Raw genomic sequence first — 144,179 nt, forward strand, 5'->3', positions numbered from 1 at the left:
TACAAAAAACATTAAAGTTTGTTTCCTTTTCCAATGTTTGTTGGCGCTTCACCTTTTTCCAGTCAATTAATAATTCCCACTTCAGTTTCAATCGTGATCGTTTTCGTGTGTGTTATTGTATTTGGCTTTAATGCACAATAACACAGAAAACGCTGTTAAGAGCTAGGTGGTCCGTGTCATACTGTGTGGGCAGGAGTCTGAGGTGTGTGTGTGTGTGTGTGTGTGTGTGTGTGTGTGTGTGTGTATAGGTTTAAAAAACACTAAAGAAACTTGAATGTTCACTCTTCCAATGTTTGTTGACATTTCACTGATAACTTTAATATTTCCACTTTAGTTTCAGTCGTGATTGTTTTCCTTTTCTTTGATGTATCACCATCACATTTACGCTTTGGACCCAATCACGGAATCTTTATTGTCAGTACACGGGAGCTAGCGAGATTCATGGTCGTGGACAGGCGTGGGTCGGTCATGCACAAATGTAGGTCTTGGGGAGAATCTGATGTCATAATCAAAGAGGCAATGCAAGCGTCTGAAGCTGTAGATGTCAGGGGTGGGAACGAGGGACTTGGAAGTCCAGGTAGGCTGTCGTGGATTCACGTGAGACCGCTGGAGAGACAGGTTTCTCAAATGAGATTCTGCAACAAGGGTGTGCATCTGTGGCTTCTTTATGCCCCGCTGCTCTGATTTTGAGCAGATGCGGACATTTTGGGCGATGTTGTGGGCGTGACAGTCTCACTGTAAAGAACAAAGTCTTTGTCCTGCCTCGGGTTCAAGTGCGCACGAGCTGATGAACTGCTGTAGATGTGCAATGTTTTGATGCGCGTTTCAAAGTAGCACCTGTTTGTTATTACAAACCATTGTCTCTAACTCAATTTTTTTATATTTACATTCACATTTATTCATTTAGCAGATGCTTTTCTCCAAAGTGACTTACATCTCACAGAAAATACAGTGTGTACATTACATTAGCAGGAAGAGATACTTAGATGCAGACGCGTGATTAAGTGTAGTTAGTTTGTTTCTTTCCACCACATGAACCAATGTTCACCAGATGAGTAGCTGCGTAAAACTTTATCAGAATATCTACAATACCTGATCACCTTCCTAGTAATTTTTTTGGGGTGGTTCGTAACTACGGGTTGTACGTAATTCGGACATTTGTAACCTGGGGGCTGCCTGTACTAGTATGTCATCAGTATACTGGCAGACTTACTGGGCATTGCTTGGCCTTGTCTTTCAAGTGACAGCCAGACACTTTATCTGAGCTTTAGTGTTTCATCACAGAATTCGTAAGACATTTCTATAAACAGAGAAGATTGTGACAACGTAAAACTGACAAAAGTGTTCAGTTTCACGTCTGCAGCCGTATGACCCACCTCTGTAGCTGCAGATGATTAGGGCACACAAGTGTAAAGGAGGCAACTCGACCGGAGCCAAATGCGGAACCTTACTTTGAGCAACTGCAGCGAGAGCCTAGTGCCCTCTGCTTCTTTGCTTGTGGTCCCCTTCGTAATCCCTTCTCTTATTCCCCAGTGATGATTCCTTTGGCTCCCTGATCTTCACACTGTCCCCAGCTTAGATCTTTGGATTCCCGTCGGTGACCGACGAACGCAAATTGCCTGACCCTTGCCTGTCCCGACCACCCTCTTGGCTGTCCTGCATAAATAAAAGAGCACCTGCACCTGAGTCTGCCGAGTCCATCTCCTGTGTTCATGACAACAAAAGGTTCCGCCAGCAACTCTGACTCTGTGATGCTTGACCGTCTGCATCACGCCGTCTGCTCCCAAAGCACCATCTTGAGGTTGCACGAACAGGCCCTGTGTCAAACTGAGGAGATGTTCCCTGGGTTGGTTACCACCCTGGAGGCGAGTGGAGTCATGCAGACAACTGCTACTCCCGCCGCCCCGGGACCTCCTCAGGAGGCAATGTCTACCATTTCAGAGCCCCTCCCCACGCCAGTGAGCCCCGGTGACGGCCCCTGTCTGGCCACCCCAGAGAGGTATGACGGGTTTCTAGAAAATTGCCAGAGGTTTATTATGTGCTGCAAGTTGATGTTCCCATGTTCTCTTCACCTGTTTCGCACCGGCGAGACCAAGGTGGCATATCTCACCTCACTGCTGACTGGTCCGGCGCAGTGATGGGCAATGGCGGGCTGGAAAAGCCGCTTCCCAATGACCTACAAGGACTTCAAAAAGAAGTTTGAGGCCGTCTTCGACCACCCCTCGTCCTCTTGCACCACCAGTGACCGCCTCACGACCATCAAACAGGGTAACCGATTGGTCTCTATTCACTCGAGTTTTGGACCCTAGCCGAATAAAGCGGGAGGAACTCCACCGCGCTGCTGGACAGCTTCTGATTGGGACTCCATCCCCAGATCCGAGCCAAACTGGCGTATCATAGCAAGGAGTGAAGCCTGGACCATTTCATTGAAAATGCGGTCATGGTTGACAATCTTGGGGCAAGAACACCACCTGAGGTCACGGCTGATCACTCCCCTTCTCAGAGCCCTCTGCCGAAGACCGAAAACCAATGCAGGTCTGCCAGGGCCGGCTCTCTTCAGAGGAAAGGAGATGCAGACAACAGGAGGGGCTGTACATGTACTGCGGAGCACGTGGACATTACAGAGCAGCCTGCGCATAACAACCACTGCCTGAACCCCGCCCGACCCCCCCAGGTGAGTGGTGTCCGTCGGTGTCGATCGCAGCTAAACCTGCTGATGGTGCTCACCTGGGATGGAAGCAGACCCATGCGAAAGCAAAGGTGGATTCTGGGGCTGCTGGGCGTTTCATGGACGAGGGCTTTGCGCGACGCTTGAATGTCCCAGTGAAGGTGTAGGACGTGCTGCTACAGGCCAGTGCACTACATGGCCAGCCCTTGGGTTTTGGAGTAGTGGACGCCATGACCAACGTCCCGTGGCTCACAGTCGACACCTGTCACTGTAAGGAGCTGACCTTTACCTGCTTAAGTCTCCAGATACCTCAGTGATACTGGGCTTCCCATGGCTGATTCAGCACGACCCTGTTTTTTGCTGGAGCACCGGGGAATTGGCGGCCTGGGGGCCCCAGTGCATCTCCTCTTGCCTGATGATCCTATGTTGAGCTACCTCCATTGAGGGCTCCGAGAAGCCTGCCCCTGTGGTCACTCCACCTGAATACCTGGACCTCAGTAAGGTCTTCAGCAACGGCAGGGCAGCCAAACTGCCCCCACACCGCAGCTGGGACTGTGCAATTGATCTCCTTCCGGGCACGATGCCCCCCTAAGGGCCATATCTATGCGCTGTCCTTGCTGGAGCAAAAGGCTATGGAGTTATACATTTCTGAAGCAAGCGAGGCCGGCATCATCCGGCCCTCCATGCCGCCTGCCTCCACCTGCTGTTTTTTTTGTAGGTAAGAGAGACAGGGGCTTGTGGCCCTGCATTGACTACCGTGGCCTGAATGCCATCAAGGTGCAATATCCGCACCCTTGCCCATAACATGCCCATAACTCCCAACCCCACACATCCATAGGTATGTCATCCTTCCAATGCATCTTGGGGTATCAACCTGCCCTGTTCTGGGGCAGTCCACTCCCAGTTAGGTCCCTGCAGTGGACGTATGGTACTGGGACAGCGGGAGACACTGCAGCTTGTTTGAAGACATTTGAAGGCACAGGCCTAACGGTTAAAACACCAAGTCGACTAACACTGGCGTCACCTTACCTTCGTCTCCAGGCAGAGGGTATGGCTGTCCACTAGGGACCTCAAGCTGTGCCGCACGTTGCACAAACTGAGCCCCAGGTACATCGGTCCATTTAAGATTTTCTGGTAGGTCACTTTGGTAATCTACAAACTCCTTCTGCTACCGTGATTACGAGTCCATCCTACTTTTCACGTCTCCCTTTGGAAGCCCTGTAGCGCATCCCTTTTGCAGGCGCCTGGGCCGGTGCAACCAGTTCCCCTGATCCAGGTTGATGGGGGTCCCGCATTCACTGCGAGGGCCCTCCTCGACTCCTGGTTCCTGCCCTTGACATTCTGGACCCTGCCCTCATTGCTGCCTTCCACAGGGATCACCCGGACTGGCCAGTGCCTTGCCCCTGGGGGCATCCATTCTCCCGTCGCAGGGCGGCCAGTGCTGCCCATAGCGGGAAGGGGTCCCTGTCACGCCTGCAGCCGTACAATCCACCGCCGCACCTGCAGACAATTAGAGCACGCAAGTATAAAGGAGGCAACTCGACCGGAGTCAAACCTGGAACCTTACTTTGAGGAACCGCAACAAGAGCCTAGTGCCCTGTGCTTCTTTGCTTTGGTTCCCCTTTGTAATCCCTTCTCTTATTCCCCATTGATGACTCCTTTGGCTCCCTGACCTTCGCACTTCAAATGACCTAGCAGGTATCAGGTGTGCTTTGGGCTGAAGCTGGACATTGTAGATATTTGGATAAAGTTTTATGCAGCTACTCGTGTGATGAACATTGGTTCATATGGTGGAAAATAGCTAACTGTACTTCAGAATCATGCATATGCAAGTGTCTCTTTCTCCTAATGTAATGCACCCATTGTATTTTCTATGAGACGTACCTTGCTTTACAGAAAAGCGTCTGCTAAATGAATAAATGTAAATATAAATGTAAGCTGTCACTTTAGCCCCTGAGGGTACTGAGTTTGAATCCTTGATCAAGGTGTTTACACTACCTTGACAGCAAAAATTGCTCAGCTGTTCAAATGAGCACCTCAAGTACATAAAGGTAAATAACCTAAACAAAAATGCATATATCAGAATCAGAATCAGCTTTATTGGCCAAGTATACCTGAGCATACAAAGAATTTTTTTCTGGTTTAGTGCAAGCCTACAGTGCACATTCACACATACAGGCTACATACACACATACTAGACTAAAACATAGACTAATACAAACATGATTACAGATGGCACATGAAAGTTAGCAATGCAGCAGACAAGAACACAGTACAATGCAGACAGAACACAACAAATGGCAGAAACCCAGTACCATGTAAACACAACACAACTAAATGACCAAGCATAGAAAACAGTACATATTGGCTTGTAACATAAAGTGACATTATAGTGCAGTGATTGTCAGTTGGTTAGAGAACATATTGCACATGGGTATGATTTTGCACAAAGTGGCAGAAAATACTTGAAATGACTGCAGCAGTAGAGAGTCTACTACATATTGCACATATGTAGTCTGATGTTGCTCACAAGATATAAAGAACATATTGCACATGGGTATGATATTGCTCAAAAGATATAAAGAAACATATTGCACATGGATATGATGTTGCAGAAAAGATATAAAGAAACATACTGCACATGAGTGTGATGTTGCACAAAGTAGGGTACAATAACAGTGAAAAGTCCAGTATAAATTGTGGTTATGGGAGGGTGTTTAGAATCTTTGTGGCTGCCAGAAAAAAAAAAGCTGTTTTGGTGTCTGGCAGTCCTTGTTTTGATCAGTCTGTATTGCCTGCTAGAGGGAAGGAGTCTGAACAGACTGTAAGCGGGGTGTGAGGGGTCCCTTACGATTTTCACAGCCCGTTTCCTGACATAGGACGTGTACGGGTCCTGGAGGGAGGGCAGGTTGGTCCTGATGATGCGCTCTGCCGACTTAACTAGTCTGTGAAGTTGGCGCTTGTTCAATTGGGTGGCAGAGCCGAACCAGACAGTGACTTATGAACACAGTATGGATTCAATGGTGGCCCTGTAGAATTGGCACAGCAGTTCCTTGGGCAGGTTGCGCTTCCTTAGTTGGCGGAGAAAGTACATCCTCTGCTGGGCTTTCTTGATTATGTTAGTGGTGTTCTTCTCCCACTTTAAGTCTTTGCAGATGGTAGTGCCAAGGAACTTGAAGGAATCAGTGCTGGACACAGTACAACCTGGGACAGATCACTAAGATGGCACCGCACATGGCAACTTTGGTAGAGTCTGATCCTGATCCTGATTCTGATATATGATTTTCTGTTTTTTTTTGTGTAGACACAGTCAGTGTAGACGCACATTCATTGTACTCCAAATCCAGTGCATTTCAGCCTTTGATAAAAACATTTCACAAGCAGTTTGGAATAAAATCTGAGCCAAAACCTGTGTTTTGTGAATTTGTCAGCATTTATGTTTTTCATATATTTTAATTTATTTCGTAGAGGCAATTCTTCAAACAGCGGGGGGTATGGTGGCGAGGCGGGTTTGGCCTGTGGCAGGTCTGGGGTTCGAGACTTGCTTGGGGTGCCCCGTGGCGGACCAGCATCCTACCCCTGCGCTGCCGGGTTAGGCTCCGGCTCGCTACAACCCCGCTCAGGACAAGCGATTGTTGACATTGGATAGAATTTTTCAAACAGACACACAACTCAAAATGAACAAAAACATTTGTCAGTATCACTTGTGTGGCTGTCTTTATTCTACATTAAACTGCATTCTGATTCTCCGTATTATAACGGCACCTGCCAGGGATAAAACAAACATCGTGTGATAATCATGGCTCCTGCTGATGATGTAATGCACTCGATGTATTTCTTTGTGAAATGTGCGTCTCTTTGGAGAAAAGCGTCTGCTAAATTAAGAAATGTACATCCAAACGTAAATGTGAGTAGAGATGTATATAAGCATAACTGTCGAACGCGATTTGGCATGTTGCAATATCCACCTCCGGACACGAGGGGGCAAAACTGATCAACGATCATAAAGAGGCGTTCCATGGTACCTCATTCTCAACAGGAAGTGGATTGCGGACGGCTTCCGTTTCTCGGGGCTGTGCTTGGATTGTAGCGACGTCTTTATCACGTACAGTTGTCGGGTTTTTTTTTTTTTTTTTTTCTCTTTTCTTTTTTGCGTAAAACGGGGTGGGAAGTTGTGCGCAAGATGGAGAACTTCGATAAAACAGGGTTGAGCGCCGTGGCCGGACCTGCAGCGGACTTCCGAGGGTAAGAGAGAAGCGCAGGATTCGCGTTCTGCGAGAGCGCTGTGTCGGAAACGAAATGGTTCCAAGCTGCTAGTGCCCGTGATACAATTCTTTGAAGGTGATCACTTCGTGAAGTACATTTCGTGCGATATTTTTTACCTGTGAGCATATTTCCAAGGGGGGCATCACGTTATCCGTAGCTGCTTGCGCGGCTCTCTCTGTGGCCGACAAACAAAGCCTGGTGTGTGACTCACTGACTGTGTGTCTTTGGGCTGTAACAGTCAGTGTCGGCCAAGTTCGGGAAACGCATAGTAGTGTGAGTGACAGGGAGAGAGAGACTGTTCCACTGTATGGATGAGTGAAGTAGTGCGTCTAGCGGTCAGTAGGTCACTTTCAACTTTGGTGAATAAAGTGTGTGAGCTGATACCACTACTAATGTTCATTCATTGGAAGTAGCTTTGCAGAGAATTTTTCTGCTAAATGTACAATGCAAAAACAAATGTAAACATTTTAGTGACATTTTCCTCGAGTTGTCCTTTTGGATTTCTAAAGTAGTCTGTAGCCCAGAAAAGAGCAAGAACCTCTGCAACAGATCACATAATGCAGTAATAGCGCCACTTGTGTGTCAGTAGCATAGATTGCTGTCCTTCCTGGGTGGTGATATATTTACTAACATAGTTCATCTCGCACTTCAGTTCACTTAGACTCTTTCGGAGAGTGTCAGATTGAGTGCTTTTATGTGTTCTTAGTTTCTGGGTAGAAAGTGTTGTAATGTTTAAGGAGCTGGACTTGCAGCCCGAAGGTTGCATTGTTGTCCATTGTTACTTCTTTATCAGTGCTCTTTTTTAAGGCTCCCACTCTGCATTGCTCCTGCCACTCTGAAATGTAAACATGGGGTGCGTGTTGTGTGCTGCTGTCTTAAGTAAGAGTGTGAGCAAAGGAATGGATTATTACTGGATATGCTTAGTTTATGGCAGTGTGTTTTAGCATTGTTCTTGATTTAATGAAGTTACTTGCTGGCCAGAGTTATGGGAGGAAATGTAATAAGCACACAGTGCTTCTGGATGGGAGTGATTGTTATTAATTTGGCTGTGCATGCACTGTGCTATAGATTTACATGTGAAATAATCGATGTATTATGCTTGATGCCAGTTTTTTTCCTCTCTTTCAGCAATGATGGATCACTGGTGTCTGCACTCAAGACTTTGCTGTTTTTCACAGTACTCATGGTAACCCTTCCAATAGGGCTGTACTTTGCATCCAAATCCTTTGTCTTTGAAGGTACTGTATAATCATTGTCTGCAGTTAATCATCTTGGTAAATTCATGAACTTTGAAATCAAGTTTTAGTGTTGTGTGTTTTCAGTATTGGGTTAGATTTTTGTAACCAGCACGAAACTTGTGTTAAGATAACATGTATACACAAGTACTGTTTTATTTTTTTTTTTTTAGCTTTTGATGTGTTCGAGTTTATTGTAAATTGTGGCAGAAAAGTGTCACATCCATTTTCAGATTTGGATTGGTTCCTCATCTCTGATGCCCTTTTGTGCCTCTTCTCTAGCTTCCATGGGGATGTCCAACAAAGACAGCTACTTCTACGCTGCCATCGTGGCTGTGGTAGCGGTGCACGTTGTGCTCGCTCTTTTTGTGTACGTGGCGTGGAACGAGGGCTCACGCCAGTGGCGGGAGGGCAAGCAGGACTAGCACCGTGTTGGCAGATGAGCTGAGAGAAGACTCTGCTAGAGAGCTCCAGGAGGCAAGCCAGACCTATTCAGCAGTGGAGCCCTTAAATGAACTGTTTGCTAAAAGTTTAAAAAGCAAAGCCTCTCATTTCAGAGGGACCATTTCAGGTTTAATGCTGTGCTGGTTCTGATCGGAACAGATGAGGAAGGTGTTTGTAATTTATTTTTCATCCATAATGTTAATTGTTGTCATAAGTAAAACTTAATCCAAATTTCAGAAAATGTTGTTCCTGTTGTCCTGAGGAGATTCTACTTGGGTCCATTCAGTTCTTTGGTACTGAGTGACTGACCTTGTCCAGTTGTGGCACAGATCTAGTCCTGAAAATGTGTGTTATTGTGTCCATCTTTCTATCCTGTTTCAGATACTTCTACACTAGTTTCCATTTGTCTCATGACATATCTTGTTTTGTGATCAATTAAATATTTTAAATCAACTGAGACAGTTTTTTTTTTTTTAATATGTTTGAGTCTCAATTTATGGTTACTTACTAAATGGCAAAATAAGAGTGTGCTGATTTAAGTCTTGAATAAATGTGTTCACCCCCATTGGACTTGTATCACAAAATGGATTTAATTAGGCTTTTTTTTTTTTGACACTGGTCATCAGAAAGGTTTAGGTATGTTTCAGGTACATTTCTATGACATGTATGTGACTTTTCTCCAAAGCATCTGCTAAATGAATAAATGTAAATGTCATGGTAAAAGAGGTGATGCAGTCAATTATATATTTAGATCAAATTGGGGAGTTTTTTTCTTTGACATTTGAGTCTGATGATTGATATTAAAAATGCTTAATTAAATCCACTGTGATCCAGTGTTGTAATACAAAACAAAGTCCAAGGGCAGGTGTTTTTGTAGACACTGTATTGAGTATAAATCTCTAACTGTTGCGGTACAGTAATGTTGCATATGAGCAGTAATATTTGTTACATTGTAATGTACATTAATGAAGTCAATGATTTTGGTAGTTTTTGTAATGGAGTCCTCTTAAACTGCCTTGCCGGTATCTGTCCAAGCTAATAGAAGATTTTTATTCAATTTAATTCCCTTAAAATGATGATCAAATTATTAGCAAATGTGATGAATAAATTAATGGTAGTTTTTCAATAGAACGGTTGAAATTGAAACTGAATCATGCTTCTGCTTGTGCTCACGTGACTTTCTACTGAGAAAAGAGAAGTGAGGTTGCAGCTTGATTCTGCATCGCTGACTCATGGTTCTGTGCTTCACACTTCTGCATTTTCCTTCTCCTACCCAGAATACTCTTCTATCCTCAAGCATAGTGGTGGAAAATTTTTCATATCTTTCACAATGTTCCTTTTACTAGAGATGGTTAAGCTCTTTGATACTGAAAGGAAATTTTCTAGGATGGGTCCAGCTGTTATGGATAATGAAAAAAATATTAATCAGACACCAACATTTTTACAACTTTATACTAAAAGACTTCATATATAGTACAGTGAACTTGTAACCAAAACAATTGGTAGAAAGAACAAGTGTGTTGTCTGGTAGTGTTTAATTTTAGACAAGCTGAAATATACAGTTAGAGCAAAAACATGAATTTGAGCCCTGCAGGTTGTTGCTGTAATTTACATGAGTAATGAAGTAATATAACATATGTAAGTTACACAGATCTTGCATATTTTTTTCTTGAATAGAATCTAATGTTTTATTTGCTAATACATTGGTCTTGGGCATGCTTCCACTATACAAATAATTTTCAATGGGTATTCTCTTGAAACAAATTCTAACATCAGTGTCTTGTCAGCCTCATGTCTAGCTAGAAATAATTTTTTTTTTTTTTTTGCCAATGAAATCCATTCTCGTCACGGGAATTCTACTTACAAATAGATCCTACGGAACTGCACTTGTCCGAAGGAAGAGTATTGAGGTATGTATGTCTTCCATAGATGGTGGTAGAAAAGAATTGCATTGAGCAATGCATTAGTTTGACTCAAGAGGGCAGAAGCATATTACAGGTCTTTGCACTTGACATTTTTTCAGTCTTCCACGGATTCTTTAGATTCTTATGATCTATAGATGTTCTTTGCCTGATATATTTGTTTCTTTGCCTTAGGCTTTTGTTCAAACATTCTTTGTCACTGCGTGAGAAGAGTGCTCTATAAAAATGAATTAAATTATGCTGTATTAGTAAAACTGCAAAGTCAAAGCATCCAAGGGGTATGCACAAAGCATCTGTCATGCCTTCTGTTTGTTAGTCAGTTTTGCTGCTTCTAACACGTATGATCAGTCACTTGCCATTTCTGTTTTTCTGTTCCAGCTGTCCAGGCCCAACCCCAATGCCAAAAATGTACACCAGAGTGAGCCTGCACACCAACTTGCTGAAATTGTCTTACATGGGGTGTAACACCTTGTCAGGTCTTGGGGCACCAAAAATATTGGCAGTAGTATTCAGAGGAGAAAAGTCTTCAACTTGCTGTGAACTAGGGCCTTTGCCAGGTGTTCCTTGAACTCCCACCCATGATCCACAAGGTGGCTCACTAACCTTTTTGGGTTCCACTCATTTACGTGTCATTTAGCCACCAATGCCCTTTCCAGGAAACAGCAGCCCGAGGGGTGTGTCCGAGTAACCCTAAGCCACAAGATATACTCGTATTATTTTGAGCTTTCACGGCAGCCCATTAATTATATTGCTTCTCGTCTTGACTCCACCTCTTCAACTGATTTGCTAGGTATGACTGTCACAGACTGAGCTGTGACAGGCAAGTTGGTAGCAAGGAATCAATAAGATGCTGGCAAAATACCATCAATGAAGTGCTGAACCTTGTTGCTGTTGTTGCCTGTTCACATGCATTTAACTTTGTACTGCTATATTGCTTGTTCTGGTCCAGTATTCCATTTAACACTTTCTGTTTGAACTAGATTGGGTGCCGGGAAAGGCCTACCGGTATCTGTCTGTTTGTCATTAACTAATAACATTTCTTTTATCAAAGTATGACAAGTACATGTAATTGGTTGTGAAAAGTAAATGTATTTATTGTTTTTAAAAATCATTTCTGTAAACTTTTTGCTTACTATACAGCTATCTGGCATTCTGTGGTGTTTGGTACCTTGTATTGTAAACCAGATGGAGTGAACCATTTGGGGTATTTCTAGGTGGGAGTCCTTGGGAACAACCAACTAGATAGGGGTGTTTTATTGTGTATGTGATAAATGTTTTTATAAGTTGTAACATACGGATATTTATAGTGGAAAATGTTTTGTATTTGTATGTTTTAGTATTTATGTTGGATGTAATTTTTGGGGAGATGTATTTTGGAATAGTTGAGGCTGTTATGGTATAACTAGAAGGGTGGCGTTACTGCTATATAAGTTTGTATTAGGTGACTAGGAGCGGTTGCCAATTGATGCAAACTTACGCAGACAGACGCTTATGCAGTAAACACGAGAGCTATGCATTGCTGTTGATGCAAGGGGTTAAGCCCATGGCTCATAGGCCTCATGTTCTTTGTAACTTAATGTTTGTTTTGTACTTGGCTGGGGTTAATGTGTTTTGAAGAATACCTTTTAGTAAAGAAAAATAAGCCTTTTTTGGTCCAACTACTTCAATTCTCCACTGCTGCCTCCATCCGTCGTCCATACCTCCACAGTGACACCATGAGGAGCACAAAGCTCCAAGCAACGTATTACTCAAGTTCGCTGACAATCTCTTATTGCTGTATTAAACTAACAGGGTTTAGAACATCTATAAAAGTAACATGTTTTTCTGTGAAACAAGGCAAGCTTTTTAAAAAGATGTTCGTTAAATATATTATTTTTTTTTAGTCAATTTTAGTTTTATGAACAGCACCGAGTGACAGCAACACAGAGGTACAGCTAGTAGCATAGTGGTTAGAACTGCTGTCTTTGGACCCAATCTTAATTTTTCAAGTAGAAAAAACTGAACACTTTGGCCATGTACATATTCACAGATGCAAGTGCTGACCATTGGACTGAAATACATACACACACACACAACATCTACAACTGCTTGTCCCAAGCAGGGTTGCAGCAGGCCAGAGCCAAGCTTGGCAGTGAGGAGCACAGGGCTTGGGGGGCACACCCTGGACAGGATGCCAGTCCACCGCAAAGCACCCCATCAGGACTTGAACTCATCACACAGCAGGCCCCAGCCAAACCTGCTGCACCACCACATCCCCCCATTGAAATACATTTTCTTGCAAAGTATGCAAATATCTAAATGTGTAGAATCATTTTAATTATATATATTTACAACAATACCAAGCATGTTTCATGCAGCAACCAAGTTTTATGGAAAGAAAGGCCACCGAGTTTTGTAGGCATTTGAGATAGTAAGTGCTGTAGCTCCTGCGCATCATCAAAATTGGTAATTCTACTTGGAACATTTCTGTGTATGCATAAAATGCTAAACATCTGGGCTTTAACTTCAGCTTTCATTTCTTTTCAGTTTCAGAAATGGCTTTTCAACTTACACGTAAATGTATCAACCCTGCTCTTCTTTTTCTGGGATGCTGCTGCATAGGCTCCACTGAGAGCAAACAGCCCATGGAGACTGAGATCCTGATCTTTAACCTCAAAAACAGTGACCTTGACTGAATCCCTTACAGCCCAGTTGGATTAGCACCTGTAAGGGATTAGTCCACAGTGCCATGTCAATGTGCACCTGCCATGTTGAGGTGCAGGTCTGCAGCTGGTCTTACTTTCTACCCGTTGATCTGCATTTTTACATGTCACATCTAACACCAGTATAGCAAATCCAGTGATGCCATATCCACCCTGTTAAGAAATTCATGAAAACCAAGTGAATCATTGTTTTGTTTTTTTTTTAATTGGTTTAAATCAGTGAAGTTTCATGTGAGTTTTTAGTAGCTAGCTTGCCTCATTTAGTACTCTGCAGCTTAATGTTGACCTGTGTAGAAGTCTAGGTGTAGTGGTAAATGTAAACATGGGCAGAGGGCACATGAGAAAATGACCAAAAGATGTTTTGAGCCAGTGAATTTGTTTCTATTTTATTTGTTGTGGGTCAAACCTTTACCCTCCAAAATTTTTTAACCTGGAGGTTCCACAAATATGAGGAAAAACTTTATAGGCAGACATGCTAACACCATCATCATGTGTTATTGTGCACCACCTCAGCAGCTCTTGATTGAAACTTGCTGTCACACACAGGGGCCGGACACAATAGGTGGGGACCAAGTGTGGGATCTTTTATGTTGAAGCTCAAGGGGTCAGGCAATACTCAGAGTTGGGGACAAGCAGGGATCCAGAATTGACGTTGTTCCAAGGGATGATCTGAGTTCATGGTTGATGGAGTGAGGCAAAGGTCAAAACCAAGGAAAGCAGGACTTGGGGACGAGGAGGTGGACAAGGGAGTAAGGAAGGGGTATGCCAGGCAAAGGTCAGGCAAGGTAAAGGTAAAGTTCAAGAGCGCATGTGAGGCACTCGTCTCAGATAGGATTCCGCAAGCTCGGAGCCTTGTTACTCTGCCCTGCTGATTATGGCCAGGTGCTTGTGTTTGGGGTGTGGTCATGGGCGTGACACTTGCACAGTAGAATATTAATTTGTGCTAGGTTTGTGCCACACACAGTGCTTAAATTTTGGTTAACAAAGCCTGGTATTGTTTATCCACAAATCATTTTCACATCACTGCTGGATCACCCTCATGTTTCCAGAAAAATTCCAGGCATGCTTTAGTTTGGTTTTTATCAGCCTTTTTTTGTGTCACACTCCCTCCCATATGCAAGAAAACACCAACACTACAGTGAAATATGGTGGTGACAGCATCATAATATGGGGCTGCTTTTCAGGGACCTCTAAGTATATCTGGGATTGTAAGTCACCTTGGATGAATAAGGTGTGGGCTGATGTTTCTACATAGTGTTCAATGGAAGTCCCTTTGGACAAAAGTGTCTGCTAAATGGATAAATACACACACACACACTGTAAATTTATCTGAGTATACAAAGAATGTGTCTTCAAAATACAAGGAAATACTGCAAGAGAAGCTGCTTCAGTCTGATAAAAACCTGAAGCTTGGAAGAAAGCATACCTTTCACCTGGCCAATGATCTCAAGCACAAAGTGAAAGCAACATTGGATTAATTTATGGACTATAATGTGATTGATCTACAGTGGCCCAGTCAAATTTCTGATCTCAGTACAGTACTCTTTGGAGATTGTGATCCATTAGCATCCATCCAATCTAAACAATGTTGAACAAATCTGCCTAGAAGGATGGGCCAGATCATTCGTGTGAGATACCTGTTCACAGCAACTGCCAAGTGAAGCCAGATGTTGTCAGGAACACCCCTTCTTTATCAGCTTTTAACCCTCTCCAGGCAGACTTTGCTCATGAGCATCAGCTGGTACAGATTTTTCCAGCACCTCAGTGATGCGAGAGGACATGGGTTCACTCCCTGCTCAGTCTGTGTGGAGTTTGCATGTTCCCCCCGTGTTTGTGTGAGTTTCTGCTGGGTGCCCTGATTTCCTCCGCAAGTCCAAAGACATGTTGTTCAGGTCCACCCATAGTGCATAGTGTGTGAGTGACAGAGAGATTGTGTTCCACTGGTGTATGGATGACTGACCCATTGTAAGTAGTCTGTCTAACAATATAAGTCACCTTGGTGAATAAGGTGTGTGAGCTGATAAAGCTACATAGAGTTCAGTGTGGGGGGGCATGGTAGCGCAGCAGGTTCAGCCAGTGGGGGGGTCTGGGGTTCAAGCCCTGCTTGGTGTGCCTTGCAAAGGACTGGTGTCCCGGCCTGAGTGTGTCCCCCCTTCAGCCTTGCGGCCTGTGTTGCTGGGTAAGGCTCCGGCTTGCCACATCCCCACTGTATGTCTATGTGTTGTGTTTTAGTTTAAAACTCTCTCATCCCATTATGTCATCAGTTAGTAACCCTTTCTTTTTTTGCTGAGCGATGTTCCTCTGTGACGAGACTTGAAGAAACCAGCCGTGATACTAGCACTTCATGTTGACAAGAGGGTGGCATGGTGATGTGCCATGGTGGGACCATCTTGCTGTTAACAGTGTCTCGTGTGTTACTGTATTTGGCTTTAATTTTTTTGTTTCTATCCTCCTAACCATGGCACCAAAGCATAAATGTGATGTAAGTGATGGTGATGCATCAAAGAAAAGGAAAACAATCACGATTTAAACTAAAGTGGAAATAAAGCAAAAGGTGAAACGCCAACGAACACTGAAAAAGCGAACATTAAAGTTTCTTTAATTTTTTGCGCACGCACGAGTGCACACACATACACATACACTCACTCTCTTGCTCTCTGTCTCTTTCTGAGAGTGCACTTGGCTATAAAACACTTCTTCCAAGTTGTGGAATCTCACTCAACATAGCCGTCCCCTCTGTGCTCTCAAACCTAACTCGCTGTGCTCTTCCAAATCCTGTCCCTCATCGTTCCCCAGTCCAGTTCCACGTTTCTTTGATAACGACCGCCTGCCTTGTCCCTCGACCACGATTTGCATCCTTACCTCTGTTCAATTTGCCGATCCACCGACCATTCGCCAGTCATAACCACGAGAACAGGTCTAGTTCAAGAAATGAACCTGCACTTGGGTACAGCCTCCTCCGTGTCCTCTGTTCATCATGAAGTAGTATTATTGTAGTAGTATTACTACTATATGGACCGCAGTCCTGCTGTCCGGTGGGTCTGGGGTTCGAGTCCCACTTGGGGTGCCTTGCGACGGACTGGCGTCCCGTCCTGGGTGTGTCCCCTCCCCCTCCGGCCTTGCGCCCTGTGTTGCCGGGTAGGCTCCGGTTCCCCGTGACCCCGTAAGGGACAAGCGGTTCTGAAAATGTGTGTGTGTGTGTATTACTACTATAGTATTATTAGTAGTAGTAGTATTTATTATTATCCCTTTCCATGTCTCTCTCTCTCTATTATAAATATTGTAGTTACATTTATTACTATTACATTGTATTATTATTATTTTACAGATGTTTTAGTGTATCCAAAGTATTTCTTTAATGTTTCTTTTATGCATAGAAAGGTACACGATATACTGTATACTAAGACAAACATTTTACAAACTGATTTTAGATACCAACCATACGTAACTGTTCCGACTTACGTACAAATCTGACTTAAAGACAGACTTAGGAACAGAACTCGTTTGTAATCTGGAGACTGCCTGTATACTTGTCCTGAACCTGGGCAATTTGATATTAGCAATTTCTCAGCACTGTTGACTACAGAAATGTCATAAAGAGCTGTATAGTCTTTCTTATGATAGCTATTACTACCGGCACTCTTTTTCTATCCAGAATGCCCTAGAGAGTCGAGCAGCCCCCAGTGGACCCCCAGAGGTTCATTTTCCCCTTTGTCTTTTGGTTGGGAGTTTTTTGACTCCTTTTCTTCCATTGCCAGTTTGCATACTTTTACCAGCTGGTATAGCTCTGTTAGTAATTTAATCTTTAACAGTTCAGGACAATAAAATCTTGCACCAACAGACTGAGGAAGAGCTTCTTTCCCAGAGCTGTGGCATGCATCACACCCTCCCTGCCCAACGCCACATCCATTACTCCCCCACATCCACCGACAATAGATGCTAAGAACTATTTTTTTATTTATTTACTTCTTTGTTTGTCTCAAGTGTTCTTTCTGCTGCTGCTCTTCTGCGGGTTGCCACACAGAATTTCATTGTATTGCATATAGTGACAATAAAGTATCATATCTTATCTTATAGCTAAGCTTCTATCTTTTTATTTCTGTGTTTTTTTTTTAAATTCTTTGTTCAGTGCTCTGTATCACTGTATGAGAATTCATCTTCCATCCCGCTTGTCCTAATAGGGTCGCGGTGGCAGCAGGGAGAGGCCCAGCTGCCACTGTCCCCTGCAACTTCCTCCAGCTCAGCCTGGGGGGTCCCCAGCCATTCCCAGGTCAACTGTGAGATATAATCCCTTCAGTGGGTCCTGGGCCGACCCTGGGGCCTCGTCTCAGTTGGTCGTGCCCGGTATACCTCCAAAGGGAGGCGCCCGGGGGCATCCTTATCAGATGCCCGAATCACCTCAACTGGCTCCTCTCAATATGGAGGAGTAGCGGCTCTACTCTGAGTTCCTCCCGGATGTCCGAATACCCTGCGGAAAAAACTAATTTCGGCCGCTTGTATTCTCAATCTTATTCTTTCGGTTATTACCCAAAGTTCATGACCATAGGGGAGGGTAGGGACGTAGATCCACCAGTAACTGGAGAGCTTCACCTTATGGCTCAGCTCCCCCTTCACCACTACAGTCCGGTACAGTGACCGCATTACTGCTGCCGCTGCTCCCAGTCTGTGGCCAATCTCACTCTCCCTTCTTCCCTCACTCGTGAAAAAGACCCCAAGATATTTGAACTCCTCCACCTGGGGCAAATTCTCTCCCCTTACCTGGAGGGGGCATACCATCCTTTTCCGTGAGAGAACCATGGCCTCAGATTTTGAGGTGCTGATCCTCAACCCAGCCGCTTCACACTTGGCTGCAAACCATTCCAATGCGTGTTGGAGGCAACCATGTGACGTTGCCAAAAGGACAACATTATCTGCAAAAATCAGAGATGTCACCTTTCGACTCCCACACAGAATGCCCTCCTGGCCTCGACTGCGCCTTGATATCCTGTCCATGAAAACCACATACAGGAGTGGAGACAAGGCACAACCTTGGCGGAGTCCAACACCCATATTGAACAGGGGCCTGTGGGAGAATACTCTTTAAAAATAAATTTAATTGAACTGAATTCCTGAAACATGTCAAGAGCTGGTACATACTTACCCCCAAAAGATTTAAAGCTGTTATTATGGGAAGAAGTGGCTCTAAAAACTATGAATGTTTAGGTCTTGAAACAATGTTTCAGTTTTTTTTCCCTAAAATTATGTTCTAACATAAAAGGAATATTCCCTCAATTATGAGTTTTTGAAATTAAATATCACAGACAAAATATCAATGGACTATTTGAAATTCAGTAAAATGAGAAAATTGGTCCAGGAACTGAATACTTTGAGTACTTGCAAGGCATGTTATTTATCCCACGATTGCAGTCAACTGGTAAAAAATATGTACATGTTTAGCTCTGTTGTAAATGGGATTTCTTACTGTCTCTATGGGTTTTTTAACTTTAATCTCTGAATTTCTCTTGTCCAAAAAAGGACAATATGTTAATAATGTGAATGTTTGACAGCATATGTGAAAGATTATTATTATTATTCTTATTTTATTTTTTATAGAGCGCTCTTTTCACGCAGTGACACAGAGCGCTTTAACACAGACATAAGGCAAGAAAAACAGATACAAACAAAGAAGGCGGTCAACTAATGGCTACCATAATGAAGAACTTATTATAGAGCTATAAGTATACCTACTGGCCACCGGGGAAAGGAACAAAAACTCCCAACTGAAAGTTGAGAGATAAAAACACCTCTGGGGGTCCACGGGCCAGTGGTAGCCCACCCCTCCTGGGCATTCTAGAACATAACAATTTGTAAGCCAGTGTTTAACAAGTGGTGGGTGCAGTGGTGCAGTGGGTTGGACTGGGTCCTGCTCTCTAATGGGTCTGGGGTTCGAGTCCTGCTTGGGGTGCCTTGCGACGGACTGGAGTCCCGTCCTGGCTGTGTCCCCTCCCCCTCTGACCTTACGCCTTGTATTGCCGGGTAGGCTCTGGTTCCCCGCGACCCTGTATAGGACAAGCAGCTCAGAAAATGTGGGTGGGTGGGTTTAACAAGTAATTATAATGTTAGTGAATGGCATCTTGGATCCCCGACTCGGCATGGAACATCTCAATCGTCACGGCAGATGGACATCATCCTCTGTCAGCATGGGATTCGTCTGTCACCACTGGCCAGCCTTCTCAGGTCTTATGTAGCGAGGTAGTGCTCAAAGAGAAGATAGGACAGAATTAGTCATTTGTTACTTAAGTAAATTTAAAATGCATTTTTGTAAAGGTGATAAAATAAATAACCAAGGCAGGTGGAATTACATTACGAGGTGGAATGCCTGAGTGAACATGTAAATCTTAAGTCGGGATTTGAAAACAGAAACAGACGGGGCATTTCTGACAGTAATTGGTAGACTATTCCACAGTTTAGGTGCTCTATAACTAAAAGCGGGACCTCCTACTGAGGTCTCATTGATCACAGGTACTTTAAGGTAATCTGCATCTAATGAACAGAGATATCGTCCTGGGATATAAAGATTAATGTTCTCACGAAGGTAAGCCAGAGCAATGCCATGTATTGCCTTATAGGTCAAAAGTAGGATTTTATAATCAACTCTATAAGAGACCGGGAGCCAATGCAAGGATTTAAGTACCGGTGTTATATGGTCGTACTTCCTAGTTCTAGTAACAATTCTCGCAGCAGCATTTTGTACCAACTGTAGCCTGGATACAGTCTGGTACGGACAACCCGACAATAAAGCATTACAGTAATCCAGCCTGCTGGAAACAAAAGCATGAACTAGTTTCTCAGAATCCCGCCTACAAAGGAATCGCCGCATTTTAACTATGCTTCTTAATTGAAGGAAGCATGACTTAGTCAAAGCATTTACATGCGATACAAATGACAGCTTTCCATCCAGCAGGACACCCAAATCCTTGACACAATCGGTACGCGTGAAGGTAATACCATTTGTTGTAAAGATTGACGTGATTGTGTCGAGAGTTTTAGCATCACCACCCACCACAAGTACCTCTGTTTTACTGGCATTTAGAGATAAAAAATTATTACTCATCCATAATTTTATACTGGTAAAACAATTAGCTAACAACACCACATGTGATGGATCATCAGGCTTGAACCATACATAAAGCTGTGTGTCATCAGCATACGAATGGAAATTAACATTGTGCTTGCGAATAATATCACCCAGCGGTAACATATAAAATGAGAACAGTAATGGACCCAACATGGAGCCCTGCGGCACACCATACTGAACCGTAGTAGAGATGGACGGGGTGCCGTCATCGGATTTCAATACAAATTGTTCACGGTTTGCTAAATACGATTCAAACCACTTCAGAACGGTACCTCTTAGTCCAGCCAGGTTTCCAAGTCTACTCAGTAAGATTCTATGGTCAACAATATCAAACGCAGCACTCAAGTCAAGTAACATAAGAACAGAGATCTGACCAGCATCAGAAGAAATGAGAATATCATTAACAACACGTGTAAGTGCCGTTTCAGTCCTGTGACCAGTGCGGAAACCAGACTGAAATTTTTCAAATATATTATGGTGATTAAGATATTTTACAATTTGGGACGCTACGATTTTTTCTCGAATTTTGGATAAAAACGGTAAATTGGAGATCGGTCTATAATTACATGGGTTATTACAGTCCAGATCCGATTTCTTTAGCAGGGGTCAAATAACAGCGACTTTAAGGGCTTTTGGAACACAGCCATTTAGTAGCAACGTATTAATAATATTAACAATAGGTTCTGCAAGCACGGAAACTGCAGATTTGAGTAATTTAGTGAGGATTGGGTCTAAAGGACAGGTAGTACTTTTCATAGAGCGAATTAGCACGGTAATTTCTTATACAGTTACGTCGAAGTTACTGAGATAGTGCGGACAACTAAAATCATCGTCAGAAGCGCTTATGTTTGCTAAAACTGAACGAGAAGGCACTATGGATTTGCAGATATTCACTAATATATTATTGAAAAACGACATAAATTCACCCTTAATAATAGTAGCAGAAATACATTGTTTATCTTTGTGTTTACCAGTTAAGTAAGCGATGGTATTAAACAGGAAGCGAGGGTTCTTGTGATTTTCATCAATTAACTTCGCGTAGTCCCCTCCGTGAACCGCCACCTTACCGTGGTGGAGGGGTTTGAGTGCCTGAATGACTCCAGGAGCTATGTTGCCTGGGGCTATATGCTCCTGGTAGGGTCTCCTATGGCAAACAGGTCCTGGATGACAGACAAGACAAAGCGCGGTTCAAAAGCCCCTTATGAAGAAACTAAAACCAAGGCTTTCGTTTACCTCGCCCAGTATGGGGTCACCGGGGCCCCACCCTGGAGCCAGGCCTGGGCCCCCCCACTCGCATGCGAGTGCCTGGTGGCCAGGTCTATGCCCACGGGGCCTGGCCGGGCTTAGCCCGAAGCCATGACGTGGAGCCGCTCTTCGGTGGGCTCACCACCTGCCGGAAAGACTGTAAGGGGCCGGTGCATTGTAATTTGGGCGGTGGTTGGGGCTGAGTGCCTGGCCGACCCAAACCTCGGGCGCCAACTCTGGTTTTTGGGACTTGGAATGTCACCTCACTGGCGGGGAAAAGAGCCTGAGCTGGTGCGGGAGGTTGAGAGATACCGTCTAGATATAGTCGGGCTCACTTCCACTCACAGCTTGGGTTCTGGAACCACTCTTCTCGACCAAGGGTGGACTCGCCACTATTCTGGAGTTGCCCAGGGTGAAAGGCGGCGGGTGGGTGTGGGCTTATTAATAGCCCCCCAGTTTAGAAGCCATGTGTTGGAGTCTACCCCGGTGAATGAGAGGGTCATTCCCCTGAGCCTTCGGGTCAGGGAACGGTCTCTCACTGTCGTTTGTGCTTATGCGTCTAGCGGCAGTGTAGAGTACCTGGCCTTTTTGGAGTCCCTGGAGGGCATGCTGGAAAGCGCTCCCACTGGGGACTCTGTCGTTCTACTGGGGTACTTGAACGCCCACGTGGGCAGTGAGAGTTACACCTGGAGGGGCGTGACTGGAAGCAACGGCCTTCCTGATCTGAACCCGAGTGGTGAGTTGCTGTTGGATTTCTGTGCTAGCCACGGTTTATCCATAACGAACACCATGTTCATGCATAAGGGTGTCCATCAGTGCACTTGGCACCAGGACACCCTAGGTCGGAGGTCGATGATCGACTTTGTAGTCGTTTCTTCTGACCTTCGGCCATATGTCTTGGACACTCGGGTGAAGAGAGGGGCTGAGCTGTCAACTGATCACCACCTGGTGGTGAGTTGGATTCGATGGCGGGGGAAAAAGCTAGACAGACCTGGCAGGCCCAAACGTATAGTGAGGGTCTGTTGGGAACGTTTGGCAGAGGCCCCTGTCAGAGAGGTCTTCAACTCCCACCTCCGACAGAGCTTCAACCAGGTCCCAAGGAAGGCGGGGGACATTGAATCGGAATGGACTATGTTCCACACCTCCATTGTCGGGGCGGCGGTTCGGAGCCGCGGCCATAAGATCTCTGGCGCCTGTCGCAGCGGCAATCCCCGAACACGGTGGTGGACACCGGAAGTAAGGGATGCCGTCAAGCTGAAGAAGGAGTTCTATCGGGCCTGGCTGGCTCATGGGCCTTCTGAAGCAGCTGACAGGTACCGACGGGCCAAACGGAGCGCGGCTCTGGCAGTCGCCGCGGCAAAAACTCGGGCTTGGGAGGAGTTCGGTGAGATCATGGAAGAAGACTTTCGGTCGGCCTCAAAGAGATTCTGGCAAACCGTCTAGCAACTCAGAGGGGTGAAGCGGTGTTCCACAAACACTGTTTACAGTGGAAGCGGTGCGTTGCTGACCTCAGCTGAGGATGTCCTCGGGCGGTGGAAAGAGTGCTTTGAGGATCTCCTCAATCCCTCCAACACACCTTCCATAGAGGAAGCTGAGGCTGGGGACTTGGAGAGGGACTCGTCCATTACCCTGGCTGAAGTTGCCGAGGTAGTCAAAAAACTCCTCGGTGGCAAGGCTCCAGGGGTGGATGAGATCCGCCTCGAGTTTCTCAAGTCTCTGGATGTTGTGGGGCTGTCTTGGCTGACACATCTCTGCAGCATTGCATGGAGCTCGGGAACGGTGCCTCTGGACTGGCAGACCGGGGTGGTGGTCCCTCTTTTTAAGAAGGGGGACCGGAGATTGTGTTCCAACTATAGGGGGATCACACTCCTTAGCCTCCCTGGGAAAGTCTATGCCAGGGTACTGGAAAGGAGAATCCGACCGATAGTCGAACCTCAGATTCAGGAGGAGCAATGCGGTTTTCGCCCTGGCCATGGAACACTGGACCAGCTCTATACCCTCACTAGGGTGTTGGAGGGTTTAAGGGAGTTTGCCCAACCAGTCCATATGTGTTTTGTGGACCTGGAGAAGGCATTCGACTGTGTTCCTCGTGGCATCCTGTCGGGGGTACTGCGGGATTATTGGGATCGGGGCTCGCTGCTACGGGCTGTTCGTTCCCTGTATGACCGGAGTAGGAGCTTAGTTCGTATTGCCGGCAGTAAGTCAGACCTGTTCCTGGTGCATGTTGGACTCCGCCAGGGCTGCCCTTTGTCACCGATTCTGTTCATTACCTTCATGGACAGAATTTCTAGGCGCAGCCAGGGAATGGAGGGTGTCTGTTTTGGTGGCTGGAGGATCTCGCCTCTGCTTTTTGCGGATGATGTGGTCCTGTTGGCTTCATCGAATCAAGACTTGCAGCGTGCACTGGAGCGGTTTGCAGCCGAGTGTCAAGCGCCGGGGATGAGAATCAGCACCTCCAAATCCGAGGCCATGGTTCTCAGTCGAAAAAAGGTGGATTGCCCCCTCCGGGTTAGGGGGGAGTTGCTCCCTCAAGTGGAGGAGTTTAAGTATCTCGGGGTCTTGTTCACGAGTGAGGGGAAAAATGGAGCGGCAAGTTGACAGATGGATCGGTGCGGTGTCTGCAGTAATGCGGTCATTGTACTGGTCTGTTGTGGTGAAGAAGGAGCTGAGTCGTAAGGCGAAGCTCTCAATTTACCAGTCAATCTACGTTCCTACCCTTACCTATGGTCATGAACTCTGGATCATGACCGAAAGAATGAGATTGCAGATACAAGCGGCAGAAATGAGTTTCCTCAGCAGAGTGGCTGGGCGCACCCTTAGGGATAGGGTGAGGAGCTCAGTCACCCGGGAGGAGCTCGGAGTAGAGCCGCTGCTCCTCCGCATCGAGAGGAGCCAGTTGAGGTGGCTCGGGCATCTGTTCCGGATGCCTCCTGGATGCCTCCCTGGGGAGGTGTTCCGGGCACGTCCCACTGGGAGGAGGCCTCGGGGCAGACCCAGGACACGTTGGAGAGACTATGTCTCCCAGCTGGCCTGGGAACGCCTTGGGGTTCCCCCAGAGGAGCTGGAGGAGGTGTGCAGGGAGAGGGAAGTCTGGGGGGCTCTGCTTGGACTACTGCCCCCACGACCCGGTCCCGGATAAGCGGAGGAAGATGGATGGATGGATGTATAATATTAGTTATGATATAGTAGATGGCTACAAATTAATATATAATGGCATATGTTTCTTGTCCCATACGGTGGTAAAGGAAAGTTTTCATTCTTAAAATTTTTATGGTACCCTCCTCATCATTCTACAGTTGACTAGATTAGGCTTGCAGACAGGTTTATGTTGCTTTTTTATTTTAGCTCACTGTATGTTATTTTCCGAAACTACACTGAGATGAACTTAGGTTTAAATCACATTAAATCATGACAATGTAAACCTGGTTCTGTCAAAAAAAAAGAAAAATTGTATATATATATATATATATATATATATATATATGTATATATTTAAAAAAAATCTTATTCAGGTATTTTAAAGTTAACAGTGCAGTGAAAATAGTGTGTATCATTCAGAGCCAATATGGGCCGGATGGCAAAAGACGTTCAAGAAGGATGACACCTCCATGATGTTGGGAAAGGAAGTGAACACAGTGAGTTCCACAGATCTCCTGCCCCCTTCTGTGTGCACCGTGGCAACAGATTAAAAGGCTATTTTTTCCAAACAAATAGGGATAACCCAGTAAAGTACAGAGTATATTTTAGGAGGGTCTATACTCTATTCAGTGCTCCTGTCTGGCTCTCAGTTCAGACCCATATGCTATACACAACCTTAAAGTGAGTTACATAAAGGTGATTTATTGGATTACTGTGCAGGACTACTATGACTTGTGTACATCACACACACAATGCTTTTATAGACACACTCACACATATCCAGGTCAATGTTTGGGGCAATGCAACATATTTGTCTAATGTTCTGCGTACATTTTTATTACAGGCAAATGCAGCAACAATAATCCAATGACATGTGGTGTTTTTATGTCCCATTTATTGAAGTGTTTTACTTTAACTGATTCTTGGAAAACAGATATTTGAACCTAGGAAACCATGAAAAAGAAATCAAGAAAACGTATTTTAGAGAGTTCTAGGGTCTGTTCATCCTACAGCTGTGTTTTGTGAGAAGATTCCTTTTTATATCCATCCCTTTTATTGTACGGTAGACAGAAATCTGTTGTAAGATTAGTGGTTACAATTTACTTCTAGATGCCTTTCAGACAAAGAGTGAAACAGGCGGAACTCAACCTTTTATTTACACCTTGACATCAAAGTTTATATTTACTTTTTACAGTATGACCTTTATTATCTGCTAGGCTTAGTTTTAAAAACAAATGATAGATATCCTGTATGCACCTTTGACAAGAACCACACACTGGCTGAAACCGCTTGTCCTGAGTAGGGTTGCAGTGAACTGGACCCTAACCCAGCAACACAGGGTGCAGGGCCGGAGGAGGGGGACACCCCTAGGATGGGATGCAAATCCGCTGCAAGGCACCCAAAGCAGGGCTCGAACCCCAGACCCACCAGAGAGCAGGACCCTGCCAAACCCACTGCACCCCCCTCACCTTTGACAAGCCCCTCTCAAAAGTTTTGAAGGTTATATGTTTGAAACCCATAGTTTTATTGTACAAGTATTATCTATAGTTCTTAATTTTTCAGCAGAATGGTGTAAATATTAAAACTGAGTTACTTTCCTTTGGGTCCTGGGATAACTCTTTCATCCCAAGGTCTGCAAGGTGTCACGCCCACACCCTCAAGCCAAACGACTGCACCTGCTCTGAATCAGAGCCGCAGAACATGAAAGATGCTGTCCCAGCTCACCAGGTTGCAGAACTTCATCGAGCTGAACTCTTGCGATAGAAAAGAACCCCACTTACCTTCTTGTCCTTTGTCCTCCGTTCCCTGTTTGCTGCCTCCCTGGTTTCAGATCTCCTGCCTCACCTGATTGACTTAGATTCCTGACTCGTCCCGAGAACAACGTCTGCACCTTGATCGACCCACGCCTGTCCCTGACTACGATTCCAGTTTGCTGCTCTTCTGTGCCACGATAAACAAACCCGCAACTGGGTCCACACCAACTCCTTGGTCTCCTGCCCTCCCCCCATGACACCAGGCCACACTTTTCAGACACAGACCTGAGGCCAGGTTTAAACCAAGGTGTGAAACCTGTTTCAAGCAGTGAGAGCATTCTCGGCATCATTGGAACAGCACCACTTCTTCTTTTCAATAAATGGAAAAAGCTCATATTTGTCTGCAATAAAACTCAATGACTCAATCATACACACGTCCACACAAATGAAGTCAATACTGCTGTATTCCAGTTAAAACAGGTACTGTGTGATAGTGTGAATGAGAGAATAACTTTAGCTGTTGTGCACAGCAGTAGGCTGTACACTGTAGCCCTGAACTATGTCATTAGCATCATGACATAATGCCCTTATCACTGACACCTCGTGAAGCGACGATGGTGTGTGGCGCACAAGCCTCGGGTATAATATGCATAAAAAGTATATCTAATGAACTATAATGAAGTGTCTGGGTAAAAGTCATTCTCAAAGAAAACAGGGAACATTATCTGAAATTCATAACTTTCAATTTGAGGAAAGGAAAATAAAATGGAATCCTGCTCTGAAGGTTGGAGGTGTATTGTGCATCACTTGAGCTGTACCCTGTATTTACACACCTCAGGTTATTGTTATGTTCAATGCTGTTTAACAACAGGCTTCTACACAGTGGCACTGGGACACATGAAGAGGCTTGACAGCAAGGGCCAGAGTGGTTAGTGCTGTCTCCCCTTGGCCTGAACGCTGCCGGTCCGAGTTCCCCTGCTTGACCAACTGACATACACAGTGACAATACTAGGCTACTGTTGTATAAACGGGTAAAGATTGTAAATGTGTTTGTCCAACTGAAACTGCGTCAACTCGATCCTGTTAATGATGTTATAATAAAGCACAAGTCAACGAGTCAAAAAGCGCTTTTAAAAAATATCTGCTCAGCGGTGTATTAGGGAAAGGAGGACTTATAAAACACGCGTCGCGTTGTGTAACAGACTGCGGCGCACGCACGCATGCACACACAGCCTTGTTCTCTAATGAATGTTTGACCTCGCAACGGCCCCAGATGTGCGGGTCCGAAAGGGCACCATTTATGATCGCAGCGATCGCGACGCGAACAGTGTGAATTGTGCGTTAGACGTTTTGCGTGAGGAAAGAGAGCGCGCTGGGCAGGCGGAGCCGTGGGGATGACTTAAGAATGTGTCATTTAGTGTGAAACATGAATGGATGGGTGTGGAGAGCGGCGGCGCGTCTTTCCGCGGGGGAGCGCAGTTCGCTGCGTGGTGCCGCTGATGTAAGGCGCGTGTGCGGCGTCGGCTGCGTGAGTGAACAGTGCTGAATGAAGGAGGAATCGGGCCGCTTATATAACCGCCTCCCGGCAGCCCTTCCTTCTCCTGCCTCTCCTACTCCGGTCGCTCGCGCACGTGTGCATTTGACAGCGGATGCGCCGCTAACCGCGGTAAGTGTGTTGCGCAAGTGCGCGATCGCTTCCTGCCTTGAATTCATGTTCTGAGCTTGTCATTAGTGTCGGTTATTTCGCAGTGTTGTGACTATCGCGGTGGGATGACCGCGCTGCCCCCCGCTACTCCACGTGTTCATAAACAGAGAGTGCGCTCGCTCGCGCGCGGAAACTGATTCGGGTTCCTCCGGTGAGTTACTGTGATAAGGCGCAATTCTTCAGTTTCGCGTGAAGTGCTTTTCCGAGTATCCCTCTCGTGTAAGAGACCGACTTCGGCGAAAAAGCCATTCACACAGTGTACGTGCGCGCGACCTCTTCGACTGGCTCTCGACGCGTGCTTCGGAAATGCAGTGTTGGTCCGTTAAACTTTAACCGCCGGTTCTCCTTGAGAGTCGCTCTTCTTCTTCACTCTTCAGAGCGCTTTCTATACGTGTGAAAGTATGTCGTACAAAAAACGACCGATTGTAAAACATGATGGACACAGCAGAATAGGCGGTAGTAGAGGTTTGACTGAAGCAACTGACATAATAATTTATCATGTCACGAGCCATTTGATTTAGTCAGTGTATTACGGCGAAGGTTTTGCCATGACTGTGACAGCGACTAAATCATAAGTGAAAGTAATAACGGCACCCACAAGATGAGCAAGTGAAGTGTGTGCAGTTATTGAACGTTATTGCTGTGTGATTATGTATGACACGCGCTGCTGGCTCGAGCCTTGTCCTTCCTCACTCTCCTTTCCCACTTTGTCCCACTTTTTTGTGCGACAACTGCAGCGTGTCGTTACTACTGAGCTGTACTCTACCACGGAGTGGTATTTTTACTCTTTCCAGATGCCATAGATGCAGGGTGCATTCAGAAAAATCTTGTCTCTTATAGTTATATTAAGTGTTTAAAGAGGACTCGATGACTGCACAGTTTGGATTGTCCAGAATATGTGAAAATATTGACCAAACCAAGAAGCTATTGTGATAAATTCCTTTCATGACTGGTAGATGGTCAGAGATTTCCCATTTCATTATTTTCACTTAGAAATGAAAAGAAAATTATTTAAAAGTAATGAACGCACGTGACTGAGGTAGATAAATAGCGAGGAGAAATATTAGCTAATTTTGCTTTGTGTGGCTGTCCTTGTGTGTAACTCCACTGACAGGGATGACTACTAGCTTTAAAATGGTGAAAGAGCACTGAAATCCTTGCACTTATTATGCTGATTGATTCCGTGTTATCAGCCGCTATTGTAAGCATTTAGAACAAGTTCAGGTTTCCCAATGGATTTGACACTGCGAAGAGGGAGGAGATAGTGAGACAATGTCTCTAAACAAGGTGTGGCAATGTGTCACTCATTACACAAAGCAGAGGACACGAGTTGTGTCACATACCTCTTCGAGCTCTCGTCTACATCCAGAGTTAGCAGGCGCTCCTGAATAAAACGGCACAGGAGTCAACAAGTTGGAATGAACTTCTGCCTTTTTGGATATAAGTCCATTGTCAAAATGTCAAATGAGAATAAATATGACATTAATGACTGAGATCAGTGTAACAGATGTATGTAGTGTATTCTCCTGCAGTGTTCCTATCGGGGAGAAATTGGCAGTTTTGTGAAAGCTGGCCTGTGCTTCACGTCTCCATTGCGCTATTTTGATTGTTGCCTAGATATCTGAAGGTTTTGTCTGAACCGCCCCAGTACACTTACATAACAGCATGCGTAAGAACGGTGACTTATTCATTGTGTTTTTTTGAAAACTGAACCACTCCCACAGTAACAAATGTCTTTGGTGACTTTCCTGGCTGTGGATACACACACACACTGTTCACATCAGAATTGAATCATAGACAAGTCCCGGCATTTAAATCTTGGGACTGCATATCATTTTGTTGTATTCTAAGAGGATCTAATATTCTTTTACATTTTATCTTTGCTTTACGATATCTGTGAATACTTAGTGCAGTCCCAGGTATTGACAAAAAAGCCGTACAATCTATGTCGTCATTCTTTGTATCAACATAATTAAAAAGAGTCAAAATATTGGTTGTTCCAGTGAGAAACCCCCTTGTCTGTACAGATTTTTTTTATTAATAATGCAGGTGACATCTATGCCACAGTATGGTTTGCCTTTCTGTTTCCTTGGCCACTGGACTACATTTACCATCAATTACCGCACCTAACTGAAAGATTATGAAGGAAATATTGTTTTCATGTGGTAGGGGGTGCGGTGGCGCAGTGGGTTGGACCACGGTCCTGCTCTCCGGTGGGTCCGGGGTTCAAGTCCTGCTTGGGGTGCCTTGTGATGGACTGATGTCCCGTTCTGGGTGTGTCCCCCCCTCTGGCCTTATGCCCTGTGTTACCGGGTAGGCTCCGTGACCCTGTATGGGACAAGCGGTTCTGAAAATGTGTGTGTGTGTGTTTTCATGTGCAAAAGAAGTGCTCACTTTTGCAAAATGCTTGATTTTATTAGCAGTAGCTGCATCATTATTTTACTGGCTATATTACATTAATTAATTTAGCTGATGCATTTCTCCAAAGTGACTTACAGTGTTAAGGTACTTACAGTTATCTGCTCCTTTGATATAACTGGGTAATTTTAACAGGAGGAATTTTAGGGTAAATACCTTGCTCAAAGTTACTACAGCTGGAGGTGAGAATCAGGCCTGCACCCTTTAGGTCCAAAGGCAGTAGCTCTAACTACTACACTTCCAGCTGTCCCCATATTATACCTGTTAAAGGTTTGCAAATAAACTGAAACCCCAAAGAAACCTTTTACCATACATCTGTTGTCAGTTAATTTTCCGTAATCCATTTTGAATTCTGTCACACTTGCAGATTAAGGTATTTAGAAAATCCACATTTTCCAACCTTAAAAGTTTAATTTGCACATTATATAATAAACTGTCTGTAAAACTAGCCAACATTGTCATGGTCGGGTCTGAAGGAAGCGGCGGACCCAAGTGCAGAGCGGTAATCGTGGTGGTGTCTTCGGGGAAATCCAAGAGAGGAGGTCAGAGGACGGGCAAAGGGTCTTCGAGGTGCGAACGTCGTAACAGGGAGGATCCAAAAGGCGAGGTCAGTACACAGGCAAGAGGTCGATGATTAGAAAGAGGCAGTAGATCGGGGGAACAAGGGACGGGTTCGGGGAAGGCGTTCGGGAACAGGAAATGGCTAGAGAAGGCCGCTAACGAGGAGGCAGATCAAGGTTCCGCATCAGCTGGTGGTCCGACGCAGCCTTTTATGCTGTAGTCTGCGTTGCGTCCCAGGTGTTCCGTGTTGGCCCGGAGGTGTGGGCGTGGCAAACATGCATAAAAGTACAGGATCCATTATAAAAAGAAATAGGTTCTAATATGCTTCACAGCAAAAGCCAATTTTCAGTTTGTTAGAAAACTTCTGGATTTCAGCTGGTTCACATACAGTGCAGTGTGAAGTATTTGGTCCCTTTCCACTTTTCCAGTTTTTGACACTGAATATGATCAGATTTTTTTGTCAGTTCTAGTCATACATGAATGAAATTTGAAGAAGAAAAGTGCATTGTTCCACATCAAGGAACTGACGTAGAAACATAATGAAATGTGAAATCATACGCGTGAAAGAGAAACTCTCCTTTCATAAGGAGTTGCACTACCTTTAGCTGTAATGACTAACTAAATCCTGCCTGATGCTGTTGACCAGGGTCTCTCCATTACTGTGCATAAGTTTTGGCACACTTCTCCATCCAGAACTGCTTTAGCTCAGCTACATTTTCAGGTTTTCCAGCACTGACAGCTTGTTTCATTTTTTTGCCAGACATTTCAGTCATATTCATATCAGATTTTTTATACATTCTGATGTTGACTTGCCTGTATGTTGAAGATCACTGTCTTTGCTGCCTGATTCAGCTGTGGCTGAACTTAAATTCAAAGACTGGTAGCCTGACATTCTTCTTTAGAATTTCTGATACAAAGGGGAATTAATAGTTCATTCAATGACAGCAAGGTGCCCAGGTCCTATAGTGGCAAACATTCCCAGACTATCACACTGCCACCACTACTTTGACCACCACTCCTTGACTGTTAGCACAACGTTCTTACTCAAAATATTACAGGGGCCAAATCATTCAGAATTTTCTACTTCTGATTAATCAGTCCACAGAACATTCTTTCAGAAGTCTTGAGAGACATCCAGCTGCTCTTTGCCAAAATGTAGACGAGCTTTCATATTCTTGTTCATGAGCACTGGTTTCTGCCTTGCCACTTTCCCATGTATCCCATTTTTTTGTGCTGTCTTTCTGAAGGTGATTAAAGGAATGGAGCATAGCATGCTGCAGAAATTTTGGGAATATATGTTAATGTAGTGTTTTTTGTCAGAGCAATACTAAAGACAAAAGAAAAATTACAGCTGCATTAGTTACATGAGATATATCTTAGTTACTTCTTAAATTGTCAGCCTGATTCTTTTTATGAATGGCAGTCCCACCATCTATACATTTTTGAAGATCCAAGACTATGTTAAAATTTAAATTTCCCTTCCAAAAAATGTATAGTGCCGTGAACATTGGCTCAAGACGAAGCTGTATTTTCAGCCAATCGTAGAAACAAAGAGTGTGAGGTAGGGTACACCCTGGCAAGGACACCACTCCACTGCAGGACACTCATTACCACTACAGTCAATTTATCTATAAATTAACCATTTCACTAGAAACACGTGCTTTGTTTGGAAACCTACACAAACTCTGTGCAAAATAATCTTGGCTCAAACCCACAACCTAGAAGCTGTGAGGCACCAGCAGCTACCTGCGACAACTGTTGTGCTCCAGTGATTTCATCATTGTTCATCCTTTTTTACTCTGTTAGTCTTGATGATGACTAACACCACCTTCTCTCTTCATATAAAGAATACGTGTGTACAGGCATCCCTTGATTTGCAAACCTTCCATCCATTGTCATCAACCCCTTGTCCCAAGCGGCGTCACGGCAAACTGGAGCCTTACCCAGCAACACTTACACTACACTACACTACATAGTATCCATTGGAAGTCACTTGGAAGAAAAGCGTCTGCTAAATGAAAAAGTGTAAATGTAAACACAACGTGCAAGGCCGAAGGCAGAGGGGACACACCCAGGACAGGGCACTAGTTCAATTCAGTTCATCCATCCATCCATCCATCCATCCATCCATCCATCCATCCATCTTCCTCGCTTATCCGGGACCGGGTCGCGGGGGCAGTAGTCCAAGCAGAGCCCCCCAGACTTCCCTCTCCCCGCACACCTCCTCCAGCTCCTCTGGGGGAACCCAATTCAGTTCAATTCAATTTATTTTTATAGAGTGCTCTTCTCACGCAGTGACACAAAGCGCTTTTAACACAGACATAAGGCAAGAAAAACAGATACAAACAAAGAAGACAGTCGACTAATGGCTACCATAATAAAGTACTTTTATAGAGCTATAGGTATGCCTATTGGCCACCGGGGAAAAGAACAAAAACTCCCAACTGAAAGTTGAGGGAGAAAAAACCTGGGGGGGTCCACAGGCCAGTGGTTGCCCACCCCTCCTGGGCATTCTAGAAAGTAACAATTGTAAGCCAGTGTGTAACAAGTAATAATGATTATGTTGCTAAATGGAATCTTGGATCCCCAGCTCAGCATGGAATGGCATCTTGGCATCTAGTCTGTCGCAAGACACCCCAAGCAGGGCTGAAACCCCAAACCCACCACGCAGCGGGCACCAGCTGAACTCGCTGTGTCAGCACGCCCATTTACAAACCTTTTCTGTAACATTTCGCTATAACAGCTCTTAGCCTTTTCAGACCCAATTTTTGACATATGGAGCAAAAAAATCGGTATAACCAAATATATCCGAAACGTCAAAAAATAAACGTTTGTGCATCCTAATGTACTGTAGTTAACGCATCTACATGCAGTGTTAGGAATATGAGAGTGTTGCTTTTAGAGAGTGAGGCATTGTAGGAATTGTATGAAATTCCACAGCTGTGTCTGTCGGCCATATTAGATGTTTTGTTCAAGTTCAAAAAGAGTACAGTACAGTACGCAAGGCTACATAAAGAAGTGCAAATACACAACAGTGTGAGACGATTGCAGGACAATAAATATACAAAACAGAACAGTAGATACACGGGACAATAAATACACAGGACATGGGCTGTAAACTGTAACTGTAAACTGTTTGTAGTATAGCAGCAATAAGTATTAAGTAGCAGCAAAAATGAGTCCCATAATGAGAAGTGTCTGATGCAGGGTGTTGAGTAATCTGACTGCTTCAGGGAAGAAACTGTTGCGGAGTCTGCTAATGGTGGCACGGATGCTCCTGTACCTTCTGCCAGATGGCAAGAAGGCGAAGAGTCTATGAGAGGGATGAGTGGGGTCATCTGCAATACTGGTGGCTTTGCGGCTGCAGCGATAGTTGTATGAGGTGTCAGTGGTGAGTAGAGAGACTCTGATGATCTTTTCAGCTGTTCTCACAATTCACTCTAGGGTCTTGCGGTCAGAGGGTGTGCAGTTCCTGTACCACACAGTGAGACAGCTGTATTGGATGCTCTCTATTGTCTCTCTGTAGAAGGTGGTGAGGATGGGAGGGGGGAGTTTGGCGCTTTTCAGCCTCTGTAGGAAGTGAAGGTGCTGCAAACCTTTCCTGCTAATTATTCTCTCTGCGATCAATAGAATCATTGCGGAGAGAATAATTAGCGGGAAAAGTTTTGCTGATGGTTTTTCTGGTATGTATACATATTTAACAGTATGCAGTTTGAGAAAGTTGTTCACAATAAATGCAACATGCGGAGTGGATCCCAACTTAGTTTATTACTCATCCCATGGATCAGTAAAAAAAAAGTGAGAAATACAATACAGCAGTAGCCTAAATGTGTAAATGTACAAATTTAATAATGTGCTGAAATTATGGGTTGGACATTATATACTGTTTTACAGTGTTCTAGTGATATTTGGGAAAATTTGTCTTTTGGGGTTTGTAGATGGGCTGGGAACACATTACTGTTTCCCTCCTGTTTAAATCAACTGGTGGTATAGTGGTTAAAGCTGCTGTCTTTAGACCCAAAGGTTGTGGGTTTCATTCCCAGCTCCAGTAAAATTATCCAGCTGTATGAACAGGTAAATATTTGTAAGTGGCTTAACATTGTAAGTTGCTTTGGAGAAAAGCATCTGTTAAGTGGATAAATGGAAAATGGGATTTTAGTGTCTAAAACTTTGAAATCTGCACTGTTTTCAGGAACTGAATAATTTAGTAAATCGAGGAATGCTTATACATGATTGTAACCTCTTCTTTCAGTTCTTTTTTCCTTATTTTTTTCATTTCCATAAAAAAGACCCACGGTGTAGGGGTTCTCATAAACTGTGTCAAATGCAGTTTTTCTTGTCCCCCAGTTCAACAACATAACAATTTTCTTTCATATCATCATGCATTTGTATCATCATATTTTTTCCCTGAGAAAAGACAGGGCATGTCCTTCAGGCTGTAGGAAACAAGGGGTCCGGTTACTGAATTTAAGTTCTGGGTCAGCCCCAGGGGAGCACGTCACATCTGCGTCAGCACTCGGCAGCCGTTCAAGAAGGAGACTCGTGAGTTGAGAATGTGATTGCATCATACATTTCATAAGTCCTTTTTCCAGACCATTCCTAAGACGCTTCCTTTCACAACAGAACAACAATACACTGACATTGCTGACTTGTTGTTGATAAATATACATGTTCTTTGTCTGTCCACTGAAGCAGATAATACATAATAAACTATATATACCTCTAAGTTCTGCACACAAATAAAGCACTTCAAGCAGATTTGACAGGTTTATTAGTAATTACTTATATCTGTACATACACACCATATGCTGTCTATTCTGTATGATTTCTTTCAGTGCTCCAGTTGTCATAAATCATGAAGCACAGGGGCTGAGGTACATTTTTGTATATAAGAGAACTTTCTCCTGGTATGGGTTATACAGTAACAGCATAATAATATCCCTGAGAATAATTCAATACTTATATAGTATTTTCCCATTTTTGTTGTTATGCATGTACAGTATTAGGTTGGTCTGTTTACATTCATAATGATATAACAGTAATTGGAACACTGTCCAGTATAATGGCTGAAATCAGGACAATTTTTGTTAGTGCTTGCCTGGTAAATCCTGGTAAATTGCCTAGAGCAGTACATTTTCCATTTTATCTGGCCCTGTGGTTGTACAGTCCAGTGATGTATATGAACTTTAAACTGCAGAGGTACGGAAACTGAAAACACCTCAGTCCTAAGCACTGAATATTTTAAATACAGCTTTATACATACTATCTCAGTTTGCACCTCTCTTTAAGTGGACTGGGGCTAGGATTCAGTAACAATTTTATGTTTAATCCCCCAGACAGAATCTCCATGATCACTTCGGACGGCTTACTATGAAGGTGTGTTTCACTGAAGGTAGATCACCTGTCACATGTGCTCTAAGGACAAGTCTGACCTCTCCACATTTATGTTCATGAATGATAATGAATGATAATACATGTATTCTCTATGAACCATGAAGAGCCCTGACACATAAAGTGTGGATCCCGTCTGTGGAAGACTGAATTTCCTCCTTTAACAAGCTGAGGGTTGACTTGACACGAACCTCATCCTGTTGCTTTGAAAAGCAGATTTTGACTTAATGGAGCTCCCCACCAGCATTTAGGATTGTCTTTTGTCCTCTCTTTCACTTAAATTTGTATGAAAATTTAATTTTAACACAGCAGTTCCACATTTTTAGTAAAACATCGAAGCTATGCTAGTGTTCAAATTGCCTGTATAAGGGTTTCTACAGCTCTCCTTTAAGCCTCAACTGCTGACCTCCATGGAGCACCACAGCCACACTAGTGCTTTCCATCGATTCACCATTGAGCTCTTTACATAACCAGTGTGTGCTTTTTTATCCAGGCCTCACACAAGAGTGAGCTTTGAAGGTGGGCAGATTAATTGGTTCAGCCCTTCTCTCTGGAATCAGAACAAGGTTAAGTACTAATTCTCAGAGGTAAATCACTCCATGAGTCGGCTGCCAGAAGTAGGCGTTGATCCCAGCAGTTCTGCTCCCCTCCTCTTACCTGTCAACCCTCTTCTCCTTTCCGCCAGCCACCGTCACTTATCTACATTGGTTCATTTAGCTGAAAGCAAAGCAACTTACAGTGATTTACCCATTTATGGCACTCAGTAGCTTCTATTGAAGCAATTCAGGCTAAGCAATTTGATCAGGGGCACTTAAGCAGAAGCTGAGGTTCAAACCTGAAACCAGCACATCTGAAGGCAGCATCGATAGCTGGAGTGCTACCAGCAGTCTCTAGAATAATAGAGTGCTCTCCTTCCTCAGAGGTCCCCTACACTGAAGAGCTATTGAATCTAGCACTCTCATTTAGAAACTAGAAATCCTGCCATTGAGCCACCAAAACCTTAGAAATGGAGCACAAATAAACACTACACTGTTGTGTCCATGGCTTCTTTCTGCACATGCCTTCAAGCTTATCCCAGCTGTGATACAGTATATTGAAGAAAAACTGGGTAAAAGTACCCTGTCCCAGTAGGCCTTAGTATTTGCTGACTGGCAGTGTTAGAGTTGCCACCTTTGGACCCAAGGAACCAAGGTTTGAATCTACCCCTGACGAACTCTACTGTACTACCATTAGTGAAGGTCCTTACCATGAATTGATACAGTAAAAATATCCCTGTGTAAATGGGTAAATCAGTGTGAGTAGCTTAACACTGAGAGCTACTTTGGACAAAAATGTTGTGTAAGTGTAATGTATGTAGTGCTTGAGGAGGTTGGGTTGATGGTGTGTGACTTCTAAAGACTTCAAACAGACATCCCTCTGACATTTCTGCATGTATGTAAGCTGTGACTTACACGTGCTTTTAATCAGAGGCCCCTCATTAAGATGCAAGCAGGGTATTTATCTTGTTCTGGATAAGAAGGCTGTGTGTGTGGAGTTGTTTTGCCCTTTTTGGGTGAAGCACGCTGTAGTGTAAGCATTAGGTAACTGTGACTATCTGTAACACTGCACAGGAAAGCACTGGGAAAGTAGGTTAGCAGGCTGGGTTCTGCAGGCTTAAACTGAACACTTCTTGAGCAGCTTAGTGTGGCTTTCCATGCTGAAGTGGGAATGGGCATCAGCGCAGTGCCCAGCGCCTTCCGCTGCGCTGGCCCTTTAAGGGAACCAGCATTTTTACCGGGGCTTTAGTCAATGTTCAAACCCTCCGTTTGCTTCATCATATATACACAGGCACAGACCTTTTGAGGGATTAATAGTACAAAGAAAATATATAATTTTTATGAGAAAATATAATTTGTGTGAACACTTCTGATGGATTTTTTAGACTGAAATGGGAAACTCCTTATGAAAGGCCAGATGAACAGGAAAGTCATAATTCATGCTTCTGTAATTATTTTTGGGCTTCAGTTCAGGTGTTCTAAAAGTGTGTAACATCACTATGTCTTTTAATAACACTTATTAAGTGTTTGGGCCCTAAAGACACCAGTCGGTTAAGCTTAAGAAGTGGATTTTTCCCCCATTCATCCATTATACAGGTGTTCAGATGTGCAGTTGTGCGGGGCCTTCGTTGCTGTGTTTTGTGTTTCATAATACATCACACATTCTCTATCGGAGACAGGTCAGGACTGCAGGAAGGCCAGTCTGGTACCCGCAGTCTCTGCTTACGCAGCCATTCACTCGTAATCCGGGCAGAATGCGGTTTGGCGTCGTCCGGCTGGAAAATGCAGGGATGTCCATGAAAAAAATGGCATCTGGATGGCATCATATGTTGCTCCAAAATTTGTACATATATGACTCCTTATATACTGTAACACGATTTCCTCATCCGTTCAACATCACCTGTTTCACATCACCTTGTTATTTCAACTTGTCACATTGTTATAAATAGCCCTAGACTACCCCCGTCCCAACTTTTTTTGGAATGTGTTGCAGGCATCAGTTTCAGAATAAATATATATCTTCAAAAACCAATGCAGCTGATTAGGTAGAACTTGAAATACCTTGTCTTTATACTGTTTTTGTTTCAATACAAGTCAAAGTGAATTTACAAATTTCTCCATTACCGTTGAGCTTCCTCTCTCACTCAGAGTTGTTGAATCCTTCTCAACATTCAGGAAGGGTCCCAAAACACATCTATTTCAGACTCACATTTCTCCAGATCTCCTATCTACTTCTCCATTACTCCATAAACTTTCACTACATTATTTGTCATAAACAAAATTTTACTCTATCAGTTCTGTATACAACTGTGTATCTGTCTATATATGACTGTTGGTGTAATTTATGATGTCAAAAGCTGCGGTATTGGACTAACTGACTACTTTGAGAAGTGCATCCAAATCTGAATCTCTTTCTCTTGGTGAAGTTAACAGTTATTTTCTCTGTATTGTGCATTGCTTTGGAAAAAAGTATCTGCTAGCTGCACATCTAAATGCTCAAGTTGGGGAAAGGAGTATTGGCATAGGTCTGACTGCTTAGTACTGTACTGTTACACATATGTTCTTCTCATGGCCTCTAGTAACAGATAGAGGGGGTGTTTGTGCCAGACATGGGGGCACGTCTCCCATGGAACAGGTTTCTATTTGTGCTTCTTTCATTATGCTTGTCGAATGTTCTGTGTGCAGGAGAGGTCAGTCAGAAGAATCTCCCCTGGTGACCTGTCTCGTTGTTCGTGGATTTCGTTTCAGATGAACATTTAATGAGGTTTCATTAAACCTAAAATAATTATTATTATGATCATAACCGTCAAAATTTTAACATGCAACTGCTATTCCACACTGCTCATTAAATATAAATCCTGCTGTATTTTCCTTTTTTGTCCCACACAAAGAGGTTGGAAGATTGCACAGGGACAAGAACATTGAAAAGATCCACCATATTACAGTGGAATTACAGCAAGTTTTGGCATTTTCTATTCATGGGGAGAGGGGTGCAGCATCATTCTCTAGTTGCTTAAGGGTGGTTTCGTTTTCTCCCCAGCAGTGTGTCACCCGTGACTGCTATGGGTATGTGTGGTATTCGTGTCGCTCTCTTTAACCTTCGAGCTACGACAGATGATATGTTCCTGGGCAGTTATGTAACTGGCCGTACCAACGTCAGTTCCCCCTCCTCTGGTGCGAACATGCCCCCATTGCTGAGCCTTTGTGCTCAGTGACTGCAGACGTAAATTCAGCCAGGCATACATAAGTAACTCCATTGCTTTTTTCTCTTTTTTTTTTCTGTGTAGAACTATGACAAATTTTTTTCCTCCTCTGGATGCATGTGTCTGTACATTTACATTTATTTATTTAGCTGACGCTTTTCTCTAAAGCAGCTTACAATGTTAAAGTACTTAAATTTTTTTTTACCCATTTATACACCTGGTTAAACAATTGTAAGTACTGTAGATGCAACTTTGTATTGTGTCGGTTAAATGGGTGTGTATGTGCGTGTTGCGTGCATGCGGATACATTCAAAGAATAGTGTCTGTTGTACATAGTGAGTTGCTGCTTCCGTACCACATTTCATTTTTCTGTCTGGACGAACAATGTTTTTATTCAGTTTTGATTTTATTGTTTTCATTAACAGTGCAGGGTCAGGAGGGGGGGGCAGTGGCGCAGTGGCGCGGTGGGTTGGCCCGGGTCCTGCTCTCCGGTGGGTCTGGGGTTCGAGTCCCCCTTGGGGTGCCTTGCGACAGACTGGTGTCCCGTCCTGGTTGTGTCGCCTCCCCCTCCGGCCCTACGCCCTGTGTTGCCAGGTAGGCTCTGGTTCCCCGCGACCCCGTAGGGGACAAGCAGTTCAGAAAGTGTGTGTGTGTGTGTGCAGAGTCAGGTAGAAGCAGAGACAGTGCACTGAGAAATTGCACAGATCTCCACACACATACAGCGAGGGCTCAAGGTCGAAAGGTTAAAGTGTGTCACAGGTATGATCATGTAGCGCTTTCTAGTAACTTCCACAAGGGAAGAACATTTCTAACACAGTTATTCATTTAAAAGCAAAGAGAAATGACAAAAATCAAAGAACGTTAGGTTATTATTGCGTTTTACACATTTCAACATACTGCATTTTGGATATTGTAAGGGGATGCATTGGCTCTTATTTCTCACCGTGTATATGCAGGAGCTAGGCTGTTGAGACGGGTACCTATTTTGGTGCGCTCTACCCAACATCGTAACCCTAGTACCTCCAACCTATCCATGACTGTTTTCTGTAGTCCCCTTCACGCTTTTTTGTGTCTGTGGGTTGCACCTCCTCTGAGTTATGATTCAAACCATCACATTTGTGTTTCTCTCAGTCAGCTGGATGACCGTTTAAGTCAGGTTTCTTCATGGCATTGTGTCCTGGGTGGTTTTTTTAAAGAAATTTTTTCCTTTAGTTTTTTCCCGGAGCAGCAATTACTCTCCATTAACATCAAATATCCTGAGTGGGTGGTGTTGATACAGTAGATTGCACTGCACCTCTCCGAATCCCTAGGACCTTGTGCGGGATTAATGCCTTAAATATTTTGTTCATCAGAATAAAACTGTTCACTTGTCTCTCAGGCACATGCTCTTGTGAAGCCTCATATGGACGAAACAGCACTACGCACCAGTAAGATTTTAATAACTTTTAAGATTTGTAAATGCTGTGTATTAGTATAGTATAGATCTGTGATTTGTCATGATTCATAGCTACAGCTAATCTTTCTGGGCAGCAGTGATGTATATATACCCGGTATCCAGGGATAATAAAGAAATGATGAAAATTCAGATTTTATGTTGCCCTTGCTATTTTGTGTACATAGATTTACCTTCAGTGAACTTTGTATTGTGTTGGTGAACCTTTAAATGTGAGATGTTGAATTGGCTGTTGCATTGCAAGACTGCATGCTTCGTAATAGAACATGTAATATTTGGGTTTGTGGAAGTTCCCTTATGACGGGCAGCACCAGATATTTGTACAAGCTGTACATGGCTGTACATGGCTGCTACTTGCCCTATGTTGTCCTTTGAAGAAATTATTCAGTTGTTTTTGTTGCCAAGTAAATGTAACATATCAGGTGTAAACACTGCCAAGTGTATGTTTCGGAAGTGATTAACCCTCCTTGGATCGTTACCTTTCCTCACATCTGTAAGATGGCATTTCTTTCAGTACCAGGCACATCTGCAATACTGACATACCGATGCGGCATGAGGCAAAAAGTCTCCTTTGATTCTTGGAACTTTGTACCGTCCTCCTCTATTTCTCTCACAGTACATCTTCTGCTTGTTCTGCTGCGGAGCAAACGAAGACACTCCTTTCTGGTTATCTTTTGCTCCCACCTTCGTGATGCTCAGCCATGCAGCATTGAGAGTCAAAGTTTGGTACGTTTTTGGCAGTCTGAGCTACAAGTATTAACTGAGGCCAGTTTAATAAGCCACTGACCTGTTAACACACTGTTGCTGTCGTGGCTTCACCATATGTGTTTAGCCTTTTCTCTGTGTGTGTGTCTGTGCGTGTGTGACTTTACAGGAAAAACTAGACTTTCAGGCTGAGAAAAATTGGGACTCTTTATATTTTTAGCTCTTAGTTACAGCAGATGAAGGACTGAGTCGTGCGTAGGTCTTTAGGTCATATTTATGTTTATTTATTCTTGCTGAACACTAATGTGAATAATGACAATGCAGTTAAACAAGGTAAGAAAAGCTACTGTTTATAGCTGATCAGTGATAACTTGAATTTAAAATTCTGTGAAATTCAGTACTTTAGGCCAGGACCCTTGTCTGATAAAATGAAAGTGAGACCAAGTGGGAATATAGCCACTGTGCCACCTGGTGCCCTTGGATGTGAACTGATGTACAGTGTTTACTGTATGTCTGAGGCATGTCATAGTGCATGGAACTGAAATGAGGTGCATGACAAGTGAGCAGTTCTGCCTTACAAAGCGGAACATTTCAATAGATGCGACATGTATTTTGTACCCACACAGTATCGTAGCATGTGCTCTGCTGTGTGACAGCTGACTTGCACTGTACTCCATTGCTTGTACATAGCCATGATAATGCATAGTCACTGTGCTGAAGAAAGATACACGTGTGTTTTCTAATTTTCAAATTTGTTGAGGTTTTCTTATGAATGGCTCAACTGACTGTTCACAGAGCTGGTAACGCTGTGCTTGATGTAAGGACATGGCTGTGTGTACCCTTAATTTTTCCAGATATCCATGCTAGCAGTCCATCTTTAATTTTACATTTGTTGTTTTTGCTTAACTCTAAAGAGCAATGCAGGTCTGAAAGTGCATTTTAAGAATTGAATAATTTTAATTATTATTGTTCCTGGTTTTGCACCCTCCCGCCTACAAAGCCAATAATTTGTAAGACCTGCTGGAACGGGGGCTCTTCATCGCTCTTCATGTTTGTCAGTGCGAGGACTTCTTCCACTTGCAGCCTCAAAGGTGTTTCTTCTTGTTTGCACTTTTCATGCCGTGGAATTGCCATGGCAACGAAAGCGATGCATGGACCTCTATGGGATAGAAGGCGGGAAGGGAAAGTGTGGCACAGATGAGTAGCAACTAGACAACAGAGCCGTATCCATGTTGGTGTGCAGGCAGGTTGCATCACAGTGGCAGGAGCACACACACGTCTTGTTTTGGGGTCCATGGCTGACAGCTGCTTGCCGCATGGCTCAGGTGACACATGCTGAGCTGTGCACCTTGATATGTGGAAAGACAGTTCTTGAGCACAGGTTCTTCCCATGATCTGATTGAGTGACCTACATAACTAACAGGAGCAATTCTCCATGTAGGTGGGGCATGAATAATAATGCTTTGCAAAGACGTGGGAGTTCTTTATGAATCAAACTGGACTTCTCGCACTGAAGAATATATAACTAATGTACTGATCCTCAGAAGTGTCCCTTGACAAACTCTAGTGTTCTAAGGATCATCTCCATCTTAATGTATAGATGAAGGATGGGCAGCTCCTTGTTACCTTGTTAGGTGAAACTCATCTTATAATTAGTGCTTATTTACAGTTGCAATTTGCTGTCTGTCTCTTTATTTTATTTATTATTTTTTTGGTGATGCTGCATGGGCTTCCTAGATGTCACACTTGAACAGACACAGGAGGCAGTGCTTAAGACAGTGCATTGTGTTGGAAATAGCTAGCCTTCTTTGACACCGTTGTGTCTAATGTAAGTATTATTTATAGCCTTAACACTGGCATTTGGGTTGGAAAAAAGGTTCCATTAACAATGCGACTGGATTTTCGTCCTCTGCAGTTTCAGGTGCAAAACCTCAATTAATCAGTCATTTGAAATGGTTTGCAGTGTAAATAGTTGTGTTTAGTTGTAACAAATCAGTTCAATTATGAGTATTATGTGCGTTAGTCACACTTCCTCTGGTAATGTAATCTAGGTCATATTTACGGCTGAAATAGTTTTAATAACTTATAGCTGTTCTATGTACGTACACACACACACACACACACATTTTCAGAACCGCTTGTCCCATACGGGGTTGCAGGGAACCGGAGCCTACCCGGCAACACAGGGCGTAAGGCCGGAGGGGGAGGGGACACACCCAGGACGGGACGCCAGTCCGTCGCAAGGCACCCCAAGCGGGACTCGAACCCCAGACCCACTAGAGAACAGGACTGTGGTCCAACCCACTGCGCCACCGTGCCCCCCCTGTCTGTTTTATGTATTTAACAAAAATGCATTACAGTGATGTATTATGTAATGGTGCATTTGATTCATGGTCTGGGCATCTGCTCATAAAGTGCTTGATTTAAATGGCTCATAACAGTTTGAACTGAGCTCGGCGTCTTTGCAACATTGTCAGTTTAATGGAAATAGATTACACTATGTCCACCTTGTTTGCAAAGCTCTGTTACGTTGGAAATATTTGGAAATGGAAATGGAAATGGAAATATTTTTAATTGAAGCATAGATAATCCATTCTGTGTGCAAGCAACATTATCAACTCTAGCATGAAAAAAGAACTTTTTGATATTCTTTCCAAATGCTTCAAAAGTCCAAATTTGAAATTTAAACACAATTTCTGCTGTGATGGAAAAACGTGATTTAGATGCTGCTGCAAAATAACAAATTTTTATTGGATTCTTTTGCTGCAGAACCAGACGACACTGTTAATGTGTGTTCGGTGTCTCTGTTCAACATTAATGGCTCTGAAATTGTTTTAGACATTATGATATTGTGTGGCGATTTGTAAGACATTACAGTTAAACACTTACTACACATTTACTAAGTTTGTACCATGTCAACAAGTCAGCTGATATAAAGTGGTTTTAATTGCTAAGGTTTAGTTTTACAGATTTAAATGTAAAAAAGAAGAATTACCTTGTTTATTTATTTTAAATGATCTGTGCTTATTTTTTAACATAAATTTTCTTATTGAATGTTGGATGAGTTTAAATTTTTATGTTATGTTTTACACTTGAAATAGATACATATTAAAATTGATGTATGGATGAGTGACCCATTGTAAGTAGTGTATCTAGTAGTGTAAGTCACCTTGGTGAATAAGGTGTGTGGGCTAGTAACACTAAATAATATGCATTGTAAGACGCTTTGGACAAAAGTGAATAAATGTAAATGAATGTTCATTGCTGTCCACTCGATATACTGTAAGAAAAACACAATTCATTTCTGTAACATACAGTAAAACATACTCATTAGTGACCTCATTAAGTGTTTGATAATCCTAAAGTGTTTATACTGGACTGAAATCATGGGTTGATATAGTTACTGTATATAGTTGTTTTACAGTGTTCTAGTGATATTTCAGAAAATTGGTTTGGGGTTCTCGAATGGGATAGGAAAGCATTACATTTATCTGACGCTTTTCTCTAAAGCAACTTACAATGTTACAATTATTTACCCACTTCTACAGATGGGTAATTTTACTGGAACAATTCAGGGTAAGTAGTTTGCTCAAGGGTCCTACAGCTGGAGATAAGGCTCAAACCTGCAACCTTGGGGTCCAAAGGCAATCACTCTAACCAATACGGTTCCAGCTGTCCCCCTATGTTAATGTTAGTATTATTCTCCTATATAAAACAATTGGAAATAGGCTTTTGGTATTAGGAATTTCAGTATCTGCACCTTGTTCAGGAACGTATTAACATAGCGAATCAAGGGATTGCGCTGTACATGTACTGTATAGTGTGTGTGTGAGAAAATGGTACTTTCATAGACTCAGAGGATGAGTGTAAAGGCTAAGTAAGCTTTAATTTCCAGAAGACATACCTGGTGGTATTAAGCTGCATCAAAAGTTGGAAGAGTAAGCTCAGCAGTCTGTGTGATGCTTCAGGGCAGCCTGATCTCTGTTTTAGCGACACTGTCAGTTGCAGGAGCATCACGCCTTTCCCTGCAAACCTCTGTTTCACCACTCCTTCCAGATAGATTAGGAGGGCATGTGGCACTGGAATGGCATCAGATTATTGAATATTAATAATATCAATATTTGCTTAATTATTAAAACCCTTAAACATAGGTTTTAATAATTAAGCACATATTGCTATCCCTATTTATAACATCTTGTTTTTATCTTAGAATTCACTTTTTCAACTGTTCGACCGCCGGTGTTCAAACTTCAGCCCCCATTTCTCTCTCTCTCACACACACACCTGTTAATAGATTTTTTCCAACAGGTTTCTTAAGATCATTACATTTGACTTACTGCTATGAAGTCAGAAAGTCACGTTGTAAATTTTGATGGCACAGTTTTTACATCTTTGTATCTATTTGCTGTTTTTTGTTTTTCAAAAGCTGATAAATAAATAAATAGCCCAAGCTTGCAGGTTTGAATCCTACCTATAGCTGTAGTACCCTTGAGCAAGGTACTTATGCTAAAATTGCTTCAGTAAAAAATTGTCCAGCTGTATAAATGTGTAAATAATTGTAAGTAGCCTAACACTGTAAGTCACTTTGGAGAAGAGCATCAGCTAAATTAATAAATCTAAATGTAATAAAGAAATATAATGTAATATAAATAAATAAGTGTGTAGCCAATATGGACTCTTTCCTTTCCTTATGTACTCCTATTGTTCAACACCTAAGATTTTATCTTATACAGTCTGTATGAAGTGAATATTTTGTTTTACCTCAACGTCAGTGTTCAACACTGAAAATCTTAAGCTGTATATGATGAATTTAGAGATTGGTTTTATATCATGCACCCAGGGAGGCAGTAAATGGGTCACAATGAGTTATGAATTAACTGCCAAATGTGGTCATGTTGGGAACGTGTCTCAGTGGCAAGACTAAGTGTGTGTGATAAACAAAGCAATAAGCCTTTATTGCAGCCGCTGAAAGGGATCAGCCTCATGTGATGCTTGGGTCTTCCACTGTCCCCCCACATGCTGAAGGTACAGCCACTGCGCTGTGGATTTACAGTATGTGACATGTTCCCAGTCATCTGGCCTTGATCTCACACGTGATTTATTTATGTTAATGGCTAGATTTATAAATATTAAGTCAGACAAGAAGTGTCAAGTGCTACCTGAAGTTGTCATGTGTATCTTTGTATTCACTGCAATGGCATATTTTTTATCTGTCATGTAAATGACATGCTTCGTCTGAGTATTTTTCTTTATTATTGTATTAAATATACAGTGCTGCTTGAAAGTATGTGAACCCTATAGGGATCTTATTATTCTTTTATTAAATCTTAAAATAAAGTTACAACATGAATAAATGATTCTGATTTACACACCTGTTTCTACTTGCCTACTTGGTTCCAATGCAACTTGAGGTTCACTTATTTTTACACCTGCACTACTTGCGTGTTTCTACCACACACAGTTTCCTCCAGAGAACATGTGGAACTGGTCATTACACACCTTTTATGTCAGATGAGAAAGACTGGCTCTCACTAAATAATTATTTTGTGGTAAAACTAAAGGACACAAGGGGTTCACATACTTTCAAGCAGCACTGTACTTTAAACTGAACCTGCACTTTCTTTTAAAGCTCACTAATAAAACTGAGTAACTCATTGTATTTGGTTATCATGCCTAGGGTTTTACTAATAATTGGCAGAATGACTAGAAAGACAATCTGATACTGTAATCACTCATAACACAGAGAATCCTTTTTTTATGGTTAAACAATGTCAGCTGCTTGAATCGTTGACATTTAACATGCAGACAACATTTTCTGATTCAGCATTCTGTCATAGATGAGTATTTACAGCTGTACAGTATTTCATTTTGGACCCCAAGAGCCATAGTGCTCTGCTTCTATTTTGTTTTCCGTCCTGGTTTTCATGTGTTATTGAAAGTAAAACTGTTATTTAGGAAATAACACCTGCAGCCACAGCACCAGTTTTTTAAAAAAAAAAAAAAAAAAAAAACTTTAACAACAACCTGGATTTCCTTAGGAAAAATATTTATGGTATATTCCATAAAACAGAGAGATAATAGATTAATCATAGTCCAACCAATGCACATTGAGAAGCTTTGTTGTTATCAGTGTTCAGGAGTGTCTTGCCTTTTCGTTTCAGGTTGTGTGTTGTTTTGAATGACCGTTTCATTTCCCATGAACTACACTAACTGGGAGGATCCAGGATCCAGCTAAATGAAACCCAAGACACTGTACATTGCTTCACCTATACCCAATGTGGGGGGGAAAAAAGGTTTTTGAATTAATTTTTGTTTTTCAGAATCAGAACAAGCTTTATTGCCAAGTATGTTCACACATACAAGGAATTTGTCTTGGTGACAGAAACTTCCACAGCACAGACAGAATGACAGTGACAGGACACAGTTGAGAAGATAGAATATGTGAGTAAAGGATAAAAAATATATAAAAAGAAAAATATAAAGTACACAATATACAAAATACAAAAAAACAGTCACTAGACATTATATGTATGTACAGGTATGTTCTATACAAATGTAAGGGAATGAAAAATTTTAAAAATTTACAATTAAAATAAAAATAAAATTTAAATTAAAAATGAATTTAAATTAATTTTTTTATTAAGTAAATAAATACACACACATTTTCAGAACCGCTTGTCCCATACGGGGTCGCGGGGAACCGGAGCCTACCCGGCAACACAGGGAGTAAGGCCAGAGGGGGAGGGGACACACCCAGGACGGGACGCCAGTCCATCGCAAGGCACCCCAAGCGGGACTCGAACCTCAGACCCACCGGAAAGCAGGACCGTGGTCCAACCCACTGCGCCACTGCAGCCCCCTGAGTAAATAAATAAATAAATAATTAAATACTTAAATGATTAATAATTAAATAATTAAATTGAATTTTTAAAATTTAAGATGACTCCATTGACGTCTCATAAACTGCTCCATGGCAAAAATGTGCATGGTGGTTTCCATGGTTCTGCTTGTTTTCAATGAAAGATGCTTATTGTTTGACTTGTCTTTATAATGACACTGAACTGAGAAGCGCAAAGATCCCCGGAACGGTGCGGAAGAAGGGAAGGGGAGGCACTGACTGTGTGTTTACACAAGAAAAACAACACTGATATGAGGGAACGACATGGAGTCACAATGGCTTCCGCTTGCTGATACTGGGACTGTATCTTTGCTCAGCACATCAGTGTTGCTCTTGCTGTATAAATGCAGACATTGTCAAAGTGCTGCACTTTATATACTTTGTTGTCCTTTTGACCATCTGACTTCACAAACAAAACCTTTGCTCACTGGACTGTGTGTGTGTGAAAGTGTTTTAGCCAGACTTAGTATGTGAAGCATTTTTTCATGTTTTTTCAGATCTTCTTAATGTAAAAGAAGATTAAGAAATTAATCAGCACATTCACACACCTCATGGTAAATCACTGTAAATCAGAGATTACAGTCATTACAGTAGCTTCTCAAATTACTGACATGGTTGGAACTTGGAAGACCGTTCTTTTGTTTGTAGCTGTGAAGGTACTTTCACCCATAAACTGGAATGTCCTGTAATTTATTTTTGATTTTATGTGGCTAAATTTATCCATTTAAAAAAGGACCTGAAAAATTACATTACATTTACATTTATTCATTTAAGAGATGCTTTTTCCAAAGCAATCTATATTTCAGAGAACAATACAAAAAAATGCATTACATTAACAGGAGAGGCATAGATGCAGACACATGATTCTCTAGTGTAATTTGTCATATACCACAGTATAAACCAGTGTGCGTTACACAAGTAGCTATATATAGATTTTTCTCATTATTAAGCAAATTGCTATTCAATATTTAACGTAAGGGGGCATGGTGGCTCAGTGGGTTGGACTGGGTCCTGCTCTCCAGTGGGTCTGGGGTTCGAGTCCTGCTTGGGGTGCCTTGTGGCGGACTGGCGTCCCGTCCTGGGTGTGTCCCCTCCCCCTCCGGCCTTACTCCCTGTGTTGCCGGGTAGGCTCCGGTTCCCCGCGACCCCATATGGGACAAGCGGTTCTGATAACGCGTGTGTGCATTTAACATAAACATGTACAGGTCTACTGAGCACTTACAAGATCATGGCAGAAGTTAGTCCTAACAAGATGATTTTTGAGACCCTTCTTAAATTTAGAGAGAGATTCAGCAGTTCTGAGTGAGAGAGGGAGGTCATTCAACTACATCGGAGCCAATACACAAAAATTCTATGCTTTTGAACCTCTAGTGTGTGAGATTACCAAGTGGGAAAAGATGGAGGAGCGTAGCAGTCTGGCTGGGATGTAGCAATAATCAGGTCTTGTAGATATTGGGGCGCAGATCCAATCATGATGTTGTAGGCCATGACCAGAGGTCTGGGCTGCTACAGGAAGCCAGCGGAAAGAAATGAGGGACAATAAATGGGGAATGGATCAGTAGGTCAAACACAACTCATTTTGCAGTATTCTGCATTAGCTAGAGAGATCTGATGGCAAAAGCTGGAAGGCCAGATGGGAGAGAGCTGCAGTAGTCCAGGTGGGGATATCATCATGGTCTGCACCAGGAGTTAGTTACATAGTTTGCTGTGAATTAGGGATGGATACTTCAGAGGTTATGCAGGACGCATTTTATGTATGTATGTGCATATATATGTTAAAATTATTTAATGACAATTATATAATATGTTAAATTCTGTTAGTTATTCACCTTAAGTGGCATGGTGGGACAGTGAGCAGCACTGTTCTCTCACAGTGCCTGGGTGGTGCAAGAGAATGTGAGTTCAATCCCCGCTCAGTCTGTGTGGAGTTTGCATGTTCTCCCTGTGTCTGTGTGGGTTTTGTCTGGGTGCTCTGGTTTCCTCCCCAGTTCAAAGACATGCTGTTCAGCTTCGCCTGTAGTGTGTGAGTGACAGAGAGAGTGTGTTCCACTGATGTATGGATGAGTGACCTATTGTAAGTGTGTCTAGCAGTGTAAGTCATCTTGGTGAATAAGGTGTGGGCTAATAACATTACATAAGAGTTCATTGGAAGTTGCTTTGGAGAAAAGTGTCTGCTGAGTAATTGTAAATAATACTAATAATTATTTTTAAATGAAGTTAAAATAGTCAAAGTTGCTGAAATTAAGAATATTGTGGGGTTTAGATGGGGTCAAGAAAGACGCAGAGGCAGCGTTCATTTTGAACGTATTATTTGATCACCGGCACACAGGGAAATAATGCTCTAGGTCCAAGGACCCCGTTTCCTCCAGGACCTGCGCGTCTAGCCTGCCTTCCCAGCCTGCTTAGCGCCCCCAGGCTCTCTCTTCTTTCTGTCCCTTGGCAGACGCCATCGTCCCCTTATATTCCCCGTATTTCACCAAATGCTAACCAATTATAATAAACGCATTCCCTGCTCGAACACAGTAACGCATGTCGTTACAATATACTGTTGCCACAAACTTAATCCAGTCATCTGAAAATCATATGCAATGCAGGCATCCCACAATTTACTACCTCTCTTTGTCCGAAATTTTGGTGTAACGGCTCTTGGCTTTTGATGCCCAAATTTTTTGATTTGAGTTTCCAAAATTTCAATGTCCGCACTGTTTTGAACAACGGAATTTTGGATTCTTATAAATCGAGGGAGTGCCTGAATTTGACATGTTCTCACCATTTTTAAATTTCTTCACATCCCCATTGTTCTTACTGGTGTGTCAGAAAGGCAGCAATGCTACTGTAGATGAGACCTTTAAACAAGGAGACAATGAGTTGAACTGAGGTGGTTACACTGGTGTGCTTCACTACCAGGTACTAGAACGGGTTGCATCCGTTTTGGAAAAGTGCTTAATAAGTGCTCAATTCTTTACCTCCCAGCTGGCCTGTCATCCTGTCATGACCTGTCGATCAAACTGGACAACTCACTCATTTTGCCTAGCTCCTTCACTAAGAGTCTGGGAGTAACGATTGACGCGAGTCTGTCATTCTCTCAACATATCGAAGCCACAACCCGGTCCTGCAGATACATCCTGCATAATATTCGTAGGATCTGTCCCTACCTCACTACTGACTCTGCCCAACTACTTGTCCAGACCCTGGTGACTTCCCGTCTGGACTACTGCAACTCTCTCCTTGTGTGGCCTTCCTGGTAATGCCATCAAACCTCTGCAGCTTCTACAGAATGCTGCTGCACGAGTTGTGTTTGATTTGCCAAAGCGTTCTCATGTATCTCCTCTACTCATTCTCTGCACTGGCTTCCTATAGCTGCCCGAATCAAATTCAAAACCCTGGTTACTGTGTACAAATGTATCAATAGAACTGCTCCCAGCTATTTACAGGTCTTGATCAACCACTACACCCCAGCTAGACCCCTTTGCTCGTCTGCTTCTGCTTGCTCGGTAGTCCTGCACACGAAAGACAAAGCTCGGAGGTTCTCGGTTCTGGGTCCGTTGTGGTGGGATGACCTTCCCCTGTCACTCAGAACTGCTGTAACTCTGTCTATATTCAAGAAGGGTCTGAAAACTCACCTTTTTCAGATCCACTTCGCCCAAGATCTCTCCAGCTCATTTACGGTGTAACTGTTCACACATCGTAACTCCATAGGCATCCCCAGAAAACCTTTATTCAGCCATTACTCTGGCATTGTACTTGCTTATTTGTGTATCTTATAAAATTTAAAAAAAAAAAAAAAAATTTAGGAGGGTATCGGGGTTTGTCTATCCTGTGTTTTATGCACCTACTCGAACGATGAACCTCGGTGCAGCAAGTGGTAGGTAACAAACTAAGTTTGCTTGAGACTTTAATGTCTGCAGCTGTCTCCTTCTCTTAATGTAATGCATAAATTGTACTTTTGCTGAGATGTACGTCGCTTGACAAGCGTCTGCTAAATGAATAAATGTAAATATAAAGTGGACAGCAATTATTTTCTGCAGGAATTTTTGGGTGCGGTATGATTTTCTGTTGCTACTAGTAATGCTAAGATTAAAAAAAAACAAAGTGTATTGATTTGTTCGAGTACATGTCATGTCTGCATGAACATGGGACTCGTTAATGCAACATGTAGTTTATTCGGAAATAAAATGAGTAAACTTGGTTTTAGTCTAAAGTGATTAAAAATTACTCTGAAGTGGCAGCAGTGTTTTCGAAGGATTGAATCGGTATGGGTGCGCTATGCTCAACAACGGTCTTCGTGCAGCACGTTCATGTACAGTAATTTACCATGGCAAATGAACCACGTGACGTGATGCCTATAACCGTTAATGATGGTGACGACGATGTACCGTACGTACCACAGATTGCTGATGACGCCCTTTGCGATTACTATGTTGTAAGCGACAGTTACGGTGAAGATGGTGCTGATGAGCATACAGACTGCTGAGGATGATGACCACACGGTGTGTACATCACAGATTGCTGATTCGCTAGTCAATGACTACGATCATGTACTACTACTGTGTGGTGTCCGAAAAGGAAGGTACACCGTTCTTTGGAGGTTTCCCTGAAACAAAGCACTGGAACACTTGAAGTGTGCAAACAAAGAGTTTATTAGGACCAGTAGCTCGCGTCACAAACTCGCGTCACAAACTCACTTCACACCGCGGAACCTCGTCTGCGTTCGCTCGAAAAAAGCCCCCGTTATAATATATAGTGCCCCCAATAACGGTTCCCGCTTCTTTTAGGAACTAACCAATAACAATTCTCCTTTGTCAACCTACACCCTACAGGCCGGCAGGAACCTTTCTTTTACAAAACTCTCAAGGATTCGTTCTTGGTGTAAAACACCACATACTGTACTGTACATGCCACAGAGTCACAAGTGATGATGATGATGATGCACATGAATCATGAATCATGATAATCATTCGGAACTCTTCACGATCGGGACGATGCTGTGTGTACACACTGCGAACGTTGACGGCGTGATGATGTTGTGTATATGAGATGTATATGAGATGACCTACATCCCGCGCCGTTTACCGTGATTTGCCCATCGATCACCTGCGTGCATTTGGAGCCAAAAACAACAGAACAGTAACGGAGAGAGCAACAATAGGCTTTTCTGCTGAACATGATTCGTGTACGTTCATATGGTTAAAACACGCTCCTCGTACGGGAGCCCCACAGACACCCGGTTCGTGTGCGCAACATCGCACCGCCACATGCCGCACGAGGAGCGTCTGTCAGAAGCATTGATGTCAGTTTGTACAGCGCGTATTGATTCCAGGTAAGCCATGTCACTGTTCAGCTCGTTAGTTTTTAGCGGAACTACATATATATATACATATAAATATATATATACTATATCCCGGCAGTGTGGCTTGAAGTGTGTGAAGCCCTTGTGCGGTGGCGCAGTGGGTTGAACCACAGTCCTGCTCTCCAGTGGGTCTGGGGTTCGAGTCCCGCTTGGGGTGCCTTGCGACGGACTGGCGTCCCGTCCTGGGTGTGTCCTCTCCCCCTCCGGCCCTACGCCCTGTGTTGCCGGGTAGGCTCCGTAACCCCGTATGGGACAAGCGGTTCTGAAAATGTGTGTGTGTGTGTGATTTTCTAATGAGAAGCAGGCTTTTTCATCTGACATAGGTGTGGAATGTCCAATACCCTATTGCTTTAAAGGAAATCGTGTGTAGTAGAAACACATGTAGTGCAGGTGTAAAAATAAGTGAAGCTAAGTTGCATTAGCTGAACCAAATAAGTAGAATCAAGTGTGCAAATCATTTTGTACATTTATTGTAAGATTTAAGAGTTAGATTTTTCAAGTGTCTTTTAATACTTTTTGCAGAAATAATCTACAGGGATCACATATTTTCAAGCAGTACTGTGTATCATGTCATCATTATTCTGTGTTATGCAAAATGTATGGAAGCGGGATGTGATTTTGGACTTAATTTACAATGCAAATGTTAATCATTAATAATTTTCAAGACAACATGTTTAAATGAAGTATTCACAGAAAGTAATTGCATAATCATACTTAGATAAGGCAAGCATTCGGTGACTTGTGAGCAGAGGGCTCTAGCAAGCACAGTGCAATAGTTTCATCAGCTTACTGTAGGAGTTCCATGAATAAAATAAGTACTGTGGTTATTAAAGGAGCTGACTTGTTCATGGGCATGAATAAAGATTGGAGTCAAGGTTCCTGAAGAATGAAAACTGCCTCTATTTGTCTGACCATTAAGTGGTTAGTGATTTACATTTATTTATTTAGCAGGCACTTTTGTCCCAAGCAACTTCCAGTAAACTCTGTGTAGTGTTCACCAAGGTGACTTACACTGCTAGATACACTACTTAGAACGGCTCACTCATCCATACATCAGTGGAAGACACTCTCTCTGTCACTCACAGACTATGGGGGAACCTGAACAGCATATCTTGGGACTGTGGGAGGAAACCCACACAGACACAGAGAGAACATGCAAACTCCACACAGACTGAGCAGGGATTGAACACATATCCTCTTACATTATCCAAGTTCTGTAAGAAGGTAGTGCTGCTTGCAGTGCCACCATGCCACCCATGGATAAGGACCCATGATTTCATTGCATAGTGGTTAGATCAGTAGAGTGAATTGTTCATTGTTTTATAGACCACCTGTATCAGCAGGTGGTTCCTTTAGATTTGCTCTTACAGAGATACTTTGATAAGAACAGCAGCTGAAACACTTTAAAGGCTGTTTCACTTAATACAGATTGTACAGATACAACATGAATGTGCACAGGTTCAGGACAAGTATACAGGCAGTCCCTGGATTACAAACAAGGTCTATTTCTTAGTCTGTCTTTAAGTCGAATTTGTACGTAAGTCGGAACAGTTAGGTATGGTGGGTATCTAACGTCAGTTTGTCAAATGTTTGTCTTAGTAGTATATCGTGTACCCTTCTATGCATAAAAAACATAAAAGAAACACTTCCCGATACACTAAAACATCTTTATAATAATACAGTAATGACACAATGTAATGATGTAATGATAATGATAGCAATAATAACAATAAATGTAAGGTACAGCAGGGGGTGCGGTGGCACAGTGGCGCAGTGGGTTGGACCGAGTCCTGCTCTCCAGGGGGTCTGGGGTTTGAGTCCCGCTTGGGGTGCCTTGCAGCGGACTGGTGTCCCGTCCTGGGTGTGTCCCCTCCCCCTCTGGCCTTATGTCCTGTGTTGCCGGGTAGGCTCTGGTTTCCTGCGACCCTGTATGGGACAAATGGTTCAGAAAGTGTGTGTATAAGGTACAGCATTTATAATAGGGAGAGACATATAAAGAAATAAATGTTACTGTAGTATTTATAATAGAGAGAGGAGGAGAGAGAATGTGTGTGTGTAGGTATAAAAAACATTAAAGAAACTTTAATGTTTACTTTTTCAATATTTGCTGGTTGTATCACTTTTTTTCTGATTGCTTTATTGTGTGGCACTAAGGGAGGTGGTTGTGGAAGGTATAAAGACGATTAAAGTTGTGGTGTCTGCAGTTTGGGCTCTTGCTACGTATTAAGTGGCCGCTTACGGTGTATGAATTTTCTATTTGGGAGGTTGAGAAGCTCAAGCAGATTATTAGTACGGCAGTAAGAAGGTGGCTGGGAGTGCCACGCTGTTTAAGTAGTGTAGCGTTATATGGTAATTGTATGTTGGAGCTGCCAGTGACAAGTTTGGTGGAGGAGTACAAGTGTGTGAAGGTAGGTCGTGAGCTGACTCTAGCAGAGTCAAATAATGAGGTTGTCAAAATGGTGGTGCCATTGGTGCGGACATGTAGGGGGTGGATTCCCAGAGATGCGGTCCAAAGCGCTAAAGGGGCGCTGGTGTTGTCGGACGTAGTTGGACACATGCAGAGAGGGAAGGCAGGGTTTGGCTCGGGCTGTATGCGGCGGTTGTGGAGTGCTGTCCCAGAGGCACACAAACGGCAGCTGGTCATTGAGCAGGTCCGGGGGCAGGAAGAGAAGGCGAGGCGTGCAAAGGCAGTCACATTAGTTAAACAGGACCAGTGGGTGAACTGGGAAGGCGTGGAGAAGAGAAAGTTATGCTGGCAAGATGCATGAGCTATGGAGGCGAGTCGACGTGTTGCCAACGCCACAGCATGTTAAGCAGTGGGCAGGTGGTGATGGTTCTTGTAAGTTGTGTAGCATTGTGGTGATGCTGAGGCGCATTTTGTCAGGGTGTAAGGTTAGTTTGGGGCAGGGGCGCTATACTTCAAGTTTCAAGTTCAAGTTTCAAGTTTATTATCATAGGTACAAGTACCGTGTACAAATATCATGAAATTCTTCTTGAATGCTTCTCTACAGACTATGGAAAAGACAGAGACAATACAAATACTGCACAAAACAAAACAAAACAATGACAATGAGGCCGTCTCATCGTTGTTGGTGATCAGACCCACAATGGTGGTATCGTCAGCAAACTTTATGATGGTGTTTGAGCTGTGACGGGCCACACAGTTGTGTGTGAACAAGGAAAACAGCACCGGGCTCAGGACACTTCCCTGTGGAGTGCCAGTGTTGAGAGTCAGTGGGGAGGAGGTGTTTCTGCCAATCCACACACGCTACGGTCTGTTGGTGAAGAAATCCAGGATCCAGTTGCACAATGTGGCACTCAGCCCCAGACCTAGTAGTTTGTGAATCAGCTTGGCGCCATAATTGAGTGCTTAGATGTTTGGCATGTTTGGCAGGTGTTTTTGAGAGCAAGTGGCTGGTGGTGAATTCCTTGCCTGTTTGCAGTATGGCTAAAACAATTGGTTTTGTGCGGGCAGGAAAGCGTAGCACTATGCAAGGACAGACGTGCCCTGGTAGGTGGGGTAATGCATGGGACTGGAAGCTGCCGGCTGATGTGGGCAAGCAGCTCCAGGTTCTGCTGGTTATTGCGGATACTTCATTGTGTCCGGACATGGTGTTATACTCGGAGTGTGAGCAGATTGTGTACTTTGTAGAGTTAACAGTGCTGTCCGAGGATGCTATAGGGAAGGCTTACAAGCGGAAGCTGTCAAAATATGCAGATCTGGTGGCAGAAGCAACAGACCGTGGTTGGCGGGCTCAGGTGAGACTGGTAGAGGTAGGTGTTAGAGGATTTGTGGCTCAATCAGTTACATCATTGACATGGGGTTTTGTTCTTCTGGATTAAACCGCTTCATGTGGGACATTCATTCCAACATTTCGCTTCTCTTGTTGGAAGCATCGTCAGGGAGCGGCCACATCTTGTAAAGGTTAGATGTGAAACGGAGTGTTTGACGAGGGTGGGTATATTTATGGGCGGGAACAGGGTCGGAGGTCGTAGCGGGTGGTCCTAATAGGTGGTGCCCCCGCTGTGTTTTCTCTTTGCGCTGTTTCTTTCGTATTACAGGACGGCTCGCTGAACTGAGTTTTAATGAGAGGCGGTTGGGTTCTTGTAGGACTGGTCCGAAGACTCGAAATGAGTGGTGTCCAGGCACTTGATAGTCTGAAGCCCTCCTCCCAACTGAAATTGTCGGGGTGTTTCTCTATCTCGATTGCCTCCCTCGCTATGCGGCTGCTGTACCCAGGAGCAGGTGCAAGCACTGTGATCTCCTCAAAGCGGATCTCATGACCGGCCTGCAGTGAGTGTTCAGCCACTGCTGAGTCGATGTTATTGTTCCTGGTGGGTCTTATGTGTTCTTGGAGACGTGTAAAGATAAGTGGACCTGTCTGCCCGATGTATGTTTTTCCACAGCTGCAGGGTATTCAGTACACTCCGCTGGTCTTCAATGGCAGGTTATCTTTAACTGTGCTGAGTAGTCTTTTTGTAGTGGATCCGGTAATGAAAGTGGTTTTTATGCCGTGTTTTATGAGTAGTTTACTTATTTTATCGGTGGTGCCTTTTACGTATGGGAGGTAGGCAATTCTGGCTGGTTCGATCGTTGTATGTTTCGTATTATCTGAAGTTTTTCGGTTTTCGTGTTGGCGAATGATGTTTATGACCTGGTTGCGCTCATAACCATTCGCTGAGAGCGCTTTCAACTGAAATAGCCACATAAACCTGAAGTGGTTCCAGTTGTACTTGTGAAATTCATTCATTCATTCATTCATTCATTCGTTTCCACTAACCACTTGTCCAACCACCTGGGTTGTGGGAGTCCGGAGCTTATCCCGGAATCACTAAGGAGGGTACACCCTGGACAGGACGTCAGTCCATCACAGAGTAACCACAGGACAACAGCAGGGTCTTGTAATGTCCCACCTTTTAATCTTGTTTTTTTTCTTTTACCAAACTGGAAAGATACTGTAGAGAAATAGATGATGGGTGGGTGGACAGTAATCACAGAAGACACTGGAACAAATCCTTACAGAAGTGCAATTTGTCTTTTGCTGAGCTCAGTAGAAAGAACCATTTATGTAGGGCAATCATTCACAAACTGTGGCAGTCTAGAATCACAGGTTCACCTGAAGCACATGTTTGGATTGTGGGAGGAATTCCAAAACAAACAAGGGAGAACATTCAGACTGAGTTGCATTTGAACCCAGAGCCCAGATGCTGTAAGGCACGTGCTGTTTGGCGAATGAATAGGGGAGTGATTTGTGGCTGAGGAACACATTATTTCTTTTTTTTTCTGTTTAAATTAATGGTAACAAATAGTTCTTTATATAAGAAGAGTCTGTATAGACAGTAGGTTACGCTGATCATGCAAGAGATACCTGTTGTGCCATATTTTTTCTACGAGTCCATGCTTCAAAATCCTAGCAAGCATAATTAAAATCAGAGCCATCTGATGCCAAAGTAAGTCTTGTAACCTTTTGGACGAGTATTTTCACCTATTTTTTAATCATTGTGCGCCTGCTTTCGTCTGATTTTTGAACCCAGGCTATCAGACCTAGGTGTGTGTTTTCACATTGTGTTGAACGAATGTTAACTAGCTGGTTAGATTCTGTTGTCTAGTTGGATGTTCTGCTGTCCCTGTTCATCTTCTGTTTGCGGCACAAAAGTACCTGGTGTTTTTGGGTTTTGACCTTTTACTGTGTGGTCATTTAATTACCAGCTGAGAGAAACCTGACAGCAAAGTTCTAAAATTTTGCCGTTTACCCATATAGTCTGTGCTCTGAACAAGGTATTTAGATTGTTGAGACAATCAGCACTTCGTCCAACTTGTATGGGCCTACTGGAAAATAAATTCTGAAATAATTAGAGTACTAGCAAGGCATGCTTGTGTGAAGTGACTTTATGATTTGTTTGTAAAAGGCATTTATTATTGTAGTAATAGTACTGTATTGCCACAGCAACCCTTCGCCGTTTTGTACATGGGCCGATTTTTTTTCTGAAATCTGTATAATGTGCTGTGTGTAAAGCAGTGTCCTGGGTTTCTCACATGTTCAGTTGCATGTGTCCATTTTTGCCTTAAGAGTATAAGACAAGTAAAAGACAAGGGACTTTTCTTTTCACACTAAACCTTTGCATTAATTTGTGTCAGTGTTTCAAGAGACTAATTACAATGATTTACTCATTTGCACAGAAGGTTAATTTTAAGTAGGGTAAGTACCTTGCTCAGGCGAGATTTGAACCTGCAGTCTCTCAATGTAAAAGCAGTAGTTTCAGCTGCTATGCCATTAGCTGCCCCTACACAGTCCCTCTAGTGTGCCTTCATCCTTATTGGAACTGCTTGGTAAGGAGGGCATCAAACTTGAACACGTGTGTGTGTGTGTGTGTGTGTGTGTGTGTGTGTGTGTGTGTGTGTGTGTGTGTGTGTGTGTGTGTGTATCAGTCAGAGGGTGAAATACCACAAATAGCTGTAAAACACTTCACATGCAGCTTTGCTTGCTTTACCTGAATTCTATTTTCTGCTGTTTTTTGTTTTAATGAGAAAAGTCCCTGTCCTCATCAGAGAGAAGTTTCACTGTACATGTATTTCCTTACTGTATTATGGCAACAATCAATCACAAATGATTGATGAATGTTTACAACATTTAAACTGTACACCACGCACATACAGCACAACATACAGCAGTGTGGACACGGAACGCACGTAGCGGTCCTCTTACTACTTGTGTTATACCTATGAACGGGCAAAAGGAGCGCTGCTCCACTGCACTTCTTAATTTTGGTCATGAAATATTAAATCACAAAGACATACTCAGACCATACTTCTCCATTATGTGGTGCAGGTGCAATGTGCTGTCTTTTTATTCATAGTCCTGTCTTTCAGTCTGAACCTCCAACATGTTGGTGTTTGTTGAAAGAAAAGTATAATGTGCAAAATAAGCCCAACCCAAAACTCCTGTAACCAGTCCTAAACTACCCTGTCCCAACTTTTTTGGAATGTGTTGCAGACATCAATTTCAGAACAAAAGTATATCTTCAAAAAACAATGCAGCTGATTAGGTACAACATGAAATACCTTGTCTTTATACTGTTTTTGTTTCAATACAAGTCAAAGTAAATTTACAAACCACTCCTTTTTGTTTTTATTAACATTTTTCATACTGTCCCAGCTTGTTGGAATTGGGGTTGTACATGGTTTGCAAAGTCTTACAAAATAGGCCTAATGCATTTCACTACGTAATTGATAGGCAAATATACGCGCCAATCATTGAGTTGTAATTTGGATATAAAGGTGTATGCCGGTGCACATGTAGTACTGTACAATCATCCTCACAGTCTCTCTCAAGTGCATCTAGACTTATATAAAATAAAACTTCCTTGCTTTGACTACTTCCCCCCACATCAAATTTGTATCCGCTGAAAACATGTTGCTAAAATTCAACAGATTTTGGATATACCAAAAACATTTAAAGTTCAAGAATGTTCAGATTCGATCTTTGTCACATCCCTGCATAACAATGACAAATTGAAATAACAAGGTGTTGTTAAACAGATGAGAAGATCGTGTTACAGTCTATAAAAAGTCTCCAGAAAAGTCCTAGTCCTTCAAGAGCAAGGATGGGTCAAAGCTTGCCAGTTTGTCAGATGTGTCAGCGAATAATCCAGCACTTTGAGAACTTTCCCCAAATACAAACCAGTAGGATTTTGGGCATTTCACCCTCTATGGTGCACAATATATGAAAAGATTCGAGGAATCCAGTCAAATCTCTGTGCGTAAAGGGCAAAGCCAAAAACTACTTCCAAATGCGCATGATTTCTGATCCTTCAGACATCACCGTTTTAATAACTGTCATGTGTCTGTAAGGGATATCATGACATGGGCTTGGGAATACTGCGGTAAACCTTTTGTCGGTCACCACCGTTTGCCACTGCATCCACAGATCTAAGTCAAGGCTTTACCATGCAAAGCAGATCTATATATCAACGCTGTCCAGAAGCACCACCGACTTCTCTGGCCTCGGTCTCATCTGAGATGAACAGTAGCTAAGTGGAGTCGTGTTTTGTGGTCCGATGAGTCAACATTTCAAACTGTTCTTGGAAAAAAACAGCCGTTGTGTTCTCCGGGCCAAAGAAGAAAAAGACCATCCAAGCTGTAATCAGCGTCAGGTCCAAAAGTCAGCATCTGTCATGATATGAGGGTATGTCAGTGCCCATGCCATGGGTAACTTGCACTTCTGCGCGGGCACCATTAATGTAGAAAGATATGTACAAATTTTGGCGCAATATATGCTGCCATCCAGATGCCATCTTTTCCAGAGACGTCCCTGCATTTTCCAGCATGATGACGCCAAACCGCATTCTGCCCGGATTACAACTGCATGGCTGCGTGAGGCATGGTGGGTGGCACAGTGGCACAGCAAGTAGCACTGCTGTCTCACAGTGCCTGGGTGGTGCGAGAGGATGTGGGTACGATCCCTGCTCAGCCTGTGTGGCGTTTGCATGTACTCTCTGAATCTGTGTGGGTTTCTTCCAACAGTCTAAAGACATGCTGTTCAGGTTCACTCATAGTGTGTGAGTGACAGAGAGAGTGTATTCCACTGATGTATATATGTATGGATGAGTGACCCATTGTAAGTAGTGTATCTAGCAGTGTAAGTCACCTTGGTGAATATGGTATGTGGGCTGATAACACTAGAGTTTGTTGGAAATTGCTTTGGACAAAAGTGTCTGCTAAATAAATAAATGTAACATAAGAAGAGTGTGGTACTAGACTGACCTGTCTCTGATTGAGAACATGTGGTGCATTATGAAGCACAAAATACAGTAACGAAGGCCCTGTACAATTACACAGCTGAACACCTGTATAATGGATGAATGAGGGAAAATTCTGCTTGTTAAACTTAAACTGGTGTCTTCAGTGCCCAAACACTCAAGTGTTATTAAAAAAACACTCGACTGTCCCAGCTTTTTTAGATCATGCTGCAGGCATCAATTTCAGAATAAAATTCTATCTTCAAAAAACAATGCAGCTGATTAGGTACAAAATGAAATACCTTGTCTTTATACTGTTTTTGTTTCAATACAAGTCCTAATAAATTTACAAAGCACTCATTTTTGTTTTTATTAGTATTTTCCATACTATTCCAGCTTTTTTGGAATTGGGGTTGTGCATCATTGTGGTCTTTGTTGTCGCACAAGACTATTTGAGTTCGCATATATGCAGCTTGTTTTGAGAATTTAACTGGAAATACTCATACTGATATAAATGAATGCTAATATTCTCAATAATATTTAATCTGACCATGAACCAGGGTTTTTCAAAAGGAAGATTTCTCCTGTGAGTAAGGTTTAAACCAAATATTTCTTTTTATATTTTAATTATGTGCATGTGGATTAGTAAAGTCACTTTCCATTTTATTTTTCATTAAAACCACATCTGTGTTTGCATCCGTACAGATTTATACATTTAAATCTGCATTCGATGGATGCAGATTTTGATCAGCGCTGTCACATCCCTAATTGTAAACTGCTTTGGCGAGAAGTGTCAGCTGCATGAATCAAAGTAAATATAAGTGAATAGCGTAGTCAGCTGGCAATGTTTTGTTACTCTTTTTTTCAACTCAATGTGGACTGAAGTGGTGGGGGGGGGGTAGTGGCACAGTGGTGCAGTGGGTCTAGGGTTCAAGTCCCGCTTGGGGTGCCTTGTGATGGACTGGCATCCTGTCCTGGGTGTGTCCTCTCTCCCTCCGGCCTTACGCCCTGCGTTGCCGAGTAGGCTCTGGTTCCCTGCGACCCTGCATGGGACAAGCGGTTCAAAAAATGTGTGTGTGGACTGAAGTGTTCATGCACTGTAAATGTGTAAGAAACGTCTGTAATATGGCAGTCCTGGAGCAATTTAAAAAAAAAAAAAGTCATTGCAGTTTATTCAACAAAATATTAAAAGCTGCAGTTTTTGGAGCAGATGGTGTATTCTTCCCCATTTGTCTTACTTGGACAACTCATCTCTTCACTACACAAAATACTGTATATTCTCTGTGATGGACTGGTGCCCCATCCAGGGTGTACCCCTTCAGCCTTACTCCCAATGATTCTGGTTTATGCTCTGGCCCCCCGTGACCCTGACTAGTACAAGCAGTAAATTACAGTGGATGAATGTTTTATATGTCCCTTATGTCCCTTATAGTATGTTTGTCAGTCCGTTACATAGGACATAGTGATGAACATGAATGAGAAGAAAGTGTAATTCCTTCTCATTCTTTACTTGAAAAGATGTAAAAAGAGTTTGTTTATGGAGCAGAATATAGAATGTATTAAATAGAATACAGAATACCTCACTATGCTTCTTAAAGTTAATTCAGTTGAAGTTCAGGACCATCAAAAGCCAGCAAAATATAATCTGTCAGTCCCACTAACTGAAGGAGGAAAACAGATGTGACTTCTTTGTAATGTACCTTGGCATTGTTTCTCCAGGTTGGATTATTGCTTAAGTTTACTGTACATGTGTTTTATGATAGGTGTTGAAGAGGAAGAACGTCAGCAAACCTTGCACTTCCTGTTCGAAACCTTGATGTTTGTTCATTTAGTTGAGTTCACTTAATGTTTTTAATGATAACATTGCAACGCACAACGAACAAAGGAGAAAATGTTGCATACACTGGAGGCCACAGTCATACATGCATAATGTGTACATACATGTTGATGGTAATAAAAGTTAGGTTTTTTAAATGGAGAAACATTGTCCTTTGAGGTGTAAACATCACCTCGTATGGGTGATATGACAAACACATATGTTGACATTTAATTGCTTCTGCTTGGAAACCTACGTATTCCTTGTGTTACAGAAAAGATTATACAATATATCGATAGAAAACATGTACTAGTAAAATAGCAGTTTTATTTTATGTTGTGGTGTTGTCAGTAAGACCAGCCTAAGATGCTGTAACTGGTGAAACACCTCGACTTCCTCTTTCATGGTCTGCTTTCTTATTGTCATCATTTGATTCATATATAAGGGGGGCGTGGTGGCGCAGTGGGTTGGATCAGGTCCTGCTTTCTAGTGGGTCTGGGGTTTGGGTCCCGCTTGGGGTGCCTTGCGACGGACTGGCGTCCCGTCCTGGGTGTGTCCCCTCCCCCTCCAGCCTTACGCCCTGAGTTGCTGGGTTGGGCTCCGGTTCCCCGCGACCCCGTATGGGACAAGGGATTCAGAAAATGTGTGTGTGTGTGTGATCCATATATTCATCATCAGTCATAACGACATATCCAGTGTATACTATGATGGTGCAGCAGATAAGGCTGGTTCCTTAGTGTCCATGTACTTGCACAGAATAAGGTAATGTACGGTAAACCCCTTCGTACCCTCCCTTACCATGAAAACCATACAGGTGGTTGCTATGAGTCAGCTTACACTCAGTGGTTCTTTCCCTACCCTACTTACCCCACTTGCCCTAGTTATTTCAAAGTCATTTACATGTATTCATTTTGCAGGTGCTTTTCTCCAAAGCAATGTACATCTCATAGAAAATATAATGTGTGCATTACATCAGCATAAAGAGACACTTAGATGCAGACGTGTGTTTATAAAGTACAGTTTGTTTCTTTCCACCATATGAGCCAATGTTCATCACACAAGTAGCTGCATAAAATTTTATTGAAAGATCCATGATTCCAAATCACACACCCATTTTCGGAACCGCTCGTCCCATACGGGGTCGCGGGGAACCGGAGCCTACCCAGCAACACAGGGTGTAAGGCGGGAGGGGGAGGGGACACACCCAGGACAGGACGCCAGTCCGTCGCAAGGCACCCCAAGCGGGACTCGAACCCCAGACCCACTGAAGAGCAGGACCTGGTCCAACCCACTGCGCCACCGTGCCCCCCCAATTCCAAATCACCTTCCTGGTAATTTTTTTTTTTTTTGGAGATATGTAAACATTCACATTACATTACAGGAGTAGCTATGTAAAGGTTTATCTGGGCATGACCTTAAGGTTATAGTGCATGAACAATACACCTTACATGATCTTAAGAGATCATGGACGAAATGAGTCCGGAAGAGGTGAGCTTTAAGACCCTTTTTAAATGTGGACAGACATTTAGCAGTTCTGAGTGAGATGGGGAGGTCGTTCCACCTTAACGGATCTACAACCGAGAACCTTTGTGCTTTACCTTTCATGCGTGGGACCACCAAGCGGGCATGTGGAAGACCCTAACAGTCTGGTTGGGGTGTAGCGGATGATCAAGTCTTGTAGATATCTGGGAGTAGTTCTATTGATGCTTTTGTAGACCATAACCAGAATCATGGCGGTTTGAAAAAGCATAGGGTGCGAGGCATGGTACATCCTGGAAGGGATGCCAGTCCATCGCATGGAAATCACATGCACAACCACACCCACACTAAGGGCAATTTAGAGTCAGCACTTCAGCTGAAGCACATCTCTTCAGACCGTGAGTGGAAACCAGAGCAGCTGGTGCAGACTCCACTGAATGTGGGGAGAATTGTGCCTCTGTATGCATAACTGATTTCATCATTGAAATACTGCCTCTTTGATCATTTGCCACCTGCCATTGAGGTGCTGCCCCCATGGAAGTTTATGTTCACTGTGCGGAGCTGCTGTGTTTAAATGTTTAAGGTACAAACATCAGAAGCTGTAGTCGCTTCTGCATATATTAATGAACCCTTAACCATGATAGATAGGAAACCAGTATACCCACATAGAGTATGGGAGGGATCCTACAGAGTGGAAAGCTGACATCTGTACCCCCGGTATGGATAGCTGTGCTTCACATTGCACTTGGGGAAAAAGGCCGTTCCTCTAAACAGAAGGCATAACCATCCCTCTCAACATTTACACGTATCACACCATAGAACACCAACTAGCGCAGGAGTTTTGGCCAAGCTGGAGGATGAGAAAGTGGATCTTTCAACAGCAGGGCACCTCCACCTGCCCTGTTCTTCATCTGTGGCCACAAACACTTTAATGTCTGTTTCCTGCTGAACCACATCAAGATTTATTCTCGTCTTTGTTGTAAGGAAACGTTAAAGAAAAGGAAAATTTAGTCCTTTCTAGGTCAGGCCTTCTTCCTCGGAGTGTTTGCGTCAGATGAACTTCGGTCCACTTTATCTCACATTCTCTCCACATTTCACGCAAGGATCGGTGTCTTTAGTAAAACTGGTGGTTAAACCATTCTTGTTTGGTAATTCATCAGTTTGTCATTGTTTGATAGACATAACCAGGAGCTGTGACAAACTAACAATAACATGCATACAGGAACATTAAGTGTGCATCTAACTTACCAGCAACTCCACGGATGCGTCATTCTGCCATTTTTCACTTTAAAACTTTCTGCTTTTAGTTATTTAGGCTTTTTTTCATGTATCCATTTGCAGAGCTGAACATTTGATGATAGAAAGTGTTCCTCTAAAGAGTGTAACACCAGGTCCCTGCCAGACAACTTGAAGCAGCTATATTTTTGCCATCCTGCTACCTGCAAGCTGTCGACACTCACTTATTCTGGAAATAAAGTATTGTGTACTAAGGGTCAAAATCGTCCATCAATTATTTATGATCTTCACTGAGATCTAAGGCTCAGCAGAATATTTTGTCCTGGTGATTAGTGATAGTAATCTGTTAAAAAAATGCCTGTCTTTATTTTGAGTCATTTTGAAATTTATGGAGGAGTGCTTTTTCAGTTATTCACCCATTAATCTGCTAATTAGGGCCCTTTGCTGTCTGTACTGTGGTTAAATGGGCCTCACTTGCTTTGCTGATCTAGATAAAAAAAAAAAAAAAAAAAAACGATGTGACAGAAAACTTTCTTTAATGCAGTCTCATGCAGGAAATGCTGTGTAACCCTTTCTCCCATTCAGCACAAAAAACAAACCATGTCCTTCCTGCATCAATGTCAGAATCATGGTGAGCAGGTCATCAGGCAGTCCTGTCCGTGTGCAACTGAATTGCCCACGTGTGTTTTCGCTCATCCCATCAGGCCGGTGCCTCTTCCCACAGGTCTTGGTCCCTGTGGCTGACTACAGTGGAAGCTGTAGACAGCAGCTGAGAAGAAATTCAGTGGTCCGTTGGATGAAGTCAGAAGCCAGACAGCCTGAATGAGCCAAGCGAGCAGTGAGCGAGGTCCCGGACGGGAGCACCACTGAGGATGGACAACGCTGGCGCCCTGGAAGGACATTGCCCGCCAGGCCAGCGACAATGGGAGTGAGTTCCTCTCTTCTTTAACACACGTGTTGTCAGCGAGGTACATTGAGTCACATTTGACCTTAAAGACCCTGTATGGTCTTCACACTTAATATTTGTTTGTCTAACCTTAATGAGTAATCTTGGGATTTGGTATGACTGAGCTGTTGAGTCAATACACTGTAAATTTCCATTAATTTTCTATATAGCTATATAATATTGACTATGGGGGCACTGTCTTTCTTCATTTTGTGAAACTTAAATTGTTTTATTTGTGCTACACCTGTAATAGCTGGAAATTTTCAATAAGATTTTATGACATCTCTTTCTAAGATTAGTAGAATAGTGGTCATTATTCCAGTGAAATAGCAATTACAGTGATTTATCCTGCTCTTAAGTATGTCACACAGATTTATTCACATTGTCTTAAGTGACAAGTGCTTGGTGATTTAGTTACAAATTTATCGCATATTATAGTCATACATATTACTTGTCACTTTGTAAAGTAATACTCTATGTAACATGATTACACTGTAAAAAGTAGCATCTTATGTACAGTAAGTGCTATATTTGCAACAGACAGAAATGTTATTTTTATGTAATTTGTACAGTTTAAATTATTTTTTTTTAAATTATCTTTGAATTGGTTCATTGATGTAAACACACACACACACACACACACACACACACAAACATTTTCTGAATCGCTTGTCCCATACGGGGTTGTGGGGAACAGGAGCCTACCCAGTAACACAGGGCGTAAGGCCGGAGGGGGAGGGGACACACCCAGGATGGGACGCCAGTCCGTCGCAAAGCACCCCAAGCGGGACTCGAACCCCAGACCCACCGGAGAGCAGGACTGTGGTCCAACCCACTGCGCCACCACACCCCTTGATGTAAACAGTAACCACAAAAAACAAAAAAAAAATGCAACGTTTGTAAATACTGGAATCAGTTTTAACCTAATTTGGCTCCTGTCCTTTGTCAAATCCAATCAGTTGAATAAATAGGCATGTAAAACCAACATTCATAGGTACAGCACAATTTCAGTTGCATTTCAGTTGCTGTACACTCGATGTATAGTACCTCTACAGTCATCAAGGAGCATGTCTTCCCAAAATTACATCAGCAGTTTACATGCTGTATTATGCAGCCTTCGCTCCGCTTAAATGACAGGGTGTAAACAAGAGGTCACTTCTAAAAACAGCTTGCGGAGATCTAGTTTAATGCATCACCTTGCAATTGAAGAGCTAACATTTAAAAAGAAGTGTTGTTACTAGGTTAACAAAAATATCACATTGCTTTACTACCATGAAAAGTATAATGTCACAGCAACATGTTTGTGAACTTTGTGGACATTGCATCCAACATCATCCAAAATCAGAATCAGAATCAGAACGAGCTTTATTGCCAAGTATGTTCGCACATACAAGGAATTTGTCTTGGTGACAGGAACTACCACAGCACAGACAGAATGACAGTGACAAGACAGGTGAGAAGATAGAGTATGTGAGGAAGGGATAAAAAATTTTTAAAAATATAAAGTACCCAATATACAAAAATAGTCACTAGATACAAATGCAAGGGAGTGTGAGTAAGAGATATGTGATAAATAGTTATAAATATAAATATAAATAGCATTATGTATTGCACTGGTTTATTCTCTAGGGGAGAGATTTAGGTGTTCATGAGGTAAATGGCCTGAGGAAAGAAACTATTCTTATCCCTGGCTGTCCTGGTGCTCAGTGCTCTGTAGCGCCGGCCAGATGGCAAGGGTTCGAAGAGGAAGTGGCCTGGATGTGAGGGGTCTAGAATGATTTTGCTCGCCCTTTTACTGACTCTGGACGAGTGCAGTTCTTGGAGAGCTGGCGGGGGGATGTGCCGATGATTCTTCCAGCAGTCCGAACTATCTGCTGTAACCTTCTGATGTCTGATTTCGTAGCTGAGCCGAACCAGAAAGTTATAGAAGTGCAGAGGACAGACTCGACGACTGCAGAGTAGAATTGCATCAGTAGCTCCTGTGGCAGGTTGAACTTCCTCAGCTGGCGAAGGAAGTACAACCTCTGCTGGGCCTTCTTCACAATGGAGTCTATGTGGAACTCCCACTTCAGGTCCTGTGAGATAGTGTTGCCCAGGAACCTGAATGACTCCACTGTTGCCACAGTGCTTGTTCATGATGGTGAGTGGGGATAATGCTGAGGTGTTTCTCCTAAAGTCCACAATCATCCCCACTGTTTTGAACGTGTTCAGCTCCAGGTTGTTGTGACTGCACCAGACAGCCAGCTCTTGGACCTCCTGTCTGTAAGCAGACTCGTCACCATCCCGGATGAGGCCGATGAGTGTGGTGTCGTCTGCAAACTTCAGGAGTTTGACAGAGGAGTCTTTTGCGGTGCAGTCATTGGTGTACAGGGAGAAGAGCAGTGGGGAGAGCACACATCCCTGGGGGGCTCCAGTACTGATTGTGCGAGTATTGGATGAGAATTTTCCCAGCCTCACTATCTGCTGCCTGTCTGTCAGAAAGTTGGTGATCCACTGACAGATGGAGGTGGGCACAGAAAGTTGGGTTAATTTGGACAGGAGGAGGTGTGGGATGATGGTACTGAAGGCCGAACTGGAGTCCACGAACAAGATCCTCACACAAGTCCCTGGTTTGTCCAGATGTTGCAGAATGTAGTGCAGTCCCATGTTGACTGCATCATCCACAGACCTGTTTGCTCGGTAAGCAAACTGCAGGGGGTCCAGCAAGGGTCCAGTGATGTCTTTCAGGTAGTCCAACACCAGTTTTTCAAGTGACTTCATGACCACAGACGTTAGGGCGACAGGTCTGTAGTCATTAAGTCTTATCCATATAGTCCTATCCATCCTATCCAAGTCCTATCCATCCAGTCCTATCCTAATATCCAGAAAGAATATATTAAATGAAGCATATTTTCTTGTGGGGCAACAGGTCTCCTCGACCAACAATGATTTAGATTTACACAACAGAAAGTGTATGTTGGCTCCTCTGCAGTCACACTTCATTTGGTCATGTTCCAGTTGTTTTATTCATGTAGCCAACAAAAAGACTGCAGATGAAAGCTGAGCTGGAGCAGAATAATATGTAAAAATTTGCTTTTAAATAGCATTATACAGTATCTGTTTATGTGTTTCTTGCAGTACTGATGGTTCTGTGGATGACCTGTTGGAGGAAGATGAGAAAGGCAGGGCGAAAAGGTAGCATGACTCGACTACTTTTCAAGTCCTCACTCATTGTGGTTACACCAGATCTGTGTGTGGCCTTATTGCAGTGCCTTCACAACCATCTTAATGGAGTAGAATGGTGATGTAATGTGCCACAGCAATGTGTTTCTGACCATCGTGCTAGTTACAGCATATATTCAAATAATACAATAGAAAATGTGTTCTGCATCACACTTTATGAAATCCGCGCGCACGCACACACACACACACACACACACCGTCTGAACCACTTGTCCCATACGGGGTCGCGGGGAGCCAGAGCCTAACCTGGCAGCACAGAGCAGAGGGCTGGAGGGGGAGGGGGCACACCGAGGATGGGACACCAGTCCTCCGCAAGGCACCTCAAGCAGGACTTGAACCCCAGACCCACCGGAGAGCAGGACCTAGTCCAACCCACTGCACCACCGCACCCCCAACTTAATGAAATGGAAACGGACAAATAGTTATGAGAAAATACACATTAATTTTTATAGTAGGATGCTGAGAGGGATCTTGTCTAGATTGAACACTGTCCACTGTCCTTGTTTGAATAAGTTCTTGTTTTTTCGAAAGGGCATCTCGTAACAAATCTGAGAAGAAGAGGAGGGACCAGTTCAATGTTCTCATTAAGGAGCTCTGCACTATGCTGCAGGCACAGGGGTGCCCTCGCAAGATGGATAAGTCCACAATCCTGCAGAGGACCATCGACTTCCTGGAGAAACAAAAAGGTGAAGCTTGGACACTATAGGCTGCAACTTCGGTTCTGCAGTATGTTTGCGGTTTTTGAGCTGTGGACATATCTTCTAGAGATCACGGCCAAGACAGAGTCGTTTGAGATCCATCAAGACTGGAAGCCCCTCTTTCTCTGCAACGAAGAGTTCACCCAGCTGATGCTTGAAGTAGGAGTTTATTTTTCCTTTTCAGCTGAGGACGAAGTGTTCCAGTGTATAGTGGCACAAGTGGCGCGCGCGCGCGCACACACACACACACACACACACACACACACACACTACTGTGGTGCGCAGCGCCGTAGGTTTGGATGGGGCAAAGAAGGACGCATAGGCAGTGTTCATTTTATCTGAACACCGGCACACAGGGAAATAATGCTCTAAGTCCGAGGACCCCGTTTCCTCATGGACCTGCGCACCATTTTTATTTTTTTCTCCACTGCTCAGAATGGATCACCAGCCCACCAAGGGTGTCTGGTTCCACACACTGTCCAACTCGACAGGTAAAAATTTCTCCGTTCATTTCCGATGATTAAAATCTTTATTTAATAAATAAATTAATCTTATAAAGTGCCATGCCACTAATAAAATTCAAGTCAATTTATTTTTATAGAGCGCTCTTCTCACGCAGTGACAGAGTGCTTTAACACAGGCATAAGGCAAGAAAAATATACAAAGAAAGAAGACAGTCGACTAATGGCTACCATAATAAAGTACTTTTATAGAGCTATAAGTATGCCTACTGGCCACCGGGGAAAGGAACAAAAACTCCCAACTGAAGGCTGAGGGAGAAAAAAAAAAAAATGCCTCTGGGGGTCCACGGGCCAGTGGTTGCCCACCCCTCCTGGGCATTCTAGATTAAGTAACAATTGTAAACCAGTTTAACAAGCTCAGCATGGAACGTCTCGTTTGTCATGGCAGATGGACATCATCCTCTGTCAGCACAGAATTCGTCTGTCACCACTGGCCAGCCTCCTCAGGTCTTATGTAGTGAGGTAGTGCTCGATGAGAAGATAGGACAGTGTTAGTAATTTGTTACTTAATTTATTATGCATTTTTATAAAGGTGGTAAAAAACAAACAAACAACCAAGGCAAGTGGAATTACATTTCAAGGTGGAATGTCCGAGTGAACATATAAGTCTTTAGTCGGGATTTGAAAACAGAAACAGACGGGGCATTTCTGACAGTAACTGGTAGACTATTCCACAGTTTAGGTGCTCTTTAACTAAAGGTGCGACCTCCTATTAAGGTCTTTTTGATCACAGGTACTTTAAGGTAACCTGCATCTAATGAACGGCGATATCGTCCTGGGATATAAGAATCAATAATCTCACAAAGATAAGCTTGGAGCAATGCCATGTACTGTTTTATAGGTCAAAAGTAGGATTTTATAGTCAACTCCAAATGTGACCGGGAGCCAATGTAACAATTTGAGTACCGGTGTTATATGGTCAAACTTTCCTACTTCTGGTGAAAATTCTCGCAGCAGCATTTTGCACCAACTGTAGCCTGGATACAGTATGGTATGGACAACCCGACAATAAAGCATTACAGTAATCCAGCCTGCTTGAAAGCATGAACCAGTTTCTCAGCATCCAGTCTACATAGGAATCACCGCAATTTAGCTATGTTTCTTAACTGAAGGAAGCACGACTCAGTCAAAGCATTTACATGAGATACAAATGACAGCTTTCCATCCAGCAGGACACCCAAATCCTTGACACAATCACTACGCTTGAAGCTAATACCATTTGTTGTAAAGATTGACGTGATTATGTCAAGAGGTTTGGCATCACCACCCACCACAAGTACCTCTGTTTTACTGGCATTTAGATGTAAAAAAATTTTTACTCATCCATAATAAAATCAAAAAAAAAACAATAAAAATCAAGACCAGTTAATATAAAGACCACATGACAGAACTTTTAAGACACTAAAAACATACTCCAAGGCTTAAAACCAAAAATAATTAAAAGGAACTTACCTGGTAAGTTCACCGCTCAAGTGGGGTGGTCCCCTGGCCCGTTCCCAGGGTGTTACCATACACCTTACTTACCGTACTTGGGTGTTTCCCCTTTCACAACATGTCCCCCCATTAACATTTTAGTGGAATGATGAAATGCATATGCAAAATTAAAAAAGAACAAGCACCCACACAGCAAACTAATGTACACACACACACACACACACACACACACACACACACACAGACAGTCAGTCTGAAGCCACTTGTCCCAAGCAGGGTTGCGGCAAGTTGGAGCCTAACCTGGCAATACAGGGCACGAGGCTGGTGGGGGGACACCCAGAATGGGACGCCAGTCCGTCACAAGGCACCCCAAGCAGGACTCGAACCCCAAACCCAGCAGAGAGCAGGCCCCGGCTGAACCCACTGTGCCACCACACCCCCCCATACACCTAAAATAAAGTAACAATAAATAAATTTATTAATACAAACACACCACACACACACAATCATTTACAGATGACTACTTCAGTGCAATAAGTGTTATACATTTTGAAAATGTGCAACTTAAAATGTACTATGAAGAATTAAAAACCCTACACCTAACATAAAACATACTACAAAACACAACACATGCATTCACCAAAAATAGGAGTTGGGATATTTTGTAAGTACAAAAGGACATGTGTTACTTATCTGCACACAAAGCCAGCCTTCCCCCACTTGCTTGGCACCCCCAGGTTCTCTCTTCCTCCCACTGCCAAACACGGTTACCCCATCCTTTCCCCCAGAAGTGCCCCCAGTGGTTGCACACTTACAGTTCACATTTTTCCCATAATGCAACTATTTACAATAAGCGCAATCCTCGCTCAAACACCAGTAACGCGGGTCGTTACAATACATACAGTTTCATCAGATAATATTCACCCCCCAAACTTTAAGGTACTTTGTTCTGTTATGCTTTACAATTTCAGTCTGTGCACATTATTTTCCCCTTTGCATCCCCTTCACTAAATCAACATCATCAGTTATGTTATGGAAATATTTCTTTGAAAAATTAAGTTTCTCATTTGAAAACATACATTTACAAAGCAAAGAAAAAAAACATGCAAAAATGACTAATTTGCAAAGAGAGAAATCTTGAGTTCTTCTTGAAGGCATTGAAGGGATGTGCTTGTAAGCCATATTAAAAGACATTCTTTAATGAAAGTTACCACAAAAAATGAACCACTTTATAGTTAAGTGTGACATCTTTTGCAGTGAATCGTTCCCTGTAAAGCCTATATGCTGTTTTTTCCCCTTTTTTTCCCTCTGTTTTTTGTACCTCACCCTCCATAGGCTTTAGATGGTTTTCTCATTGCACTTACCACAGACGGAATTATTATATATGTGTCTGACAGCGTTTCATCGCTCATTGGCCACTTGCCGGTAAGTATGGCTTTGCTTGCCTTTATAGCTTTGTCCAGCAGATTGTAGTAGTAGATCATGCAGTGCATTACAGAGGCAGCGTGAAAGAATACTGTGCTGTCGTCAGAACATACACAAAGACTACAAAGGAAATTTGTACATGATGGATGCTTTAGGAATGGAATGTACAAAAACCATATCTTTCAGAGCACCAGGGGATTTAATGAAGTTGATTTTAGAGGTCATCAGTATAACGTGCATAATGCAGTATAATTTACTGTAATACATTTTCAATACTTTTGTCAGGTTGTGTGACAGCTGACACAGTGTGTAGTGTCAGGCTTTCCCGCAATTACGCAGGTGTCACAGTTGATGGAAAATCATTGTCCCATAACCGTTCTCTTTCACAATAGAAGTTGAACTCACCTGAATGTGGTCGCTCTCCATGTCACCAAAGCACTATCGATGCAATCTCATCGTACAGGCTTGTTTTACACAGTAACACACTATTGGTTTTACTAAATACTTGAGATTTGTGTTTCAGGAAGGTAACATTAGTTCATGTAGCTGATGCTTTTCTCCACAGCAACTTACAATTTTTTATCCATTTATACAATGGGTAACTTTTCCAGAACAATTTAGGGTAAGTACCTTGCTCAAGGGCACTGCAGGAGCAGCTGAAATTTGAACTTGCAACTTTTGGGGACAAAGGCATTAGCTCTAACCGCTATACTACCAGCTGCCTCAAGAAAAGCTGGTAAAAAGTTTAAAAGGTAAAAAACCGGGTCCATGAGGGCTTTACAGTCGGAGTTCACACACTCGCTATTGTCAGTAACCTGTCCAGTGTGGAGTCACCATGGTCAGGAGCCTATCCCAGAACCACACAGCACTAGGACAGCGAGGCCACACCCTAGATGGGACACCTGTCCATCACAAACATTAAATGCAATTCAGAGTCACCAAGGCATCTGAAACATGTTTTTACTGTGGGAGGAAACCAGAGCAGCTCACAGGATAGCACTGCCAAATGTTACAGGTCAACTGAATTAATATCATAATGTCTCAGTTTTGTTCATTTGAAATAAAGTATTGCTATAAAGAATGTTACAGCAGCAGCACTATCCAATAATATTATATATAATGTAAAATAAATTATTATTGCTTGGGTCAAGCGGTTTCTGTGTGTGTGTGTGTGTGTGTGTGTGTGTGTGTGTGTGTGTGTGTGTGTGTGTGCATGTGTTTCTAAGACAGTTTTATGTCATCCCTCAGTTCTACAAACTGTTTAGATTAACCAAAACATTGTAAATTGAACTAGCACATTCACTGGAGACTTCAGATACACAAGAGTAACTCAGTGTTTGTTTTTAGTTTGTTTCCTGCTTAGGAAGACGAAGCAAAGCAGATGGCAAACATATCCTGATGTCAGAATAGTTCTTGAACCATAGAATATGATTTTTACAGTGTAGGAAGAACAGTTGTCACCGGAGCCCCAAAACTAGGTAATTCGCTGTGAGTCTTAGCTTTCTCCTCTGCTTCACATCATTTTATTTCTATGGTTGTGTGATATTCCAGAAGATGTGGGGCTATCTGCTTTGGGTAGCATTTTAAAAGTTTACGCTTTCCGTCCATATGTACTGTATTATAGACAAATCTGGCGAAGCATGATTTAACATTTCTCCAGAATTTCCCTACAGGTCATTTATAACTTCAGAAATACAGTGTTGCCTGAAGGTACTGTATTTGGACCCTGTAGGGATGATCATTATACTTGTATAAAATATTGAAATAAATGTATTAAATTCTAATGACCCACAGGGACAATACCCCCAGTTACCAGAGGAGGCACCACTCAGTGCTTCTAACCCTGACTCGTACACCTGTTCACCATCTGGTGATTAGTCAAGTAGAAAAGGAACAAACAACTGTGGTTAGATTGTCAGATTCTTAATCAGCGGTCTACTGTGATTTCCTTGCGAGCTTTAGTTTCGCACCTATTTCCGAAGTTGTCTTCCGTAGGTGTTTGTTCCAATCCCAAGTGCCTGCCTTTTGTTCTCCTGTCCAGGTCCAGTGTTCCAGTCTGTTATTTCATTACACATTCAAGTCCCAGTCACAGATCCCTGTTTTCACTAATCATGATTGTGAAAATGTGCTCTGTGTCCCTTTGTCCGGTGTTCACCATTTAACCTCTAGACTGTTCTTCCCAGTTGGCACTGTGCACTTATAAATGCACGTGGGGTCATCATACTTTATGCCCATGTCTGGATGTTAGAGTAAAACGCATTCATGTTGGTCTCCCGTCCGGATGTTACATAAATGTTAAATCGTAAAATAAACTTATAAATAAATAAGTGCTTCTGATTTACACACCTGATTCTACTACTTGGTTTAACTAGTGCAACTTGGGATTCACTTATTTTTGCATCTGCACTACTTCTGTTTTTCTATGATGCACAAGTTCCTGTAAACCAACATATGTAATTTGGTCATTACACACCTGTTATCTCAGATGAGAAAGACCGCTTCTTATTAAATAACCATTTAGTGGTAAAACTATGTGAATCTATAATTGCACAAGGGCTTCACATACTTTCAAGCAGCACTGTATGTACACAGTTTTCTAGAGTAAATATAAGAATATTTGCAATAAAATAGTTTGAACAGTTACAGTGAATAATGGGTGACATAGTGGCATTGCGTGGTGCGGGTGTGGATTCAATCTCCATACAATCCTTATGCATTTGCATGTTCTTCCTGTGTCTGCATGGGTTCCCTCCCACAGTCCAAAGACATGCTTTTCAGGTGGATTGGTGATTAAGATCACCCAGAGTATGTGTGAGTGACACAGAGAAAGTGTGTTTCACTTCTGTATGCCTGAGTGGTTTATTGCACTAAGTAGTGTGTCTAGCACTGTAAGTCAGCTTGGGTGAATAAGGTTAGGGCTGGTAACACCACAAAGTGTTTACTGGAAGTTGCTTTGGAGAAAAATGTATACTGTATGAATAAACTTAAAAGTGCAGTTAATCAATGTAAAAGTTTTGGTTAACTGAGTAATTTTTGATGATAGGGTTTATCTTTGCTGTTCAGGTTGTGCAGCTGAGATTGTGATTAAAATAACCTTTTTTCACATGTCTAGCTGTTAAATTGTTATAAACCAGATAGCTCACGCTTTTATCAAATCTTTCAGTCACAATAGTGATGTTTAATATTTGAAATATTAGTCAACAAAAGCAACAGAGTACACATTTTATCGCTTACCCATGTTATTCCTTAACCATTGCTACTGCTTGTTTTTGAAAATATTAAGTGTGATTAGTTGCATGAGTTAATAGTTTTAAGTCGTAGTAAACAAGCCGCATTGTAGCCTTATTATGTGGTTGATACGCCAGAAAAAGTGGAGATCGGAACCCGATCCCAATACAAGCAGCTGGGAAAAACCATATGTTTTGGTAGCGGATCTGTTGTTCTGTTATGCTTTTCTCCTCTGTCATTGAGAAGCATTAAGAAACACAAATGCACTACTTTATAATGTCCTGTTGAGATGCATCCTCATATTTCCATTTTTGTATCCTACATATAATTGCATATAAAGTTTTGTAAAACCGTTGCAGTGCATAGTTTTGTTCAGCCTAAACTGTGATTTCATGTGGAAGGACAAAATGACTTGAACACACTTTTTGCTTACTTAAAGGTATTTGTTTTTGTGGGTTTTTATTTATTTATTTTTTTTTTCTGTTTGCTGTTACTTTTGCACTGTTTGTGTTACAGTTCATCTTTTGTACTTCCTTGGAATTCACTTGTTTGTACTGTTTACTTGTAGCTCTGTTTCATTACAGACACGTCTGTTGTGTATGACAAATGTTCTTTTGCATCAGTCAGATATGGTGGACCAAAATATCTTGAACTTTCTCCCTGAGTGCGAACATGGCGAAGTCTACAAACTGCTGTCAACCCACATGCTGATGGCTGATCCCATTGCTGTGGACCTCCTGGAGAGTGAGTATGCTCCTGTCAACCCCCTCCACCCTCGAACCCAAGCGTATGTGCTGAGGATGGAGCTGCATGCAGGTTTCATTAAGTACCTTTGAGCAAACGTAATGCTGCAGGCCCTTCTCACGCCTCTGTCTTTGGGCACAACAAAGTTGGTGGCATCACTGGGTTCTCTGGAAGCCAGAAAGGAGCAGTGCACACAGATGTGGAGCAGCCTCGTGTTACCACAGTGATGAACAACAAAAACACCTTGACAGGTGAATCAGCATGCTTTTCATCACTAAATGATCAAAGGGCAACATTTCCTACTGTTTACTTACAGTAAAAAAGACCCAATATTCCCATTGCCTATCCCTCTGAACACAGTGCAACTTTAATTTCTTTATGGGGACAAAAATGTTTCAAATTATGTGCAGATTATCTTTATGGTTGATTACTGTCATTTATTTCTATGGTGATATTTATTTTTATTTTTAAGCCTTTTATTAGCTCACATATTCCAACATGACAGAAATGTAACCACAGATTATGGGTTGGGGAAAAATTAATTCTAATTTCTTTGAGTTTTCTTTCAATAAAACGATAAGGGAAAGGAATATGTCCTCTTTCATTTAGCATCTCACGGTCATGTGCGTCATGTCTTTCAGAGGTGCACTTAAAGATACAGCCAGTCTGGATTTCCTCCAGAGTCCTTTCATGACATGGCTTTGTGTAGCTAAAAATAGCTCCAGCTTCTTTGTGGAGGTTATTTCTGGCATTAATTATCATTAGGTTTGATTTAATAATCCTTCTGTGGTGCATAGGGTCTCCATCGCATTGCAGATACATCGTGACCTTAATCCTGTGTCACAAACTGGAGATGTGTGTGGGTTCTGTCCCTGCAGCCGTCCTCACGAGGGTGGTAGAGGTGTCTTGCTTTTTCCGCTTTCCATTGAACTGCCTCCAGTCCTGCTATAGTATTTTGTGGCACTGTTCTCCTCCCAGGTTTGGTTACTGTCTTGACTGTGCCTGGGAGTAGTAGTTCAGGTGTCGAGAAAAAAACTCAGGTATGACTGAAGTCCTGCCACACAGAGCACACTGAAATTCCCAGTGGTTAAAATAAAACCTTTCTCCAGTCACTGGCTCTGCAGCCTCTCTTTCACTTGTCAAAGTCTTAAAATAATAAACCTTTTGAAAGAGAGCTTTTTCCAACCCATCATTAAGGAATGTCACCAAACGTCGGGCATTCTCCACGTGGCTCTCGCAGACTGTGACTAAGCCAGTAATGCTGCTTGGATGTTTATTTAAAACGGAGCTTCTGTTTAGATTCTAGACAGTCATAAAAGTTATTTGTTCTGACTCAGACAGTGTGGCCTTTGTAGTGAAACTGAGGACAATAATTAAATAATAGTATTTTCTCGTCAGATTTGCGTGTAGCTTGACGCTTCCCTGTGGCACACGATGAGAACATTAGAATCTGCCCTATGTCTCTCTTTGTTTGTTGACATGGTGAACTCCCAAGGCTACCATCTGTGGTCATAATGGCTCAGACTCCTTTACGCAGCCCCCTCATTTATACATAGCATAAGTCCATCAGAATCTAACAGTAGGTTGTAAGACACTGGTGGCAAGATTACAATAACCATTTTCTCTCTTCAGTTTTTTAGTTGTGTACTTACATTTATTTGTTTAGCTGATGCTTTTTCTCCAAAGAAACTTATAATGTTGAAGTTATTTACCCATTTAGACAGGTGGGTGATGTTGCTAAAGCATTTTAGGGTAAGTACCTTGCACAAGGCTATTACAGCTAGCTGTGGGGATTGAACCCACAACCTTTAGATCTAAAGGCAGCAACACTAACCACTATGCTATTAGTTGTGTCCTTTTTACATTTTAGGATTTTTTTTTTTTTTTAACATATTGATCGACTCCTTATTAAATCATGGGTAGCTCTCCAGCCAGAGCTTACGTTGCAGTACTTTATTATGAGCTGATCCACACTGACAGTATTCCATACTAAAAGTTTAAATTTATTTACTAATGAAATTAATGACCAGATGCAGTGCTGATTCATGCCGAGGAATTACTTTCATCAATCAGTTGTAATGGAAACCTGGAAATTTCTTGTCGTTCTAGATGAGATGCACATCGAGTTTTGTTGTCATCTAGCTAGAGGAAACATGGATCCAAAGGAAGCTCCTACCTATGAATATGTAAAATTTGTTGGAGATTTCAAGTTTCATAATTATGGTAAGTGTCATGTGTTGTAGTGTAGTAATGTTATGTGTGCGCCAAAAATACTTGTTCCTAGAAGCAACATATATAGAGCTAAATGCAAAATGAAAAATTCATCACAAATCTCTGTGTAAAATATTGATAACCACAAAGTATAAAGTAACAACCTGTGTGTCCTGTTTGAGCGGGTTTGAGTTGTGCAGCCGCTGTGGGGGCTGACAGGGATTATAAAGGGGTGAGTGTCTGTTGGGCAGAGTTAAAAGGATAAAAAGGGCTAGAAAGGCTGGTTTGAGGGGTAGGCCCTTGAGGAAAAGGGCTCCTTGGACCAAGAGCATTATTTCCCTCGTTACGCGCAGATACCTCTTGCTGTGTGCTGGTATTCCAATAAACGTTCGTAATGAACGGTGTTCAGGCATCCTTTGCCTCATCTGAACCCACTACGTGCTACAGTATCATGTTGTAATAGCCATACTCTAGTTAATATTTTGTTCACTTTTTGTTATATGCTTGCTTTATTAAAATCACCTACGATGCCATTGTCTTGCAATATAATGATTGTGTTACCTACACAAATTGAATTTACTGGATGAAGAGAGTTATTAGAATTAGATTTTTATGGCCAAATGAGATTCCCTTTAGAAAAGGCTCATGGCTCGTTCTTACCTTAATTCTACCCTTGAAAGTTCAATTTCCTATACTGTATATCCCATCCATTCCTTACCACATTATAGTATGTGTCTCACTCCAAATATTGTAAAGCTGAACAGACTCTTAAGGCACTCTACTTAACCGAAAGCTTTACCTAGCCCAGTGTTGTTCTTCTTATTTTTATAATAATAATAATAATAATAATAATAATAATAATAATAATAATGGGGGGGCATGGTGGTGCAGCGGATTTGGTCTGTGCCTGCTCTCTGGTGGGTCTGGAGTTCGAGAGTCGCTTTGGGTGCCTTGCAACAGACCAGCATCCTGTCCTGGGTGTGTCCCCGTCCCCTCCCCCTCCAGCCCTGCGTGTGTCCCCTCCCCTTCCAGCCCCGCACCCTGCGTTGCCAGGTTAGGCTTCGGCTCACCGCAGCCCTGCTTGGGACAAGCTGCTTCAGTCAGTGTGTATGTGTGATTATTATCATTATTTATTACTGGAGGAGTGGTGGCACAGTGGGTTTGGCCAGGGCCTGCTGTGTGGTGGGTTTGGGGCTTGAGTCCTGCTTGGGGTGCCTTGTGACGGACTGGCATCCTATCCAGGGTATGTCCCCTTGCGCTGCCAGATAAGGCTTCAGGTTGCAGTGATGCAGAGCCTATCCTGGAATCATTGAGCAATAGCTGAGAGCTGCCCTGGTATATAACATGGACAAAAAAATGCCATATCTCAAAAATGTGATTGAGTGCCACTGTCCTTAAACTTGTCCAGAATTCATAAGTTATGAAATGCAAGTGTTTCTTATAGCTCCTTTACGGTCTGTGTAGCATGACTTTGTTTATAGTCACATTTTTTAGCAGTCGCTTTTCTCCAAAGTCACTCACCCATACATCAGTGGAGCACCCTCTTGCTGTTACTCACACTGTGGGGGAACCTGAACAGCATGTCTTTGGACTGTGGGAGGAAACCAGAGCACCTGGAGGAAACCCACATAGACATGAGGAGAAACACAGACTGAGCGGGGATTAAACCCACATCCTCTCACACCACCCAGGTGTTGTAAGACAGCAGCGCTACTCGCTGTGCCACCAAGTACCTGTAACCTGACAGCTGTGCTGTGTTCCCTCGCTCAGTGCCTACCATGTCCTGCAATCGCTTTGAGCTGGCATTACCCAGGGCGCTTCAGTCATCCCTGGAGGAGCAGGTATGCCTTGTTGCAACGGTTCGACTTGCCACGCCACAGTTTTTGAAGGTAACGAACGCCGATGGTCATGCTGAAATTATTCATCTCAACTCAGGCTGGAAGGTTTCGTTCTCTCCCTTCACCCACCATTTGTCTTCATTTTTTTCAGGATCTCTGTAGTGTGGACAATCCATGTGATGAATTCACCTCCAGGCATAGTCTAGAGTGGAAGTTCCTTTTTTTAGATCACAGGTGCGATTTATGTCCTTAATTTTCAAGAGCACCTCAGAAAGTAACACCCTCTTAGTATTTTGGAAATTGTTATATTCATTAAAAGCATATTCAATGTATTATTATTATTATTATTATTATTATTATTATTATTATTATTATAATATGCCATGCCGAATGAAGATGATGATAAACTGCCATGATGGATGAGACGCACCTTGCTGAACTGGGAAATCAAGCTACCTACCATACAGCAACAATGCTGTTATTATTTACTTACTTATTAAACTCCTTGCCCAGAATAGGGTCACTGGGACCTACCCGTGGAGCCAGGCCTGAGGGTAGTGTTCTTAAGTGGGCACCTGGTGGCCGGGCAGTCCATGTAACCCAGCTGGGCTCGGCCCGAAAAGGCAATGTGGGGGGGGACACATGTGCCCACCACACACAAGGTGTTACATGGGGGTCAGGTGCAATGCCTTTCAGGCAGCAGGAGGGGGTGGGGGGGTGCATGGCGTCAGGGCCCCTTACGGCAAAAACTGGCTCTTGGCACGTGGAATGTAACCTTGCTGGGGGGATAGGAGGCGGAACTGGTGCAGAAGGTTGAGCGATACCATGAAGATATAATTGAGCTCACCTCCACTCACAGTGTTGGCTTTGGCAAACTCTTGGATAGGGGGTGGTCTTTCTCCTACTCAGGAGTTGCACAGGGTTAGAGGCACCAGGCGGGTGTGGGATACTCTCAAGCCTCCAGCTGGCTGCCATACAGTTGGAATTCGTCCCTGTGGACGAGAGGGTTTCCTCAATGCAACTTAAGGTTACAGAGAGGAAAACTTTGACTGTTGTGTGTGCTTCTGCACCAAACAGCAACTCAGCGTATTCAACCTCCTTGGAGAGAGTGGGTGGGGTTCTGGACAGGGCCCCATCTACAGACTTCATAGTCCTGCTGGGGGACTTCAACGCTCACATTAGCAATAACTGCGAAATATGGAATGTGGTGATTAGGAAGAATGGCTTGCCTGATCTAAACCCGAATGCTGAAATGTTATTGGACTTCTGTGCTAGTCATGGTTTGTGTGTAACAAACACCATGTTCAAACACAAGGTTGCTTGTAAGTGTACTTGGTACCAGGGCTCCTTGGGCCAGAGGTCAGTGACTGACTTTGTAGTTGTTTCATCTGACTTGAGGCCTTATGTTCTGGACAGTCGGGTGAAGAGAGGTGCTGAACTGTCAACTGATTACCATCTGATGGTGAGCTGGATCAGATGGCAGGGAAAACTGACGGACAGACCTGGTAGACCCAAGTGCATAGTGAGGCTGTGCTGGGAATGACTGTCAGAGGACCCTGTCCAGAATGATTTTAACTCCCCTCTCTGTGAGAACTTCTCTCATGTCCTGGAGGAGGTAGGAGACATGGAGTCTGAATGGATCCTGTTCAAAACCTCCATTGTGGAAGCAGCCAGGCGCAGCTGTGGCCAAAAACTTGTTGGTGCCAGTCACGGCGGCAACCCAAGAACCCGTTGGTGGACACTGATGGTGAGGCAAACCGTTAAGCTGAAGAAGGAGGCCTTTAGGGCCTGATTGGCTCTGAGGACTCCTGACTTAGCAGATAGGTACCGGCAGGCAAAAAAGGCGGCAGCGGCTGCTGTTGCAGAAGCAAAATGGAAAATGACTGTTGGTCGGCCTCAAAGAGGTTCTGGAGAACCATCCGGCGACTCAGGAAGGGTCAGAGGAGCTTCACCCAAGCTGTGCTCAGCAAAGATGGAAAAAGTCTGACCTCAAATGGAGATATTGTCGGGAGGTTTAAGGAGCACTTTAAGGAACTCCTAAACCCAAGAGATATGCCTCCCTTACAGGAGTCAGGGCCAGAGGCTTCCAGGGTATCAGAGTCCATTTCCCTAGTGGAAGTCACTGAGGTAGTTGGAAAGCTCCGCCGTGGCAAACAAAGGGTGTGGATGAGATTCACCCAGAACTGTAAAAGATGGCATTGGTGCGTGGCGACTTGTTGATTGCTGATCCTTGCAGACTTGTTAGTTTTATGTACGTTGTTTTGTTTGTATAGCTAACCTTCCAGCCAGTTTACTTTCTTATTACTTATGATCACCAAACACTTCTGCAGATAGGTGAAGTAGTGCAATTAGACACAATTCTTGGTGTTAGAGAGCTGAAATCGCTACCTTCATTCTGCCACGAACAACATGGCCGCGACTCACCTGAGACCACTAGGAAGAGGCGAGCCTGGAAAGGGGCCGCAGGGCTGGCGTACAGGTGAAAACTCAACGCCACGGGCTACGACCTCCAATGCCCAGCGTTTTCCTATCCAGGTCTCTGGACAATAAACTGGACGATATCAGAGGACGACTTAAATTCCGAAGAGAACTATGGAACTGCTGTGTTTTCTGCTATACGGAGACATGGCTCACCGCCAGCACGCCAGACCACACGGTCCAGCTCGAGGGCTTCTCAACCTACTGCGCAGATTACACTGATTCATCGGGGGAAAAAAGAGGAGGAGGAGTATGCTTTCTTATTAATGACACATGGTGTATGAATGTGGAGGTGATTTCACAGAACTACACTCCGGATCTTGAATACCTTTTGACCAAATGCCTAGTGTTCTACCTGCCAAGGGAGTTCTCGGCTTTGCTCATGGCCGCAGTTTACATCCCACCCCAAGGGAACACACACAACACTTTGAACGAACTGTACCACGTCGTCGCTAAGTACTAGAACAAGCACACCGATGGCCTGTTCATTATCTCTGGGGACTTCAACTAAGCAGACTTCAGGAATGTGTACCCAAAGTACCATCAGCATATCTCCTGCCCCACCAGAGGCTCAAACACCCTGGACCATTGCTACACTTCACACAAAGGAGCATACCGTTCCCTACTGTGTCCACACCTCGGGCAGTCAGATCACACCTCGATTCTGCTGCTCCTGGTCTACAAGCAGAAACTCAAAACGAGAGGAGCCTGTGATGCATACGATGAAGCGCCGGACATCAGAAGCGGAGGAAAGGCTCCAGGACTGCCTTGACTCCGTGGACTGGGACACATTCAGAAGCTCATCCTCCAATCTGGACGAGTATGCCACAGTGGTCAGGGACTTCATCTGGTACTGTGTTAGTGTCTGCATACCCCATAAAACAGTCCACTCATTCCCTAACCAAAGCTGTGGATCACTGCCGAAATCTAAAATAAGATCCATGCACATTCCTGCGCGTTTCAGTCCAGAGACATGGACGTGTACAAGAAACGTAAGTACGAGCTGCGGAAAGCCATCGCCAGCATGAAACAAGAATACAGCAGGAACGTAGAATCAGAGTTTAACTGCACTCAAGACGCACATAGGTTGTGACAGGGAATTCAAACTTTAACAGATTATAAACCACAGACGCAGACATTGACAGGTGCCGGTGCGTCTCTCCCTGACGAACTGAACGTGTTTTACGGCCGTTTCGAGCTTGCAAACTAAGACCCTCCAGTACAAGCTCCCACAGCACTGCAGGACTCCACTTTCACCGTCTCTGTGGTCTGGACGGAATCCCAGGATGGGTTTTAAAATCATGCAGTGAGCAGTTGGCTACTGTTTTCACGGACATATTTAACACCTCCTTAAAAAGCTCAACTGTACCCACCTGTTTCAAAAACACCACCATTACTCCGTTCCTAAGAAAAAGAAAGTGAGCTGCCTTAATGACTATCGCCCAGTGGCACTGACCCCCATTGCAATGAAATGCTTGAGAGGCTGGTGCTGAGACACATTAAGGACACTATCCCAGACACTTTGGACCCACTGCAGTTTGCCTACCGCCACAACAGATCCACTGAAGACGCAATATCACACACACTCTGGCTCACCTGGACAGCAACAACTGCTATGCAAGGCTATTATTTGTGGACTATACCTCGGCATTTAACACTGTCATCCCGACCAAGCTGATCTACAAACTACTAGGTCTGGGACTGAGTGCCGCATAGTGCAACTGGATCCTGGATTTCCTCACCAACAGACCCCAGCGTGTGCGGGTTGGCAGAAATACCTCCTCCCCACTGATCCTCAACACTGGCACTCCAGAGGGAAGCGTCCTGAGCCCGGTGCTGTATTCCTTGTTCACGCATGACCAGTCACAGCTCAAACACCATCATAAAGTTTGCTGACGATACCACCATTGTGGGTCTGATAGCCAACAATGATGGGATGGCTTACAGAAAGGAGGGTGAGGCTCCTGGCAGGAGTGGTGCCAGGACAACAACCTGTCTCTCAATGTCAGTAAAACTAAGGAGCTGGTGATTGACTTCAGGAAACAGGATACAGATCATGCACCCATCTACATCGGAGGGGACAATATCGAGGAGGTCAACAGCTTCAGATTCCTAGGGGTCACACTCACTATGAAACTAACGTGGACTGAGCACACAGCATCAATCATCAAAAAGGCCCATCAATGTCTCCACTTCCTCAGGCCTCTGAAGAAAGTCAGGATGTCCACTACAGTCCTCACCACTTTCTACAGGTGTGCTGTGGAGTCTGTCCTCACAGGATGTGTTACATCCTGGTGTGGTAGCTGCTCCATACAGGACAAGAAAGCCCTACAGAGGGTGGTCAAAACAGCTCAGGAAATCATCGGCACACAGCTATCAGCAGTTCAGGACACCTACACCACACCCTGCCTCAAAAACGATGTGCATCATGAAAGATCATAGTCACCCTGCATGGGCACTTTTTTCTACCGTCTGGAAAGTAGCATAGGTGTATTCCAACCCGCACTGCTAGGTACAGGAACAGCTTTTACCCCACTGCTGTAAGAGCATACAACACCCACCAGCATGCCACCTTTTGTAACTAGAGTTGGACTGCTCCCTCCAAGCACATTGGCACATTACACTGTCACTTTAAAGATTCTCAGTTTTAAGTTCTCTGGCTGTTTATTGCTGTTTATTGTTATTTATTGTTATTAGCATTACTTATTGTTATTGTTTTGTTTTGTGCAGTATTATCGATTGTTTATGTTCATAGTCTGTGGAGAAGCACTCAAGAATAATTTCATGGTACTTGTACCTATGACAATAAAACTTGAAACATGAGAACTGCTTAAGGCCCTGGATGTTGTAGGGCTGTCATGGCTGACACACCTCTGCAATGTAGCATGGACCTCTGGGACAGTGACTTTGGATTGGAAAACTGGGGTGGTGATCCCTATCTTTAAGAGAGGGGAACGGAGAGTGTGTGCCATCTATTGGGGTATCACACTTCTCAGCCTCCCTGGGAAAGTCTGTGCCAGGGTGCTGGAAAGGAGGCTCCAGCAGATAGATGAACCTCGAACTGAAGAGGAACAATGCTGATTCCATCCTGGCCGTGGAAGAGTGGACCAGCTTTTTACCCTCTTAGAGATAATTGAGGGGGTATGGGAGTTCATTAATCCAGTCCACATGTGTTTTGTGGACTTGAACCTGGTCGTAAGCCTTCTTCCACAAGAAATTTTATGGGAGGTGCTTCGGGAGTATGGGGTGCCGGGGCCACTACTGCGGGCCATTCGATTTCTGTACATATGGAGCAAGAGCTGTGCCCACATACTCAGCATTAAGTCAAGCTCGTTTAATGTGGGTGTTGGACTCCACCAAAGTTGTGCTTTGTTTCCACTCCTGTTTGTGGTTTTCATGGACAAGATATCAAGGCCAGCCAAGGTCAGGAAGGCATTCTGTGTGGGGCCCGGAAGGTGATGTCTCTGCTTTTTGCGGATGATGTTGTCCTTTTGAGACCGTCACACAAATGCCTGCAGCATGTATTGGAATGGTTTGCACTCGGGTGTGAAGCGGTTGATATGAGGATCAGCACCTCCAAGTCTGAGTCCTTGCTTCTGTCACGGAAAAGGATGGCATGCCCCCTTCAGGTAAGGGGAGAAAATCTGCCCTAGATGGAGAACTTTAAGTATCTTTGGGTCTTGTTCACGAGTGAGGGGAGAAGGGAGCATGAGATCGGCTGCAGACTGGGAGAAGAGGCAGCAGTAATGCGGTCGGTGTTCCAGACTGTAGTGATGAAGGGGGAACTGAGCAATAAGGCAAAGCTCTCTTTACCAGTCGGTCTATATCCCTTCCCTCACCTATGGTCATAAACTCTGGGTAATGACCGAAAGAACAAGATCACGGATACAAGTGGCTGAAATGAGTTTTCTCCGCACGGTCGTGATACTTACTCTCTGTAACAGGGTGAGGAGTTCAGCCATCCAGGAGCAACTCAGAGTAGAGCCACTACTCCTCCATATTGAGAGGAGCCAGTTGAGGTGGTTCGCGCATCTGGTAAGGATGCCCCCTGGGTGCCTCCCTTTGGGGGTATACCAGGCATGGCCAACTGGGACGAGGCCCCGAGGTCGGCCCAGGACCCGCTGGAGGGATTATATCTCCCAGTTGGCCTGGGAGCGGCTGGGGATCCCCCGGGTTGAGCTGGTAGAAGTTGCGGGGAAAAGGGACATATGGGCTGCTCTGCTCTCCCTATTGCCACCGTGACCCTAGTAGGACAAGCAGGCAAGAAGTTGGATGGATGGATGGATGGATTATTTATTAAATTGTCTTAGAAGTCTTATTTAATCTACAATAAAATACAGGAGAGGTGGGCAGCCACTGGCCCTTGGACCCCCAGAGATTTTTTCTTCCTTGATTTTCGTTTTGGAGTTTTTGTTTCTTTCCTCAGTGGCTAGTAGGCATACTTCAAACATACATACATACTTAGCTCTATAAAAGCATTATTTTATGATAGTCTGTAGTCAGCCGTCTTCTTTGTTTCTATTCTGATGTATTTGTTTTTCTTACCTTATACCTGTGTTAAAGTGCTCTATGTTACTGCGTGAGAAGAGCACTCTATAAAAATAAATTGAATTGAATTAATAATATTACAAATTATATTCATATTTTGTGTTTTGAAATCAGTCTGCTGTGGACAGGTTCCTCAGCCTTTGCAACAAGTCAAGCAGAGACAACAAAAAATGAACCCTGTGGCCAATGAACGTTAGCATTAATGTGCGAGGTCAAAGTCCTTCCCAACTTGTTGTCTTCATAGTGCAACTGAATACAGTGTGTCTGATCGTGAGCATGAACATGGCAGTGTAATTGTCTTCATCTGTGATCCAGTTTTATGGTAAGAAAACAAAAAGTAAACTGGACTTGCACAGCTTGGCCTCTGTCTTCAGACCTGGTGACATTGAGCCAAGAAGGAGCACGAGGGTGAACTTGACCTGTGTGACAAGCATCTCAGTTCCTAACACCTGTTACTGCCCCTGAGTTAAGCAGGACTTTGCTCTCTGTTTTAAAAACTATGTAGTGTTCTCTGTATGGAACAAACAACATATTCTTGTGTAAAAACTTGTGGCCCTTGGTTAAACACTGTGATGTTTTAAATAATTGTGATCTGTTCTGCTGTTTCTCGGTTGTATTACGTTTTTACAAGCAAGTATTTGTTACCAGTGCTAATCCAGGAATGCTTATAGGTGAATTTTTCTGTAATATTCCGTTGCATTAGAATATTCAAATCGTCATTCAGGTTAGGTTACTGTCATGATATCCTCCCGGAAGGCAGACGTCGGACCCACGTCCGGAAAACAGGACAGTTTTATTAAAGGGAAATCCAAAACTCGTTGTCAAAAAGCAGGCAGGGGTTGCCGAGGCACAAACGTAAGTAAAGGGGAAATCCGAAAGGCGCAATCCGTGAAGACAGGCAGTAGGTCGAGGAAATCCAGGGAGGCGTAGAACCAGGGAGAAGGGTTCAAGGACAAGGGCAAGGAGAACGGGGAACAGGGATGAACAAGAGAGCAGATGCAACACACAGGAAAGTAGTAAGGCTGAACTAAGGTTCTGCATCTTGCTGTGCTCCAAGCTCCCTTTTATGTGTACGTCTCGTGATCAGTCGCAGGTGTTCCCTGTTGCACGGAGGTGGAGGGCGTGGCAGTTACATTACCTCAGTTGGATGCCTCTTTATGAGAGATAGGTGTACTACAAAGTCAGACCATGACTGGGAGCAGGATAGACTGGTCAGCCCTTCTCATGACACTGCTTTCATTTGTACTGTAGTATATGAGTTACTGATGTATATTTGCTTATATTTGGAAAATGCGAAATGGATTTATATTCATTTAGTTTTACATCGATGGCAGTCCACTAACATTCAGAATAAAATAATAACATATGTTTATTTGTTTACTGGGATTTTTATTCTTTTTTGGCTGTCCATATGACAGATTCATAGAAGAAATAACATTACTCTGTTTCACTGACCTTTTATTTCTTTCAGAGCTTCTCCTATAATAGGCTACTTGCCCTTCGAGGTTTTAGGGACGTCTGGGTACGATTACTATCATGCTGACGACCTGGAGCTAATAGCGGAGTGTCACAGGCAGTGTAAGTAAGCTTCTCCATGGCCACAAAGGCGTACCTTTACTGTGCTTTGCATACCTATGGAACTATGTCACAGGCAGAAATAGGTCAACTAACAGTGAAAGACTTTTGCTTTGATTAGTCAAGCATAAAGTAGTAAAAAATGATTTTTCGAGATCTGTCAAATCAACATGCTCTATTACTCAAGCGGTTTGGCTCTGCCTATTCTCTTCAGTAATGCAGTTTGGGAAGGGCAAGTCATGCTACTACCGATTTCTGACCAAAGGCCAGCAGTGGATCTGGCTTCAGACGCACTACTACATCACCTACCACCAGTGGAACTCCAAACCTGAGTTCATCGTGTGCACACACACTGTGATCAGGTATGTCACAGCACCGCCTGCTGCCATTATGTTTATCTGACATTCAGTTAAAGGATGTAGAGCCAGTAAAGCCCACTTAAATTAATAAAAGAACTGTAATAATAAGACATGTATAGATGAGTGACCCATTGTTAGTAGTGTATCTAGCAGTGTAAGTCACCTTGGTGAATAGGGTATGTGGGCTGATAACACTACATAGAGTTCATTGGAAATTGCTTTGGAGAAAAGTAAAGTGTCTGCTAAATAATTAAATGTAAATGTAAAATGACATCTTTGCAGTTCAGTAAAAACTGTATGCATACACATACTTCACAAGTAAAAATGCACTTAACACCAGTTGTCAGGGACTAAAGCAAATCTGTGAAAAGAAACAATGTAGAGATAACTTATCAGATGTGGGATGATATCTTGGGGATCGTTAAAAAATTCTCTCTGCAAAAGAGCTAAAGTTATTAAGCTTAAGGTGATACATACAGTACAACACATTTACACCAATCAGGCAAAACATTGCAACCACTGACAGGTGAAGTAAATAACATTGATTATCTTGTTACAGTGGCAATTACAGTCAAGGGGTGGGATATATTAGGCAGCAAGTAAACAGTCAGATCTTGAATTTGGTGTGGTGGAAGCAGGAAAAATGGGCAAGCGTAAGGATCTGCCCGACTTTGACGAGGGCCAAATTGTGATGACTAGATGACCGGATCAGAGCATCTCCAAAATGGCAGGTGTTGTGGGGTGTGTGCATCATCATTTACCTGGGGAAGAGATGGCAGCAGGATGCACTACAGGAAGAAGCCAAGCCGGCGGAGGCAGTGTGATGCTCTGGCTAATGTTCTGCTCGGAAACCTTGGGTCCTGGCGTTCATGTGGATGTTACTTTGACACGTATCACCTACTTAAAGATTGTTGCAGACCACGTACACCCCTTCATGGCAACAGTATTCCCTGGTGGCCTGTCAGCAGGACAATGTGCCCTGCCACACTGCAAAAATTGTTAAAAAGTTCAAGGTGTTGACTTGGCCTCCAAATTCCCCAGATCTCATTCCAGTCGAGCATCTGTGGGGTGTGGCTTACAAATTGTTATTTTCTAGAATGCCCAGGAGGGGTGGGCAACCACTGCCCCGTGGACCCCCAGAGGTTTTTTTTTTTTCTCCCTCAGCTTTCAGTTGGGAGTTTTTGTTCCCTTCCCCAGTGGCCAGTAGGTATATTTATAGCTCTATAATAAGTTCTTCATTATGGTAGCCATTAGTTGACTGTCTTCTTTGTTTGTATTAATTTTTCTTGCTGTATGCCTGTGTTAAAGCGCTCTGTGTCACTGCGTGAGAAGAGCACTCTATAAAAAATAAAATAATAATAATAATAATAATGTGCTGGAAAAACAAGTACGATCCATGGAGGCCCACCTCGCATCTTAGTGTACCTAAAGGATGTGCTGCTAACGTCATGGTGCCAGATACCACAGGACACTTTCAGAGGTCTTGTGTAGTCCATGCCTCGATGGGTCAGAGCTGTTTTGGCAGCATGAGGGGGACCTACACAATATTAGGCAGGTGGTTTTAATGTTTTGCCTGATGTGTGTATGTCACAGCCATCTAAATAAATTCAGACCAGGCTCCTCCTGTGTCGCAAAGGGTCTGACTCACTGCCTGTGGTCCCATGTACAGCTACAAAGGTACTAGTGGGAAGTCAGCAAAAAAAATACAAAATGGCTGATATGGACTTATGTAGTCTTTTAGTGTTTCAGATACTTTTGTAGGTAGCAGTACTTTTAATAGAATATGACTTTTTAATGGTACTGCAGTTTATTCACATTCATCACATTCCATAAAATAGATTATTGTAGGTTTTTATGTTGAATACAGTTGCAACCACTCACTATGTACACCATGTGTCTTCAATAACGTCATTATGAAAGCATGTATGTTGTCGCTTTTCTGCAGCTATGCAGAGGTGCGATCAGAACGGCGGAGAGAACTGGGTCTTGAAGAGTCCTTGTCAGAAATGACCCCGTCGTCTTTAATTAAGGTATATTCACCAGTTTTAGAGTACTGATGTCTAGATTAAGTTTAATACAGAAAATTGCCCATTGATGACTCACTGGTTTTTCATTGTCGTGCTGCAGAGTCATGATGTGTACCTGGATTTCCACCAGGAGGTGCCAGGGGGGCGAGTGAGTAGGGCGCGGTCCATGTCCTCCCACAGCTCCCGCAAGTCCTCCCACACAGCCATGTCGGACTCGGCATGTAAATAATCTAATCTACATTATTTATGTTTGCTTATTATTTGTTTGTCTGTTAATTATTAGTTTATATTTTTGTTTATTTAGCTACTTGGTGCCTTTGTTCAAGGGGCCTTACAGGGATAGGTTATACGTACAAGCCAAAACAGCGCTTACATCATTGTAGAATAACCAGCTGCTGAGAGTCAAGGATGACGCAGAATTGCAACGAACACATTCAGTCACAACACAGAACTAAACAATCTTTTAACAGCAAAATACATAATTCAAAAGCTCTGCCATGCTAACCCCAGATGAGAAAGGAGGAGGGTTGGGCATGGGGCTAGCAAACCCACCCCATTAAACTCTTGTGCTATGGAGACAATAGCAAGGGAAAGATCTACACCTGGCAGAGTGAGCAAAGCAGCCCAGGCAACTGGATTTATGACAGAGGGGGACCAAAGCTGAAAGGACATCTGTAGCCTAACAGCAGACCTCCTGACGCCGAAACAACATATAAGAGTTGGAGGTTGGAATGTGCGGACTCTGTTCCAAACTGGGAAGTTGGCACAAACGGTGAAAGAGATGAACCATTAAAACTTGAGCTCGCTTGGAGTCACGGAGTCAAGATGGTCAGTGTCAAATACTGAGCTGTGACGGGCGTGTTGGTAGCAAAGATTCAGCAAGATGCTGGTGAAAATACATTAATCAAATACTGAATTTTGTTGCTGCCTGTTCACATACATTTCACTTTTTACTGTTTCACTGTTCGTTTTGGTCCATTATTTCACTTAACATTTTCAGTTTGAACCAGATTGGGTGCTGGGAAAGGCCTACCGGTATCCATGTTTGTCATTAACTATTAACATTTGTTTTATTGAAGAAGTATGACAAGTACATGCAGTTGGTTGTTAGAAATAAACATTTATTGCAGTTTTCAAAAATAATTTCTGTAATTTCATTGGTACCATTCAGCAATTTAACATTTCCATTGTGCTGGTCATCTTGTATTGCAAACCAGGAGGAGTGAACCACTCGGGGTATTTGTAGGTGAGAGTCCTTGGGCACAACCAACTTGACAGCGGTGTTTTACTGTATAATGGGATGAATGTTTTTATATTTTGTAAAATAGGGATAGTTGTTGAGGCTGTTATGGTGTAGCCAGGAAGGTGGGGTTACTGCTATACAAGGTTGTATTAGGGCACTAGAGAGACTCACACAGAGCAGGAGAGCTGTGAACTGTTGGTGCAACGGGCTTAAGCCCATAGCTCATATACCTTATTTTCTTTTGTAATTCTTTAAAGTAAAGAAAAATAAATACTTTTGGTTCAACTACTTTGGTTCTCCACTGCTACCTCCATCTGTCATCCAGACCCTCACAGTCAGGAACAGGGAAGCAGAAACTAAACCCTAGGGAAGTCATCATCTGGCCAGGAAGGCAAGATAACAACCACCAAGAAGGAGTGGCTCCCATCTTCAGCAAGAAACATGTTAACACCTTTCTGAAATGGAAGCCCATCAGCGAACACCTGCTCTATGTGAGGCTGAATTCCAAGTTCGGCAAGCTGTCCATTATAGTGGCCTACCCACCCATTGGCAATGCTGACGATGACAGTAAGGACCAGTTTTACAGTGCGTTTAGAGCAGCACTGGAGGACATCCCAAGACATGACATCCTACTCCTGATGGGAGACTTCAACGGAAGTATTGCCAGCAATAATGAGAACAGAGGGAGGATTATGGAATGACATAGAGTAGGAGACCTCATTCACAATGTCGAATGAATTACGGGCTTTTGTGTAGAAAATGATCTAGACATTGGCGGCACACTGCAGCATTCACAAACTGACTTGGACATCACCTGACGGGAGAACCCAAAGCCAGATCGACCACATCATTATCAAAAGCAAGTGGAGGCGCTCCCTACAGGATATATGTGTAATGCGGAATGCTGATGTTGGAAGTGACCACAACCTACTGGTGGCAAAGCTGACTCTGAAGCTGAGGAAGGCGAGGATGGGGAACAGCAGAAATCAGCATTTTCATATTGCTAAGCAGCACGGTGGCGTGGTGCAGCAGCGAGCTTGGCCGGGTCCTGCTCGCTGGTGGGTCTGGGGTTTGAGTCCCGCTTTGAGTGCCCTGTGACAGACTGGCATCCCGTCCTGGGTGTATCCCCTCCCCCTCCAGCCTTACGCCCTGTGTTGCCGGGTTAGGCCCCGGCTCCCTGCACCCCCTATGGGACAAGCGGTTTCAGACGATATGTGTGTGTGTGTGTGTGTGCATTCACTAAGCTGAAAGAAGCAGCAGTTAAGAAAGACTTCAGCATTGCTTTGTAGAACTGATTCAGCAAGATGAAGCAGCACTAACAATTAATAGTTTCAACAAAGCCATGACTGAAGCAGCAAAGGAGACTATAGGCTACAGTAGAGTGTCAAGTCTGAATGGATATCTACTGATACAGAGGAGGCCACAGAGGAGAGGAAGAAGTTAAAGAAGAAACTCCTGGATTCTAAGTCACCCAGGCTGAAGGAGAGGTTAACAGTGTAGTACTGAGAGAAACAGAGAACTCAAGAATCAAGAATTCAGGAGACAATGGTGTGTTTGCAGAGATGCTGATGCAGAAGAGCAGGAGAAGCCATGTATTCTCCAGCATATCCTACAAGACATCTGCGACAAAGACGAAGCCCCTGATGACTGCAGAACTGGTGTCATTGTCAAACTGCCAATAAAAGGGAGATCTCAGGGACCTCCAACACCTGGAGAAACATCATCCCACTGTCCCTCACAGGCAGGATGTGGAGGATTTTGTCTATTTGGGCAGGAAGGTAACAACAGATGACGCCTGAAACAGAGAAATGAACACCAGAATCAGCAAGCTAACCAAGACTTTGCCTTGCTTAAGCCCATGTGGAGATCCACAGGCCTTAGCATCTACACAAAGATTAGAATCTTCAAGAGCAATGACATCAGCACCCTCCTTACATGGATTAGAGTGCTGGAAGACCACTGTCACTATTCAGCAGAAACTTGAGGTATTCCAGACCAAGTGCCTGCAGCATATCCTCAAGATCTTCTGGCCAAACACCATCTCCAACAGAGACCCCAGGAAAAGAACAGGGTTTGGCACCATAGCAGAGACACTTAAAGCGTGTCAATGGAGATGGTTGGAGGCACGTTTGATGCATGCCACCCAGTTCTTTACCCAGAATAGCACTATGATGGATGCCCAAGGGGAAGGGAAACCAGGGGAGACCTGAGACCCCAAAAGACCTGGCGTAGAACAGTCGAGAGGGTACTAAAGAATAATGGACTAACACTTGAGATGGCCCCCAGAGCAGCAGCAGACAGAATCAGGTGAGGTCCCTTGCCATCGCCTCAAGTTCCAGATGGCGTGGAGAGGACTGAAAAATAATAATTCAAAATATTAGTCACTGCAGAGTGATGCACCATAGTTAACACAATGGCGGTGAAAGGCAGTTGCTAATGAATTATACTGAAATAAACCCTCTGGCAACTGAGTAACAGAAAACAAAACAACTCCATAATACGGAGATTTTTTACCAGTGGGTGCCCACCTCTTCTTGTTGCTTTTTCCAGCCAACTCCTCATTCAAGTTCACAGAGACCAGCATGCCATCTCGACAGTCCATGCTCATGGTGCCTGAAAAGTCTCGGTCCCGAACCCAAGTCAATAGCTTAAAGGTAAGACTCTGTGGAAACTCTAGAACCAGCTCCAAGTTGCTCTGCTTGCAAAAGATACCTTGGGAGCCAAGAATGTTGATAAGTGACTCTTGCATATTTTGTCTCACATGTACTGTAGACATTGGTGCGGAGCCAGAGCTCCTCAAGCCTCCTTCCCCCACCGATGGCCCCTCTTTCACCTCCTTGCAGCCAACACTCTCTCATGGTTTGTTGTTTTACTCTAGAAAATGCTTTCTCAGTCATAATTCATGCACAGATCATCCAGAGAAAGAGACTATTTCCAAAATGTTTCCATCTCATTTTATCTAATCAAAATTAGCATCCATACCTGTGAGACCTTGGTGGCTGTATTTTAAAGCTCTAAAAGTTGACATTTGATGGTATCTTAACTAGTTAGAGAAGGAAAATTTCACCAAGGCCATATGACATGTCCAGCATGTGTCCGGTTGTGTGTGTGTGCCTCAGCAGCCCCTGTATCAGTTCCAGCTACCACAGCTAGGCATGGTACACCAGCTGAAGGAGCAGTTGGAGGAGAGGACACGTGTCCTGCAGGCTGATATCCAGACACAGCAGAAAGAACTACACAGCATCAAGGAGCAGCTGCAGCAGGTCAACTGCTCCAACCTCCAGGTGCATATGTATTTTCATCACTTCATCATACTTGTGGCTTCATATTTGAAGCAAGAGATTAAAAAAGTTATAGTAAAGTAGTTATGCATTAGGATAGTCTCAGTAATATGATAAGAGCCAGAAGGTTCTGTACTGAGAAGTTATAGGATCTGCTGATGTTATATTGAGAATAAGTTACTCAGACAGCTGCAAGAGTAAGCTATGTAAGCTGTTGCTGTGTTTTGTGCATTCGTGATCAAACAGACAGATGTCATGGCTTCCAGTGCCCATATCTTTCTGGACACGGCTGCCATACCCTCCAGCTGTCTTCATCTGAGAAGAAGTAGAAGGTGATGTTTTCAGCATGTATCCTGATAAAGCATTGGCTGATTCTCTCCACTCGATGTTGCTTCAGCAGCCAGTGCCCTTGGGCTTCAGCCACGCACAGCAAGGTCCGGGCAGGCCAAGCCAGCAACTCCAGCAGCACCAGCCCAAGCAACCTGCTGTGGGTTCGGAGCACCTCTGCAGCCTCCACAACTCTTTACCTCCCTCGCTGAGTTCCTCTTCCTCTCAGGTAGCTTCACTTACAGGCATCTGCATGTCAATGACTTTCAGAAATAGAGTATAGTGGCACCTCAGCTTACTAGCCTGGAACTGTGTACATAAATATCACAGTTTGTTCATAGCTCCAAAGTATATAATTGATAAAACCTGCAAGAAACTGACTTATTTTGGTTTTTCACAGGTTCCGTTGTGTAAAAACCACAGAAAAAGCTATAATAATTTTATAAAGTACTAAATAATACATCCATGCATTCATCTATTATTAATAAACCACTTCTTCACTCTGGGGTTGTGGTGATCTGATGTAGCCTACTGTCAGGGTGGGTACACCCATGAATCCATTGCAGAGAAGCGTTTTTTTTTAAAATTTCAATCTGCACTAAAATTGCAACTTGTAATTGAAAATTACTGAAAATATGCAGATTTTTCACTTATTCATCACACTAGCATCCCCAGTGTTCACCTTTTGGCCACTTTCAGCTCTCTTTATTATTTACTCAATCAATAAAACCTGAGAAATGCAAATGTCCCTCAATTTCTTTACATGTAAAGCAAATGTAAATGTAAGCATCTTACATAAATATTAAACATCTTGCATAGATACAGTGGTAATAAATTTCTCGGACTTCTTTTTGACACCTTTATTAGCTTTGAGATACATTAAAGTTAAAAGCTAATTTAAAACGACTAACAACAAAAAATATGAAATGGAAACAAAAAAAATACACAAATTGCTGTTCAATCAGACATAAGTGTCAAAGCCAAGCAGTAAACAATGTAGGTGCAAGCTGAAAGAAGACAGTACTCCAGCTATAATGTCTTTCTATTCTAAGTCTTTCTATTGTAATGGCTGCAGAAACATGTGTTGCTTTCACTCTGCAACAGATGGAAATTTAAAAAAAATACAATGCTGAAGAAAATGTTTGAAACATAAGTAAATAAATCAGAAAATGTTTGTATCTTGAAAAATTTTTAACACGGCAAGGCAGTGTATACTGATAAAAATGCATAAATGGGTGACTTTTTTCAATGTTTAAATCTCTCTCTTTTAACAACCCAAGGAAAAAAAAAAAACAGCAGCTACTTCTATTAAATAGCAATCCATTTTAAACTTGATATCCTCCAAGATGACCTTAGATTACCATTTTTCTTAACTTTTTGTTTGGGTTTTATTAGCTTTTGCAGCAATTTGTGGTTTTAGACATTCAAATGTGGCCCCACTCTACCTCTAGTTTTTGCTGGTGGCATCCTGTACATGCAGTGGCATTTTGATTCTTCTGGGCCTCCTGGATATGGACCTAGGTGCCCATTGATAAGAATAAATGCCTCAACAGAACACTTGCTCCTGACTGTCCCTTTCAGTCCCAGGCTGCTGTGCAGGTGCAGGAGACGCCCATATGCAGTACCCAGGGTCAGGCCTCCAGCTTCCCACTGCAGACATATAGCAGCATGACCATGCCCCTCTACAGCAACCCTATGATGTTCTCCCAAACGGCTGGGCGGCCACTGCCACTGCTCCTGCCCTCGGCTCAGGACGTCAGCCAAAGACACCCAAACACAGACTTTGACCAAGATGGACACCTTCGGTAATACTGCTACGCTCTGCACACAAGGGATTCTGGAATATGGTAGATTTGTTATTCTGTAATTGGAGGTGTGGTGGCACAGTGGGTTGGACCGCAGTCCTGCTCTCCGGTGGGTCTGGGGTGCGAGTCCCGCTTGGGGTGCCTTGCGACAGACTGGCGTCCTGTCCTGGGTGTGTCCCCTCCCCCTCCGGCCTTACGCCCCATGTTACTGGGTAGGCTCCGGTTCCCTGCGACCCCGTATGGGACAAGCGGTTCTGAAAATGTGTGTATGTGTGTGTGTGTGTGTGTTATTCTGTACATGCAGATAGCCCTTGACTTATGATGGGTCTCTGTTCTGCCTACCTTGCTGTCATAAGTCACAAACCCACTTATCATACATTAAATGACCCTTTAAGATATTAATGCATGTTATTTGTTTATATACTATGCTGTTTAGTTGGTGGGGGTGCGGTGGCGCAGTGGGTTGGACCGCAGTCCTGCTCTCCGGTGGGTCTGGGGTTCGAGTCCCGCTTGGGGTGCCTTGCGACAGACTGGCGTCCCATCCTGGGTGTGTCCCCTCCCCCTCCAGCCTTGCGCCCTGTGTTGCCGGGTTAGGCTCCGGTTCCCCGTGACCCCGTAAGGGACAAGCGGTTCTGAAAATGTGTGTGTGTGTGTGTGTGTGTGTGTGTGTGTGTTTAATTGGACTTTGTTATATTTTGTCACTAATTTCAGACATAGTTCCTTCTAAAATGGTAGTATGGCATAATAATAATATAAATACAGAAAAGTATTCTAGTCATATTGTCATGTTGCGCTGTTATTTTCACATTCATTTCTAAATCTGTTTTCATTCACATTTTTTCTGCATCACCATCATGCTCACAATCACTGACTAACACACTGATAGAGTCTTGTGGCAGCTGATTGAGCGGTCGGTGTTAGACATGCAGCTTGTGCATCTTTTAGTAAAAACCAAAATAAATGCAACACACACAGGAAAAACCCAAGACAGGAGATTTTGGCAGCAACTAGAGCAACAAGAGTAGGAGTAGGAGCTCCACAGTGCTTTAAATACTATGGGCTGTTTAAATACTCTTTTCAGTTTTTTTTTATTCATTTTGCAACTCTGTTGCTTACTTTTAATGTGTAATTTGTATAACTATATGCTAAAATAATTATTTTTGGCCATTTCAAAACTTTGTGACTAAGACAGTACCTGTCGTAGGATGGGGCATATAACCCAAATGGGCAGTCTGTGGACAAGTGTGGTTTTGGTCCAGAACCCTGACTAAAACCATGCAATGACTGCAATATTGAACACTTACATGCTTATGGTGAATATATATAATGAAACTGTGTATATGTTACATATTGTTAATCTGTAGTTTAGCAGTTCAGTGAAGCATTTAGAATATATATATGTATACTGTATATATATAATATATATTTACATTTATTCATTTAGCAGAAGCTTTTCTCCAAAGCAATGTATATCTCATAGAAAATACAATTTGTGCATTACATCAGGAGAAAGAGAGGTAGTTGCGGAGATGTGATTGTTAAGTACAGTTAGTTACTTTCACCATATGCACCGATGTAGCTGCATAAAATTTTACCAGAATATCAACAATTCCTAATCACCTTCCTAGTAGTTTTTTTTTTTGAGATACATATAAACATTTACGTTACATTGTAGGAGTAGCTATGTAAAGGATTGGTCCAGGCATGATCTTAGTTATAGTGCATGAACATTTATACGTTACATGACCTTAAGAGATCATGGGCGAAGTGAGTCTGGAAGAGGTGAGTTTTAAGACCCTTTTTAAATGTGAACAAAGATTCAGCAGTTCTGAGCGAGAGGGGGAGCTCGTTCCACCACAACGGAGCCAAAACTGAGAACCTCCATGTTTTACCTTTCGTGTATGGAACCACCAAGTGGACAGATGTGGAAGAGTGTAGCAGTCTGGCTGGGGTGTATTGAATGATCTAGTCTTGTAGAAATCTAAGACCAGTTCTATTAATGCATTCGTAGGCCACAACCAGGGGCTTAAATTTGATCTGGGGAGCTATGGGAAGCCAGTGCAGAGAAACGAGTAGAGGAGATACATGCGAACGCTTCGGCAAGTCAAACACAGCTCAGGCAGCAGCATTCTGTATCAGCTGTAGAGGTTTGATGGCAGTAGCAGGAAGGCCAGACAGGAGAGAGTTGCAGTAGTCCAGATGGTATGTCACCCTGGCCTGGACAAGTAGTTGTGCAGAGTCTGTTGTTAGATAGGGATGGATCCTACAAATGTTATGCAGAATGTATCTACAGGTCCAAGTTCAACGTGCAGAGAGAAAGATAGACTTGAGTTAATCATCACTCTTAGACTCTTAGCTGAGGAGGTAGGCAAAATGAGTGAGTTGTCCGTTTGATTGAGAGATCATGACAGGAAGACAGGCCAGCTGAGAAGTGTAGGATCTCAGTTTTGGAGAGGCTGAGTTGTAGGTGGTGATGAGACATCCATGCAGAGATGTCTGACAGGCAGGCAGTGATGCATGCAGAGATGTCTGATGCTCCAGAGCTGGGTATCATCAGCATAGCAGTAGTATTTGAATCCATGGGAGGCAATGACAGGGGCGAGGGAGGAGGTGTAGACTGAGAAGAGCAGAGGACCCAGTACCGAGCCCTGCGGGACACCAGTTGAGAGAGGCAGAGGAAAAGAACGGGAACCCCGTCAGACCACTTGATAAGATCTGTCAGATGGATAGGACTCAAACCATCTTAGTGCTTTTCTTTTGATCCCAAGCTAACTAAGGGAGGACAATAGAATCTGGTGGTTCTCAGTGTGGAATCCTGCAGACAGATTGAGGAGGATGAGGACCAAGGAGAGGGAGGCCACTCTAGCCAACTGGACAGCATCAGACACTGCCAGGAGCGCTGTCTCTGTGGAGTGACCAACTTTGAATCCTGACTGATATCCATCGAGGAGATGGCTCCGGGTGAGGAATTCAGAGAGTTGACCATAGGCCACCCGTTCTGAAGTTTTAGCAGAAAGGAGAGGAGAGATACTTGCCTGTAGTTTTGGACTGAGTTAGGATTCAGAGTGTTTCTTTAACGGAGGTGAAATTACAGTAATTCTGAAGGCAGATGGGAAACAGCCAGAAGAGAGCGAGGAGTTGATGTTCTTAGGCATGAAGGTGGAGAGTTGCGGGGAGATGGTCTGTAGGAGTGACGATGGGATCGGATCTAGCGAGCAGGTGGTGGCTCTGTGTGATATCAGTAGGTCAGAGACTTCAGATTCTGAGAGTGGCTTGAATTTACAGAGCATGTCTTTGCAGGGAAGTTCAGCGCGGATAGGTCTGGATGATGCCGAGAACTTGTCTGTGATTGCGTTGACTTTGTCTCTGAAAAACAAAGCAAAGTGATCAGCAATGAGAAGAGGAGGGGGTGGCGGAGGACACAATATGGATGAGAAGGTGGCAAAGATCTGTGTGCTTTTTTTAGTTGCAGACTGTATTTTGTTGTGGAAGAAGGCTGTTTTAGCTGAGGAGACAGCAGAGTGAAAAGTAGTTAAGAGTTGTTTGTAGACATCCAGGTCCGTGCGAGTCTTGGATTTTCGCCATCGTCACTCTGCAGCCCGGAGTTTGGTCCTGTTAGTACATAATGTATCAGTCAACCATGGGATGGTACTGGGGCATGCTGGTCTGGAAGACAGTGGACAGACAGAGTCAAGAGAGGAAGATACGGCAGAGAAAAAATGTTAGTGGCATTGTCTGTTGATAGATTCAAGAACTGTGTAACAGAAGGGAGAGCGGACAGTGTGGCGGAGGCAAGGCAGGAATATGAGAGAGATTTTAAGTTACGGCGGAAGGTGACAATGGGTGCAAAAAAAGGAGAGGGATTAGTGGTGAGGCAGGGTTGGAAGGAGATGAAGAAGTGATCAGAGACATGCAGTGGAGTAACAGAGAGGACAGGACAGCCACTATTACGGGAAAAGACGAGGTGAAGGTGATTGCCTCCTTTGTATTAGCAGGGGACTGGGACAGGGAGAAGTCGGAAGAACTGTAGGAGCGACAGAAGGCCACTATGTCATTGACATGCAGGTTGAAGTCACCCAGGAGAAGCAACAGAGTGTTGTCCCCTGGGAGAGAGCTTAACAAGATGTCGAGGTCATCCAGGAAGCAGCCGGGAGGGCCAGGGGGGCGATGAAGAACATCCGCAACAAGAGTGATTGGGGCACTTAAAATGTGTATATACATACCCACAAATTATAATTATATACTGTATATGTGGTGTGTATGTGTGTGTGCGAACACTGGAGAAAGGATAGGGAAACCTTTTAGATCTATAGTGCTTTGGTGGATGAAGTTTGAGGTCAGGAAATGACCTGTGTTTCTGCTCTTTCACTCAGCATGCTTCTCAACCAGCCAATCCAGCCCATGATACCACACAGTAGTGGGACTCCACAGGCTTCCCAGTGCAGCACAGCAGCACAGCAAACCAAGTAAGTTTGTTCTCATTTCCAAACCAGTGGGTAAATGTCAATATAACAGTATTTCTTGTATTAACATTTTTCTTCATATTCCTAATCGTAACCTTAACAAAAATTAAGACTGGCATCCATTACAGCCTCTCTGTTCCTCATCATTTGAGGTAGGTTGTGAACTGTTTCTCAGTACTTGCCTGAAACCTCCCAGCAGCAGCATCCCAGCTGGGAATCTGGGTCCATTTTACATGATTAAGTCAGAAAGTGTCCGCAATAATATGTCTTCTAAATAATTCAAAGTTAGTTTTGGTGTGCTTTGGCATGACAAATTTTGAATTTATGTTACCAGGTCAGTGTGTGAACCATTTCATGATCAAGAATATTCTGTAATAAGTAGGGAGATGAATAAATAGGTAAATAAATTAATAAAAATATGTATTTGTCTCTGATTTCTTTACATGTCCAGTTATTTAACTACTACGCCACCTACTGGTATTGTGTGGGCCTTGTTGCCCTGTGACGTGACGTGACATTTCACACACAGCAGCCTGTCCTTCTGCAGGTACACAGCAGAGCAGCAGGTTGTGGCTGCCCCGTTACCCATGCAGCAGGTGAACTGCAGCACGCTAATCGTGCCCTCCCCTGTGTTCACGTCCCCCATCGTGATACCCCATAACAGCTTCCTGTCACACCAAGCGCAGCCAGTCTATCCCCAGCAACCCTTGCCCCCCCAGGCCCTACTTCCGCAGCAGCAGCAGCACTTCTTTCAAGTAAGTCTGGGTTCCAGTGAGTACAGGATGCAGTGACTGGTGAGCGAAGTTATCCCGTTTGTTCATCTCCCACATGCCTTTGGCCTCTTCCCCTTAGCAGGTGCAGAGCCCTGGACTCTTAAACTCTGGGCAGACACACACCCTCTTCCACGCAGCTCACATGTCTCAGCAGAGCAACATCAGATACACTGAGGTGCCACAGCAGCCCCGGCAGCACCACCACCACCACCACCACCACCTGCAGAGCCAGGCGGCTGATGTGCCAGATGTGCTGTGCATGCAGCTCCCACAGTAGGTACCATGGTACCAACCGACAGCTAGGGAGCAGTGCCATGAAGTGCAAAAGGGAAGCCAAACAGAGGTTATGACCCAGCAGGCATTGTGGACTGTCACAGGAGACCCATACGAAAAAGGAACATTTGTCTGGAGTTGCCTTAATTTTAATGAGGTACTGCCTTTTATACAACAGCAGTTGTGTTTTTCTATTTTGTCTGTGTGTGAGTTGCCAGCAGCCATTCTTGAAAGCAAGATGCTAGGGTTGACAGCTAGCTGGAGAAGTATGGAAATTCTTTGTGTAAGTCTACACATTTAAGGTGATAATGCAATGTGGTAAGGCAGGTATGTTCCTGAATGAGAGAAAAATAACAGCAGGAGGACACAGACCTGTGTGTGTGTGTGTGTGTGTGTGTGTGTGTGTGTGTGTGTACCAGCAGTAGGAGTTGGCTATATCAAGTTATTTAATGTAATCAGATGTTCTGCTGCAGTTTTACTTTACATAAATGTCACAGGAAAATATATTAGCGCTGCCATGGTGACGAATATGAAGATTCATTTAAATAAGATTTAAAAAAAGACATTCATTAATTTAAGCACCCTTGTAAAGAAATGCAGTAGATCACACCCTTTAAAACAGTATTATGTGTGCTGTTAGAAAGTTAATTTACAACACTGAATGTAGTCAGCATAAGGTACCATGATGAAAAATGTGAAAAATTCGTATGGGCAAACTTGACTCGGTCTACTATTGGCACAGGTATCCCCGTTATACGGACATCATTTGTTCCCGAAAATGGTTTGTACACCAAGAGTCTGTAAAGGTGGAGGTCCTTTCCCATTAAACAGCAAAAAAAAGATCCTGGACTTCATGGACATACTGAAATATTTACACAAACACCCTCCACACACTTAAAAACAGCCTCAAGGAACTGAACAGTGTACATTACACAAGTTACTCCATATAGGCCTTTCTATTATTACCCAAATTTTTCTTAAAAATTGTAAAACATAACACGTACATGTTTATGGAGTAGTTACAAGATCAGGGGAGAAGTAAGTCTGAAAGAGGTGAGTTTTGAGACCCGTCTTAAATGTACAGCTATGTGAACACAAACCTTCCAAAAAATGTAACTATTTCGCAAAACTCTAATATAACTTGAAAAACAATGCAATATTAAGAAGAGGTTGTTGTACGTTACTGAAAGTCTGTGCCTCATTGGCTCATGACCTCTGTATCATCGGGGAAAAGTCTGTCCCAAATACTGGAAGAAAGTACCTAATACCATGAGCCACTGGTCTGGACATGGATGCAACTTTCATAGGACCATTATACTGAAAGTCTGTAAACCGGGAATCTGTATACTGGGGTATACCTGTATTTATTTTTAAAGTTTATGTTATGTGTACATTAAGGCAAAAATAATCTGACTGTTCTCAGCATAATTGGCTGCTCTCTTGTTCCAGTTATAATTTAAGGTTCTCGATTACCGACTTTATCTCTCAACATGAACAATATACAATGAAATATTGTAAATGAAACATGCCTTTTGACAGCCAGCACAATACTTTGCAAACTATGTTTAAACACGACTGTTTAAATTCATGAAAACTCCTTCTCAGAAAATATATATTTTTACAACAAAGTATTTTCAGATGAAAATGTCTTGTTAAAAATGAACAGGCCAATATTTGAAGATGTTAAAACTGAAGGACTATTTTATCAACAAGTAAGGCACACAAAAGTGGAAAGCATCATAAAGGTTTTCAGAAAACTGCTTTTAAAGAATATATTTTTTTTTTTTTTTTTTTTTTTTATTTTGACATGTAGAGGTCAAGTGGGATGTTAGTAACTGCAGGTCTATTTTTGGATTTCTTTGAATTCTATGCAGAATTTACAGGAACTGGACCTTAAAAATATGACAGTTATCTTGCATTGGTGAAATGTACTTCTCAGGTAATTTATGGAACTAATGTTTTTTTTTGTTTTGTTTTCAAAGTCTTTTAATTTTGTTACACGTTTCATTCTTTCATGAAGGTGCAACTTGTGTCCAGTCCTCTGTCTGTGTGTGTGTGTGTGTGTGTGTGTGTGTGTGTGTGTGTGTGTGTGTGTGTGTATGTGTGTGTGTGTCATTCTCGAAATACTTGAGCGCACTTTTTTCATTACACTCAACCAAGTATTTAATTTAAAAAGTATTCAAGCATGGACAAGTAGTATCCAGTCCGTTGTTCATATGTGGTCATTGTACAAATATTTAATTACTGAAGCGTGCAGTTTTTTTGGTGTTTGCAGAGTCACTGATCTATAAATACATTCTTTTAATTTTAAAGAAAAGTGTATAAATATATTTTTAAACAGTAAACCTTTTTTATCATACTGTTATGATTAAACTGTCAAGGGCATTTTGATACTCTAGACATTTAAACATATTTAGTGTCAATGTAACCCTACTGTATAACTGCAGTCTGCCACAGTCTCTAGTCACGTCCAAAACACACACATGCCGTGTTTCAGCTTGTGGCTTGTGACATCGCAGCGGCTGCTCAGTGACTCATATGCTTTACACCACCTGTTTCTCTCACCATGTTTTATGCACTGCACCAGTGCTCTTTCTGTGCGCCGTATGTGAAACCAGTAAAATAAAAGTAAAGCTGTGTCCCCATTTACTCTTCTAGCACGTTCACTCTAAATACAACAAATTTGTACATCTTCATTCTTCAGGAATTTTTGTAGAATGATGAATATTTAGATTGCTGTTTTCTTCACTACAAGCTCTGTTGAACTACACAATACACAATTGTAATCTTGTTTTCTACTAGTCAAATACAAACTTGTATTTGTCTGCACCTTATTATGACACAAGCAAAACAAATGATTCTTTGCACAGTCCTTTTGACCGTAGTGGATTCCTTTTGAGGAATCAATCCATCTTTTTTAGCTGATTACTTCACCAATTCCTTGCTCAGCTATGAGGTTTATGTCTCATACAGTTCCTTTTATCACAGTCCTCTGCTGACTCTTGCCCCTCTTAAATTGTTCATAAATTAGTGGGTGTACAAATATCGAGACATAGTAGTGTGACCTCACAAGAAAGGTCTCCTGACCCAGGAAGAAAAAAATGATCTTGCAAACAGCTGATGTCCATATTTACTGTGTATTTGTTTTTTTTTTTCCTCTTTACTGAATACCATCAGTCATATCTCCTTGTCTGTTTTGGCAGTATTTTCCTTTCCTTTGATTTTCCTTTTCTTGCATTAAGATTTGTTCTAATATGTGTTTTTCCCAGTTCTGTGTTCCGTGTTTATCCATTTCCACCATAGTTAAATTTTAAATCTGTCCTTGTTTAGTTTGTATAGTATTGGGCAGCGGCATCTAATGCTGTATCATTACCAGCTCAGCTGACCCAAACAAATTGACATTTATTTAAAGCATCCATTGTACTCCTGCTTCTATTCAGCTGTGTTTCCAGTTAGGCATCAGATGCTTTAATGCATGGTACTAAACACTCTAAAAGAGTACTCAAACTTTAGGGGTCCATCCTTGACACATGCTTTAACGGACCATGGCTTGGGTGTCTGAAGACCAACTGTGACACTGTTCCAGAGTAAGTTGCCGTTGATTGCCTTTAAACAAATTTCTGTTAATGTTTTTGGAGTGGCTCTGTGGTATAAAAAATGAACAAGAACCATTAGATATGCCATTGTAAAATAAGATTATATGGAATGAAATTTGGTACAGAGCAAGTGTTTTTGAGGGCTGTGGCAGGTTAAAATATTTATAGATATTGTTTTATAAAATGTACAAAATTGATTTAGAACAGTTGTTTATTTTATATGATGTCCAAAAGATTAAAATACATTTGTAAATGTTTTATGATTTAAAGCAAAAAAAGATTTATTTTGTAATGATTATTGAAGTGTCTTATTGGGCAAGTTGCAGTCTTTGGTCTCTTGGTCTTGCACAATTTCAATGAATGGCATTGTTTTTCACTGTACCGGTACTATCAGAATAAGCTTTAACATATTGTTTTAAAATGTATTGAGAAAATAAGAGTTTACATTCTGAAACTATCTGGATTTTTGTCAAAGTAAAATTTGTTTGAGCAATGTTTTAATAAACGCGAAATGAAAAAACTTTGTGTCCTGTTAGATTTGTCTAACAACCAGTTGGATTTGGGATTTTGAACTTGCATTTTACTCATTGAGTAAACAACAGCAGGTGTTAAAAAGCCTTAATGTGTGCTTAATTGACATCCACTTAGCAGTTTGCTTTAACAACCCATGCAGTTTAGGACAGGAAGTACCATGTAATGGTGTACTTATCTTATTTAGTGGTTTCATAAGCAGTCAGCCAAGCAAGTAACAAGATGAGTATACATGTAAAAGACCAATATGAATGGCATGAAAGATTTTTTCCCCCATACACTACCAAATTAAGTGTTTCTCAAGCCCATACTAATGGGAAACTGGAAAAAGCCATCACTCTTCTTGATGGAGGACCCATGCTTCTTCCACCACTTACTGCACATTTTGGTACTGGAAGGTATTTTTGGGGATGTCATGAGTCTGAGAACAAAAAGTCTATTTTGCACTAGACATACTGTAGAAAAACATTTATATGAATTCATTTAAATTCAGCAGACACTTTTCTCCAAAGAAAAGTACATATCAACAATAAAAAAAAGTATAAATCATGACATGTATTATTTTTGATGCAACTAGAGAGACCATCACATGTCATCTTCACTTTGCAAGACATCACATTCTGATGAAAACCATTTCAACACCCGGTGATGTCGCTGAGCAACAAGTAGAAACTCTGTATGTTGAGGAGCACCAGCAGAGGGCAATGCCAGACAAATGGATACTGATAAATTGTCAGAGGCTTTCAAATGGAAGAGAACTGACCTTCTTACTATTATATTGGTACTGAAATGGTACAACTTGGGGTTCCATGTTCAACACACTGTATTACAAGGATGAATAAAATAATAGAATTAGCAACACTAAACATCCCACAAGAACTATTTAGAAAAATTTAATATGCTTTACGTATATTTTGTAATATAATAATGCAAAAAAACATAATCCTTTAATATCTAGGTAGTTCAAGTATGGTTCTGCAGAGCATTTTCATTACACATATCTTATGATGCACCTGGATGCATCATTAGTGACATTCTCTGGGGTCACTGGGTGATCAGGGTCTTTCAATGTCACCATTACCTAGGTGACCAAACCAGGGTTGAGCAAACCTCAGGCCATGGCCTGGTAGCTCTACCTTGAACCTAAAGTTCACCTGTCCTGATCCACATCTCTGTCCTCACTACAGCCTCTGTAACATGGCCTCCCTCCTCTGTCTATAATACCCAACAAACTGTATAAAACAACTATCCTGTAAAGCCAATGCAACCTATCTCAAGGGGCACACATCTTGCTCTCCAGCCTCTCGAGTGACTTTGCTCCCCCACTTCCTTCCACTTCATCATTTTCCTCTCATTACACTCCTCCATCCAATCTAGAAGCTTCAGATGCTAGCAGCATATTTTCCAGGTTTAGAGATGTTGCTGATGGTGACCAGAAGTGTTTTTCTTGTTAGCCATAAATTGCCAGGCTTATGCTGTCTTAACAGATGCTATGAAAATCTCTCTGTTAATTTAGCTAGCTGGCACCTTTGTCCCTCCTTCCTTTGTGTTGGTAACACACATTCAGCTGCAATCATAGGATGTCTGTAAAAAGTATTCCAATCCCCACTCGGACTTTTGTGTTACAACATGTACTTGTGATGTATTTAACTGAAAATGTTTGCCATTCTGGGGGTGTGGTGACACAGTGGCGCAGTGGGTTGGACCAGGTCCTGCTCTTCAGTGGGTCTGGGTTTGAGTCCTGCTTGGGGTGCCTTGCGACGGACGGGCGTCCCCTCTTGGGTGTGTCCCCTCCCCCTCTGGCCTTACGCCCTGTGTTGCCGGGTGGGATCCGGTTCCCTGAGACCCTGTATGGGACAAGTGGTTCAGAAAGTGTGTGTGTTTGCCATTCCACACAAAGTATTCTGCTCAAAATAAAAAAGGCTGAATTTTTAACTAAATAGAAAATAAGTATTCACCCCCTACTCCCCCAAATATTTACTTGGTGCAAATATAGAGCCGAATTTGACCAATAGCTGGGGGAACATGTGGATTGACAGCAAGCAGGGTCCCTTATTATTTCGTAAGATCTCTCCAAACTTCAAGTGCTGAATAGAAAAAAAAAAGATTAGCATAAAGATAGGATGTTATGAAACTTCTGAAAGAAAGACAGAGATCTTGACAGTCTTAGATAGCATGCAGCAGACTCCATACCCATGCTCAGAGACTCCGATGTGTCCTGGAATCTATTAGTTGTTTGTTTAATTTGTGCAACCCAATAGTACTTGGCAGTGTCTTCATGTTGGTAAACTTTGAAGAGTTTAACTAGGGCCTTCAGTTATTTCAATTATAGAGACCAAAGTGTCTAATGTAAAAAAAATAATAATCATCTGACAAGTAACAGGATAGGTTTTGGGATTGGTTGTAGAAGATGAGTTAAAACATTCATTAGGAAAATGTTAATTCTATCAGATATAGAAATAGGTAAAGAGGTCCACAAAGCTAAATCATCTTTAATCATTTTAAGTAGTGGTGAACAGCTGGGGTCCAAAAGGTTATTAAAAACTGGGAGTACTGGGTGTGCCTTGGCTGACCATATTAGTAACTACAAAAATTCTCAATTTTTATAGACACATTATACACATTTTATATTGCCCATTGGGAATACATAGTTTCACAAAGCAGAACTTTGTTGTTCTCCAACCAGTCTGTATTTCATACTTCTCCCAAATTAGTTTCATTTCCTCAGTTCCACATTTGTATGACTTCAATAAATTTTCCTCCTTGAAACACACACACACTTTTGGAACCGCTTGTCCCATACGGGGTCGTGGGGAACCGGAGCCTACCCTGCAACACAGGGCGTAAGGCCGGAGGGGGAGGGGACACACCCAAGACGGGACTCGAACCCCAGACCCACTGGAGAGCAGGACCCGGTCCCACCGTGCCACCGCGCCACCGCGTCCCCTCCTCCTTGAAACAATCAGTGAAAATACATCATTACATTTTTTCATTTAACGGATGCTTCTCCCCACAGCAACACTGTTAAGCTACTTACAGTGATTTACTCCTTTATACATTTGAGTGTTTTTTACTGGAGTAATTCCAGTGAAAGTGTCTTGTTTAAACCTACAACCTCTTACACTAGAGACAGCAGCTCCTTAATACTATGCCACCTTCTGCTGCTCAGTGTAGTTATTTATTTATTTATTTATTTATTTATTGTATGATCAGGATGGGTGCGGTGGTGCAGTGGGTTGGCCTGGGTCCTGCTCTCTGGTGGGTCTGGGGTTTGAGTCCCGCTTGGAGTGCCTTGCAAGGAACTGGCGTCCCGTCCTGCGTGTGTCCCCTCCCCCCACAGCCTTTTGCCCTGTGTTGCTGGGTTAGGCTCTGGATCCCCGCAACCCCATATAGGACAAGCAGTTCAGACAGTGTGTGTGTGATCAGAAACAGATCTTCAGCAACATTGGGCAGGCTTTAAGCTGTAAAACTGTCTTCATGTAGCCAGAGTTTAATGTCTGTGTCATTGATGTTTGTCAGATCCACTGGTGTAGATGTGTATGTGGGGCAGTGAGTCAGCAGATGTTCTACAGTTTGTTGCTGCTCTCTGCATGGGCATCCAGGGCTGTCTGCTAGTCCCATTTTGTACATGTGTGCCCTGAATCAGCCATCCCCGGTGGGTAGTCGGTTTAGGAGCTCCCAGTAATGTCGGTGTAGCTGGCTTCCAGGTGGTTTAGAGGACGGCACTGAGATAAATCTGTGTAGCCATGAGCCACTGTCCTTAGTCCATTGCTTTTGCCACTCAGCTTCCGCCAAAGCCTTTGGTGACAGGCCACTGCTGTTGTCAAGCAGCTGCACCATGCACTGATGGAAAGGCCTTCAAGATTTCAGGCGGAGTTGCTTTTGTTGGCCAGAGGTAATAGCAGTTAGGTGACTGTAAAGCAATGAGCTTTTCATCGTTTAAGGAGTGTTTTGCCAGCACTGTGCATTTCTCCTGATATCAGGTGGAGGTATGCCACTTACAACAGGTGAGTAATTCGTTGTGTGGAGCGGATATAGACAGATACAATTCTCATTGGGGTGTTCAATGCGCAGTCTACTGTTAATGTGGGTGCTTCTAGCCCATACTGGTGCACAGTATTCTGCTGCAGAGTATATGAGTGCTATTGATGTTGTTTGTAGGACTTTGAAGTTTGCTTCCCCGTGAGAAGCCAGCTAGTCTTCTCAATAAGTTGTTCCTTGCGTTTACTTTCTTTGACAGTTGGTCTAAATGATGTTTATAAGAGAGTGTTCTGTCAAGTGTTACTCCAAGGTATTTTGGGAAATTGTTTGAAGGAATAGCATTCCCTTTGCATGTAGCTTTCAGTTTGTAATCTGCTAATGCATTGGTGGAAGCAGCTACATACAGTCTTACTGGCATTGAGCTTGAGTCTCCATTTTTGAAAGTAGTCACTTAGTTTGTTTAAATCAGAACTTGATGACATTTCAATTTGTTTGAAGTTTTTTGCTGCAGTTAACAGAGCGATGTCATCTGCATAGATGAACTTCTTGGCCGCTGTTGTTGGTATATCAGCAGTATATATGTTGAACAGCAGGGGAACAAGAGCCGATCCTTGGGGAACACCGTTTTTCAGGAATCTTTTCTTACTGCTATCCTTCGCTACTGTCATTGTGAAGCTTTGGTTGGTTGTCAGAGTAAGTGTAAACTTAACTAACATCTTGTTCGGGATTCTTTGGTGGAGTTTCAGCGCTAGAGCTTTGTGCCAAACTGTGTCATATGCTGCTGACAAGTCAATGAACACAACACCGCTTTTCAGGCCTTTCTGAAAGTTCTCCTCAATGTTTTCAGTTAGTAGCATGACTTGGTCAGTGGTGCATCTTCCCAGTTGGAAACCAGCTTGTTCATCTGGCAGCTGTGGGTCAACTATTGGCTGGATGCGGTTATAGAGTAGTCTCTCGAGTAGTTTGTATGTAATGCACAGCAGGCTGATAGGATGGTAGCTACTAGCTTCTTCTGGTGGTTTATTCGGCTTAAGCATCCCAATCACTTTTGCATGTCGCCATATTTTTGGGATTTTGTTTTCTTTAAGACATATGTTATAGAAAATCCTAAGCCAATTGATGGTCTGTTTGCTAACATTTATGATGAATTCTGGGTGTATGTTGTTCGGGCCTGGAGCTTTACCAGGATCGAGATGTTTGATTGCAGTATCCATTTCTTGAGGTGAAAACTCTTGACATAAGCCCAAATCTACTGAAGGTTTGTGTAACTCTTCTTTTAGTTCATTGAGCACTTAACGGGAAAACATTTTATAATGTTCTGCAAATTTGCCATTTTGGATGAAAAATGTGGCCACATCTGCAGTTTTAACAGGTGTGTTATTAGTTTTTATCTTTCTCCTTGTGCAAGCAAGTCTGTGGATGGCTATCCATGCTTTCCTACTGGAATGTGAGAAATCAATGCTTTCCACTACTTCCCTCCAGGGTTTGTGCCTGGTTTTATCTAGGTGCTCAATTAGTTTGGAAGCTGTGATTTGGACTTCTTCATTAGTTTGAGTGCTTTGGTGTTTTTTGTATAATTCTTGACATTCTCAGACATAAATTCTGGTGAAATTATTATATAATTCATTTAACTTATCTTTAGTTGGTTCTTTGAGACTGCTAATAGCTTCTTCAACGTCCTTAGCAAAGTTGTTCCAATCGGCTTTCTGTCGATTCCAACGTAGCTTGGTGTGGGCATAATCAGTGCAGGGTGTTATATTATAGATGGTTTATGTTGTGATCTTAGGAATATGCCCAATACTGATCTTGTTGGGCTAATTGTTTGTGGGTTGTCACATTTTGTTGCGAAAGCCAGGTCTGGATTTGTGCCACTGTTCCATCTTCCTGAATGAAAGCTGGCTGGTTGCTTGTTGTCATAAAGAAGTTGCAAGTTGGCATTTGATGCCCAGTTGACTAGTTGTTCTCCACAGGCTGAATTATTGCGGTAGCCCCAGTTGACGTGTTGACAGTTAAAGTCGCCAACATATATTTCTGGGTGGCTGAAAACTGGGAGAGATGTAAAAACCGCTTTCGGTGGTTTGTACACCTTCACAAATTTGACTCCATCGATATCCACAGCTATCCATTGAATATTGTTGTTTCTTGACAAAGACATCATGTCAGAAATTTGTACATTTGACCTTACTAGCGTGGCTGTACTGTGATGTTCTTCATGTATAGCTTTAACGCGGTTGAAGCCAGGTATCTTCACCTGATCATTGGAGTTTCTGCGCTTTTCTTGAAGTAAGACTGCAACCTCATTGTGTTCATTAGTGAGTTGCTTAATGATATCACGTTTGGCAGGTGTCAGTCCTTCAACGTTAAGTTATAGAGCTGTTTGGCCGGTCAAGTCTTGAAAGATTTTTCTCGGCAAAGTTCCTTTTTGTGAAGTTGCTTGCAAGGTAGTAGTGAGACCAGTTTGATCAGTGTAGTTTACTAACTTATTGCTACTCCAAGTTGAAGTCACAGTTATACTAATTATAGTGAATATTAAACTTTATGTGTATTATTCAGTTATGTTGTAACAGCACTGAGGGGAGTAAATGTGTAAATAGTTGGCATTGGTGTTTATGTGTGTGTACATAGTTGTGTGTGGTTTCTGATTAGTTGTCGTCCTATTTATGTTCAGTGTTCGAGAGTGGGATTCTGGGGAGTCCCGGGGGGAACCCCCTAACCATAGGGTGCAGCAGGGGGGCTGGGAGTGACCCAGGGGGATTCTGAAGTGTTCTGTGTCTTGTACTGTCTGAAGTGTCTTTGTTAAGACTGCTGCTGGAGACATGTGTGCTTCTAATAAAGAGCATGTTTCTTTTACCCCGTCTGTTGAGCCGGTTTCTAGTAGCTCCGTGGGGGGATACTACAATATGCCACGCCCACAACTCAACCGACAGCACCTGACTAACTGCTCACCCTTTAAAAGACCCTCCTCAGCTCCCATACCTTTGCGGAATCTCGTCAGAGACAACCACCCTCCCTCATGACGTCCAGTGCACATTCAATACTTGTTCTTTGTTCTCATCTTCCGGTTTTCATCCCTTCCCTTTTTTTGCCGACCATGTCCATGAGCTTTCGTTCAAACGCCGACCGACTGACCTTTCACTTCGTCCCCTGACCTTGTCCACCGATCCTCGCTTTGACTCCGACCACCGATCGACCGACCATTCACCTGTCCCCGACTCCGAGAACTTGCCTTAACCCCTGAATTCAGACGAACGACTCTGCACTTGGGTCCTGCTGTCCCAGTTCTCTCGACCCCGTATGACATTGTAATTAATTTTCTCTTGTAATTATTGACATGACAAACTACTTCTGAAATGGTCAGCAATGTTTTTATATGATCAGATTTCCATATCATACACAAGCAAATGGTAGTGAAGTCGCAAAAATCATATGATCCTATAAATTACAATAATTACATAACAATAATACATAACAATAATTACATAACAATAATTGTTTTGAGGTATAGGAGATTTTTTGTTTAAGTGTAATTAATGATCCCCATTTATCAGTGAGATACAGTCTGAATCACTCAGGATCACTTGGATTCTGTATGAATTCAAGAATGTTTTCTGCTCTGCGGTGGTATTGGTCATAGGACAATACAGCACTTGTGTTTAATGATGAAGGCCTACAAATCAAACATCAGTCTACTATTTCTGGCTTTACATACCTGTTGTCTCTTCTCTCAGGAAATGACAATACAGAAATAATTAAATTCAATGACAAAAAACACACACACACACACACACTTTCAGAACCGCTTGTCCCAGACAGGGTAGCAGGGAACCAGAGCCTACCCGGTAACACAGGGCGTAAGGCCAGAGCGGGGAGGGGACACACCCAGGATGGGACGCCAGTCCGCCGCAAGGCACCCCAAGCAGGACTCGAACCCCAGACCCACTGGAGAGCAGGACCCGGTCCAACCCACCGCGCCCCCCTGACAAAAAACATTACTACATTATGTTTATTGTCAGGACAGTAACGATATTTATGTACAGACATTTACATTTACATTTTTTCATTTAGCAGACGCTTTTTTTCCAAAGCGACGTACATCTCAGCGAAAATACAATTTGTGCATTACATTAGGAGAAAGAGAGACATAGTTGCAGACTTGTAATTCTTTAGAAAATTTAGTTTGTTTCTTTCCACAGTGAGAGGGATACACTTGTGTGGTGGCGCAGTGGGTTGGACCAGGTCCTCCTTGCTAGTGGGTCTGTGGTTCAAGTCCTGCTTTGGGTGCCTTGTGATGGACTGGTGTCCTGTCCTGGATGTGTCTCCTCCAGCCTTGTGCTCTGTGTTGCTGGGTTAGGCTCCGGCTCCCTGTGATCCCATATGGGACGTGTGTTTCTTTCCACATTATGCATCAATTTTCATTGCACGAGTAGGTGCATAAAACTTGAGATAGACAAATCCTGATCACCTTCCTACTTTTTTTTTTAAAGGTACACAAACATTTACAGAACATACAATACAGGAATAGCAGCTGTGTAAAGGCTTATCTAGGGATTGTCATAAAGTTACAGTGCATGAACATTTACACCATACATGAGTTTGAGAAATCATGGGCAAGGTGAGTTAGGAAAAGGTGAGTTTTCAGACCCTTCATGAATGTAGACAGAGTTTTAGCAGTTCTGAGTGAGAGGGGGAGGTCATTCCACTAAACAGAGCTAGAATGGAGAACCTCCATGCTTTACCTTTCATGTGCGGGACCACCAAGTAAGCAGAAGTAGACAAGCGAAGCTGTCTGGTTGGGGTGTAGCAGGTGATCAAGTCAAGTGCTGTATGAACACAATATGTCTAATTTCAAACATCATGATAGAAAATGTGCTAACAGCTTTATCTTTATTCATTTTGCTTCTCCAAAGCAACTTCCAGTTATTTGCCCATTTATACAGCTGGGTAACTTCAGTGGACTAATTCAGCGTATAAAGGGTGCTTGAGGTTACTACAGCTGAGTATGGGATTCATACCCACAACCTTTGGGTCCAAATGCAACAGTTCTAACCAGTACGCTACTAGCTGTTCCCAACTTTTGATGTGCTTCAGTCAATTCATCACTAATTTTTATTTTTATATTTTTAAGAAAGATGTCATATTGTACAACCATTTTGAGCATGACCTCCAGTAACATTTCCTATTATGTTTTAATGTAGAAACTCCAGTCACAACTGTCTGATTCCACTGTAAATGGAACAGCACTCTAAGGAACTGTTTTAAAGTGAACAGTACCACTTCATGTTTTTTTGAGGGAAGATTAATTAAAACTGATTTTTAAACACTGAAGTGTGTCTCAAAGGGAAATAGATTATTTCAGTATTAATATTTCTATTTTAACTGAGTAAATTGTTTTCAGATGTAGCTTTCCCATTAATGCTCAAAAGAAATGGGACATCAGATCCTAAGGTCCTTTTCTCTGGTGGTGTTGCTCTGCTTCCTGGGGTGGCTAGATGTTTTCGGATGTCCCACTGGCAGTCCTGCTCCCAAGCCTGGATGCTTTGGTTGATTAAAGTCACCTTCCTTGGGCTGAGTACTCCTCTCCATGGCCTGGTTGTCTCTGTTTTGTCTGTAGGCTACAATGCTAGACTCTGAATGATACAGCAATTCTTGCTTAATCAGGAGTGAATTGCTCAATCGGAAGCTAGGCTGGAAAGCCACTTGTGCAGTGTAGTGTCTAGATAAGTAGCTGCTGTTGGACATAGAGGTTATGGGAGCATCTATGTGGACCTCTGAATCACCATCTAACACAAGCTGGACCTGTTGGAATCTGTGTTTTTGTCCAAACTTGTTCACACAAAGGTGGAACATCTCCACCAAGTTGAGCAACAGTGAGATTCCAGCGACCACCAACATAAAGAAAATGAAAATGGTCTTCTCGGTTGGCCGTGAGGTGTAGCAGTTCACTGGTTGTGGGCATGGTGACCGACTGCATGTGTACAGGGGCTTCAGCTGGAAGCCATATAGCAAATACTGTGCCACAATGAAGCCCACTTCAAAGAGGGTCTTGAAGATGACATTGAAGACATATGTGCATAGAAGGGCACCCTGGAGGCGGACTCTGCCTTGTTCATCTTTGACAGATGCTTTTTGGTCCTTTCCTTCAGGCGATAGAGGCTGTTTGTTAGTGTGTTGCTTCTTGAGCTTCTCCTCCATGCGTACCAGGTGTAGGATATGACCCAGATAGAAGAGTGTGGGTGTGGAGACAAAGATGATCTGGAGCACCCAGAAGCGGACGTGTGAAATGGGGAAGGTCTTGTCGTAGCAAACATTCTGGCAACCAGGCTGCTTGGTGTCACATGTAAAGTCTGATTGTTCATCACCCCACACCTTCTCAGCAGCGGCACCCAAGACCAGGATGCGAAAGATGAAGAGCACTGTCAGCCATACCTTACCCACCACAGTAGAATGCTCCTGGGCACTCTCCAGTAGCTTTCCAAGCAGGTGCCAGTCTCCCATCAATGCTTATACTTAGGCTGAATCTTGTAGAGAAACTTAATCCAGGGATCTACATTTAGAAGCAGAAATAATAGAGAACAGTGGGCAAGCAAAAAATATTCTATAGTATATAATAATAATAATAATAATAATAATAATAATAATAATAATAATATAGGGGGGCATGGTGGTGCAGTGGGTTGGACTGGGTCCTGCTTTCTGGTGGGTCTGGGGTTCGAGTCCCGCTTGGGGTGCCCTGCGATGGACTGGCATCCCGTCCTGGGTGTGTCCCCTCCCCCTCCATCCTTTCGCCCTGTGTTGCCGCGACCCCGCATGGGACAAGCGGGTTCAGATGATGTATGTATAATAATATAGAAAAATATGCATTTATTATTATTATTATTATTATTATTATTATTATACATTCTGAAGAAAAAGAATATGAGGTACATCTCATATTCATAAAACATCATCAGCAATCTATCAGGAATAAAAATTATACTACAAAACAACTTTACTTTTACTTATTATGTTGTCAATACATAATGATATTCACTCACGCACGCACGCGCTGGTTAAAACCATTTGTCCGGAGGGGGGAATGCGGCAAACACAGGGCGCAAGGCTGGAGGGGGAGGGGGCACACCCCGGACGGGTAATGATATCCAAGGAATTGGTAAACATTATGCATATATGCAAATATTATGTGGTTATTTATTTAATCAACATTTTTCTCGAAAGCAACTTACAGTATTCAGCAACTTTACAATGATTTACCCATTTATTGTGGAAAGATCAGTCCAACCCACTGTGCCACTGCGCCACCACGCCCACCCAGGCTGAGCAAATATCGAGTGCTTTTTCTATGTTTAGATGCTGCTTCAGTTTGTCCTGGGATGGCTTTTGTTGTTTTAACCAACTGTGTGTAACTGATGCTGTAAAGGCCGCACTAGGACAACCAGCCAAAGCAGAGTAGCTGCTTCCTTCAAAAGGAAATCCACATTATCCTTGTGAACCTCACATTTGCTAGTGTCCAAAATGAAGACCGAATTTTGTAGATGTGCATGAGCCAGCTCCCCCTGTGTTTTGTCTGCTATTCATCTTGGATATTGTAAGCTAAATGGTAGAGAAGTTTGTGTCACAGCTTAAGTATGATTTATCAAACAAACATGTCAGCTTGCATCATTATCGTGATATCAGCCTATTGTTTACAGTTCTTGATTATTGTTTATCGTTGGTGTTATTAGCTTTAAAAGGGGAAGTCACGCTTCTTATCGCTGGTTGATGCCGCTGCATGAGAACTTTAATTTGGCATTGTTTTGTTTCTCTTTCAGTAACACTGCAGATTGGATGCATTTCTATTCTTACTTATCTTAGTACCATGGGAACTTTACCCAAACCAGTACCCAGATGGACAATACAGCAATCCTGTCCCCTGTGCAAGAAAAACATCATTTTATGTATTCACACTGTCAGAATCACAAATCACACATCAAAAAGTGGAATGCTTCTCATTTCCACCTTAATCATTTTCAATATATAAATATAATTTAAGAACTGATGCAACAGTATTCATGGTCTAATAAAAAATACAGTATTAAATAATTACACACAACAACTGTAAGTGCAGTCCCTGGAAGAAATTGAACATTTTCTGGAGGATAATACTTGCTGAACATCCACCATGCTGAATGGCACCTGAAAATTGTTTCCAGACATGGGAGACCTTAAACATAATGCCATAGAGGTTTATGTTGTAGAGGTTATCAACACAAAACTTTTCAAGGCTCAAATTGTAGTTTTCTCTTACCAAACAATTACATCACAAACAAAACACTGTAGTTAGAGAGACAACATAATGAGGGTCCTGAGTGAGCTGACAGATTGAGTCTTCTTTAAGAGAGAGCAGGAATCGTTCTTAGAGTTTATTGGTTCTCCAAAACCATCCCTTCTGTACTTTAGGAAACAGCTAAATGTAATTTACAAACAATTTCGTTTCCTATTCATCATATAAGAAAAAATCACCACAAACTTTAAACATCATTAGAACTGGAAGTTGAACACCTGTGTGCTTTGAACAAATCAAAAATGCACACACACACACATTTTCAGAACCGCTCGTCCCTTACGGGGTCACGGGGAACCGGAGCCTACCCGGCAACACAGGGCGTAAGGCCAGAGGAGGAAGGGGACGCACCCAGGACGGGACGCCAGTCCGTCACAAGGCACCCCAAGCGGGACTCGAACCCCAGACCCACCGGAGAGTAGGACTGCGGTCCAACCCACTGCGCCACCGCACCCCACGCATCAAAAATGCAATTAAGAGAAAAAGAATAACAAACTGAAAAAATAATAATAAAAAAATCTTAGGTTTAATAAGCAAGCAATAAACACTCAGAAACCCTTTTCAACAACAGTGACAAAAAAAAGTATATTTTAATGTTGTCTTCACAAGAACTTCCCTGTGGAAACATACGGATGACTGAAGTGGTTAAAATTCTCCCACTTAAAAAACATTTGATTTGCATGACTATTGTAACGAATTTTGAAATGGCTGGGTACCATTCTGGAAGATATGAGAAAGTGCTATGTAATTATACCTGTAATATACTGTAACCTTTGCACCTTGATCCTGTACGCTATGCATGTGGATATATTTGCTATTTCTTAGTGTACTGTCTCTACTTGTGTGTTGCTGTAACCTGTGCTCATAAATGCAAATAAATAAATATATAAACTCTGTGCAGATGACATCGCACCTGGAAAAATCTTCCTTTAGAAGATACCAATGTAATAAACACATTCCCTGACATTTGTTTACTTAGTGAAATGGTGTCAATCCCACGACGTAAGATGGAACGAACGCACCTGCTGTGCGTCAAGGAGACGAAGCATAAAACGGCTGCTCAGATACACATTGAATCACAGAACATCACTTGAGCAAACGCTACCCCTGAGACTACTAATCGTGCTCCTTGTCTCCTTGTTCCTAGTTACCCTTTTCCCTGTTTCCATGTTCCTCCCTTGCCCCTTTGGATTGGTTCTTCTGGCTCCCTGACCTTCGTTACTGTCTCTTGGATTCCCATCCTGGGTGTGTTCCCTCCCCCTCCAGCCTTGCACCCTGTGTTGCCGGGTTAGGCTCCAGCTCACCGTGACCCCGCTTGGGACAAGTGGCTTCAGTCAATGTGTGTGTGTGTGTGTGTGTGTACACTTAAGTGCTTTTTTGACATGACACTTTTTTCAGTTTGCTCAAAAATATCTCTGGATATTTATTTCTGCTTTTTTATGGAACAGCACTTTTACTAAGGTACTGTGTTTGGATACCCTACCCAGCAGCTGAAGTTCAATAAAAAGGCAAGTGTCCAATATAGGGTCTAAGCAATACAGAACACAACCCAATGCAGCTTACTGGAGTGCAGAGTTGATCCTGCACTGAATGATAATGGTTTTAAACCAGTTAAACTGGAATGGAATTGATATGTTTCCAGTAGGTTACTCTAGGCAGCATTTTTAAGCATAGAAAGTGTTTAGTGCTGTTACACAATTATGTAGGCAATTCATGTAACACAAGACCAAAAATACCACAAAATATATTTTGCACTTAAAAAATAGTATTGGAATGTTTGATACATATTCTTTTTAGATTGCTCAATGCATACAAGTATGGAAAAATAATTTAAATGCATCTTTTTTAAGAAAAGAAAAGAAAAAACCTAGCACACCACTTAATCATTTCAGTCATATTTGAATGAAGACAAGTATAGTGCTACAGTAAAACCCACCTTAACAGTATTTACATCTTCAGCAGCAGTAGCTGTCCTGCAGCTGTAGCTCCACAGGAATCACTTACACAGACATGCTGGCACAGTGGTGTTCCTGGGACCAGGACTTCCTTGCAGCTGATCCCAATACTCCTTCACATAAGGGAACAATGGGCATTTAAAGGTTTTAATCTCCCAGAACATTTTTCCTGTTGAATCATTATCAGGGAATATTTCTGTCCATAGCCCTCGTGTCCTTTTGAGATGAATTTCACTCAAAGCTCCATGCCCACGGGGACTGCCCACCAATTGAAGTAACATCTAAGCTGCCCAATCAAAAACTTTCTTTCTAGGACTGTATCCTACATCCTACATCTTCTTTGTGTGGCAAAAACTCCCTGGCGCTGGACTGGGACACCCTTGCTGTCACTCCTGAGAGAGACAGAGGAGTTTTCATATGCTTAGAAAAATAGGAAACAACGCCCTATTAGGAATAAATATAATCCACCCTCAGTTTGAAGCAAAGTTACTTCCCGTAGTTATGGTTTTCCAGAGCCTGACAAACAAGAATGCACATCTCTAATGCTTTTGAATGTCTATGCATATTACCCCCAACCTCAGTAATAGTAAGCAGTCAAATGAAAGAACACCGAAATAATGCCAGGGCCATAAGGTTAAATAAATGATTTAATAACACTGTATACATCCATCCAGAGTTGATAGCTCATACAGTAGATGACATGGAATTCAAGCACATGATTAGAAAGCAAAAGTTTTTATCATAGAAAAGTTAAAGGCTGACATTGGTGAAGAAAGTGTCTGTTATCAAAATACATTAAAAAATTTGTTGGGTAAAGAGAATACACACACACACATTTTCAGAACCGCTTGTCCCATATGGGGTCACGAGGAACCGGAGCCTACCCGGCAACTCAGGGCGTAAGGCTGGAGGGGGAGGGGACACACCCAGGACGGGACACCAGTCCGTCGCAAAAAGAGAATACAGCTATATTAATATTAATTTTAGATTGGTTTGTGTTTTGCATATGCTTTTGGCTTAACTGAAAAAAAAAACCCTTTTCTATTGTTCTACATGTCATTTTTAAAAATCCTTTTCACAAGAGTGGTAACATACTATAATTCATACGCAAACATGTAATGGGGAAACAACAAAACGCTTTAACTGTGTCATGCTAAAGTGCGAATGTTAAATTTGACCCAACAAGAAATAATAGCCGCAAAACTTTGTTAATAATATGTGCAGTTGAAAGATGGACCTTGTATTTAAAACAGCATTTTTAGGATTCTGAAATAAACACCTTTATAATCAACACTGAATCAAACATCACTCAGTCATGTTATCTTAGAAGGGCTGTGCGTTTCATCTTCAAATATAATATATATTAGATTTTTTTTGCAAAGCTTAGTATTATTGTAGTTCTGTACAATAAAAATGTATTCCAGTTTTTCTTCCCCACATTTTCACTTTGTCTTCAATCAAATGAACAGTTTTAATGTTATTAGAATCCTATCTTTATTCCATGACATTTAAACACATAGTGTGTTTAAATCTGTGCAAATTTGAAATTGAAGATGCATTTGAAAAAAGGCAAATGCATGCCCTGCGCAGAAAAATGATTGTTATTTGGCTATAAAATTCAAAATATGCTACATATTAATTAATGTCAAACTTCTGAATAAGATAAAACAATCCTAGGAAAAAGCATCCCTTTTTACTTAAAATCTCTCAGATTTCTTATTGGTACTGACTATATGGTATTATGTTGGTTGGAAAAGCTGACCTAGACTGTACGAGATTGCAAAAAGAGATCATAACATTTATTTATAGTAGCATAAAAATTATTTTTTAATTAGCTTTGGTTGTCAGAATGATAAAGAACTAGTCTTGACTATAGAGTAGACAAAGCTGGGCATTTTTGGTTTTAGAAGACAGCCATAGAGAGAAAATTATTTTCCTGCAAGTTCTTTCCATATATTGCACAGTATTTTTAAAAATCCCAGAAGTTAAATGTGATTCCAGTTATGTATGGAACTTCTTTCATAATGGCTGCAATTCTTAGTTATACATGTGCAGGGTTAAAAAACAATAATGTAAAATTAGAGATGAGACCTTTTGATTTTATGCTGTTGCTTTGGATAGAAACCTGAGAAAATCTGACCAGCACATTCCTGTTCCTGATGTTTTCCTAGACTCCTGTAAGTGCAAATGTCAAAGAATTTTTATTAATGAAAAGTAGTTTTATGTCCATAATTTGAGTTTTGATGAAGCATTCCTTTGGATAATTCCCACAAAGTTATACATTCATAAAAACACCCTTTTTAATTTCCACAGAAACTTGTGATCAGTGCTGTAAATCCTCCTTGAAATTCTTCATAATGGAATATTTAACTTTCTCCAGCCAGTAAATTTTGTGAGTCACAATAGTCCTTTTCAAAAGTCTTATATAGGCATTAGTAGATCACTTGTCAGGGTAAACTGTCCTTTCCGCATGCATCTCATTTCAGCCATGCATTTTATTACTTTTTATGGTGCTTTCAGTACAAGTTTTTCTTTGTCTCTCGACCCTCATTCTGAGCATCAGACAAGTGAGTGTTGGTCCTTTGTAGCAATAAATGTGCTCCACAGCATAGTTTGGTATGTCAGTAGCACCTGTGCTGCTGTCAGTGAGATGAATGAGATTATTGCTGTGTCCAGTAGAGACCTATGCAAACAGCTTGTTAAAGCTAATTAGTTGCATGGGCTGTACACAGCAGTGTGTGTGTGTGTGTGTGTGTGTGTGTCTAAAAAGCTGAACACCTCTCCCCTTTGTCCACGGGGTTCTTTCGGATCTCTTTGAATTTGGGCCTGAAGGAATGTTCTGAGATGAGCTGATTGATTTCGTTCTGCTTATAGGAGGAGAGTTTTTGGGCAATCCAAGCTCCTTTGGGATTTGCTTCGGAGCCCTGGAAATGCCTGATGCAGGCACGGCCCACCAGGTACACCACTTCGGCAATGTTGAGAAGGATGCAGATTCCTGATACAGCCAGCATGAAGACAGTGAAAATAGTCTTCTCGGTGGGCCTGGAGACAAAGCAGTCCACTGTGTTGGGGCAAGGGTATGAGTCGCATTTCACCAGCCGGATCATCTTGTAGCCGGGGTAGATCATGTAGAAGATGTACATGAAAGCTGCTTCAAAGACAATGCGGAAGATAATGCTGACCATATAGGTCCACCACAGTGCCCCAGCAATCTTAAACTTCTGGCTCTTGATTTGCTCCAGATCTTTAGGGCTACCCCGTCCAGACATCTTGAGGATTTTCCTGTCGACATGCCGACGATGTGCCACATGCATGGCCACCAACAAGGCAGGGGTCGACACAAGGATGAGCTGCAGGGCCCACAGTCGGACATGAGAAATGGGAAAGAACTGGTCGTAACAGACGCTGTTGCAGCCAGGCTGCTGGGTGTTGCAGGTGAAGCCTGACTTCTCATCACCCCACACACTCTCTGCAGCCACTACCAGCACCAGGATGCGGAATATGAAAAGGACAGAAAGCCAGATGCGACCGATGCCTGTGGAATGCCTATTTACACCGCTTATTATGGCATAAAAGGATGCCCAGTTCATTTTTGCTTCCAAATCTGAAAGAATTCACAACACATGTTAAGTGTATATGTTTACAAGCTCAAGAAAAAATTTCGAAAAATAATGCACATTCATATATACATATAGTATGTTTTTCTCCAAAGACTATTACAGACTACCTGCAACAATCAATAAATTCTACATCTTCACTTTTGTCTCAGAACTTTTTGAAAAATGAAGAAATGATTAAATAGCATTGAGAATAAAGCAACAGAAATTCAGAATTTGAAAGTACTGTTCTAGCATCTGTGAAAAGAAACCATTAGATGAATGTATAACTCTTCAAATAAACTGCTTAGATAAGTAAAATTAATTTTTTAAAAATGTCTTTAGAGGTGTCCTTCTCCATTATTAATTCTACAGAATAAATAGCTGTAGACTTGCTGTTACTGGTAGAGGTCACATGGTGAAAAGTAATGACTTTAAAAGAAGATCATGCTCTTCACTTACAAATATATCAGTGCTCTGTGTTCCTTTCAATTTCCCAGCTTAATGGAATGAATCCTAGATTCCCAGAAGGTGCAGAAGAACTCATCCCAATGGTCCATTTCCTTCTCCTCAGTAACTGTTGTTTATCAGCAGATCAGCAGCAGGTGTGAGTGAGATGAGCAGTCTCCACGCCACTGGGTAGCATTGTTTCCTCTGCGACGCTGCGATGCAAAGTTACCTTTCAGTGGGGAAGCCAAGCAAGGACCCTCCCATTCTTGCACTCCACTTAAGAGCAGAAGGTGATGGTTTCAGACCACACAAGGGGTCACCTGACTTGCTGCACTCAACCCAATGGCAGAGATGTCACTGGGCCACGTGAGCACCACGTCACCTGCCTCGCAACCAACTAAAAGAATGACTTGCACAGAAACCACAGAACACTTTCAGGCCATGGTTTTAAATCAAAGCCTCATTTGAAAAGAGAGCTCATAGTTTTGAACCTTAGTTCATGTTTTTGCTTTGGAATTTGTGTGATGGCTGCTATCTAAGTGATAATGTAAACCTACTAATATGTTTTTTAAAATTTTATCTCACTGTGCAGAAGTCCGCAGATGTTACATGGCCATTCTAGGCCAGACAACATAAATGTGTTTTTATGGTGAATATGCAATTATGATTAAAACTTTCTCAAGCTACAGTCAACTAAAAATGAAATCCTTACAAATGCCTTTCAGAATTTACCATACCTATATAATCAAAGCAGAAGTCTCAGGAAAACCTCTCTCATTCCAAATGAAAATATCACATTCATAAAATTTCTCACTACTATCAACAGCAGAAACTCCTGTTTAATCCACCAGTAGCCATCAACAGCTCATTCCTCTTTTATTTACAGCTGTGTTTCAATGTGAAGAAAAGCCATTTACCTTCAGATGAAGTGGTGCAGAAGCACATCCACAAGTGAGTGGATTAATAGAGAGTTTATTTATTTATTATATATTCTGCACTCAAAGACTCAGTTGAGCAGAACGCTTTTGAAAACTGCAAATGAATTCCCTGACACTAGCCACTGCCCTGCACTGCAGAAGTCATATGCCCTTATATAAACTATTTACATACAATGGTGGCCTTCACAAGGCTAAACAAGACTCTTTACAATTCAGATCAAATGCCTCGATTTCCTCCTACCCTCTACAGAAGAATGAATCTGTGTGGACACAAAAAAAGCCCTTCCTGCATTATTTATTGTGCCGGGCAGGACTGTGAAAACAGCAGGCATTTTTGACGTGAGTCAGAACGCAAGCAAGCTGTTCTTCAAAGCTGCCAGACATTCTCTCCTGTCCTTTTTGGTGTATCATTGTATGAAGATTTTGTATGAAAGGTGACATATTTCTTGTCCTACAAGTAGTTGCTTAAATTATGCATTATTTAAAATGCCCTATTTAAAATTTTGTATATCATTCTTATTATTACATAATGATTAAAGTAAATAACACCAAGGTGTTCCTTTCGTGGCCTTGACCCTGTGCTTTCAGGACTGCTGTGACCCTGACTTAGATACGTGGTTAATAAAAACTAGGCAATGAGTATACTACTACAGCCAGAGCTGATATGTGAATTAAAAATAAAGAAATCCATATTAGTTTCCTTTGGTGGACCTCTCACCCTCTTGCTGTGGGCAGCTGGCTGGTGGCCCTCTCAGGCACGTTTTGTAGAGTTTTCAGGCACTGTTGTAGTAGCTCTGAACATAATGTTTTACATATACGCACATCCTTGAATCATCATTCTGCCTTCTAAATCAGCCAAAACTTCCTAATGACCTCAAACGTGCCTTTGCACCAGTCACAGTGCCACCCATGGGTGTCAGCTCGCTCTCCCGCTTATTCATTGTTACGTTTATTCAAGAGTGTAATTCAACCTCCCCCACTTGGGAAAAAATTAGACAAAGATTTACAGTTTGTGGAAAACACATGGTGCAGCGGTGAAAAAAAGAGCACAAGGCTGCTGTTTGTTTGCTATTCTTCTTCTCTGACTCTTAGCTGAAGTCAAAGTACAAGTCAAAGAGAACGTGCTGTGGGTTGGTTGAACTTTTAAGTGCCCAGACATGTAGAATTCAGATAAAATTTCTGCTAATTTCCTGGTTACTTCTCGTGAATCCAAGAACAGCCCACCTGCATTAGCCATAAAAGAGTATAGCAGAATAACAAATGTTGACTGCATCTTTAGAATCGTAGGAAATTTCCACCCCACAGGATGGCGAAAATTAAATTTCAGTAAACTCGAAAAAAGTGACCAATGAGTTATCTAAATAAGGAATTTATTTAAAAGGCTATTAATTTCACTGTACTTTGTGAGCCATTGTCCTCTTTCCATTAATTACAGAGTAGTCTCCTACTAAAGAAATGTCACACACAAGGATGCAGGGAGAGAAGAGGAGGACCCAAGTGCAATTTTTATTTCAGGGGCCAGTTTCTGACATGGTGGGCAAACTTGAAGTTGAGGCCAAAGAACAATAGCTTGGGTCAAAAGCCAAGGAGAAAACTTCATACTTGAGGCAGATCCAATATCTAAGTCGAAGGTCCAGGCAGAGGTCAAATTGGAGGAGGCAAGATTATGGGGCAGGGAGCAGCATACAGGAGGAAACGCATGTAAGGAAGTTGTCTCTAATAGATTCTATATCTTGAGAGGGGTTAATTTGCCTTTTTACACTTTTCCGGGTCAAGACAAGAAACTTATGTGAATAAGTCGACCTTCATTAGACTCATATTTTGGAGAGAATCTTGGACTTGCCATGTATAGCAGCTTGAAGAGCATTATGCTACACAGAAATATGTTTCGTTTCATATCAAAAAAGAAAGCAGGAACACAGAGCTGTTCCTAAGCAATAAAACAAACAAACAAATCAGACACTTTGCTGATTCTTTGAACTGAACACCAAATTAAAAAAAAAAAGAAGAAATCTTATTCTTATATAATCTTAAAGCAAAATAGAAGAAACATATCATAAAGGAAATGATCATGAGTCATATGATTTATCTGGTACACTATTTTGATCTTTTTGTTCTTTTCATGTGCAAATGGTGCCATGTATGGTCTGTGTTTACTTTTTTAATAGATCTGTATACATTTTATGGTAGTAAATAAAAAATAAAATAAAATATAAAATAGACAGGGGGTGCGGTGGCGCAGTGGGTTGGTCCTGGTCCTGCTTTTTGGTGGGTTTGGGGTTTGAGTCCCGCTTGGGGTGCCTTGCAATGGACTGGTGTCCTGTCCTGGGTGTGTCCCCTCCCCCTCTGGCCTTGCGCCCTGTCTTACCGGGTAGGCTCCGGTTCCCCGCAACCCCGTATGGGACAAGCGGTTCCGAAAATGTGTGTGTGTATATAAAATAGACCAGTATCTACATGTATTTTATGCATTCATGACATACTTAACTTTTTCTTAAATTTTAATATTTTTAGAATACTGTCATGGTCATGGGTTCAGGAGAGTGAAGGACTCAGGTGTGGGCTCGTTATGTTCACCAGCAAAGGGGACAGGCAAGTGTGTAGTTGAGGTCCAGCCGAGGGTTGGTCGAACATCAATCGTCATTCATGGGGAACAAACAAGCTCAGGGTTGTGAAGGTACATGTGAGAGGTCCAAACAGGGAACACAGTGACAAAGAGGCAAGGAAATCAAAGAAGCATGGGGCATTGCGGTGATTCAGAAATGAGGATTTGCATCAGTGGAACTGATGGATCTTCCCTTTACATGCTGCTCCTTTGATTCGGCGCAGATGTTGTCAATGCCCTAATGGAAGGGGCGTAACAGCTACGCAGTTTGTCTGCTAGTTTTTTCAAATTGTTGCAAATCTCCAAAAATTTTTCCAGTATATTTATTGAAAAAAATCAACGTATAAGTGAACCCACACAGTTCAAACCTGTTTTGTTCAAAGGTCAACTGTAAATTATTATTGTTGCAAGAACAGCAGGGAGGGGATTTGAGGAGGAAGGACAGCTGAAATGTCTCAACCTTCACCTTCCCTAGCTCTCCTGAAGATGACCCCCAAGGATGACTTGGAGACTTTCTTGCAGGTTTTTAAGTGGACTGTTTGAGCCTGTATGTGGGTTCCAGAGGAGTGGAATCTTTGGGTCACACTGCTTCTCATGGGTGAGGGCCTGACGACAGGGCGCTAGGTATCTGTGGCGGCCGCAACAGACTATGGTGCCCTCTGGGGGGTCACCATAGAGAGGATCAGGCTCACTCCAGAGGGACACTAGAACAGGCTGTGACGCCTGTAGATTGACAAGTCCACTTGGCCCTTCTTGTTTGTGTAGAATATCCTTGACTCTGCCTGGTGGTGACTGCAACCGGATCGAAAGGACCTGGAGAATATTGTGGAGGTGGTAGCCCTGGAACAGGTCATGGCAGGTCAGCTATTACTGCAGACTAGTTGAAGTGCCATAGCCAGGAGTTCCTTGCATAGGTGATCCAGCCAGCACAGAACTAATTGAGCCACACATCTGCAACTGTCTGTTTCTCTTAATGTAATGAATAACTTGTACTTTTATTGAGTTGTACGCCGGAGGGGGGGTTGAATCTGTATCCTTTGGATCCAAGGGGAGTAGCTATAACCACGATGCTACCAGCTGTCCTAGGACATCCAGAAAATGCAGCAAAGTGTGCCATTGGGGAGAAGCGAGGTACAATATCTGGGGTTTCTTTTGGGGAATGGACAAATTTGGCCTCAGATTGACAAAACTGCTACCATTGCAGTCTGCCTGACCCCCAAGATGAAAAAAGGTGAGGTCTTTCTTGGGGTTTGCAAATTATTACTGTTGGTTTATCCCTGGCTGTTTCACTTTCACAGCTCCCCTGTCATACTTGGGGAGCTGTAAAAGTGAAAAAGTCAGGGATGCAAGGAGCCCCAGATCCAGTCCTGTGAATAGAGCAGAGCCAAACTGCTTTCCAGGTGATTAAATAAACTGTTTGTGGGGGACCAGTATTATGTCATCGTTGTTTAATACTGTACATTACAGTTTGTTAGACAGTGGCATCATCATTGCAAGCTTGAGATATAGTTTGACCGGTGTTTCTTTTCAAAATATATACTTTATGGAATTAATGTACATTGTATCTGAATACAACCTGGATAATGTGCTTGTGTTATTCTTTCCACACTGTTCTGAAATTTATCCTGAATTACACTGTTGAAGCCCAAAGTATTTCATAGTTTCATTTTCTCATGCAATTATTATTAGATCTCATACTTACCCTGGCTATTCAAGCTATTGAGGCACTCACAAACATATTTAAGTCCTATGTAAAAATGTAAACAGTAGTAACCAGAAAAACATGCTATTTCACTTACATTTATGTTACATTTACATTACATTTACATTGTGAGGGCACAGTGGTGCAGTGGGTTGGACCGGGTGCTGCTCTCCAGGGGGTCTGGGGTTCAAGTCCTGCGTGGGGTGCCTTGTGACGGACTGGCATCCCATCCTGGGTGTGTCCCTTCCCCCTCCTGCCTTATGCCATGTGTTGCCGGTTTAGACTCCGGCAACCCTGTCTGGGACAAGCGGTTCAGACGGTGTGTATGTACATTTAGCTTTTGTCCAAAGTGACGTACATCTCAGCAAAATTACAGTTTATGCATTACATTAAGAGAGAGACATAGTTGCAGACATGAAAGTCTCAAGTAAACCTAGTTAGTTACCTAACACTTGCTGCACCGAGGTTCATTGTTCGAGATCCACTGAAGACGCAATATCACACACCCTTCACACCACTCTGGCTCATCTGTACAATAAAAACTGCTATGCAACGCTATTATTTGTGGACTATAGCTCGGCATTAACATTGTCATCCCGACCAAGATGATCCACAAACTACTAGGTCTGGGGCTGAGTGCCACATTGTGCAACTGGATCCTGGATTTCCTCACCAACAGACCCCAGCTTGTGCGAATTGGTAGAAATACCTCCTCCCCACTGATCCTCAACACTGGCACTCCACAGGGAAGTGTCCTGGGCCCAGTGCTGTATTCCTTGTTCACTCATGACTGTGTGGCCAGTCACAGCTCCAACACCATCATAAAGTTTGCTGATGATACCACCATTGTGGGTCTGATCACCAACAACGATGAGATGGCCTATATAAAAGAGGTGAGGCTCCTGGCAGAGTGGTGCCAGGACAACAACCTATCTCTCAATGTCAGTAAAACTAAGGAGCTGGTGATTGACTTCAGGAAACAGGATACAGTTCATGCACCCATCTACATAGGAGGTGATGTTGTAGAGAGGGTCAACAGCTTCAGATTCCTAGGGGTCACCCTCACTGGTAAACTTACATGGAATGAGCACACAGCATCAACAATCAAAAAGGCCCATTAATGCCTCCACTTCCTCAGGCGTCTGAGGAAAGCCAGGATGCCCACTACAGTCCTCACCACTTTCTAGAGGTGTGCTGTGGAGCCCATCCTCACAGGGTGTATTACATCCTGGGGTGGCAGCTGCTCCCTACAGGACAAGAAAGCCCTACAGAGGGTGGTTAAAGCAGCTCAGGAAATCATCGGCACACAGCTACCAGCAGTCCAGGACACCTACATCACACCCTGCCTCAGAAAGACGATGCGCATCATGAAAGATCATAGTCACCCTGGACAGGCACTCTTCCCTTCTCTGCCATCTGCAAAGCGGCTCAGGTCTCTTTGAACCCGCACTGCTATATACAGGAACAGCTTTTACCCCAGTGCTGTAAGAGTAAACAACACTCACCAATGTGCAACCTTCAGTAACTAGAGTTGGACTGCTCCTTCTAAGCACATTGGTAAATTACACTGTCACTTTAAGCATTCTCATTCTCACGTTCTGAGTTCTCTGGCTGTCTACTGGTATTATTGTTATTATCGTTACCCTTATTTATTGTTATTGCTATTGCATTACTCACTGTCATTGTCGTTGTCATTGTTTTGTTTTGTGCAGTATTTCTGTTGTCTTTGTCCTTGTCCATAGTCTGTGGAGACGCATTCAAAAAGAATTTCATGATACTTGTACAGGTACTTGTACCTATGACAATAAACTTGAAACTTGAATGGATGTCCCCCTTCTTTGGGCGTTTATGAAACTATGAAAGTCTGCCATCTAGTGATATGTGAAAAAACATTCTGTACACTCTCTCAAGCAAATAAAAAAATTAAAATGCTCTTATCTACTTAAAAGAAGTAGAATCTGTATAATGTTTGTTATGGCACATGATAAAACATGATTTAACTAAAAAAACTGTGACCAAATCAAGGACAGAAATTCCTTGATTTCCAGTTTTGCCTACATAAATCCATTATTTACTCCCTCTGTGTAGATGACTTCCAGATTTATTCTTACTAAGCAGTATGGTTTAATACAAGCCCTTGACTACCTCCTTTCTGCTCCTCACAAGTACTTCTCTTGTCAATGAAGAAACACAATCTTAACACTGTTGGTGGTGGCTAACATCCATGAAAAGTAAACATACTGCTAAAATGTATTAATTTATTTTCAAATTAGGCCAAATTAGGCTCAATTAGCACACAGTAAAAAAGCACTTTTTCTTCAGAGTTAAAATAATTATAAGGAGCCAGTCATAACTGCTCTCATACTATAGTTATAAGGATATCTAAAAGTTCTATGCGTTGTCACAAAATAATTGCTTTTTAGATTACAGCCAAAGAAACTCCTGAATTTGTTATTGAGATTGGCATAGTGGCACAAGAGATGCTGCTGTTGCCTTAACTCTCCTGGAGTGTGGATTTGTTATATGGGTTTGAATCTGGCTCAATCTGTTTAGAGTTTGCATGCTCTTGTCATGTTTACTTGGGTTTCCTTGAGCAAAGACATGTGTTTCAGGTGGGTTGGTGACTCTAAATTACTCTGTGTGTGTGATAGCCAAGCAATGGACTGGTGGCCCTCCCAGGGTTTACCCTACTCTTTGCTTCTAGATCTCTGTAACCCTGCACTGGATAATTAGTTATCAAAAATAAGTTAATTAAATTATTAATCATTTCACTAATAAGCTTAAACCATATTTTTGTTTCCTCCAGCCGCATTCCTTATCTGATTGTGCTTAATTTCCTGCTGGGTTGGATGTGTATTTTGCTGTTTTTTTTTAAGATATATCAACCACATTCTAGCTGTCAGTGCATACTGTGGCTGAAAAATTTCATTCCACCACTTCATGAAAAAGTTACTCAGGAGCCTGCTATTGTAAATGTTTAATTATTGCATATTACCATACTCTAGATGCAAAAATTCATCATGCTCAGTGCACATTACAAACATATGTACAGCCACATACTACACCTAAACAGGTTTCACATTACATTTACATAGGAGAATACAACCCCAGCGGTCATGTTTCTTTTGTGTTCAGCTTATAAAATATAACAATAATGGTGAACAAAAAAACCAGGAATGGAACAACGCAATAAAGAAGTTTCCTAATAACTGATTCATTCAGTGTATAGCATCTCTTGAGTTCATTTTTAGTATTTCCTCTGTATTTCTAGAAAACAATAAATACAAATAAATATCCTTGAAGTGAGATGTGACTTCATAAATAATTACACAAGGTACAGAATATTGAGATGGCAAAGACATAACTGTATAAAAACAATAATAAAGAATAACTATGTGCTACATAATAACTGAAATGTCACTTCACTGTTTCAAATGTGCTGATTTTAGCCACTGAGGCTGAAGCCTGGTCATTGTAACAGTACTGACAGGATGCCACTTTATTGCTTCTAAAAGTGAGCAAGGAGCTTTTTTTCAGGAAAATCCTTTTAAGAAACACCAGGGCAATTACCATGAAAGTCAAGGAAATGACAATGACAAGCGTGAGGTTTATGAGGTCTGTCCCACCCACCTCCGTATTGACTTGAAAAGGGCACTGATTTGACTGGTTGGTGAGCGGTTCTTCGAAGATGCTTTCATTCAGTCCAGTGAAACATGTCGCCTTGTGAAGGTCAGGGATCTTCACGTTCGCTGCCATCAAGATCTTGAGCCAACCTGCTGTGCAACAGTTGAAAGCGTTCCCACTAATGTGTATAGTGTTTAAGTGCAACAACAATTTTTTAATGACTGTCTCGTCTAAATGGGTGAGGTTGTTGTTTTTCAAATCGAGTTCTCTCAAAGGGGAACATGCAAAAGTGTCTGGAAGGATGCCCAAAGAGTTTTCTGCCACATCCAAATTCTGAAGCATGTTGAAACATGGAAGAGAGAATGCAGAACTGGTCATTCTGTTGCTTCCAAAACTCAGGGACCTTAAACTGCTCTGCAGGCCATCTAGAGCCTCCCTAGCAATGGTCATGTTCTCATTATGACTTAGGTCCAGCAAGGCCAGAGGTGTGTGTTCAAATGTGCGAGCAAAGAGCACTTCAATTCCATTGTCCTGCAGATCAAGATGTTTCAGATTTCTGCGGTCCCTAAAGGAAGTACACTGTGCTCCAATGGGATTATCATCTCTAATAGACTGAGAAGCATCTGGCTCATGACTGGGAGAACAAAGCCTCACAAAGTTCTTCCTCAGCACCAGTTTCTCCATGTTTGGTAGGGCCTCAAAAAATTGTGGGGACAGATGCTGAATCTGATTGTCCCGCAAGTCCAAGTACCGCAGAGATGGAAAAGTTTGTTGCTGTACCTGTCCCTCCAATTGTTCCATTTTTGATACAGTGCCACTGATGTTCATCAGGCAATTGCCACTGAGGTTCAGAGACTTCAGAGACAGAAAATACTTAAATGTCTTGAGAGGGAATGATGTGAATCGATTGTTACTCAAGTCTAAGTCAATCAACGGCATTTGATTTAAATTAAAATACATATCATCATTACCTTTGGTCTCAAAAACATTAGAGTTTTTCTCTCTGTATAGAATTTTTGCATCTAAAAATGACATCTTACTTTCCAAATCACCTATTCTGTTATTTTGTAAATTGAGATATTTTAAATGGTTTCTTTTGGGGACAATGGGGAAGAATATTAGTTTGTTGTGGCTAAGATCCAGCATTTCAAGTTCATATTTATTTTTAGTCTCTGAAGTGATGAAGAACTCTATGAAGTTCCTGCTAAGGTTCAGTTGCTTCAGATGATGAAGATTAAAGTCACAAATGGAGACCAAGTTGTTTCTGGCCAAATTCAACCTTGTGAGCCCCTTCAAAGATTCAAATGTTTCCTTCTCAATTTCAGATATGAGGTTATTTTCCACATTAATACTTCTCAAGTTCCTACTTGCTGTGAAAAGATCAGGTGACAGCCTTGTCAGAATATTGCCTTCAAGAGTCAGATGTTCTAGAGAAGATGTGTTGCTCAAGTAATGCTCCACAATGGTGTCATCCAGGCTGTTGAAGGACATGTCCAAAGTCTTCAGTCTGTAGAGGTGCTGGAAGGCTTGGCTGTTGTTGATTAGATTACGATACAGAAAGTTTCTGTCAAGAGTTAGGGTGTGGAGCTTTGTCAGTTTGCTGAAAGCCCCCTGCTCTATTACATGCAGCTGGTTATGACTGATGTCCAGGGTTTCAAGTGACCCTAAGTTCACCACACCAAATTCTCCAATGAGGTTGTGTGATAGATCCAGCCAGCTCAGCCTTGGGTTCAGCTCCATAGGGACAGCTGAGAGACTGAGATTCCTGCAGGACAACTTTTGAGAACTGAACTTAAAACACACAAACAAACACACAAAAACAAGGAAATAAACAATAAAAAAGGAAATAGATAGATAGATAGATAGATAGATAGATAGATAGATAGATAGATAGATAGATAGATAGATAGAGTTTGGCATTGTCATTAACAACCAGGATACCATCATATCATCCATACAGTTAAGACAGACGATAAGTAGCAGAGAAACTAAATCGTACATAAGGAATTGTCAATTTGATCCAAAATATGGTAAATAAGTAAATAGGTCAAAAAACACAGGGAATGAAACATACAACTGTTTTTAGCTCTAAATTATGAAACATTCGATTAAGAGCAGGTTACGTTTCATTATGGTGAAAAAAGCACTCAGTATATCCTTTTTAATGGATAGGAAGAAGTCATTTGGGGTCCTACCATCTGGCAGCTGTGCAGTGACTGAGAACCCCTGTGTGATGGGGAGCAGGCACAGGACCACTGAGTGACGAGGAAGCCGAAGATCGCAGGTCCAAACATTCTCTCTCTGCGTCTCTGACAAGACTACATGACTTTGGATTGCAGCTCACTGACGCACTTATCCATTTATAGCACTGTTATTATAAGCAGAAAAAAAAAAAAACCCAAGCGTGGGAGAAGGATGAGGAAATGATGTCCACAGTTTCTGCTGTTGACTTGTCATGCTCTTCTACTAAAGATAAATATGGTTAATATGATCATTAACTGGGAAAAACATTTTTGAATATTTGTTCATTACTAGTCTAAATTTAAAAAAAATATATTATATTGTGAAAGCATATTTATATATGCTTTTTAGTAAATGTATTAGTAAATTCTGTGAAAATTAAAAAAATAACATGCTGTATTATTGTTGTTGTTATTTGTGTTTTCGTAGCAGCACTGTTAGTAGGCACCTTTGTCTCACAGGATTCTTAAAATATTAGAATTGTTAAAATAAATCAAATGATAGGGATGTGTACGATTTTGATAATGGATAAATTGTACTTTTGCTAAGATGTACGTCGCTTTGGACAAAAGCATCTGCTAAATGAATAAATGTAAATGTAATGTAAATGATAAGGCACTACTCTTTACCGTAGCCAAATATTCCTTTTTGAAAAATGCCATTCCTGTTTCAGAATAAAATTCCGTACAAACTGATACATAAGTCACATGTGTAGTGGATATTTCTATGTTACAAAGTTAATAATGACAAGCTTTAGCCATGGGACAATTTCCTTTCCCCCATGTCTCATTAAATCATATCCTGTTTGATCCTGTTAGCATCCTCTAAAAAATAGCAGGATTTCCAAAATAGAAAGGAGGAAACAAAAGGAATAGGTTATAGATGGGGCAAACAGCAGTAGTGTGAAAGGAAAAGGAATAAACAAAGACAGAAATAGAACCCGATGAAAGGATCTGGCTGCACACAAACACACAGATGCCAACGTATATGATATGAGCAAAAATAGATCTGTCATTCTATTTACACATCAGTCATATTCATTATCACATGTCAGGATATCCCCTTGAAATCGACTTGTACAAATGACGGAAATTACCAGATGAACATGCAGTGCTCAGGCAGACATCATGGTTTTCCCCCGTTGGGGAATGACCACTGGACTCTATCTGAGGCTGCCAGGTGATGGGCCTCATCCTGATCCAGAAACCTGCTGACAGTCGGCTGCACGCCATCTCGTGATAACGTCAACAGAGTCCTCACACATCCTCAGTGTTGCTCTGGAAATGAACATCTTGTTTAATTAAGAATACAATGTCTTTTGAAGACAAGCAGGGTTTTTCTAACAATTTTTTTTCTCAATGTTTATTGTCTTTTTAAGAACATTTTCAGTCCTTCAGATATTGTAGTCACCTGAAGTAAGATGGCTGAATGACAAGTGCAAGTTTAGATGCAGAGAAAAAAATACATTATGTGTAATAATAGATGACACTTTAAGATGTGTTTAAGTAAAACTATAGATTTTTAAATTAATTAATTAAATTAGGAAAGTGGAACATTTTCTTGTTGTGAACTGTTACTGTGACAAGACATTTATATTAATATCCGTCTTATGTCTCGGTCAATAAAATATTAGTTTAGCATTTTTTGTTTTCTAATCACCCAAGACATTGAATGTAGCTCCATGTCTTTCACCCTGACACCTTCTAATTTATACAATAAAAAGTCTGTTTGAAGACTGCACTATATACATGGTTTACATTTACATTTATATGGTTATATAGTTCATTCATATTATGTATATACTCCATTTTTACAATTCACAGTTAATTTACACAATGTAACAGGCTGATGTAGTGTAAAATGATAATATGGCTGCACTAATACAGATGGTATTTTTGAAAAAGTACACACTAACCATCATATCTTTTGTTTGATGTTTCTTAATTCAGTGACGGTTTAACTGGAAATTTTCCTGCAACATTTTTAAATAGAGTTCCTTTACAATGTAAGGGCATGGCTAATAATAAGGTAAAAGAATAATAAAGATGACACTCTACCACACTTAGAGTCATGTATGTTTCCTGTGTTACTCGGCAAGTCATTGTGGTGCTGTTCCAGTGGCAAACATGCAATATTTCAATCTGACCACATCCTCAGAAAACAGAAAATGTAACAAGAAGTGTAGCAGAATGTTCATGGAACAAATTACAGGAGATAATCAGCCCTTTTTCACTTCACATATACCATACTTGGAAGACAGCAGTTGAAAGTGGTATACGTAACTGACACGTACTGCATATGACCAGTTGCAATGCCCCTCCTCCAAAACACACACACATTTTCAGAACCGCTTGTCCCATACAGGGTCACGGGGAACCGGAGCCTAACCCGGCAACACAGGGCATAAGGCTGGAGGGGGAGGGGACACACCCAGGACGGGACGCCAGTCCGTCGCAAGGCACCCCAAGCGGGACTCGAACCCCAGACCCACCGGAGAGTAGGACTGCGGTCCAACACACTGCGCCACTGCGCCACCGCACCCCCCTCCTCCAAAACAATTGTCTGTATATTACTGTCTGTGTCTACATATTCTGAATGCATGGAACAAAAACTGCTCCATGTTTGGGAGATGTCAAAATATTTCTCATTGCCCCTAAATTTGGAATCACATTCCCAAACAATTCCACTGCCTTGTGTAAATGTTTGTTTTCCCGTAGGGTGAAGTTATCTGGTGATGAAACACGTCTGCTGTCATACACAGAGGACACATGCAGGAAAGGGTGTTTCCTGTTACCCCAGTGTGAGATTACATGACAACGATTCTGTGGTTAAGAACTGTCTTCCATATAGTTTACATGCTGGTTCAATTACTAACTGCTGCTCAAGACACAGACAAGGATAAATTTGGGTTTTTATACTAAATTTGGACAGCAGTACAAACTTCACAAAGTGCAGTTTCACATTTCTTGAAACCAGCTGGCATTGTTTTCAGGACATGAAAAACATTCCTTTTTTTTCTTTTGGGTTACTGTCCACTCGCTTCTTGTAGCCAGCTCTAAAGTGGTTGATGTTCTTCACCAGTCATTGGCTTTTTGCTGTAGCATTACGATGCCAAAAAGTGTGATGTGAAAAATATGTAAATGACTCCAAGTGAGGTATAGTGTTACAATGCACCTGTGGGAACCTCACATGGGATCACCATGTCCAGCTCATACTCAGATTCTAGCTTCAAAGCTCCTTCAA

General features: G+C 42.6%; 5 protein-coding genes across 15 annotated transcripts; 2 read left to right on the plus strand and 3 right to left on the minus strand.

Moving 5' to 3' along the window:
- The first annotated feature begins 6,713 nt into the window (after window positions 1–6,713).
- vma21 (vacuolar ATPase assembly factor VMA21) lies at window positions 6,714–11,473 on the plus strand. 2 transcript variants are annotated; one of them, XR_001965749.2, is made up of 4 exons: window positions 6,714–6,913; window positions 8,063–8,172; window positions 8,452–10,523; window positions 10,914–11,473. XR_001965749.2 is itself a non-coding variant. In XM_018743775.2 (3 exons), the coding sequence occupies exons 1-3, from the start codon at window positions 6,852–6,854 to the stop codon at window positions 8,592–8,594; spliced, it is 315 nt and encodes a 104-aa protein (XP_018599291.1). In that variant the 5' UTR covers window positions 6,714–6,851; the 3' UTR covers window positions 8,595–11,473. The 2 variants fall into 2 exon arrangements, 1 of the variants encoding a protein (XP_018599291.1); XM_018743775.2 differs by having other exon boundaries at window positions 8,452–11,473.
- A 16,360-nt stretch (window positions 11,474–27,833) lies between these two features.
- LOC108929636 (neuronal PAS domain-containing protein 2-like) lies at window positions 27,834–111,499 on the plus strand. Of its 9 annotated transcripts, none has more exons than XM_018744356.2 (23): window positions 27,834–28,157; window positions 68,706–68,909; window positions 72,045–72,101; window positions 72,681–72,835; window positions 72,915–73,006; window positions 76,138–76,227; window positions 80,079–80,199; window positions 80,346–80,450; window positions 82,309–82,422; window positions 84,181–84,299; window positions 84,400–84,482; window positions 92,746–92,852; window positions 93,064–93,211; window positions 95,154–95,238; window positions 95,336–95,456; window positions 99,029–99,132; window positions 99,251–99,337; window positions 99,598–99,762; window positions 100,157–100,315; window positions 101,668–101,891; window positions 106,265–106,357; window positions 106,902–107,109; window positions 107,207–111,499. In XM_018744356.2, the coding sequence occupies exons 2-23, from the start codon at window positions 68,854–68,856 to the stop codon at window positions 107,402–107,404; spliced, it is 2,691 nt and encodes an 896-aa protein (XP_018599872.2). In that variant the 5' UTR covers window positions 27,834–28,157; window positions 68,706–68,853; the 3' UTR covers window positions 107,405–111,499. The 9 variants fall into 9 exon arrangements, with proteins under 9 accessions (XP_018599872.2, XP_018600106.2, XP_018599940.2 ...); XM_018744590.2 differs by having other exon boundaries at window positions 107,210–111,499; XM_018744424.2 differs by having other exon boundaries at window positions 100,160–100,315.
- Window positions 111,500–120,941: 9,442 nt separating this feature from the next.
- LOC108928416 (gap junction alpha-3 protein-like) lies at window positions 120,942–122,003 on the minus strand. The gene has a single exon (XM_018742367.2). The coding sequence runs from the start codon at window positions 122,001–122,003 to the stop codon at window positions 120,942–120,944; it is 1,062 nt and encodes a 353-aa protein (XP_018597883.1).
- Window positions 122,004–127,609: 5,606 nt separating this feature from the next.
- Window positions 127,610–130,785, minus strand: gjb1b (gap junction protein beta 1b). 2 transcript variants are annotated; one of them, XM_018743572.1, is made up of 3 exons: window positions 130,747–130,785; window positions 129,842–130,041; window positions 127,610–129,387 (listed from the first exon to the last, which is right to left on the minus strand). In XM_018743572.1, exon 3 carries the CDS (start codon window positions 129,371–129,373, stop codon window positions 128,546–128,548), a length of 828 nt encoding a protein of 275 aa, XP_018599088.1. In that variant the 5' UTR covers window positions 129,374–129,387; window positions 129,842–130,041; window positions 130,747–130,785; the 3' UTR covers window positions 127,610–128,545. The 2 variants fall into 2 exon arrangements, with proteins under 2 accessions (XP_018599088.1, XP_018599167.1); XM_018743651.1 differs by lacking the exon at window positions 130,747–130,785 and having other exon boundaries at window positions 129,842–130,086.
- A 7,267-nt stretch (window positions 130,786–138,052) lies between these two features.
- On the minus strand, window positions 138,053–141,026 carry LOC108929400 (transforming growth factor beta activator LRRC32-like). Its single transcript, XM_018743944.2, has 2 exons — window positions 140,891–141,026; window positions 138,053–140,486 (listed from the first exon to the last, which is right to left on the minus strand). Exons 1-2 carry the CDS (start codon window positions 140,987–140,989, stop codon window positions 138,489–138,491), a joined length of 2,097 nt encoding a protein of 698 aa, XP_018599460.1. The 5' UTR covers window positions 140,990–141,026; the 3' UTR covers window positions 138,053–138,488.
- Between the last annotated feature and the right edge of the window lie 3,153 nt (window positions 141,027–144,179).

The sequence above is a fragment of the Scleropages formosus genome, chromosome 13 (genome assembly GCF_900964775.1).
Source record: "Scleropages formosus chromosome 13, fSclFor1.1, whole genome shotgun sequence".
In the NCBI taxonomy this organism is placed as follows: domain Eukaryota; kingdom Metazoa; phylum Chordata; class Actinopteri; order Osteoglossiformes; family Osteoglossidae; genus Scleropages; species Scleropages formosus.

What these genes read in the sequence shown, in the direction of transcription:
- vma21 (XM_018743775.2), top strand. Translation starts at nt 6,852, where the DNA reads ATGGAGAACTTCGATAAAACAGGGTTGAGCGCCGTGGCCGGACCTGCA. An exon ending in CCTGCAGCGGACTTCCGAGG is followed by an intron (nt 6,914 to 8,062) that starts GTAAGAGAGAAG and finishes CCTCTCTTTCAG; the next exon opens with CAATGATGGATCACTGGTGT. An exon ending in CAAATCCTTTGTCTTTGAAG is followed by an intron (nt 8,173 to 8,451) that starts GTACTGTATAAT and finishes CCTCTTCTCTAG; the next exon opens with CTTCCATGGGGATGTCCAAC.
- LOC108929636 (XM_018744356.2), top strand. Translation starts at nt 68,854, where the DNA reads ATGGACAACGCTGGCGCCCTGGAAGGACATTGCCCGCCAGGCCAGCGA. An exon ending in TTCCTTTTTTTAGATCACAG is followed by an intron (nt 84,483 to 92,745) that starts GTGCGATTTATG and finishes TATTTCTTTCAG; the next exon opens with AGCTTCTCCTATAATAGGCT. An exon ending in AGCCATGTCGGACTCGGCAT is followed by an intron (nt 95,457 to 99,028) that starts GTAAATAATCTA and finishes TGCTTTTTCCAG; the next exon opens with CCAACTCCTCATTCAAGTTC.
- LOC108928416 (XM_018742367.2), bottom strand. Translation starts at nt 122,003, where the DNA reads ATGGGAGACTGGCACCTGCTTGGAAAGCTACTGGAGAGTGCCCAGGAG.
- gjb1b (XM_018743572.1), bottom strand. Translation starts at nt 129,373, where the DNA reads ATGAACTGGGCATCCTTTTATGCCATAATAAGCGGTGTAAATAGGCAT.
- LOC108929400 (XM_018743944.2), bottom strand. Translation starts at nt 140,989, where the DNA reads ATGTTTGGACCTGCGATCTTCGGCTTCCTCGTCACTCAGTGGTCCTGT. An exon ending in CACTGCACAGCTGCCAGATG is followed by an intron (nt 140,487 to 140,890) that starts GTAGGACCCCAA and finishes GTGTGTTTTAAG; the next exon opens with TTCAGTTCTCAAAAGTTGTC.